General features: G+C 45.2%; 2 protein-coding genes across 11 annotated transcripts; one reads left to right on the top strand and one right to left on the bottom strand.

The window, feature by feature from the left end:
* The first annotated feature begins 15,572 nt into the window (after positions 1-15,572).
* LOC104297901 (GTP-binding protein Rhes) lies at positions 15,573-16,650 on the top strand. Its single transcript, XM_009897919.2, has one exon. It carries the CDS (start codon positions 15,704-15,706, stop codon positions 16,328-16,330), a length of 627 nt encoding a protein of 208 aa, XP_009896221.1. The 5' UTR covers positions 15,573-15,703; the 3' UTR covers positions 16,331-16,650.
* A 16,235-nt stretch (positions 16,651-32,885) lies between these two features.
* Positions 32,886-136,152, bottom strand: TNRC6C (trinucleotide repeat containing adaptor 6C). Of its 10 annotated transcripts, none has more exons than XM_054170440.1 (24): positions 135,713-136,152; positions 114,555-114,654; positions 113,624-113,645; positions 85,848-86,174; positions 66,319-68,913; positions 58,608-58,817; positions 56,803-56,969; positions 56,025-56,129; positions 55,493-55,573; positions 54,806-54,863; positions 54,449-54,594; positions 49,391-49,564; positions 48,076-48,222; positions 47,473-47,595; positions 46,020-46,103; positions 45,463-45,694; positions 43,578-43,745; positions 42,238-42,429; positions 41,955-42,098; positions 39,095-39,211; positions 36,637-36,831; positions 35,226-35,296; positions 34,167-34,306; positions 32,886-33,583 (listed from the first exon to the last, which is right to left on the bottom strand). In XM_054170440.1, the coding sequence occupies exons 2-24, from the start codon at positions 114,615-114,617 to the stop codon at positions 33,223-33,225; spliced, it is 5,922 nt and encodes a 1,973-aa protein (XP_054026415.1). In that variant the 5' UTR covers positions 114,618-114,654; positions 135,713-136,152; the 3' UTR covers positions 32,886-33,222. The 10 variants fall into 10 exon arrangements, with proteins under 10 accessions (XP_054026415.1, XP_054026414.1, XP_054026417.1 ...); XM_054170439.1 differs by lacking the exon at positions 135,713-136,152 and adding an exon at positions 134,903-135,109; XM_054170442.1 differs by lacking the exon at positions 135,713-136,152 and adding an exon at positions 134,903-135,109 and having other exon boundaries at positions 49,391-49,540.
* Positions 136,153-144,179: the final 8,027 nt, after the last annotated feature.

Genomic DNA, 144,179 nt, shown 5'->3' with positions numbered 1-144,179 from the left:
GGTCTGCGTGCTGCCCACTACTCTCACTGGGTGCCAGCCCCAGGGCCACCACTTGGTCTGTGCCTGGGCACTGGGATGCTCTGGTTCCAGCCTCCTGCTGCTCTGCACCAGCTCCAAAACGTGTTTGCCAGAGCAGAGAGAGCAGGACTTGCTCCTATCCCCACAGCTGGTCCCAGCACTGCCAGGTCCTGGCCCTGGGGAGCGATGGGCAGGTCAGTGCATGCCCTCATGAAGCTTTGGCCATTCTCTGGGGCCATCTGAAGAGGCCAAACTGTGCTGGCTGTGCTTGGGTGGCCGGGCTCGGGCCGCAGAGCTCATCTGCCATGGCACAGGAGATGTGCTGCTGGAGGTGTGGTTAATTGATTGCTCTTGTTCCAGCAGATTCCCCTGAAATCCCTCACCAGCTGCCGAGGGATCTGTTTCATAACACCTCCCAGGAAGCTTCTCCCATCACAGCTTGTTCCATCAGAGCATGGCTGGGCTCATTCACACCATGGCCACACCGAGCATTCCCTGCCCTGCTGCACGGTGCACATCCAAAGCCAGCAGCAAACAGGTCCAGGCCTGGGGGTGAGGGCTGCCTGGGGGACAGGGACCCGTGAGGACAAGTTCCTAGGTTGGGCTGTGATGATGCTGCTTGGCCACCAGCACCAGGCTGAGCTGTGCTGCTCTCCCTGGGCTCAGCACCCTACACACAGCTAAGGTGAGCTCAGGGAGCTCCAGCCAAGGAGGTGGTGGCTCTGCAGGACCACAGCACAGATCACCACCCAGACCAGACCCAAGCAAAGCAGCCAGAAGATGTTTTTCTTGCTGGACAAGACAGTTGTAGGGTGAAAGCCCCTGGGGCAGCTGTGGCCCTAGAGAAGGGCCAGCTGGTGGTGGTGTCCCAGTGGAGCAGCCTTCCCCACACGGTTTTCCCTAGCAAACTCTTGTTTTCCTCAGCCCAGCTCTCCATCAGCCCATTTAATCAGCCCCTCTGCAGCAATCTTGCTGAGGAGCTGCCTATGAGCCCTCCTCCCACCCCCACTTCCTTTCAGAAGATGAAATAGGACACACTGGCATGACAACACTGATGCCCTGAGCCAGCTCTGGGCAGCCACAGACATGAGGCTTCATTTGTCCTTCACAAGAATTTCACAAGGAAAAAAGCAGAAAAGGCTGCTGTGGGCTCTCCTCAGGGAGAGCTGGAGTGGGGGCAAGCTGCTGGCTCTGGCAGAGACATCACCCCACTGCCAACAGCCACAGGAAGCATCACCAGACCCCTCCAGCCCACCCATCAGCACTCCCATGATACCCCTGCAGCAACCCAGCATGCCACCAGCACTGCAGTAGAGCTGCCCTGGGCAGGACAACCCTGTGGGCAGTGGAGCAGAGCTGCCAGCCCATCCTACTACCCTCCACAGCCCCTTGGGACCCCACAGGACCCTCAGCCTCTGAGGGCAGCCAGGAGATCCAGCTCTGCTTTGCACCATCCTCCTCCTCCCTGGAGCTGAGGGTCTCTGCAGAGCTCCTCAGTGCTGCTAATGGAGCTGGAGGAGGAAGAGGACAGAGGTTAATTAGTGAGGGATTGGGAGAGTGGGCATGGTGTAGGTCAGTGGATACTGTGCAGCACTGGGCTCTTGCAAAGCTGCTGGGGCATTGTGACATGTTGGAGACCTGGTGGTGCCCACAGCTGCCCCAGAGCTCTCCATGGAGATCAGCCAGGAGATGCAGTCATCCACTCCCCTCCAGCCCACCCTGAGCAGCAGCCCTACCCCACCCTTGGGGAGGAACCACTGGGGTAAGAAATCAATTCAAGCAGTTCACTGGGAATGAAAAGAAAGACTGTGGGGTCCTGGAGAGACATCTGGCACACAAATACCAACCTCCCCCAGGAAAGCCAGGAGAGCATGGAGATCCTGGGGCAGGCAGGGATGGATGGGGATGGAGCAGGAAGGTCCTCAGGGCTCTGAGTCAGGCCACTGACGTCACATGCTGACAGCTCCTGCGAGCTGGTGGCCCCTGAGAGCCCCTGCAGCAGAGGGGAGATGCAGTTGGAGTCAGTGCTCACTGGGGGAGACTCAGGGAGAGGTGCTTGCGAGGCGGGACCTGGAGAGCTCAAACCCAACAGATGAAGGCAGAGCAAAGAGCAGAGCTGCTGCCTTCATCCCATGGGTTTCAGTCTCCTGGCTCAGGGAGGGCAAAGTCATAAATTTCAGCTGTCTGCAGGTTGTAGCTCCATGGCAAGTGCTGCCAAAACCTTGTGTTTTTGGCCCTGGAAGCAGTGCCTGGCTGAGGGCAAAAGGACACTGAAGCTGAACAAGAGCCAGGCTGCAGCAGGGGAGCTGAGTGGCAAATTTAAGCCCCCTGACAGTGTGAGTGCTTTTCCTGACCTCCTGCAGCCTCTCTTGGCAAGGAGCTCTGCAAGGAGGTTTCTCAGTCATAGAATCACAGAATGGTTTGGGTTGGAAGGACCTCTCAAGGTCATCTAGTCCAACACCCTACTCCCACCCCCCCTGCCCTGAGAAGGGACATCTTCAACTAGAGCAGAGTGCTCAGAGCCCCAGAGAACCTGCCCTGGAATGGTTCCAGGGCTGGCATCTCCCTGGGCAGCCTGTGCCAGTGTTTCACCAACGCCTGCTGAACTGCAGGCTCCCAGGGGCTCACACTATCAAGCACCCTCTGCAGCCCACCCTGGGCAGAGCAAGTCCTCTCCAGTCCTTCATCCCAAGCTACCTTAGCTGTGCTGAAGGAGAGAGCACAGAAGCTATGTCTTCAGGCAGGAGCTTTACAAAGTGCCTGTATCCTCCCCTCCATGGAAAAATTAATCTGGGGGGCAGAAGTAGTGGCATTGAAATGAGCCAGGATGGAGCAGGCAGCAGCTAGAAGCTTGCAGGAGGCTACCCCTGCAGCCCATTCTCAGCAGCAAGCTTTGCCCTGCCCTGAAGACTGCAAGAGTTGGGGCTGCTCAGCCTGCAGAAGAGAAGGCTTTGGGAAGACCTTAGGGCAGCCTTCCAGGACCTGAAGGGAGCTACAAGAAAGCTAGGTGGGGGGAGGGAGAAAGGGGGAGCAGTGCACTTTTTACATGGACTTGTTGTGACAGGATGAGGCAGAATGGATTGAAGCTTGAGGAGGGCAGAGTGAGACTGGGGATTAAGAAGCAATTCTTTCCAGTGAGGGTGGTGAGACACTGGCACAGGTTGCCCAGGGAGGTTGTGGATGCCCTCTCCCTGCAGGTGTTCAAGGCCAGGCTGGGTGGGATTTGGAGCCACCTGGTCTAGTGGAAGGTGTCCCTGCCCATGGCAGAGGGGTTGGAGCTGGGTGATCTTTCAGCTCCCTTCCAACCCACCGCACTCTGTGCTGTGCTCTGCACTGGCACCGCGGCTTCGCAAACACTGCGATGCTGCAGGCTCTTTGCACTGGGTGTGCCCTGGGTGTGCCAACAGCACTCCCCTCCTTCACAGGCAAACACAGCCCTTTTCCTCTGAGTCCACCTGAGGGTAGGAGCAGATGCTCAGCCCTTGTCCAGGGCTCAGCTGGCACCGGGGCACACGCACTGTGCCCTCTGGAGGGTGACAGGGCAGCAGCAAAGCCAATCCGTGCGGCAGCAGGGACAGAGCGATGCCAAACAACATCTGGCTGTGCCAGGTCACCTCGCACTGCTGGTGCCCATCACAGGAGCCAGGACAAATCCTCCCCTTTGTTTTCCCCTGCCTGGCAATCAGGAGCGTCCCGGGCTCTGCAGGACGGCAGCTCGGGAACATTAACTCACCGTAGGGTTGTTTTGTCTTCATGCTAAACTCTTCCCGGAGATGTCAGCTGCCAGAATGTGTCATTTCTGCTTCATGGCACCGCCTTAGCGTCTCACGGGCGTGACAGAGTGACAAGAAACAGCATCCTGGAAGGAAGGGCTCGGTCTGGATGGGTCTTCTCTAACAAACAAGCGTGAGCTGAGCCGGGCTGAGCTGGCCCTTCGGTGTGAATCCGAAGGGGGCAGGGATGTTCACGGAGGTGGCTGAGGTCCCGAAAGACTCACAGTCACTAAGACGTGCTCCCGAGGCCAAAGGCAAGAGTCAGGCTGTTTGCTAGAGATCTGCTCGGTGTGGTGGACGCTGCCTGCCCACCTCCTGGGTCCTACTGAGTCGTGGCACATCACCCTGGGAAACGGGGGGGGGGGGGGGGTGGGGTCCAGGGCTCGGCTGGGCTGCTGCTGCTCCCCTTGCAGTGGGCAGGCAGGGGTGGCACAGCCAGCATGGCTTTTGGAAATGGCATCTCAGGAGGTTTGTGCCTGCAGCAGCTGCAGAGGGATGTGCTCATAGGGCTCCTTGCCCCCAGCCTCTCCCGGGAGAAGGCTTCACCAGTGTGAAGTGCCTGCAGCTGCAGCCCTTCTTGCCTAGAATGTGGCTCTCAGAGGTCTCCCCACCAGTGCTGCCTGTGTGTGACTCAGTCTGGGGGGACCAAGCTGGTGCTGCTCTGGTGGGACAGATGACACCACCAGTAAATTGTCCCTCTGCTCCCACCATCAGGAGTGATGCCTGGGGTAGGATGCAGAGCAGGAACTGGTTAAACACACAAATTGTCTCTTACCTCTGAGCCAAAAATCCCTCTCCCTGGGCTCAGGGCAGGACTGGTCCCAGTCTCACTATTTAAAAGTTCTAAGAGCAGGTCAAGAGCTCCCTTCCTGACATTTCATCCTCTGGTAGTGGCAAAGGCTGGTGCTTTGTGGAGCACTGAAGGAGAGATGCTGCAGAGCCCACCAGTGCCACCACCTGTAGAGTGCCCTTGGTCCTGCTTTGCTGCAGCCTCCCCAGGCTCAGGACCCCCTGTGCCCCTCCCCTGCAGCTTGCTGCAGGGCAGGGCTGTGGGTTTGGTGAATAATTAATTTCACAGATTAATTTAGCCTGTCAGTGGCCATGGTGCAAGTCAGACAGGTTTGAGCACTGAGGTGCCAGTGAGCAGCTCCTCAGGAGGAAAAAGTGTGTTTTCGGGGCGCCTCTGCACTCCTACACAGCTGTGCATGGTGCTGGGAGCACCTCAGAGATGTTTGGGTGCTCTCCTCTCAGTGTCCACTCCCCTGCTGGACCTCAGGCTGGAGAAGAGCTCATACAGGTTGAGCAGCCCCATGCAGAGGAGCAGAGTGCAGCCCTGCCTGGGGGCCAGCCCCTGTGAACTCTGCTGTCACTCTGGTGGCAATTTGCAGCTTTGCATTTTTATTTGCACCTTTAAAGAAGTTGCTCAGGGAACACAGCAGTGCTTGCCCTTCCTTGCCTCAGTTTACCTTGGAAAAGTCTCTCCCCCCTTCCCCTTGCAGAGGTTCCTGGCAGCACCCCCTGGCCTGCAGCCATGGGCTGAGGGCTGGGACTTTTTGCCTCCCCACGTTCCTGCTGTGAAATGAGAAGGAACTTGGCCAACAGCAGCACAACAAGAAGCCACATCCATCAGCTCTGGTTAAACACAGACAATTGTTTTGAACCTTCCTGGAAGGGTGAGCAGAGGAACCCAGGAGCAGGCACACACAGATCACTGCACAAGGAGAATGGAGGCAGTGGATTGCTGCAGGAGGTCCTGCCCGAGCCATGGGGCGAGCGTGGCCCTGGCTGGGAGATACAAAGAGGTCCTTAAGTCCTGGTGCTCTATCAGCATCCCTTCCCCTCCTGGTGCCACTGGAGTTACACTGACCTTGATGCAAACAGGACCTGATTTTGAGCAGGAAGCAGCTGTGTGTGTGGATCTTACTGCTGCCAGCTCATCTCTGCTTCACACTGATGCCCGAGGAGGCTGATGGAAGTGAAGTCCACGTCGGGCTCCATCTTCAAAGGCAAAAAAGAGCCACAGAGCTCTGCTCAGGCACTCAGGAGCAGCTCTGATATGAGGAGATGCCATGGCTCACAGCTGTGCCCTCCAGCTCTGTGGGGACAGGAGCACTGAGCTCCCCCTTTGCCCATCACACCCCCGGGTCAGCTTGTGCAATGGCCCCTGCCCCCCACACCCCTCCTGCAAACGTGCTTTTGGGTCTTTTATTCCCAGAGCATCACTTCTGCTGGCTTAGCTGGCAGCTGGGGACAGTCTCCAATATCTCTGCTCACACAGGACTGCAGCCACCCTGTTAACCACCTTGACAGAGGCCTTTTCTTGCTCGCAGCTGCTTTGCAGGTGGTCAAGGGGCTCTGCAAACAGGAGACACAGCAAGAGTCATCCTTTGGGGCAGGACAGAGTCCTACAACAGCAGACTCCAGTGGCAGGCAGTGAGGGGAAGGTGCCATTTCCCAGCTCACCAACACCCCTTCCTTTGAAACCAGAAGAGCTTGGGGAAACCAAGAGAGCTCAAGAAGAACCCCAGAAGATTGGGGAGCAACAGTGAGCTGGGCAGGCAGGAGCTCAGAGGGTTGGTGCCTCTGGGCTGAGCAGGGCTGGCTGCTGCTGCTGCCCACCGACAGCAAACAGGGTTTAAAATGACAGCTCCTGACAGGCTGTGGCTGGGCTGGAGCCCCTGCAGCAGTCTGAGCCCAGACAGTGGCTGCTCCAGCAGTGCTGTCAGGGCCTCTTATGATGATGCTGGAGAGAGGGCAGCTGGGGAGTGGAGCTACTGTGTGGGGAGCAGGCAGAGGTTTCCTCCTCTGAACCCAAAAGGGAAGGTTTTGGTAGAAGCCAAATCAAAATCATAGAATCATAGAATGGGTTGGGTTGGAAGGGATCTCCAAAGCACATTCAGTCCAACACCCCTCTGCAGTCAGCAGGGACATCCTCAACCAGATCAGGCTGCCCAGAGCCCTGTCAAGCCTCACCTTGAGTATCTCCAGGGATGGGGCCTCAACCACTTCCCTGGGCAACCTGTTCAAGTGTTCCACCACCCTCATGGTGCAGAACTTGTTCTTAACATCCAATCTTCATCTGCTGTTGTCCAGTTTGAAACCATTGCCCCTAAAATGCTGAAACTCAGCACCTGAAGGTTGCAGTCAAGGAGATGCTGCTGTGCATCACCTGTCCCCCAGCTCAGGGCAGGGGCAGGGGACATGCAGCCCATGCTGCCCTGGCACACTCAAAGAGAGCATCAGGTCCTCTTGTAAAAGGAATGAAAATCTCACTATTCCCCCCCCCCTGCCTTTCTTTCCTTCCTTTGCACATGCCCTGCAAAGGAAGGAGCATGCACTTATGTTTAAGACATTCCTTCTTAGTCCTTGTCCCCTTGACCAGCCTGGCAGTGGCCTGGGACAAGCCTTTGTGCTCCTCTGCCTCAGTTGCCCCAGCTGTACAACTGCTGTCAGCCTTCTGCACCACTGGGAAAAGTTAGGGAAGGAAAAGAGCATTCACTAAACCTGCCTGGATGCCGTGGTCCTGGGCAACCTGCTGTGGGTGACCCTGCTTTAGCAGGGGAGGTTGGAGCAGAGGGTCTCCAGAGGTCCCTTCCAAAGCCACCAGCCTGTGATTCTGTGAGCAGCTGGAGCATGAAGATGGCTGCAGCTACAGCCAGCTCGGATGGGGGACAACACTGAGGTCACTTTTGCCGTGATGTAAAGGTTTGTTTCACCAGTTAAGGACAAGGGGGTCACTGGGGAAGGGCTAGAGGAAGCACGGCAGGACAGCCCCAGGCGTGCAAGGCACAGAGCGAGCAGGGAATGGGTGCTCCGGGGCAGCGGCGGCAGCCTCCGCGGCAGCGGCGGCGCTGGGGGATGTTTACAGTGTGACATTTTCAGGCACTCGGAAAAAAACCCCAAGTGGTGGGTTTTCAGGGCTAGAGCAGCACGTCCTCCTGCCTTTGCACCAGGGCATGCTGAGGAGAGCCGGTCGCATTAAGACACGGGTCAGGAGAAGCTGGGCTGCCAACGCTGCTCGGGGACAGGGGCTCGGGAGCTAAGGGGAGACGTGACAACGGCTGCAGAGCCCCCAGCAGCCTCGGTGACAGCCTGGCACAGAGGGGCTACTGCCTCCTCCCGAGCTGCAGGAACACTCTGGGTGCTGAAGGCAGGAGAGGGCTTTGGTCTGGCTCCATAGCAAGCTGGTGGGTGCCAAGGAAACCATCCCTCTGTGCTCCCATCTCCTGACTCTGAGGTCTTGAGCTTCTCCTGCCAGACTGAGATCCTGCTGCACCTGACCTCATGCTGATGCTGTGGAACTGCTGATGATCCCAACTCCCTTCTGCCACTGCCATGAGAAGCCACATCTCCAGTCCCAGCTCCCCAAAGCCCTTCACTCCATCCCTTGGAGGCTGTGAGGCTTTCACAGAGCTCCAGAGTAGCTCCTCACTTCACACTGAAGTTTCTTGGACAATGGCAGGACCCTACCCTACATTTCAGGCATGTTCTTAACTATTTCTGCCATCTTCCTCCTGGAAATAGCTTTCCCTGCATACTAGGACCACATAGTACTCATCTGGAGGCATATGGGCAAGTAGCACCCAGCTCACAGCAGCCAGCTCCTGCTCTGGAGGAGCTGTTACACTTGAACCATTTCTTTTCACCCCTCTTTCACATTCAGCCCCACTGGTCTGGCAACATCTGTGTCCCATTCCTACCACTCCCCTACCTGCTCCCAGATCCTCTGCCTGCACTCCACCTGCACCTCGAGACCAGGACAGCAAGACCAGCCTTGATTTGGGGCTTTCCTGCCAGCAGCAGGAGCCTCCACTACTGCCCACACTGAGTCATGCACAGTGGCCAAGGGTGAATGGAAGGAGCGTGCATGGGGATGGTCACAGCATCCCCCCCAGCCCCAGCCCACCCACCCAAGGAGCCATACAGCCTTGCATGGAGGAACCTCATCTGGAGGAGGTTTGAGGTTCACCCCCAAGTGCAAGAGGCTCAGGCCCACATGGAGAAGGTTCAAGGCTCAGCCCCACACAGAGGAGGATCAAGGTTGAGCCCCACACGGAGGAAGCTCAGCCCCACTTGGAGCAGCATGGGGGAAACCAGATGCTCAGTGTACCTTGGAGTACCCCAGCAGCTGACCAGCCACCAGCTTTACTGCCCCTCAGAGTGGATCAGTGCTGACACACAGCCTGTGCTCGTGTCTAGAGAGGGGAGGGGAATGTGTGGGGCTGGGCTTCCCTCCTCGATGCCACCACAGTGGGCAAAGATGGGCACAGCCCAGCACAGGGACCCTTCAGCCTGCCATGGAAAGAGGTAGGCTGGAGCCCTGCTCCCACACAGCACCTCGAGGTGGCAGAGACACCTATCTGAGACCCCAGCATGAACCATTTCACCTCCTGATGACCCAGGAGCATTGCTGCAGAGCACAGAGCACGTCACCCCGTGTCACCCGAGGGGGAACGGCGTCGGTGGCCCAGAGGGAGGTGAGCTCTTTGCTCCAGCTAATAATCCTGCCCAGGGCAAGATAAGAGATGCTACAGAAGCTGCTCCAAGCCTGAGAACAGCTGGGCTAAATCCCTTCAGTCCTCAGCAGGGCATTTGTTTACAGGGAGACTGGATTTCATCACCAGAGCTGTCTAGTACAGGCTGTTCGCAGGCTCCTGCCCACCCCCCGCCTCCCCCACGCTGCTGGTGCTGGCTGGCTCCCTCCAGCCCCTCGGTGGGGGGCACAGGGGCTGCACCAGGAAGGGGCTTTGGGGCAAGATGGGGTTTCAAACCTGAGGTGACCCCTTTGGCTTGGAAGAGGTTGGTCACCCGGAGGTGGGCTGAGCTGGGGAGCACCTGTGCCAGTGTCAGCTTGCCTTTGCCCTCTCCCAGCTCTGTGGCTGGCACCAGGACTCAGCACCCTCCTTGGCACCTGCACAAGTGACACTGGTGTCCATGAGCCTGGCTGTGGGCTGGACCAGCCCCATCCCTGGGGAGGTTCCATTGCCTCAATTAGGACAAGCCATGAGGATGCTCTCAGTGGGTCCCTCCAAGCGGTCAGTGACCCAGCTGGGACCGACACCAGCTGGGACCTCCTGCCCTCCCTTGCTCCACGGCACCAAAGAACCTCAGATCCAGCCCCATGCCCCTCCCCTTGCCCCACTGGTGCCTGCTCCAGGGATGTGGGCAAACCGCAGCCTTCACCTCTTGCCTCCAAACCCTGCCTTTTGCCACCTGGTAACCATCAACCCTGGCTGGCTCTGGGGGTCTCCAGGCACCAGGAAGGCAGCAGGCCAGGACCGGGGCTTGGGCTCCAGGGCCAGTCACTGCCACGGACCCCCTGAAAAGGGGCTGAGTGCAGGTTCCCCCTGCTCGGGGTGACACGGACCCCGGGGTGACACGGACCCCGGGGTGGCCTCGCCGGCAGCAGGGACAGGAGGTGTGGGTGACAGCAGGCGTGGGTGACAGCAGGCGTGGGTGACAGCAGGCGTGGGTGACAGGCTGTTCCAGACAGGCGGCTGGAGCCCCACCTATGGCTGATCCATCTATGCATCAGGGCTCTGCGGTCCCCTGCGCCCTGGGGGGAAGCTGCAGGTTCAGGTTTCTCCTCTCACCTGTCGCTAAATCAAAGGCCATTTGGCTTTAATCTCCGGCAGAGGCAGGTTTAACCCTCTCCAGTGCGGCTGAGTGGCCCCATGGCAGGGTCAGGATCTGCCCCACTGACCTCTGACGGCAGCAGTGGACAAGACACTCACTGCCAGCCCTCCCCTCCCCTCTCCCTGTCTTCCCTGGTCTCCCATCCGGGGCTCATTCCAGCTGGGAGAAGCGATGATGCTTCAGCCCCATCAGGGTGTTGCCAGAAGTGATGCTTCATCCTGTGAGGTCGTTGCCCAGCTACTGCCTGCAGTGGTGGGCAGAGCTTGGGACAGTGGAAAAGGTCTGGTTGGGGTTTCTCATTCCTGACCACTTCCTTCTGAGCTGGGGCTCCAGCAAGCCCTGCTGCAATGCAGCTGCTCTCATGCACACCATGAATTTAACCATGGGCAGGAACAGGAGGCAGAGGCACACGTAGGTGGTGTGGGTTGGAAGCATCCTGTGGACCCAGGCTGCCTTCCCTGCCTCTGTGTCCCGTAGTGGGGTGCTGGGACACCGGGCACCTAGTAGCAGGGGTCAGTGTTGTATCAGCTGCCAGCAGCTGGCTCATGGCAATGTGTCACAGTGCTGCAAACTCTTTGCTGCCACGTTTCTAAGGCTGCCTCACTGCCCATGAGCAATGGGCAGTGCACAGAGCTCCTGGCAGCCAGGAAGGGACTTCACCCTGCTGTGACCACCGTGCTGAGCTGCTGGCTGGGCAGGTTACTGGGGCACCATGTCCAGGACTGGAGCAGTGCCCAGCACTGGCAGCTCCAGAACCGTGCTGGAGAACATTGCTCCTGGCTTCCTCGACAGCCACTGTCCCCTCTGAACCGTGACAGCTGAGCACTGAGCTGCAGGAAGACATCAAGAGACAGCACAGGCTGTTCCTGAGGTTTGCAAAGTGTCTACCTGAAGCACATCTCAGTGCTGCAGCAGAGCCCTGGCCAGCAGAGGAGCCCTTGGCAGGTGGGGTCTGGACCTTCTTTTCTCCTGGCTGAACAACCCCAGTCCCTCAGCCACTCCTCACCAGCCCTGTTCTCCAGACCTATTCACCAGCTCCATTGCCCTTTTCTGGACACATTCCAGCACCTCAGTGGAGTGAGGAGCCCAAAACTAAACCCAGTATTTGAGGTGCAGCCTTGAACTGGTCCCCATGGTCCAATATGCACAGCTCAGGAGATGTAGGACTCAGCCACGAGTGTCCCCATCTCTGAGTGCCCACAAAGAGCCTTTCCTTGGAGGAAGCAGGGGCTTTGATTTTATATCTATTTAATAATACCCAAGCCAAGCTGGCTGGCCAAGCCCTCACTGAGGAACACAGTATTGAGGCACATCCTTGTGGGCACAAAGGGCTGCAGTGGAAAACAAGTCACCACTTTCATCCTCCCCTGGTTTCTTCCCTCCCTCGCAGTCCCCCCGCTCTGCTTTCCCTGCTGTCAGTGGACATAAGCTAATGGGAAGGAGATATTCATGCAAAGGGCCTTTGGAAATATTCATTGCTCATCTCTTAACAAGATTACCCCTGAAATCCTTCCTCCATTGCTCTGAGGGGGATTGAAAGCCTCGCAGGCTCTTGGTAACCATAGCAGCAGAGATGTGAAAGCCAAGGGGAGACAACTGATGTGAAAAATCACTGGGGCTGTGCAGACAGGCTGGGAGCCACTGCAGCACCCAGGCAGGAGAGCTTCTCATCTCCAGCACATTTCTTTGTCTCACCCAGCCAGGGCTGGCCTTTTGCCCCAGCCAGACCATGCAGGACACAGCCACTCTCTGCAGAAATGACTCAAACTGCAGACAGCAGCACTGCTGGAGACCTCCGTGGCCGGTGGTGGAGCTGCTTGGTGTTTCCCACTGTCTCCAGCAGCTTGGGGCCCTTTCCCTGAAGGGTGCTGGTGGTTTGAAACTAGAGCAGGGTAGGTTTAGATTGGACATCTGGAAGAAGTTCTTCACTGTGAGGGTGGTGGAACACTGGAACAGGTTGCCCAGAGAAGTTGTGGATGCCTCATCCCTAGAAGTGTTTAGGACCAGGCTGTGATGAGGCTTTGAGCAACTTGCTCCAGTGGAAGGTGTCCCTGCCCATGGCAAGGGGGGTTGGAGCTGGATGATCCTGAAGATCCCTTCCAACTCAGGCCACTCTATGATTCTACAAACAGGAAAGGTTCAGAGCCAGGGTGGAGTGTTTGGAGCTCAGGGTCCCCATTCTCCCCTGCCATGGGTTCCTCCTTCACCTTGGGTGCCACTTGTGCACCTGTGAGAGACACTGGGTGCTGGGGGGTTGAACAAATCTCTATTTTGAGGCCCTTTGGAATGAAACACTGGGAAAATGAACAGCAGTGAGGGCATGACACAGGCCTCCAGCACCAAACAAGAGCTGGCTGAGCCCTATGGAGCTTCCCTCGTGCCAACTGGGAGGTGCCCCAGGGCCCCCTGTTCACCTCCTCTCCTGTTGCTGTGTCTATCAAAGCACAAAGAAGCACTAATGACATTCTTTTTTTAACAGAAATAAATGGGCTTGGGCTTTAAGCAGCTTTCAAAACTGGGGTGAGAGGACTTGCCATGCCCTGTTTCCTCACCATCTTTGGTTCTCCACTTCCACTGACACCGATTCCACAGCAGCACCAAAACACAGTCCCCGCTTCATTCACATGCCTGAACCTGGCACCTCCTCTGCATCCACTCCTCCTGGCTTTTGACTCACCAAAGCCCGGTGCCCATGTCATCACATCATGTCCTCAGCAACTTCTGACTCCTGTGGCTCAGTCCTTAGCATTATCAATGCTTGTAACTACTTAAAGCAGGGGTGTCAGGAGGATGGGGCCAGTCTTCTTTCAGTGCTGCCCAGTGACAGGACAAGAGCTAACAGGAACAAAGCTGAACACAGGGCAGCTCCATCTAAACACCAGGAGGAACTTCTTTACTTTGAGGGTGGTGGAGCACTAGAGCAGGCTTCCCAGAGAGGTGGTGGAGTCTCCAGCTCTGGAGTCATCCAAAACCAGCCATGCTGCTGTCCTGTGCCACTTGCTCTAGGTGAACCTGCAGGGGATGTTGGGCTAGATGATCTCTTTCATCCCCTGTGTGTGCATGATCACCTATGGCAACCAGCACCAGAACAAGAAGACACAGCCTCAAGCTGTGCCAGGAGAAGTTTAGGCTGGAGGTGAGGAGAAAGTTCTTCACAGAGAGAGTGGTTAGCCATTGGGATGTGCTGCCCAGGGAGGTGGTGGAGTCACCATCCCTGGAGGTGTTCAAGAGGGGTTTGGACGTGGCACTTGGTGCCATGGTTTAGCAGTCATGAGGTGTTGGGTGACAGGTTGGGCTTGGTGATCTTTGAGGTCTTTTCCAACCTTGTTGATTCTGTGATTCTCTGAGCTCTCCTCCTGGCACAGTAATTCTCTCCAGAAAGAGCTTCATGTTGGTGAGTAGAGGTCCATCACCAGATGATGCAAAACCTTATGGGGGGCCATGGTGTACTGAGTATGTCTGACTATCAGTCCCATTTCTAGACCTGTTTGGGACCCAACCTTCCTCTTCTCCCAGGGCAGGCCAAGCGGTGGGCAGGACTGTGTTTGCCCTGGTGCCACCTCTTGGTCTCCTGATGATAAAGTCAGCAAGGGAAGGCTTTTAGAATGGCTAAAATGCAGTGAGAACTGGAGAATTGGGAGGCAGGAATAAGTCTTGTGAAAAGGGCTTTTGAAATCAGCAGAATCAGTTCAGCCAGAACTCAACCCTGGAACTGGGGCTGTGCTATGGGAGGAAACCCAACTGCATTCAAAGCACCAGAGCAAGTCCAAAGCTAGTGAAAAACCCCACCCAGGCACCTGGCTAGGACAAAAAGCTCACTGTAACGTTTGAGCAAGTTCCTTTCGTATTTGCACTTTGCACAAAGCAGCCTCTCACCTCCAGCAGGGGATTGTGAAAGTGACTTCTGAGGAAACAAACCCAGAAGGGACAACTTGCACCTCTATGAGCAAGCCTGCCTCCAGAGGTGATGCCCATCCATGCAGAGCTGAGGACCAACACCCCCCCGCTCTGTCCAATAACTCACCCACCCGTTCCAGGTCACTGTTTTGCTGTAGCTGGGTCCCAGCCAGCATTCCTACCTACAACTACTTGGCATCTGCTCCTGGAGATCACCATGCATTGTTCTCTGGGAGATTTTTACTTTGCCCTCAGGTTACATATCTCACAAAATCAGAGAATAACTGACAGCTGAGTGTGGAGGTTATGGCACATGGGGTTCGTGTTTTATTTTCCTCCTCGTGGAGGAAAGGGGCAGGCTGGCAGCAACCTCATCTGCAAACAGGACCCCAGCCCCAGAGAAGTGCAAACAGAAACAGCCAGGTTGGAAGAGACCTCCAAGGTCATCAAATCCAATCCATCACCCAACCCTGCCTAATCAACCAGACCATGGTACCGAGTGCCTCATCCAGGCTTTTGTTAAACACCTCTAGGGATGTTGAGCCCACCACCTCCCTGGGCAGCACATTCCCATGGCCAATCTCTCTTTCTGGGAGGAACTTTGTAAGATCAAGCCTAAACTTCCCCCTGCACAGCTTGAGACTGTGTCCTCTTGTTCTGGTGCTGGTTGCCTGGCAGAAGAGATCAACTCCCGCCTGGCTACAACCACCTTTCAGGTAGCTGTAGAGAGCAATAAGGTCTCCCCTGAGCCTCCTCTTCTCCAGGCTAAACACCCCCAGCCCCCTCAGCCTCTCCTCACAAGGCTTGTGCTCCTAACCCCTCCCCAGCTTTGTTGCCCTGCAGGTGACACCAGCCAGCCCCTGCCATGTCCAGCCACCAAGCACTCAACGGGTGGGGAAATCCCCAGTGACCTCCTGTGCTGCCAGCAAGCCCATCCAAGAAGAAGAGGTTAATCTCCAGGGAGGGGGGAAAGGGCTGCTGGCTGCCCGGGGCTGCAGGCGGTGGTGAGCAGTGCCGGCGCAGCGCCTAACGCAGCGCAGTGCTCTGCAGGGCTGTCCAGCGCTGCGCTCTGCGGATTGGTCCAAGCACCCTGCTCTCCTCCCCCCACCCTGCCTTCCCTCCCTCCCTCAGCACCCTCAACCCACGCAGATTGGACAGCCTGGTGCCACATGGCAGGGAGAAGCCAGGATAAAAAGATGAGAAGGTCTTGGAAGCTGCAGCGTCGGCCACGGAGCAGCCAGGAGAAGTTTGCGAAGAGGTTGCCACCAAGGCTCGCTGGTGGCACTGAGGCGGCGCAGGCACACCGGGGACTGCAGCCAGCCAGGGACTGCCTGGGGTGAGCACCAGCGAGGGAGCAGCCCGTGCCAGCCAGCCCAGCCATGTCCCCAGTGGTGAAAGAGAAGAACCACGTAAGGTTGGTCTTCTTGGGCGCAGCCGGCGTGGGCAAGACCGCCCTCATCCGCCGCTTCCTGATGGACACCTTCGAGCCCAAGCACCGGCGCACGGTGGAGGAGCTGCACAGCAAGGAGTACGAAGTGAGCGGCGCCACGCTCAAGGTGGAAATCCTGGACACCAGTGGCAGCTACTCCTTCCCAGCCATGAGGAAGCTCTCGATCCAGAACAGCGACGCCTTCGCCCTGGTCTACGCCGTAGACGACGCAGAGTCCTTCGAGAGCGTCAAGAGCCTGCGGGAGGAGATCCTGGAGGTGAAGGAGGACAAATTCCCTCCCATCGTGGTGGTCGGCAACAAGGCAGAGAGCGGCGGCGAGCGGCAGGTGCCGGCCGAGGACGCTCTGTCGCTGGTGGAGCTGGACTGGAACAGTCGCTTCGTCGAGACGTCAGCCAAGGACAACGAGAACGTCCTGGAGGTCTTCAGGGAGCTGCTGCAGCAAGCCAACCTGCCCAGCAGGCTCAGCCCAGCGCTCTGCAAGAGGAGGGAGACGTTGCCCAAGGAGCAGACGCTGAGGCCTCCCATGAACAAGACCAACAGCTGCTCGGTGTGCTGAGCTGGACACCCCAGGGCTGGGAGGAAGGCACCGGCACCAGCGGCACCGGCTGGAAACTCAGGTGGGCTGGGTGGGGAGAGGCACTGCCTTGGCCAATACCAACCCTACTGCCTCCCCTCCCTTCCCTCCTCTTCCCCACCCAGCCCACCAGGACAGGTGAGAGTTGGAGATGACAAAGGAGGAGGAACTTGGAAGGGATGCTGGTGGCTGGAAGGGCATAGGGAGAGTGTGAGCTCCCAGAAAGGCAGGAGACGTACCTGGGAAACCGCTGCTGGGCAGCCTGCGTGGTGCCTCCACACCGTGGGGAGCTCATGGGCAGCCAGGCATGCCAGGGACCACAGGTCTCCAGCTGCAGAGTGCACCAGAAGGCAGAGGTGGGCACCTGTCCAGATGCAGTGCACCCACCGGTGCCGCTCTCCTGGGTCTCCTTCAGGTCCTGCGTCACCTCTCCCCAGGCACCTGCACGTCCAACCTCCCGGCATGGCTTCGTTTCCTGCGGCAGATCCAGAGTCCACAGTAGTGCTGGGTTTGTCCCCTGCTGTAGAGCATGCGGCCGGGCAGTGTGTGCAGCTCTGTGGTTCTCCCTTTTCTCCTTCTTGGTGTTTTTTTAAGCATACCCAATAAACACATTGTGGAGCTGGAACGTGTCTGGGTTTCTTTCTCCTCTCCTCCTGATCTCAGTGTTCTAAGCCCTGAGCCCTTATCACTTGTCTTTGCTTTCCCCGCTCCCTCCGTGCCCTGTCCTGCTCTGGAGGAGCATCCCCAGGTCCCTGGCAGGCTCAGGACATTTGGGATTAGGATTTTCCTGACCGTTTAACCACTGAAGTTTTCCCCTAGCACTGAGTAACAAAAAATAAAGCAGCTCTTCTCATCTCCAAGAAGCACAACAGCCAAAGACACTCAGAGGCAGCTGAGCACCAAACCAAACCCACAAACACATTAAGAGGAGGCACCAGAGTGGTGGGAGGGGAGCACATCAGGGCAGTGTTTGCTGTGCTTTAGCTCACCCTGCACTGATTTACTCTCCCCCGACACAGCCCAGCCCTGCTGTCAAGAGCATTTCACCTGCTCAGCAGCCACATAAAGACACAAAGACAGACTGCAAAGCTTGGTGGAGGAAAGAAGTGTCCCACCCTGGCCCAGACCCCAGGGACTCTCCATCTCTGGAGTCACTCAAAACCCGCTTGGAGAACATCCTGTGCAACCTGCTCTAGGTGAACCTGCTCTAACTGGGGTGTGTGTGTGTGTGTGTGACTTGAGGGTCCCCTCCAGCCCCTACCATTCTGTGATTCTGTGAGGCAAGCACTTTGGGGCTGCCCAGCTTACAGAAGCCCAGCCCCACAGCATGGTGTGCCCAGCCGGGCAGGATTGCACCCAGTGAGCCCAGCCATTTCCTCACCCCAGCAGAAGGGGAGAAAGTGGTGTCAGGGAGAGCCTACCCTCCTCTTGGGCATCTCTCATTGGGACACCCTGTGGGCACTGGAGCAAGGGCAGTGACTCTGGGCAGGCAAAACCCTCCTCCTGGGGATCAGTGCAGGGTGGGGGGGCAGGCAGGGGGGAGGGCAGGGAGGCTGTGGCAGGACCCAGTGCTTCCAGGTGGATTGGGTGCCCGTCATTGCTCTTGGCTCCACATACCTGGTGCCACCATTGGGATGTTCCATGAAGGCTCCTTGGGGACATATGGAGGTGCTGGCAGAGCCCTTCCCTGGGCGAAATGCTGCTCCTGTCCTGAGGGAACAAAGCACAAAAGCAGTTCACCTTCAGCAGATGACCCAACGTGGTGGGACCCTGCCTGCAGCAGGGATGGCTGTGACGGGTGCAGCCACAGGGGCTGCTGCATCATCTGGGTCACTGTGCCATGGCCAGATGGGGATGGGGCCAGCCCTGCCAGCACTGCCCACACTTGGCCCTGACCAGAGATGACCTGGCTGTGGTGAGGCACCTCCCAGTTGGCAGGACCCACTAGTTCCACCTCTATGACTGACCTCTGGCTAATCAGGCAGCCCCAGAGGAGTTCCACACCTTGCAGAAATGGGGGTGTGGGTTCAGAGCAGGGGGCTGCTGGAATCGGGAGCACCAGGGCTTTCTGGTTCACTGTTAAGCCAAAAGCAGAAGAAAAACTCTTTGCAGTGTAGTATGAGGAAGCTGGGGTGAGCAAGGCTGCCTGCCAGCCCCACCATGCACAGCACTGCTGCTCAGGATCCGTGCCATGGACTGGAAACAGATCCTTATGGCTGGGGTGTCCCAGTGGCCTCACCAGGCTCAGGCTTACTGAGCCCCCACGGCGGCTGTGGCTCCCTGTGCCCCACTCGTCCCTCCCCTGCCCGGACTAGTAGCACCCAGGGGCTTTAGGACCCCCACTCCCAGCCAACCCCAGCCCAAGCCCTGCGAGGTACAGCAGCCATTGGTGCAGGGATGCTGACCAGGCTGTTGGAGGTGCATAGATGCAGAGACTGAGACGCTGGAGCTGCAGATCAACATGCTGGAGGTAGAGGAGCTGCTGACCAAGACAATGGAGCTGCAGGAGCTGCAAACCACGATGATGGAGGTGGAGAAGCTGCAGGGACCAAGATGCTGGAGGTGCAGATCGAGATGCTGGAGCTGCGAGAGCTGCAGACCAGTATGTTGGAGGTGCAGGAGACGCAGACCAGGATGCTACACGTGCAGAGGCTGCAAACCAAGACGTCGGAGCTGCAGGAACCCTCTGGAAGGCCCCACCTCCAGGTGCCCCAGCAATGAGTGGAGCCATTGGAGGAGTTCCCCCACCAGCAAATGCCACCTGCCCAATGCCTGCCTGCCTTATACAGCCCCTCCCGCAGCTCCCGGCTCAGCCAGCGGGCGGGGTCCCGACCGCCCCTAAGCCCCGCTGCCCCTCGGCTGCAGAGCCCTGCTGCGGGGCGCTCCGGATGTGGGGCTTGGGTGTGCAGTGCTCCTGTGGAATCCTGGTGCGTGGATCACAGAGAGCATCGCGCGGGGACATGGGGGTTAGGAAGCTTTGGGCGTGCAGGGATGTGGTATGGAAACTCGGAAAAGGGAGCTATGGACATGCTGGGACATGGTATGGAAGCTGGGGTTAGGAAACTACAGACGTGCTGGGAAGCTTTGGGCATGCTGGGATGTGGGATGGAAGCTGGGGCTGGGAAACTATGGACCTGCTGGGATGTGGTGTGGCTGCTGGGGTTAGCAAGCATTTGCCACGCAGGACAAGAGCAGGACAAGATGTTTTCTCTGGCAGGACAAGGAGAGCCAGGAACTTGTGCAGTGCTGTGTGAGCCAAATACACTTGGGTGTGTTGAGGATCCAAGAGTCCTCCTCATGGACAGAACAGGGCAAGAAGGGCCCCCAAAGTGCTCAGAGAGGTTAGAAACAGGCAGGTCCTATGTCTCACTGGCTGAGATGTGTGTGCAGCCTGTGTTCAGCCCCTGGTTTAGCAGAGCGAAGCAGCTAAGGGCATTCCCAGGGTAGCTGGGTCACAGCAGGGGAGGAAAATCCCTGCCAAGGACTAGAACTGGCCTGGTGCCTTCCTGTGCCTCTGCACAGCCTGATGTGGTGAAGCTAAACATCTGCAGCTCGTTTGCTTTCAACAAGTGGCAGCAGGTGAAATGGTTTGTGTCTGCCAGACAGGGCTCCCAGCTTGTCTGCAGCAGGGGCAGCTGGGGCCAGGGGGTGGCAGGAGAGCTGTGACAGACCAAGTCCTGCAGGCAGAGGCTGGCAAGAGCTGTCCCTGCAGACGTCCCCCAGGCACATGCCTGATGAGGGGAGCAAAATTTGCCCTTCCTTCTGCTTCCCCTCCGGGGAGGAAAGAGCAGCTGGGGCAGGTGCTTCATGCTGCGGCTTTAGGGGAAAGCCTGGGGAGAGCTGGATCCATCCAAACGTCCATCCATGTGCACCCACAGCTCAGCTCTGCCCTGAAGCCCTCAGTTGTCCCCAGCAGAGCTGTGGGGACAGAGGAGTTAACTGGAACCATGGACATTTGCAGCCTGGGGCACTTCAGCTTCAGGAACAGCAGATGAAGGGGCTCTGGACTCAGGGCTCCAAGCCCTCCAGCAGCCCAAGATGCAGCATGTAGAGGGCAGGGTGGCCATGAGCATGGCTCGGGGACAGTCAGGGTCTGAAGGACTGTCATCTCCGTTACAGCTGGAGGCTGCTTCAGTGCCACAAGGAACAGGGCTGGGGGAGAAGCCTCAGTCCCCATGAGCCATGCACAGAGAGCAGGACAGTGCTGTGCCCAGGGTGGCATCCCAGGCAGCAGCAGCACTCACTGTCCCCTCTCTGGGACTGGAGAGGTTTGATCACACTGCTGCTCTGGGTTCATTAGCTGTGGTTTAAGCTTTGGATGGTTTTTCATAGATGGGCTGTCCTGTCCACATGTGCTGAGGTCCCTGCTGCTGCTTCCCTACACAAGACATTGCAGTGAACTTGACCTGCAGGACGAAGGGCTGCTCTTTCCATCTCCCAAACACCGGAACACCTTTCCATCACAACTCTTTCCTTTCACTTCCCTCTGCCTCCCCCATCCCCCAGTTGGACCATTTGACTCCAGACTCGCCTCCAGAGCAGATGCTAGCCCTGTCCCCACACTCACCCATGTCACCCCCGGGGGAAGAAGGACTCCATGTGATCCCTCCTGTTCTGTTCCACATCAAGCGCAGCACATCCCGTCAAACCTGGGCGAGATGCTCCTGCTTAATTTGTGTACACAAACAATCAGGGGGAACCCAGGTGCTGCCTGCAAGAGCTGCACACCAGTGACAGCCACACACCAGTGACAGCCACACACCAGTGACAGCCACACTGGCCCACGGAGGGGGCATCAGCTGCCACCCCGGGCTCTGCCTAATTGATGTCGGCTGCTGCAGTTTGCTCAGCTCTTGATGGATGTGAGGCTGTGGCACAAACACTTCAGCCAAGGACACTCCACAAGGAAGCAAAACATTTTAAAAGGGAAAGTGGCTGTAGCTGGGTGAGGACCTAATTAATTCTGTTTGTCTTTGGGGCTTTGGCTGCGCCAGGCTCAGCAGCGAGGCAAACAAGCCTGTGCTAAATGCTCTGGAAAGAGCAAACCTGCTGCCCCCACACTACATGAACACATGAACCCATGAACCCCATTAGGGCTCTCCCAGTCCCATAGCATGGCTGGGATCCAGTTGGCCCCATGCTGGGGTGGGCTGTGGAGGCTGTAGGAACACCCTCAATGGTGCACCCTCCCGTGGGCTTCAGCCTGATACCTGCACAGATCAGTCATGGTGTCTGCTTTCCTCCCTCCCCTCCAGCTTACGCCACGCTTGTGGCAAAGCCAGTTCTGCACAGACCCTGGCAAACACTACTGCTTAGAACCACAGGCTGGAGGGGGCTGGAAGGGACCTCTGAAGATCATCCTCCCCGCTAAAGCAGGGGCACCCACAGCACGTTGCCCAGGATCGTGGTGTCCAGGTGGGTTTTGAATTGCTCCAAAGAAGATTCCACAACATCTCTGGGCAGCCTGCTTCAGGGCTCCAGCACCCTCACAGCAAACAAGTTTCTTCTGTTTAGACAGAAGTTTGTGCCTGTTGTCCCTTGTCCTGACACCACTGGCAAGAGTCTGCCCCCATCTTCTTGCCCCCCCAACCTTTATCTCTTGCTGAGCATTGAACAGATCCCCTCTGGAGCTGCTCTTCTCCAGGCTCAACAGCCCCAGGGCTCTCAGCCTTTCCCCCTCACAGAGATGCTCCAGGTCCCATCAGCATCCTTATAGCCTCCACTGTAACCTCCAGCAGTTCCCTGTCACTCTGATCTGGGAAGCTCAGAACTGGACACAGAACTCCATCTGTGGCCTCAGTAGGGCAGAGCAGAGGGACAGGGGAACCTCCCTTGACCTGTTTGCACAGGTGTAAGGCCCTTCCAGGAAGGCAGAGCTCCTCTCGCCAGCACCTAACACAAACTGATCCAAAAAGTCTCTTCCTAGCAATGGACTTCTTTAACTCTATGGATCTATTTTGGGAGTAGAACCTCAGCCTCACCTGCTTCTGGACACACACATCGAGTCACGGCTGCACAAAGGCGGTAGAAATCCTTTGCAAACAGTCCTGACCACGGGCATCGCAGCAGCTCCAACCAAGGGGAGGTCTGGGGGGGGCCAGGCGGGTCCGGCTGCCCGGGGCAGTGGTGCCGGGGCCGTGGTGCCGGGGCCGGCGCCGCTCCCCCAGCCGGAGCGGCTCAGAGCGATGTGCTGCCGCCACCTGGTGGACAATCCGGGAATGACAGCCCAGGACATTTTGTACCAGGACCTGGTGGCCAGCAAGCGCAGGGAGGACGCGGATCACAGCAGCTGGGGCTTGGTTTGACGTTATCCAAGAGACTTGAGACTCGCTCGTACCGATGGGTCTGCAGAGGGGACCTGTCTGGGTTTTGGGCGGGGTCCAGCTTTTTCTGAGGAGAGATTGCAATCTGTGGAACTGGGTATATGAGAGAAATGTGTCCATCTGCATGCTGGGAAAGCACAGGGTCTGGAGAGCCAGTCTTGTGAGCAGCAGCTGAGGGAGCTAGGGGTGTCTAGTCTTGGGGAGACCTTCTGGCTTTCCTTGAAAGGAAACTGGAGGGAGGTGGGTTTGGTCTCTTATCCCAAGGAATCAGTGATAGGACAAGAGGAAATGGCCTCCAGTTGTGCCAGGGGAGATTTAGTTTGACAACAGGAAATATTTCTTTACTGAAAGAGGGGTCAAGCTCTGGTACAAGCTGCCTAGGCAGCTGCCCACTTGCACCCAGATCACCACCAACCCAGCCTGCAAAACCTCCAGCACCAGAGCAGATTTCTTTCCCAGCTAGAACAGATTGCAAGGGCTCAGGGATCTGCCTGCTGCAGGACACGAAGGCTTTGCAAAGAGGATTTACAGCGCTTTGCCTTTGAATTGACAGCGCAGCTGACAGGGAAGCAGCCTGCAGAGCTTTGCGTGGTACAAAGGCTTTTTTGAGTCAAAAGTCACTACTGAGGAGCCTAAACTGCTCTGTAAACATCTGAGTTTGTGCCTTGCTTCATTCTGGTGCTGAGTATCCAGCACAAAAATGATCAGGGGGCTGGAACCCCTCTGCTGTGAGGTCAGGCTGAGAGAATTCAGCTTGTTCAGCTTGGAGAAGACTCCAGGGAGATCTTCTGGTGGCCTTTCAGTATCTAAAACAGGCTGATCAGAAAGTTTGGGACAGAGTTTTTAGCAGAGTCAGTTGTGAGAGGACAAGGGGTGATGGTCTGAAATGAAAAGAGGGAGATTCAGACTAGAGAGAAGAAAGAGACTTGGTCCAGGTTTCCCAGAGAGGTGGATATGCCCCTTCCCTGGAACCATTCCAGGTCAGGTTGTTAGGGGCTCTGAGCAACCTGCTCTAGTTGTAGATGTCCTTGACTGCAGCAGGGGTTGGATTAAATGACCTTTAAAGGTCCTTCCAACAGAAACCACTCCATGGGTGTCTGAAAGCCAGTGTAGCTCCTCAAGGCTCTTACTTTAATAAGCCAGGGCTGCCTGTGGAGGCAAGCAAAGAGGAAACGTGGGGTTTGTCCTGCCAACAGGCAGTGAATGGCAGTACCTTGCTCCACTGAGCCTCAGAAAGGCAGACTGGCTTCTGGTGCTGAAGGAGCAGGGCAGAGTCTGGCTGCTCTGGCCAAGGCAGGGTCAGCAGGGTCTCCGAAACTGCAGGAATGGCCAACTCCATGCTCAGTTTCACTTGTGGCAGCTGAGCTTCACTAAAGCCCCAGGACAAGGTGTTTCTCACAGATGCTGGAGCACCCCAGGGCAACAGTTCTGGAACTGGTTCCAGCCACGCTCCCATCCAGGTTACTGTGCAAGACATAAATCACAACTGACAGGCAGCAAATGCTTGAGGAGCAGAGCAGAGGCAGCGCCACAACATGCAGAAACCATGCAAGAAATACAGGTATCAGAACAAGACAATAGGTTGAACAGAGCTTTAGAACCATCTTACTACAGGATGATTTTTACTTTAGGAGGCTATAAAGAAAACCTCCTCTAAACCACAGCTATTAGGGAACCTCTCTTTATTTTTTTTTCTTTTTCTGTTGAGCATTTTCATCTCTTTCAGAAATTAAAGTCACCTAAAAACCAACTCTCTATCCCATCCCTGGGTTCTGCCCTCACTCCCCAGCTTGTCCTTTCAAACCACTGCATTCTACCTTGGACTCTGATGGGTTGGGGGAAGTGCAGCTCTCCCCACCTTGATCTTTAGGAGCTGTTCAGCCACCCAAGCACCACGACTAATAAGTGCTGTTGGCCAATTCTTTCTTTCCTCCAATCATACTACTGAAGGTGTGATCATCCCAGGAAAGAGAGAGCTGAGGGCAGCATGTTTGCCCTCTCTTAGATATCTTGGAGATTGTGTGCTCGTGCTGAATCTCCACTGAGCACTAGGGTTGTATTCTTAAGTGAATACCAAGGTATGTCCTGTATCCTATAGGCATATCCCATATAGCTCTGGCACTTTTCACCCTGCAGTCTGTTATCTGCATGATCATCACCACCTCTGCCTCCCATCTGGAGGGAGAGGAGGGCTGGGAAGGAGACAGGCAAGTGCCAAGGAAAGACAAAAACTGGGGTCTCACTTGAGGTTAGGTAAAACACTGGAAAAGCTGGTTTGTTTGTCCCAGCTCCTGTGGGGTACAGCCAGTAACCTGTAATAGCAAACCATGAAAAGCTGGTTTGTTTGTCCCAGCTCCTGTGGGGTACAGCCAGTAACCTGTAATAGCAAACCATGAAAAGCTGGTTTGTTTGTCCCAGCTCCTATGGGGTACAATCAGTAACCTGTAATTGCAAACCGTGAATGCTGTGGCCAAAGCAAGGAGATGTACTGCAAAAAAATGGAGAGAGTCAGCTCCTTTCCAACAGTGTTAGCAACACAGCTCTTTAATCTGCTCCTTCCCCCCACCCTCCCCCCCCTTTTGTTTGTTTGCTTTCAGAATAAATTAGGATAGTGGGCAAAGGATCCAGGAGATAACACCACAGAGAAATTAGAGAGGACTCTGCCAGAACTTTGGAATGTTAAGTCTACTCCCCTGCACAAAATGAACGTTTAAAACAATAAACCATTTAATTAACTCAGGACAGACTACTGGCAGCTAGCAGATGGAGGGGTAGGAGGTGGGGGATTTCTCACCAGGAGCCTCACAGCTAGCTGAAGGCAAGCCACCTTTACTAATAATGAGATTTTATTGAAAGCAAAGCAATCTCCCCAGCTCGTTGTGTTTGATAACATTTTAATAACCCTGAAATCATGACTGCACTGGGACCACGTTTTTCATCAGAGAAAATTTACAAGCAACTCGTTTCCAATGCATCTGACAGTTAAAAAAAACCCAACAAAACAAAGCAAAACAAAACAGAGGAAAGGAAAAAAAAAAAAAACCAAACACCTGGGGCACACGACAGGACAAAAGTGTCAGATCCATTTCTAATGAGCCATTTGTCATTAGAGAGGAGAGAGAAAAAACGGGGGCGGGAGCGCGAGGGGGTTTCGAATGGTCAACTCGACTGTCCTTGCACAGGCTTGGATTGGCCATTGGAGGATGGAGTCTGGCAACTTGCAGCAATAGTTAACCTGAGAGATTGGGTGCATCCGCTGGAGGAAGACACCTAGACCCCACTAGAACATGGGCACGTTTAGCAGTCCGTCCTCCCTCAGGAAAGCTACAATGTGGATGAGTGGCGGAGGTGCCTCTCCCGAATTCCAAGAGCACGCAGCAGGCATTACTGGAAGAGACCCCTGGGGAAGGAGGGAGGGGAGCGGGATGTGAGAGGACAGAAGTTGGGCTGCTCCCAGAGGCGCATAGGTTTCACGGGGACGTTACCACCTTCGAAGCAACGCGAGGACCTGGGTGAAACAGTCCAAGAGACCTGCAGGGAGCTCCCATGGTCCTGTGTGGTCCGTGGGCAGGCCTGTGGGCTCCTTCCAGCTCCCGCTAAGGGCAACATCGCGCGGCACAGACACTTCCAGACATTTACGCAGCTGTCGTTTACCGTGGGGCTTGGCATGGGGAACACCAGGCATCCGAAGAGTTTTACAAAGCAGAGTTCATTTTGAGCTCAAATCTCTGAGTTTTCACAACTCCCCTTCCCTGAAAGTGGGTAGGCAGGACTCGAGCAGAGATTGTACATTCAGCAGCAGCACAGTGACAGGGGGAGCAGGCCCGGTGCTGGCACGGCGCAGGAACTCCGACGGACAAAGGTAGCAGCAGTTCGTACACGACGTCAGGAGATGATCCTCCTCCAGGTCACCATGGCAATCTTTGATCTGGTATCACAAGGATGCTCCACACTATAGCTGCCCAGAACCCAAATCCTAAAAGGGTTGGTTTTTTTTTTGTTTGTTTTTGTTTTTTTCCCAATCAATTCCATTTCCAAACTCTTCCAACTCCAATAATGTTTTCACATATACAGATATCCATATACAGCAAATTGCGGGTTTTTAATTAAGTAATTAAAATGCTCCTTCACATACACAATCATATATTGAATCATCAAGAACAAGAATATATTTCTGGAGCAGAAAAGCAAAAACCAATCTGCTCAGCCAGTGCCACCCACAAACTAGACAAGTCACTAAGAAGAAGTTTGACAGTTTCAGAGCACTTAGGAGAAATTCTCCTGGCCTAGAGAGGGGAGCCATGCAGGCAAAGTGCTATGGAGGACACAGTAAATGCAATATACAGAAGAACACAAATCGTTCAGAATGGTTCCTTGTCAAGATTCTGGAGCCATAAGGAGAATCCTCCTCATTGGGAGCTCTCTTTACTATTTCAGAGCTATCAGATGGCATCAAAGCGGAGAAGAGGATGACACTGGAAATCAAGAGCTATGCAAACACTGAAGGACTGATTCTGGCCCAGAGCTGTGGTTCCTTTCACACACCAGGGTGGAGACTAAATTTTAAGTGCATCTGCTTAACAAGCCTCTCTGCCAACCTCATGGAAGACAAAAACTCCTCTTAGCTAAAACAGCCCACTCCAACAGGGACTTTGATGTCTAGGCAAACAAAACCCAGGGACACTGAACTGACAGCCCTCCTTGCTAAGGAAAAACTACAAAATCCAAACAAAAATCCATGGAAGGAAAAGAGAAGGGAACTCGGCCTCCTAAGAGCTTCACTACAAGCAGATGAAGAGGATAAACCCAAGGAGATGGGAGAGGAAGCAGATGACAGCAAAAATGACCATGGCGGCAGCCATGAAACTCTGGGGACTACCAACCAACCCCACTGGCAGAACAGGCTTCAGCCTGGCTCTTTTAGCTGTTTAGCAAAACACAAGTTACCCCCAAATCTAGATTTGATGGTTTTAAACTGTATCTTATCTGCCAAGCTGCAACTTCTCAGGAGTTTGGGTTCCCCCCAGCCCATGGGTGTCTCTCACTAAATAGAGCTGAGGGAGTACTCAATACTGTTGTTGACAGCAAAGCTGGGGCACAGGTGGAGTTGGTCAGGGTTGAGAACTGCTTGATTAATCCAGTGCTTCATACTATGGGTTTTACCTTCTCAAATAACTCAGTGGAATGAGTTTTACTGTACCAGCTCATAACCACTGGAGACCTGGGGCCACAGCTGCCATAAAGCAACTTTCAGTCGCAGTCCCCTCAGTGATAAGAGGCCAAGAACTGATGTGATGGGGGAGGAGGAGTACAGGGGATGGAGCAAGCTTGGGTCCCTCCACAAACCTGTGATTTGTCTCCTATGCCTGATGTTTGCCACTGTGAATGTCTTCCTTCATTTCAAAGCCTGCAAGGCCAAACATGAGAATACTTTTGCTGCTTCTACTCTAGCTTAAGGGCCATTTGCCCACCTCATAATACAGAGTGAAACTGGTGCTTTGGAGCTAGAGAGATCCAGGGCCAGAAGATGGGAGGCGATGGAGTGACCGACTGGGAGAGCTGGAGGAGCCTTCAGCCTCGCACCACTCAGCGTTAACAAAGCCATGAATAAATGAGAAACAACCCATGCTAACAGAAAAACGAGTCACTGCCTTCCTGTGCCACCTGCAAAGCACTCATGGCAAAAGCTTATGAAGATGCCATCACCAACAAGCACAAAGTGTGGGACTAGACACAGAGGAGCGATTTGCCTGGCTGTACACTTAAGTTCTCATTACCAGTGAAAGAGTTAAACTTCTTCCTTGTAATAACCTTTCACAGATTTAACGATAGATTTCTTTTCCTTTTTTTTTTTTTCCCTCTCTCTTTAGTATCCCCTGCACAAAATAAAAATAAAAATAAAAATAAAAATAGACATTTGAACAGCCAAGAGAAAAAAAAATAACCCCAACCAAACAAACAACTGCAATTTATTTAAGTTTCAAAGAATCTTCGTACTCTCGAAAGCAACTTTTTCGGTGCATGTTCTTTTAACAATCACATTCTAGGAGGAGAATCAACATGAAAAGCCACAATTCTTTTTCTTCTTCTTTGTTTGGTTTTTTCTTTTTCTTTTTTTTTAATCTCAACAGTTACAGACATCTTTAATCCAAAAGGAAAGGCCAAGAAAAAAAACACCCAACAAAACAAACAAGCCACAACCAAAAAAAAGAAAAAGAAGAAAGAAAGAAAAAAAAAAAAGAGATTAAGGAAAACAAAAAAAAGCCCCAAAAGCAACCCACCCACACCCTCACCTCACCCCTTTAAACAGAAATTGTCCTTGCCAATTTTAAAAGATCAGGAGGTTTTCTACACAGCTCAGTGCTGAAGTTCAAGCATAGGATCACAGGAGGTTAGGGGATCTTCCGAGTCCAACCCCCGCCCCGCCAGAGCAGGGCCATAGAATCTAGCACAGGTAGCACAGGAAGCCATCCAGATGGGTCTTGAAAGTCTCCAGAGGAGGGAGACTCCACAACCTGTCTTGGGAGCCTGCTCCAGCGCTCTGTGACCCTTTGCCAGGAGACTGTAAACATGCACTGACACACATACATGTTTTATACAAGTGTGTGTGGGGCAGCTATACAAAATACATAGGCAGGAGGCGTGCGATGGCAATGAGATGCAACTCCTCTGAGGAAAGGTTCTTCAGCCAAACACACTGCTGAAAATCGAGGGAGGCAAAAAAACCAACACCCCAACAACCCCAAAACAACCCCAAACCAAACCAAGTCTTGAACCCAGTTTTTGTGCATAGTTCATGATCCTCTAGAAAACCAGCTTTCGTTACACATTTGCAATCTCGCAGGACCCTCTCAATCTGATAAGACCATGAGAAAGCCAAAGTCTTTCCCAAAAGGAAACAAAAAAGGGGGGTGGGGGGGGGGGTGGGGGAAAAAGAAGCAAGAAAATCAAACCCAACGTAACAAATTGTAATGCACAAAGTTTCCTGATCCAAGCAGGCAGGGAGCACAACGTTCATAGACTTTTCCAGGCATACTTGAAAGCGTATGTTCATTCCATTGTCTTTTTTCTTCCTTTCAAAACAATCGAAAAAACATTGAAATCCTTTGTGGTTCTCTTTTTTTTTTTTTTTTTTTTTAAACATAAAGCAATTTTTCCTTTTTTTTTTTTTTGTTTCTTTTTGTTTTCTTTTGTGTTTTTTGTGGGTTTTTTTTTCCTTAATATATAAAGCACTCTTCAAACATCTATTTTTTTTTTTTCTTCTTTTTGAGTCCATTATTTGGTAAATATGTAACTGCTACACATTAGATTTAGGTATTTTCTTCTTTCTTTCTTACTGTCTTTTTTTTTTTTTAAATTTTTTTTCTTCTTTTTTTGTTGTTTGTTTTTTTTTTTTTTTTAATAATATCTTCAGTGCTAGGAGTTGGGGTGGGGGTTTTTTTTAATCTTTTTTGGTGGTTTTTTTCCTTTTTTTCCTTTTTATTTTCTTTTTTTTTTCTCTTTTTTTTTCCCTGTTTTTTTTTGTTGTTTCTTTTTTTTTTTTTCCTTCTTCTTTTTTTTTTTTTTTTTTGTGTGTGTGTGTTTTTCATTTTCTTTTAAAAATACATGAAATGGTGTGGAGTTGCTCCTCGGGAAACCCGGCTTTCCTGAGACATCTTCCACCATGTGCAAGATAGTGATCACAAAAGTTTTTTCGCCAGCTTTGTGACGAAGAGGAGGGAGGGAATTAAAAAAACGAAACACCCAACGACGACGACGACGACAAGAACAACAACAAAAAAAAGGAAGAGTTACACAACAGCAATGGCCAAAGAAAAGAAGGATACAACAACACTGTTCAATCCCAGAGCTCTGAAGTAGCAATATCTTCATTCTGAAAATAAGTTTTCTTTATGATGGAAGTCTTTTTCTTGGGTTTTTTCTTTTTTTTTTCTTTTTTTTTCTTTTTTTAGTTCCTTTTTCTTTTCTTTAATTCTTTCATTTTTCATTCTTTCTTTTTTAATTCTTTTTTTCTTTAGTTCTTTTATTCTTTAATACTTTTTTCCTTCTTTTTTCTTTTTATCTTTCTTCTTAATGTTTAAAATTCTTTTCTTAATTCTTCTTTAGTTCTTAATTCCTTTTTCTTTCTTAATTCTTTTGTTCTTTAATTCTTTTTTCTTTAATTCTTTTTTTCATTCTTTTTTCTTGAATTATTTTGCTTCGATTCCTTTTTTTCCAATTCCTTTTTTAAAATTCTTTTTTAATTCTTTTTTTCTTTAAATTCTTTTTTCTTTTTAAATTCTTTTTTCCTTTTAAAATTCTTTTTTTTCCTTTTTAATTTTTTCTTTTAAATTTTTTTCCTTTTAAATTCTTTTTTTCCTTTAAAAATTATTTTTTCTTAATTCTTTTTTTTCAATTCCTTTTTTTTTTTTTCAATTCCTTTTTTTCAATTCCTTTAAGTTCAAAGGAGAGAAAAAAAAAAACCAAACCAAAAAACAAAAGAGAAAAAGAAAAAGAAGAAAGAAAAGGTCTGTAAACAGGTGGGAGCCAAACCACTCCTGGCTCCTCCAAAAGCAGTCAAAACCTATGTCCAAGTGCTTGTTTTCCGTTCCTGCTTGCAAGGGAACTATCAACTCTTTACAATTATCTATGGCCACAGTTCAACAAGAGTTTGTCTTTTTTTTTGTCCTTTTTTTTTTTTTAAATTGTCCTTTTTTTTTTTTATATTTTTTTTTTTTTTACTTTTTTTTCTTTTTTTTTTTTTTAAACTTTATATTCCAAATGGGGGAGAGGGGAAAAAAAAAAAAAACCCAAACAACCAAACCCAAACGGTGCAATACTCCGGGGTAATAATTTTCTTGCATTTAGTCCACGATAAAAAGCTGCTAAAGGTAGATATACATATTATTCTCCAGAGATACACACTGTCATTTCTTCTTTTTTAAATGCAATAAAGAGTCCTTGAGTAAACATTTACACGTGAATTGTCGCCAGCCCCTTCTATCAGTTTCTTTCTTTTTGTCCTTTTTTTTTTTTTTTGTCTTTTTTTTTTTTTCCACCGTTATAGGATAAGCTACAAGAAGGGCTGCGGACACTCAGTGCAAAGTTAAGAAGCTAACAACAATTAAAAAACCAAAACAACCCCAAAACATTTGACCAATGAGCAAATCAAAAGCATATATTGAATAAAAAGGGGGGGAAAGGTGTGTGGGGGGGGGGGAGGGGAAGGGGAAAAAAAAACCAAAATAGCAGTAATAAAAATAAACCCAAAGCAACAAACTTCACACCATTTCCGAGCTCAAACCACACGTGGGCTCACGCTCGCTCACGCTCCACGCACGCTCAACATCTGCTCCAAGGAAAACAGAGAGGCTGAACTTTGAGCAACAACAACAACAACAACAACAACAAAATTCTTTTAGAGCCTGTTTTTGTGTTGGTTTTGTTTGTGTTTGTGTGTGTGTAACTGATGCTGACCTGGAAGTGTAATCATCAGACTTAGAAAGTGTTCACATTTTGTTATTGGCCTGCTGGATTCAAGTATTTGCATGTTGATATGTTGTGGTTTGTTTGTGGTTTGCTTTTGTTTTTTTTTATGTATTTTTTTTAATGTATTTTTTTAAAATGCATTTTTAAATTTTTTTTTTAACTTTTTTTTCCACTTTTTTTTTTCTCTTTTCTATTTTTTTTTTTTTGGGGGGGGGAGGGGGAGATTTAAAACAAAAAAATGTTGTGGGGGGGAAAAAAAAAAAGTAATGAAACAAGGGTAATGTGCATAGGCAGATCCATGGGAGTAGTGGACACAGAGATAGCCCAAGCCCTGCCCCTCCCTCCTCCCCCCACCCTCGTCCCTCAACCTGTACAGTCAAGAGTCACTGCTGGGATTTGTCACTTTTCTGTACCAATGGTAGCTATCACACTTCACCCTTGCTGATTATTGGGTCCGCCTCTGGTAATGTGCATAATAGTCACAGGCTCATTTTAAATAGGCTTTTCATTTCCCCCCCCAACCACCCCCTTCCCTCCCCCAACCCCTTCCCGCCCACCCCTCCCCCCCCAAAAGTTGATAAAATAACCCTTTCCAGCCCAAAATTCTGAAAAGTGCCCTTCATGATAGACCTATTCTAAGCAGCTTTTATACTTTTTTTTTTTGTTTGTTTTGAAAAGTCACCATACAAACATAAAAAGACGACATGAAACAAAAAGCCATGGGGAAAAAAAAACAAAAACAACAACACAACCAACAAAAAAAAAAACACCCACCCAAAACAACAACAAAGAAAACTCAAAACCAACATAAAACCTGTCATTAGCATGTGACACTGACCAAAAGGAGCCCATACTGTTTCATGAACAGTTCACAAGGACTTCTGCAGTTTTCATATTTGATATTGGACAGAGGTACTAAAAAAAAGGGCTGCCAGTCTGATCCATTAAAGCTGGGTTCTTCATCAAGCCCGGGACTGGAAAGGGTTACCACTTTCTGGTTTGTTTTTTGTTTGTTTTGTTTTTTTTTGTTTTTTTTTCCTTTAGTGCTGATGATTGTTATTTCCATTTTGTTTCTCTTGTTTCCTAGATGGACTCCCCACTGAGTAGATCACCGGGAAGAAGAGTATTCAAAGGTGTTGGGCTTCCGATGACTCTGCCGTCGTCGGTGCTGGGGGGTCCCCAAAGGCTGCTGGAGTACTGAGGCACCCCACCCCACAGCAGGTCGCTGCTCCCCTTGCCCCCCAGGCAGGGAGTGTTCCAGTGCCCGGCGTCATTGCGCACCAAGCCGTGGGAGCTGCTCGAGGAGCCCAGGCGTGTCTGGTTGGTTCCAGTGTTGGACTGCCAGCTGGAGGTGGGTGGCAGTGGCTGGCCTTGTGCTAAGAAACGGTTGACTTCTTCTTCACCAGCAAACTCGGCCAGGATGGTAGTGTTTCCCAGGACACACCTGAGGGCAGTGACACAAAAGCAACTTTAGGGTCGTAACAATGGTCAGAGAGCTGGGACCCCTCTGCTGTGAGGTGAGGCTGAGAGCTAGGCTTGTTCAGCCTGGAGAAGAAGTCCAGGGAGGCCTTCCTGTTGCTTCTCAGTACTTAAATGCACTACCTTTCATGCCCAACTTAAACCTCCCCTGGTGTAACCTGAGGCCGTTTCCCCTTGTCTATTGCTTGTCACTTGGGAGAAGAGACCAACTCCCACCTGGCTCCAGCCTCTTTTTCAGGTAGAGAGCCAGATGGTCTTCCCTCAGGCTCCTTTGGTCCATGCTGAACAACCCCAGTTCCCTCAGAAGACTTGTGTTCTAGACCCTTCACCAGCTCCAGCACCTGAATGTCCTCCTCAATGTGAGGGGCCCAAAACTGAAGGCAGTATTCAAGGTGCAGCCTCAAATTGGTCTCCATGGTCCAAGCCACGGCTTGCAGGACATGGGGCTATTATGTAGGGCTCAGTCATAAGCAACTCATCTCCTAAGAAATTATGTTTCTGATGTCAAAATGGCTTCATAACAAAGCAAAGACAGAGCAGGAACTTACATGTGCAGAGACTTCTGGGCCTTGGCTGCTTCTTCCTTGGAACTGTATCGGACCACAGCATTCCCTTGTGTCAGGTTCAAGTGGAATGTTATTAGAGGGCCATGTTGCAAACACAGTGTCCGCAGTGTGGAACCATCAATCTGGGGAGAGGGAAAGGGGGAGAAAGGTTATCTGTATTGCTGTGCTTTTTCCTTAAGAGCTTGCCAACAAGTTTTTAAAGCTGAAGAAATAAGTGAAAGAAAAAGAAAAGCTTTTCCTCCATATGAAGATTTTAATTCCAGCCTTATTGCCATCTTCAGTGCATGAGACATCTGTCTTTTTAAGACTCCCCTCTAGTCCAGTGCACAGAATTTCCCCATTGAGGTTAGGCAAATTATATTTATCATTAAGAGTCCACAGAAGTCCACAACTAAGTTAAACAAAATCATTTTGTTGATCACAGAATGTTAGGGATTGGAAGGGACCTCCAGAGATCACTGAGTCCAACCCCCCTGCCACAGCAGGATCACCTAGGGTAGGTCACATGGGAATGCATCCATGTGGGCCTTGAAAGCCTCCAGAGAAGGACACTCCACAACCCCTCTGGGCAGCCTGTTCCAGTACTCTGTCACCCCCAAATGGATTTTTCCCAGGACTAGTTTGGATATCTAGTCAAGGCTTTGTAGCTTATATTCTTCCTTGTGAAGGGCAGTAGGCAGAAAACTAGAGGGTTGGACAGACTTAGGAGAAGAACAAAAAAAATAAGAACAACATAGGAAGAGCAAGTTTTGGTTTTTTTATCTCTGTGTGTGCTTGAAAACATCATTCACTTCCAAGCTTACATGCAGACACAAATGGTGCACAGAGGATGACTAATTACAGTCTTAAACGTTCATACTTGATTTGACAGCACTTATGAAAACTTCAATTCCTTGCAGAAGACAGACATTTGTAGTAAATGCAGAGTAATTATTTTCCCTTCAAACAAACCAAATGACCATGGTTGATAAAGATTCTTCTTTTCATCTCCTGCATGTAACAAGTCCCTTTTCATAACTAGTTATGTCCAATTCCATCTACCTGGGGTGTGAGATTTCGCAGAACCAGCCAGCTGCTTGTTCTCCCTGAGCTGTCAGTGCTCCATGCAGAACCTACAACACACAAATTCCACAACAAAACATTTGATCAGGGTGTGGAGAAGATATCACAAGAAGAAAACTTAATCTGGAATCACAACGCACCAGAGAGAATTGCTGCTACTGAAAACAAATCCTACAGCAGTTTCCTCACATCTTGATTGATTGTTGTCTTTGGAATGAGAGGTGCTGGATGAATACCTGCTTCAGTGACACTGAGAAGTGAAGCATTTTTCACCCCCCACAACCACTATTACAAAATGAATGGATGCAGGTACGACACTGCAGCAAGCTGCACCTTCAGGTTACATCAGAATTAATCTGGAAGGTACATTTAAAAGCAATTCAGATGTCCAAGCTCAGCTTGCTGCTGCTATTAAAGATTTTTATAGCACTGCAGCATTCTGCTATCTTGTCAATGATAGATTAATGCACATGGTTTGCTCAAAACATGTATTTCTAAACTGCCAGTCTTCTGATTAAAGATACAAGGCCATAAGCAACAAAATCTGCTTTGCCAACTTCAGCCTGGTCTTTCACAACGAGAAACTGCAGGAGCTTGGTATTTATGAGTGGCATCTGAGACACCACAGCACTTCTGCAGTCATCACGTGTGACTACACACAGGCTCCAGAGAATCCTGGTATCAGCAGGATCTGCCCACCAGATGGGGTTTTGGGGAAGAAAACAGGTACAAAATAAATGGCAAGAAGAGGGTAGAATGTTTAATGTCCAACTTAGTGAAAGCAGATTACTAGTCAGCTTTCCAGAAGAGGTGCAGTACTTTACAAGCTGACAGAACTTCACAAACTAACGTGATAGGTGTATCTATATAGCCAGATCCATGCTTATTTTTGTATTGAGGCACACCAGTGACACCTGAAAAAAAAGAGCCTGCCCTGAAATGCCACCAGGTTCTCAAACCTCCACATCCATGCTCTTTTTGGAGTGAGCATATGTGATCCATATTAAATTCCAGGGGCTGATTCTCTCACCTTGAAGCGTGGCAGACAGTCATAAATCACACCACCAAACAAGAACCATGTGTAAAAGACATCTTTAGAAATTAAGGAAACAGGGGGAAATTCTGGTTGGAGTGAAGTCATTTGGCAATTCCTAGGTAAAATTACTCATTTGACCCCTTGAAAGGTGACAGGGTCTTTACAGCTTCTCCTAACTAAAATGAACAGACATGAGCTTCACCACCAAAGCAGACACTCCTTGTATTAAAGCTCAAGCACCTGGAGCCTTGTATGCAGCCATGGGGTGTGTCTCTATAGCACCACAGAATATAAGCAAACAGTGCTAAAAACAGAAGGCACTGTGGAGTTACAAAGAACAGAAATCAAGAGTACCAGAGGAGTAAGAGCTGGTCCAACCCAGGGGACTGGCACCCCATGTAGATGATGGCTTGGTGTTTGTTAAGCCTGGAGGTGGTCTTGTAGGAGCAGTAGTGTTTCTGGGTACCTTCCACAGTTCATGGGAGAGAGAGGCTTGTGTGTGAGAGATTGGGCCAGAGGACCACGTAGACTTGATGTCTGACAGTTTACCTGCAATAGGAGTAAAACACATTAGTGTACTTTAGTTAGCAGCAACTGCTAAGCCAAGGGGGATAGGTCATCATCAAGCTTCTGTGGTGACTAGATTCAATCAGGAGAGAAGAGCATTCTGCACCATCCAGTGACAGAAATCCTGTACCCTTTGAACCTACTTACACTGGTATTTTTGTTTTCAAAGCAGTCTGTATTTCATGAACCTCACACCTGCTACACATAGTTCCCTTTCAAAAATATCCTATTTCACTTCCTTGTAAAGAACGAGACATGGGGGGAAAAAAAAGCAGAAAAGAGACTGAAGTATTTGAAATCTAATTTCATCAAAATTATAATGAAACACTCCAAGACTGTCTCTCTGAAAGGTTTAATAGAACTTAACCACTGCTTATCTAATATAAAGTAACCAGTATATCCCTATGCTTTTCTGATACATTATTAACACTGCAAAGATCCAAGGGCCCAACAAAAACGGTGTTTCTGATTATTCAAAGAAACAGATACTCCTTTTTTTCCAAGTGTCTTGGAGAAAAAAATGAAGCCTTCAGAAGATTAGGTCATATCACAACCTGTCACTCTTTGTATCTTTTTCCTGTTCAGTTTGTTAGTTCCCTAATCAGTTTTTAGACTCATTACTGTTTCTGCCAAATTTGAGGTTTATAAACAAGAGGCAGGACTAACGAGTACAGTTCAGCATTCAGAGTGGCAGACAAAATTGATTCAAATTACAGATACCAAAGCAAACCCCTTGGTTGCCCTTTAGACTTACACACTCCTGTCTGTTCTCCTGGGACCAACATATGTTGTGAAATCAGAGTCCAATTTCCTTGCCATAGCACAGTCCCCCCTGTTACTAACATTAGCAGCGTGTACTTGACTGGAATGGACTGCTCACATCACTGCATCTTCTGCCAGGGCAGATGACACTGTGATTATGCTGCCTTAATGCTTTAGTGTTGATTGAAAATACCTGCTCTGACTAAATCCAAGATGCCAAAATCTGATGAATTTCTTTAACCCCAGACTGGAACAGGCAGATCAAGCTTATTCTGAACCAGTCCTTTGCATCGGGCAGCCTTGGTCTTAAAGCCAAATTTACCACTCACCAAATCCCAGTCCTGGTTATATGCACACTCACTCTCAAATTGCCTCTATTTCTCTGTGTCATTTTGCTCAATGGGTTTGTACTGAATCACAACATTAAGTGGAAGAGCAACCACTCTCCCATCTTCTTGCAAACTGCAGCAACAAAATCAATTTGATAATGATGATGAAGACGTTAACAAGGGTACAATGGTGGGGGAAAGTCTGAGCTTTCAAGCTCGGTTTTAGAGCAGCTCAGCCTGCGATGCATCACATGATACATGCACATCACCACAGATTAGAGGTTGCTATGTCACTACTTCTCATGGGGTTAACACAAAGACTACATGACACTGCACAAAAATAAAAAGCAAACAAAGCAGAAATGCATGGCAGAGGAAACAACAGCAAGCCACTCTTTCCTTTTTCTGTCGCTGGAGTAACAAACATTTCAAACCAAACTCTTTTTGGTTACGACCTGGAGATTGTACCTTTGTTTAGTCAAAGAAGTGGAGGGTTTTCAGTGGTTAGATTATGCAATGTAACAGCCCAACACATTTTTATACTGGGACAAACTGGGTATTTAGGTAGCCAGTTAATAGGCAAAGTTTGCATGATTTGCAGAGGGAGATACTCCAGAAGTTATAGCTCATTAAGAAGAACAGAGTCATCATTTAGGCGATCTACAAGCTCAGCCTTATAAGGGAGCATCAGGCTTTGGAGTGACTATGAGAAGACATTTAAGAGCCCCAAAACCAGTTCCTCCAGAGCTATGAACCTTGAGGTACTACTGAACTTTTTCCTGAGCTGAAGATGGTTCACTTTTAACAGTGACTTTATTAACAAACAGTTCATATCGGCTCTTATTGGAAGGGTCTAGTATGGCTGTTTCTACTGAGATCCTAGACCACAGCATATTCCTCCTCAAATTTGCAATGGATACAGTCTTCAGGAGATCTTGACGTCGGTACAGCCAGCCACCACGTGGCACCAAGTGGGCAAATACCTTTTTCCTTAGCACAATTCCAGGCATACAATCCAAGAGCTGCCAGGAGAGCCGCCTACCTAGCACAGCTCTGCACAATACACTTGTGCCTCTGGTAGCACTGCTGCAACAGGTGGGAAAGCACTGTCTAGGGCCTCTCCTGAGGATGCAGAAGGCTGTGAAAGTTCGTACCTGCAATGCTAGGTGCGGATGCAATGCTGCTGAAAGAGCTACTGTAGCCGGAGGCACTAAGCGGCCAGGCACTCGATGAAGGCAGCGTGGCATTCTGAGATGATGTTGGGGATGACCCTGCAGAACCAGCAGAGAAGCAACTAAGAAAGATGGGCATAATGATGTTTGGTGTGACATAAGCAAATCTATTACGTGCAAATACAAACCATGCAAGGCATTTTCCTTAATCAGGCTGGTCTCTAGGAATGAAATGTTATAGAAAGCATGATCAAGGGAAGCAGAAGTCTGCAGTACAAAAGAAAGCTGGCACAGCAGCAAATGCACCAGCACCTGGGCAGAAGATTAATTCTGCATTGCCTTTCAGATATGTGATTCTCAAAAAACAGTCTTCAGCTGGTTGGTTTCAAGGAACAGGCTTCATTTATATAAAGGTGCTCTGTGGCTGATTTAAGCAATGGTAACTACAGATGGGCTCAGATGTATGTGATAAACTAACCTCTTACCACGGGTGATTTGTCCCAAATTACTCAAGGTAAGCACTTCTGCTGCATCCTAATGCCCACAAACATCTTTAGGTTTTTGCAGACTTTCAGTAAAGCCTGGATCTATTTTACCAATCTCTTCTCAAACTGATCAACATTAAATGAAACAGCCTGAAACCATCTTGGTAAATCACTTACAATCTGAGGAGCTATCTCAGCCTACATACAATTCCCTTACTGGCAGTAAATGAAAGAAACTCAACATGAAATAAAATATCTTCATTATAAAAACCAAAAGATCTAGAAGCATTCTCTCTAGCCACCACCAACAAAACTGAATCTGTGTCCTAGGTGACACCACTCCAGGCATACCTAGATATTGACTGTGACACTGAAGCATCTTTAACAGGCTCATAAAAATAGGCGAGTTCTTTGGAAAACTGTCTTGTACTGAGGTGGAATGGAGGAAACAAAAGGACAATCTCATCACTCACAGCTCAGTACAAAACAAAACTGGAACAGCAACCAACCAGACTTCACCTTGTGCTCCAAAGGATACCAATACAGACATCAGTCCCAAGCAGAACAACTCTCTAGCAAGACCTTCTCTGGAAAGAATCTATTCCCCAGGCAGGTGTGAGGGAATGACATCAAAGGCCCACGTGCTCACAGAGCTGAAACTCTTCCTGATTCCACATGGCTGAAGACTTTCAGCTCACAGCAGCTGACCCTGCAAAGCTTCATTAGCATACAGTGCCAAACAAAAATCAACCCACAAGCTTAGGTTTGGTCTAAGTGTGCAGTGCAGGGAGGGTCTACATGGAGGTCAGCTCTGTTAATACCAGTCATGTACTTCACGCTGCAGTATTCAAGGGCAGTCTCCACCTGGCAGCATGTCATGAGAGCCTCCATCTCCCATTCCCCATTCTGTCACTGACAGTGACAGATCATTTTACCTAGAAACCCACACCTAGAGAAAAGGTTCGGCAGCTATGTTTTTCATTAAACCCGTATTATTAGCAAACCAAAAAGCTAATGAGGAAAGGAAGCATATGAACCCCAACAGGCACAGTTTTTCAAAGGTTCTGGCTCTTGAGGGCCTGTTTACTTCTGCAAAGCTGATTTACACTGACCCTCCCTAAGCAGTGTAATTATTCCTTCATTCCACAGACACACTCTGCACCAACAGAGCTAATGTATACTTTCCACCCAGAAAGAAGAAAGATCTGTGGTAGGTATGATCTAACACACAGGTGTAGATCTGGAGGGCTAGGAGTATTTCTTGGGTGCACCATGTATGAACTCTACCTGAATTATGCCTTTCTACTTCTCTTTTTATTACTTCAAACCATCCAGGCTGCCTGCCCCTTGAAGTACATCTGGGTCATTAAAAGTTAATTCAACATTACTCATGCACACAAGTACTTCATTTTTCATCTTAAATAAAGATTGCTTTCTGCTAAGAGAAAACGAAGATCATTCAAGGCCACAAAACCCCCTGCCTCCTTTCCCTCACGTTCACATCCTTTCACCCAAGTCGAGAGCAGACCTGGAAACCTGTTTGAAGGATAGTCCTGATATGCAATCTATGCAGATAGCACAGAGGGAACTACTAGAACAAAAGTCACATTTTTAATCCTGACAGGTCCTTCTTGACAACCTGATTATACTACTCCTGAGCATATTAAGAGTTCTCTAATAGAGTGAAGATGACTTGCCTATTTCAGCACACTGATCACAATTAAACCAAGCCACCTTTCCCTTGATCCACCATCTAGATAACAAGCAGCACAGTCCCAATGGTTTTTTGTTTCAGATAATACCTTTCTACTTCTGGAATAAGCACTGCCTAGACAAAGGAAATGGAAATGGCACTGGGAAATACAAGTTTACTAGTCAGTTACACATTTGGATGGTTTGGGGGATAAACTGTCTTCAATTTATTGTGTTGACTGAAAAGCAAAGCTACAAATAATTAGTGTGACAAAAGCCTGCTGCCTCAGCAACCACTGTGAAACTTTTGTGTCGTGTCTTCTGAGAATCTCACAAAGTGTAAGAGGTTGCTCAGTGTGGAGAGCGAGAACTTGTTCAAAACAGTGTGCTACAGGTTACAAAACCTTTCAGTGACCACAGCAGTTTCTATTAAAGCTCACACAACCTCTTCCAATATGGAAATATTTACATTCCCATGGAAAACTGGAGACTTCTCGGTCTCATATTTGAATCAAGTACTTGTGGATTTTCAGTGAAAGTTCAGAGCAGAAGCATGGTAAGATTAGGAACACATGCAAAAGAAGAGCATGTCCATAATATAGGAAGTCAACTTTTCTGGAAAGAAAAAGCAAGTACCCACAGATGTGAAGGTAATGTGTGCTTACCTCCACTCTTGAGAAGATAGCGATTAACATCCTGTATCGTGGTGTTTATGGTAGGCCCAGTTGGAACACTTCCAGGAGTAACATCAGGGTCATTTTCAGGATCAATATTCTGCAGTCCTTTCCATGGCACTCCTGGGTGAAACTCTGTGTCAAAGATAATGAAAGTTCAGTCATCATTCTCCCAAGCTGCTGTGTATCAGGAGGCATGGGGATTCAGCAAATGCAGTCAACAAAAAGTTTGAAGGACATCAGTTGAACACAAAATGCTTCATCTTTTTGTTACCTGGTGGCCAGTTTATGCTGGAGCCATTGGAAATTTTATCACTATCAGTTTTGGCACGAGACCAGCTGTGAGGAACAGCTACAGGTGGACTGGAGGGAGATTCACTGTTCTGAATCAGATCATACCGGCCGTAAGAGTCATCAATGGAGGACTTTCCCGGAGGACCAATACTTAAACCTCCAGGTATAGCACCTGTAATGAATGAAATGGAAAGGCTTTGTTTAGCAGTGGGACTAATTTTGGCTGTGGAAATTTCACCAGTCCCTATATTTTCATGCTCTTTTCTTCTCTTCTTTCTGTATTATAAAAATAAATTGAAAAAAAAAAGAAAATTAAAATATAAAGACAGCAAAGCAAGGCTCAACCACCTTGGAAGCTTTACTAGGAACCTCAGCTGTGAGAGACACTGCTGGTGCAGTCTAGATACTAAATTAAAGAATTTCACCTTACATCACTGCCAAAAAGAGACTCAAGTCATTTGAATCATTACACTGGTGGTAAATAGGAATTTGCTGAGACAGCGCAGTAAGGACTATCACTTGCTGGCAAGGCCTCTTCCCATCCTTCTCTGGGTATTCACTGCTAACAGGATAGATGATTTGAAATGGCCATTCTCATCTTCCTAAAAACTATTAAACAATTTGGCAAAAGCACTACAGCTACTTGCAGAGTAAAAAAAACTGTTGCAGAAGAAACAACTGGTGCTGCTCATAATAACATCCAGGACACAATAAGGTTAAGAGAGCACCATGTCCTTAACAGGAAAAAAAAACAACCAACTTGGTACAGGAAATAAACTACTCAGGATACTGGAGGCGTTGGGGATAAAGGTGTTCAAACAGATTAGCAATGACTTCTGGAAAAATGTGGTGGAGTTTGTGCTCCCAATTCCCAGGGTGGGTGATTATGAAAGCCATGAAGTCTTTACACAGGACGGGCTGTGAGAGGTGGAGGATACTGGAAAAACTGTGGGAGAAAGCCAATGTAAAGTTTTTTTGGATTGAAAGTACACAGATGTGGAGTAAGGGGAAGCTTGTGGGACTTTGTTTTGCCCATATGAATGGCTTGTTTTACTTGAGCTCTATGTTCAGAGCAACAAAGTTCAGCAAATGAAAAAAAATCAGTTCCTACATTGCATGTAGGAAGTGATAGCTGCAAGCAGTTCAGCATGCTGTGGAATGTGACTGCAAAAATCATCTTCAAAACGAGTCTCAAAGGCTGCTCTCTGCAAACCATTTATGAGCACTCACCAAAAATAGTATCATGAGTAAAAGAAAAGACAATTGCAACATGACTCAAGCCTCAAAAAGCCAGCCAGTGAGAGCCTCAGTGCGACGTACCGTGCTTGCTGGAGTTCTGGTCAAGCGAAGAAGCAGCACTAGACAGATTATCCATTGAGTTGGGGTGTGTCCACTGAGGAAGGCGAGACTGGGACTGAGAAGTGTCCTTCACTGACAAACCACCAGTAATGTCCATGTTATTTACATTCATGTTCGGGTTCAGTCCAGCTAGGGGGAAACAGGTCATTAAAGATCCACAATACACCAGAGGATTAAAAGCTGTGTTTAAAGCTCCAGCCAAAGAAATGACGCAAGCTTGATTTTCAGACAGCTGGTACCTGCGTGTAGTAACTCACTGTGGACATTTTCAACCTCCTGTCAAGAGCTTTTGCTTTTATGGGAACACCAGTAAAACCACCATCAATTCAGAGAATGTTCAACTTTGATAAAAAGGAGAAAGTCCAGAGTGGTGTAGGAATAATGTTTTAAAGCTGTCAGTATTTCTAGCTGCAGTCCCTTCACTACTACTTCGGGAAGAATGCCCCGGAATGCTACATTTAAACCAGTGAAGAATTTGCAGCATTCCACTGCTAAGCCAAAACACTCCCAGTGTCTCAGCAGCACACCACCATGATGTCTGCCACTTCATATTGCTCACAACGTTTGAATTAGTCGCTTTGGTTGGGGTTTTTAAGAGATCAGACAAAGTGCTGCTAGGCGTTGAGCAGGTATTGTACTATGTGGGCATGTGTTTTGTATACACAGAATTAAAAATCACTCAGATTGCATTTAAGGAATAATTTTGACATGCTTCTGTGACACGACTCTGGGTCCTCTGATATATAATCCTGAATGTTAGCAGATCACAGGAAGCTGAGATATGATAAGAACCTCTTAGACTCAGGCCTTTAATTCACAAATTCCTTTGCTTTCTGATGCTCTCTGCTCCAACAGCTCACCACGGCAGTCAGAATTACCTTCTTAACTGCTGCATGGCAGATAAAGCTCAGCAATTCTATTGTACACAGTATAAAAAGAGTCACAAAGAGATTAAATTAATTCCTTTATGTCATAAATGAAGTCTGTAGCATACATCAAACAACCATAGAAAACAGGTCTGAAAGGTTGCTCTATTCACCCTGTCTCAAGGCCAAGGTGATTATTCTGACATCAATCACATCTGACAGATCTCTGTCTAACCTACCACAAAATGACTGGTGAAGAAGATTTCAGAAACTTCTCAGATAATTTATTCCAGTACTCTACTTCGTTTAAGGCACACCAGTGATCCTTAATGGCTAGCCAGCTCTCCCTTTATGCAATAGCAGTTCATTACCTCTCACATTAGCCCTATTCAGGAAGACTTCTTGAAGACTTTCCCCTTTTTGAAAGCTCCTGCCTATCTCTGAAACCTCTGCAGACTGAAGTCTGGGGAAGATTTCATTTCTCAGCAGACGTGGTTTTGAAACACCTAATCCTCTGCACATGATTCTTTCTGCATTCCTTCAAACCGATCTGCTTCTTCCTTGAAATACTGACCAGAACTGATGCCCCACCAGTGCTGACCAGAGTGGGGAGATGACTTTGCATGGCTTCCAGGTTATATTCCTGTTTATCAATATGCCATCTGTGCATTTTACAACTTGGTGCTCTTGATTTATATTTAATTCATAAACAGCAACAGATGTAGATAATTAAGTACATCTTCTGTTCTGGTATTTGTAGGCAAAGCACAGATGAGCAAACAGCCCCCACCTGAACAGCTCCCAGGGAGGCATGGAGCACCATGATTCTTGGTTTTTGGCACTTCAGCATTATTTAATAAACACATATTTTGTATTTCTGCATTTGTTTTACTGGGTAGCAAAATATTTAGCAGCTGAATTAAGGAAACAAGCTCCTTCTGTCTTTTTCATACAGAAGGGCTTTACTAAAGGACACTTACCAAGAGGGTAAGGAGCAAAGGTGTTCGGTGAAGACTGTTGCTCTTTGGTCTGCAGGTCAGGTAGGCTGGGAGCCTGGGGATGGGGTGAAAAGCTATCCATGGCTGATTTGCCTGCAGAGGGGTGCAAAGATAGATGTGGAGGGGGAGGCTGCTGCTTCATAAGCAGGGCCTGGGCCAGCTGGCGCTGGTGCTGCTGGATCTGCTGCTGCATGTTATTGATTGTACGTGCAACCTGGCAAGAAAAAGAATCAATAAATGCTCAATTGAACAAAAAGACACTAGGCTTCTTGTGCCTTTCTTTACAGTGAAATAACACAATAGATTTCTTTGCAAATAAACATTGACTGTATTAAGGGTTGAGGAGCTTTCCTCCAATAGCTGAATGCTGTGAAACAGCTTTACTGCTCCAGCACTCTTTCCTCCTCGATACTCAAGCCAAGCACTATATCATTGTTTCTAAGGATGCCTTAGCTGCTTTGCTATAATGCAGGACAGGCTTAAAGTAAGCTACTGAAACCAAACTGTGAGGAAGAGATTGAACTGGCAGGCAAACCTACTTGCTGCTCCTGTTGTCTCATGGGTCCGGAAACATTACGCTGAGCCTGTAACATCTGCTGCTGGATTTGTAAACGTTGGTACGCCTACAGACAGAAAAGAGAGGTCAGACCTCCTAAGTATGCAATAAGCCAAAACAAGCTCGCTTAAACTGCTCTGGTATGTTATAAAACAGCAAGGACAGAAACGTTGGAGTTTTCTGAAAACACTCCATGCAACAAAAGTAACAACCCCATTACAAATGCATTCTATATAATACATTTAAGCCCAGTGTTCATCGTTTGTTTGGTTTTCAAACCAAACATGTCCATACAAAACCTCACGAGGAAGTTTGTGAGCAGGAAGTGGGCATTAAAGATAGGAACCTATGGCTTGTGGGTTTTTTTCCTCTGAAGAAATGTAGCACACATCAGAAATTAAACCAGAAGGTTAAAGCCTTAGACAAATAGGATAAATATCAATAGGCATTTTTGTTTGGGTCATTTTGAATTTTGACAACACTCTGTATTTAACTGGTTGTGCTGCTTTATTCCAGAGCAAGTCCTCAATTTTAATGTGGTTAGCTGGACAGCTTGCTGTTGGTTGGGATTTGTTTGTGGGTTTTTGGTATGTTTTTGTTTGCTTTTTTCCCCCAAGCTGTTGCTCTGAAACACAGGAATTTGAAATGCAAAAGAGCTCTGCACAGATATTTTTTAAGTAGCTGGATACTGGTTCAATTATTACCACAGCATGAGCTCAGTGCTGTGCTCCTCAAAACTAGGAAACATAACCAGAAATGAAGAACAGCATCAGCCACTGTTGCTAATAGAAAAACTTTGACTAGCACATTGACATCATCAACTAAACTAACTTGTCACCCCCAATTTTATGCTTAACACTTAGCAAATAGTGACTTCTTGTGGTATCTCCTTTTAAAGTAACTAAAATCCAATTCAATATTTGCATACATACATGTGTGTGTGGAGAATTTGCAAATATAGCAAAAGGACACAAGTTTTCAAAACTATTTTAATTGCAGGAAATTCCCCTTACACTTTATTATTTACTGAACTGAAGGAAGCTCTCCAGGTCACTCAGGTGACCAGCACTGCTGAGATTTCTCTCCTGTCGTGAGACGACCCTCCCCTTTGGTCAGTCAGTTGCATATGCTGGCATGTAACACACAGATTAGTGCTGGTTGAGAATACACTGTGCTGCTCATACCAGTACAAAGACAAGTGACTTTTTAGTTCCACTGATCAGCTGTAAAGGGTAATTATTCCACAAATGACTATTTATAAAGCCTGGGGCAAAAGCCCATGATTTTGTTTCTTTAAAAAGAAACTCCACCAAAGAAATCAGCATCTGAGTGTTTTAAAGATCTGTCACATCCATTTAAAAATTTTGTTAGCTATTCTCTTATCTTCACGCCTTCAAGTCTGATTTAGAGCTTATTTGCCATGTGTTTTAACTCACCAGCTGCAGCTGATAGAGCTGGTTCAACATCGTCATATGCTGAGGATTATTAATTGGCGAGGTTAACTGTGCAGGGCTGAGACCAATGTTTTTTGCTGCAAACTGCAAAAGCTGTGCTTGAACCTAAGAAAGAGCAGTGCATTAAACATTGTACATTTACTTTTTTAACACTGGCAACTGTGGAAGGCATTAGTAAGAGTCACAAGACATCAGCTGGAAAACATTACTATTACCAGGAATAGTAGCATGAGCTCTCAAAAAAAAAATTAAGAGGCTCCAATACAAATCTTAACCATGCTCACATGTTCAGTTACAGAAAAATTGCTGAGAACAAACCCTCAGCTCTCCACAAACATACCTTGTTTGCTACAAAGGAACACAAGAATGGGCTCTCATAGATAATGTACAGAATATACACACAAGATTACCTTAACCATGTACCATGCTAACTGGCTAGTAAATAAATCAGCACAGACACTGCCAGGCAACAGTAGCTGCAAAGCCTCGGGAGCATGATAGAATGCATTATGGAGAGGAGAGCACGTATGGAAGAGTTCCAGGGAAAGAGAAAGCTCATGAGTGGAAGTGGAAGTGTCATCTAACCTGAGGGGATAGAAACTGAGGCACTTGAGCACGAAGACTAGGCTGGGATGAATTAAGAGGTTGCACTGGCGGTTGCTGCGGCTGTTGCATGGTCCTGGCTTGTGCTGCTCCGCTATTGCCAAACATACCCAGATTGCCACTCGGTATCTACAGCAGGACAGGAAAGACATGAGCCTTTAAAGACATCACTCAACATGCAACCTGGAAGTGACTTATCTGCAGTGATTATGACAGGCACAGATAAAGAAACCAGTGCATACAGACTGCACTGACAATCAGGTTTAGAATCGGATGCCTGAACCCAAGGTGGCTGAAGTCTAAGGTCGCTTTTCTAAGTGGGGCACAGGATGAACAATGAAAAATACTCGCCAAAAACGTTTGTATTTGTGCACCAAGGGACAGGAGAATGGAGTCATTAAGCTCACAGCATCCCAATCTTTTAATTAGCTAGGCAGTTTTTATACTTTGGCCCTTGGCAAAGGTACTGATAACAGCCACACTGTTAGTGCAGCCTCCGCTGCCCTGAGATATGCTTCATGGGCTGCATGTGTTGGACAAGTACTGCCTTTAGAAAACTACATTTAAAAAAATATGTGTAATAAAAGCCACCACAGAATGATGTGTGGAGTTTTTATGTGCTGCTGTTTCTTATCTTTGCTAGAACTTCAATTCATATGGCAAAAATAACCTTTTCATAATCAACAGCAACTTATGGCCTCTCAACCTCATGGTGTTTATCAAGCTTCCCCTCCACCTCCTTTCCTTTTCTTTGCCTTTCAGCATGTTCTACCCAGCAGCCAAAACACCCCTCTGGCTGCAGTGCTCTGTCTGACCAGAGGTGCTAGAAGCAGAGTTTCTTTCTTACCACCTGTCAAAGCTATGAGCTGTCTTGACACTTAGAGCAGAATTAAAAAAGCCCCCATCACTTCTCACACATCTCATCACCGAATAATTATGCCAGCCAGGAAAGACAAATTAGAGCAATGGCTCTACCTCAGAGCCTGTGACAATTAGCAATGCCTCAAAAAAAAGAGACTTCACATCAATCAAGGCAGAGCTACATGCCAGGGTTCGGTGGTATAAATCCCTCACAGTCTCTTCTCAATGGATGCAGGTAATTAGCAGGCTAATTACAACTAAGCAGTTGTTTCACATCCTATAACATAACTTGTTTACACAGCAGGTAGATTCTCCACTGATACTCCACATGAACACACTGTCGCACACACTCCCAGTTTAAACCACGGCTTCCCCTAGGGAAGCGATGGGCACTAGCAGCTTGAATTGACCTTGGGATCTTCCCCAACAGCCTTACCTGTCTAGAAGAATTCAAGTTTTGCATGCCCAGCCCTGAGGCAATCCCGCCCAGGGTCTGATTAGGGAGTGCACTGTTTGAAAGGGGGAGCTTCAGGCTTGGTGAAGGCAAAAATGGTGAAGAAGTGGGCTCTTCCACTAGGCCGCCATCCTGATTGGAGAAAGAAAGGGTGAGCTGCATGCGAGCACACCAAAGCGTCCCATGGGAATACAAAAGGGCATGGATGAATAAAAATATTTGTTAAAAAAAAGGTATGAATAAACAGGGAATGAAAAGTATGGAGTGAAGGGAGAAGAGAGAGAGAAACAGGATTAAGGTACTGTTCATCTTCACTTTGTGACACAATCTACAACGCACAACCACCCTCTTCCACCTCTCCAGAAGGAAAGGAAGCATTCTAACCACTAATCACAGAGCTATCATGCAGCCACCTTCTCCTCCTCAATTAGATTTTCTCCTCTCCTCTCCACTGAATTGAAAGGTGGAAAGGGAAGAGACCTAGCACACTTCCAGCAGTCTTCTGCCAGTTTGCTAAGCTCTCGGCAGTGGAGCACAGACGTGGGACATCCTGCTTTTGCTACCCCACAACTTGGGAAAAGCGGGAACAGCTGATGGGACACCAGTCTGCATTAGGTTGCACATCATAGCTCTGCTCTTTAAAGAGCATTTTTGCATTAATCCCCTTCCCTAACTGAGACACATGAGCCTCTTTTAATATTCACATAGCAGCGAGTTATTATTACCCACTATGAAACATTACACTCGGCACACCCAACAAACACAGAAATACTTAAAACCAATAATGATAACGTCGTCTGTGTAGCATTCCTAGGAAAGCAATTAAGACACTGCCTGAACATCCCCCAGGAGGAGGCAGAATTTAGCAAGACGTAAGGAACCTCTCTGATAGCAGGGGCTGTGTGGAACCAGGGTTGAACACGGATACGACGCACAGAAGGCAGCCCCCGCGGGGGGCAAACAGCAAGTCAGAAAATAAAATAAATCATATAATCCCCAATCAAACAGGTAGCTATCTGGCAGCATTACAGTGGGGTACTGAGTTCTATCTCAAACTGAGCTTTGATGTCTGGGAAGCCTGCGGCAAGCATGATCAAATAACTGTGTACAAAGTACAGCTCCAAAAACAGGCAGAGTGAAAAATCTCTAATTTGCAATGTGCTGGACTGGTGGTTTTTAGGCAATATAGTCATGCAAAGAAAGGCTTTTAAATAGGTGAGGAGCTAGGTTATTTCAACCAATAAATTCAATGCCCCAGAAGATTCTGAGCTACTGATAAACCTCTGTTGTTAGAAAAGCAGCCCAGTCTGCTAAGCAGATCCCCAAACAAATGACCTAATGCAGCAAGCACAGTCGGTAAATTTTATGTTCTAAGTTAATCCTGAAAAATGCATTTTCAACAGCTCGCCTTTGATGCAAAGAGAAAGTTTCTTTACTATCAGGCAAAGTGACACTTGACATGCTATTTGACTATCCTGAGGGGGACACTGACATTTTCTAATGATATCCCCAAGGCCTTTCAGCTCAGGATATTTTACATTCTACTGGACATCAGTCACACTCCACAAACAACTGCAGCTTGCATGACAGTAACAGGTTCAAGGATTTCTCCTTAGATCACAGACATATGTTTACAATTCTACCCCTCCCCCTTTCAAGTGAAAATAATTTCAAGCTTCGTGCCTGCTTTCTCCTTCAGATGCCATCATTTCCTATGTGAAGAGACCTACTGACCATGAAGGACTGATGCAATCCCTTCCTACCCCTCAACATTTATTCAAGTCTTGTCTTATTGACGTTATTTTTTCTCCTTTTGAAAACAGGCAGTGCCAGGGAAGGTGGAGGACAAGCCACACTGGGAGACCCAGGCATCTAATTTCCAGAAGAGGCGTACTCTTGCTGCAAGGCCACCTTCACAAGTGGGGCTGGACTGCAGGTTTCTAACACATTGTTCACATTTGGTGGTTGTTTTGTTTTGGTTTTGTTTTTAATTTGACCTTGTCCTAAGGTGTCAGCCGTGCTGTACAGCCCTGTGCTCTGCAAGTGGAACAGAAATCAATTCATTGTACATAAGCACTTGAGTTGATCAACATAAGGCACTGATTAGTCATTCTCCTCCCAGACTAGGTGATGCCTTTACTGTTGACAATGGTTTGTGAGCCATTCTTTTCCAGGCTCCTTTAGGTAGTAATTGTTTCCTGAAGAGTAATCTTTTCCACCTAACCTTTCCTCTTCAGTGACTTTTCTGATAAATTTATGTTACATTTCTTTCTCAGGATAATCAATTAAACAAATCCCCTACATCTCAATTATCAAAATCATGCTCAATCCTGTACTGCTTTTAACTTTAAATTTTTAAGGGACTTGACTGTAAAGTCCTACCAGTAGTAGCATTTCCACCCACAGTTATCCAATACAAAGCACCATACTGGTGCTCGAACAAATCCATTCCCCTTCAAGACTTTAGGAAGTCACCCCTCAATAGTCTCAGGTACTAAGTATGACAGAATGCATTTAAGTGGCATTACTCAAAGATTTTTCAGCCCTGTGAGATATAGACAATTTAGCAGAAGATTTCTGAACACTCTGGCAGACTCGCAAGTAAAACAGTAACGTTGGCTGGAATGTTTTGTGGAGCTCTGCAGCTCCTACGCCAGGGAAGGATGAGTTGAGCAGGAACCAAGTCAGCTCTAGGTTCAGGCAAAGAGCAAAATGTTTTTGGAACAGAAAGTTGCTCTAGAAGTGGAAACCAGGAGAAAATTCCTTTGGGAAAAAAAAGCCCTCTATTCCTAGAGTAGAAACTCTTATTTGTTTAATTCACTTAGCAAGTTGCTCAACAGTCTGATAGCTAACAAATATAGTTTGGGTTTGTTTCCTTTGTTAGAGTAAAGTCACTGTGACAGATTATGCCTAGAGTGACAGTTTTTACTTGCTGTATGAATATTAATGATTTGAGTACTGCCTTCTCAATAGGTGTGTTTAACATATGTTTCCATAATTCTGCATCATGCTGCACATAATGCAGCTCTCACTCTCTGGCAACAATTTTAGTGCTCAAGATATTGTTACCCGAGAGAAAAAAAGGTTAACTGGCATGCATGCATGAATTTTGTGACCTTCATCAGGAGATCTTTCAATTAACATATTCATTAAAGTTTGCCATAAGCAAATAGATTTGCCATAGTTAAGAATTAATTTGACATGGTAGGAAAAGAAAAAGAAGGAAGGAAGAGCCAGGTTGAGCCTTAACATTGTAGAAAATACACAGTTTAGTTTGGATTGCATTAGGGAACATCACTGTGGACACCACTTCAACCTTCCAGCATAAGTGAGGAGCCCAGAAAGAACAAGGGTTATTATTTCCAAGGGTATGTAGCACTAGGACAAGGGGCAGGGACGATTTAGATTGGAGATTAGGAAGATATTCTTCACTGTGAGGGTGGTGAGACACTGCAACAGGTTACCCAGGGAGATGGTGGAGCCCCTACACCTGCAGACATTCAGGTCAGGCTTGATGGGGCTCTGAGCAATCTTATCCAGTGGGGGATGTCCCTGCTTACTGCAGGGAGTTGGACTAGGTGACCTCTAGAGGACCCTTCCAACCCAGTGCATTCTATGATTAAAAAATTATTCACCCCAAAGCAGAAAAAGGTTTCCAGTATGTAATTTTGGGGGGATGTGCCACGACATGAGGTTATGCAGCACTCTGGCAGCATTTCAACTACCACAAGAGCTTTTGATATGAAAGCAAGGTTTGAACAGCTAACAATTTTTCTGTATTAATACAAATAACCCCTAATTATGTAAGATGCATTTGTGTTTAATCAAATTAACTTGTTTACAGCTTGCATCATACCAGAACTAAAATTCAGCAAACTGTTTTGACTGTGATGACAGCAGAAACAGGAACAGTTGCTATTGAAAGGTCACTATTTCTCAGATGTCCTCACATAGGGCCCTGCTAATTTCCTTAGCAAACCTGTCACAACACAAACCATAACTTGAAAGATAATCCTCTAGTTAAGACTATAAGAAAACACCAAGGGGAGGAAAGATAATCGTTATTTGGGTTAAGTTTTTAATAGCCTGTGTTAACAAGACTGGGTACCAGTCCTGTCTCACATCCTGTAAAGAGCTTATGTAAAATGAACTGGTTTCAGCACAGTGTGTGAAAAGCACAGATTTCTGCTGTCAGAAACCACCACACCCCAATCCTCACAAACATTTCAGTTAATCTGAGAAGTATGGAGTAACACCACAGATTGTTCTTTCCTTATTAGTAAATTTTGAGGGGATTCCAAGGTGATTTGGTGGATCTCTTTGCAGGACTTTCTATCAGGCTGTACATTTTACTTCCTATTGAAGATCTGGCTGCACTTTTCCCTACTTACTTTACTTAAGTCACTTTAAATCTTGGACATCCATGAACTTCTGAAACCTTCTCCTCAGTCATTAAATGGTGTTGGAAAATATGTCATATGTGATTGCAGAAAAGGAAGCTCATCAGAGTAGCTATTTATGTGTCTTCTCTTCTGACTTGAAACACCTCAGCTTCTCATTCCTATTAAGTATTCCTATTCCTCACCTCATTCCTATTAAGTACTGAACTTTCACTGAAATCTGTAGGGAGCTCAAAACTACAATAGGAATTAAAAGCCTAATTCCTGGAAGATTTTGGCTTTGGTCCTGTCTGACCATCAGTTTGGGAAGGATCACGGACTTTCTGGACTCTTACAGTGTGAAGGGCTTTCTGTGCTGTTTCTCTGGTTTTCCCATTTCTAGTTCCACTGCTTTACTGATTCCTTAGTAAGTTTTCTTTTCAGGTGTAAGACTGGGGAAGACCATTATTTATTTCCTTGGGGGAATCAAATCACTGCCTCTCTCTACAAGGACTAAATTCCCCACAAGCATTAAAGAAGAGAAGAAACAGAATCCTACAGTATGTAATTATCTATTGCACTGCTCTCCACAGCTTTCTGAACAGCCAGCCAAAATCATCATGCTTTGACTTGTACATCCCACTCCTATTCCTGAGCTTACCTTGTCAAGGAAGGTGGGGCGGTCCATGGAAGACTCTTTGGAGATTGGTGGTGGGCGGCAGCCAAGGGGTTTGGTGACCATTCCATTATAGTCGGTCACTCCCATTCCACGCTTGTCCATTTCCACCTTCTTTTCCAGCAGAGCACCTTCACAAAGAGAGGAAAGAGTGAAAAAAGGGGGTGCAAAGACAAGTGAGTCTGCCAACAGGCCAGAGAACCAGGTCTTGCTTATAAAAGCATGAAAGTATATATATTACCCAGTTGATCTATGATTCTGTGGTCTGGTCAAACTCTCAGAACCAGAATGGCTCCTGTGTTGCTTTAAAGAACATTACAATGTGGTTACACAGACACTTACTCATGGCCTGATCAAGATTCATATTGTTGCTCTTCAAGGCCTCTTCCGCTGGCTCTCTCTGTTGGAAAAATACAGACTGTGGTAAGAGAAGTCATGCTTGTAGGATTTCAAAGCAAACTGAGAAAACAGATGTGTCTATTGAGTACTGGATTTAACATTTACTTAACAGCACAAATAAAGTCTGTGCACTTTCTTTTCTGCTTTCAGCAATTCCCACAACACTTCTGCTAGTTTCTGTTAAGTACCAGTTCTACAAGGTCAAATCCTATTCTGTTTAAATCTCTTCCTGTTTTCTATGAACAATTTAAGTATCCCTGACATGCCTTTCTCTAAAGAAAAAAGCAAACCAGCTATACTCTACTTTCTCCTGTTTAGTAAGAAAAGGGGAACAGGATTGGAATTATTACTGAAGTTCTAAGTAACACCTGTGGTTAGAAAAGTGTGACTTCAAAAGATCTGGAAGTGTCATCATATAAGGTTTATCATCAAGTCATCTCATAGAGCTCTCTACTAGCTTATGGTCGATTTCTGAGTTAAGACTAAATGTCTCAATGCAGGGAACAGAACTAATTCCCAGCCTGAAGAAGAGACTGGAGAGCATTTGTAGCTAGTCTGAAACTCTTGAAGTCAGAACTACAAGCTACAGAAGCTAAGCTCCAGGTGTTGCTAGCTATGGACATTACTCACAGGGAAGCCCATGTCTGTGAGCTGTTTTATCAGGCGGTTCATGATCCAGGCCTCATCTTGCTTGCTAGATGTCTTCATGCCCTTAGTGAATAAATGGGAGATTCCATTAATGGTCTGGTTGCCACGCTCACAGGAGTGAGATGTACATAAAATAGATGGTAAGTTGTTCATATTAATAATACATGCTACTGAAAGATGTATTAGTACATTAATTTAGAAAGTATCGAAGAACCCTCCGAACAACGGAACTACGATTTCTCTTCCCCCACAGAGTGTACAAATTTTAATCTCAGCTGGATAGGTGTTCAGTGTACTATTTAGTATTTGATTTGCTCACCACTGAATTAAAGCCACCTTTGAATTTACGTACTTCATTTTAATCCTTGCCGGAAAAACACAATGAAATTAAAGTTTCTGAAATAGTACAACACTTCCTGAAAAACATTCCCAAAAACAAGTTGGCAACCTTGAAGTTAAGAATGTTACTCAGTGTATTTTCTTAAAAACAAACAAGAGCGTTCTAGATAAACACCTTTAAAAGATCTCTGTGCAGCTTTTCTATCACAAAATCCTTAAGAAGTCTCTTCCTTTCAGTTCTCCAGAAAGTACCAAGGGACAAGCGTGGATTTGTTTTGGGCTGCGGACAGTACAAGAAACAACCATACTTGATCAAATCACTGGCCTAACTGTTGGCTAATGGAATAACAAACAAACTGGCTAAATGCATTCCCAATTCCTCTAAGTTACAGCCTGGCCTTGTCCCCTGAAATAAAGACTGTGCGGTGGAAAGCTTTCAATCACAATGGTCTACGTTCTCGGTTGAGCGCAGCATTAACAGGAGCTTGCTTTGTTCTCATACCAGCACACACCTCACAATTAGATGCTCGTTCCACACAAATAGGAAATTGGTATTTTTTTTGCTGAATCACTTCATCACAAGCTACTGTTTGTTTTTCTGTCCCCATGGGAAGTGTCTGAAAGCCCCCATATAAGCTTTGCTCTCTGTTAATACAGTCTCCTTTCTTTAGCATACACAGAAGCTTATACATCTTACAGAAAACAAAAGCAACAACAATGAAAGTCCCAAAGCGATTGACATGCTTAAAGTCCAAGTTTATCTCCCCTTTTCCCCTGGAAACAAGGTAGGCTGTACTTGAACCACTGTAGTGGCAAGCTGGCTTTGTGTTCAGGTGTCAGAGGGCTAATTTAAGAGTTCAGCTATAATACAACAGAAAATTTGTGACAACTTATTCTAGCAATGTTACACTAACTGCACTCTTCTCTAGAGAGGACCTCTGGTTTTGTCTTACCTTTTGAAGTCCTTTCTTCGGGGCATTCCCCCAGGAATTACAGGAGGAGCTGCTCTCTTGTGAAGCAGTATTATTCCACATATCTCCTTCTTCATCTTCCCACTGACTAGTACTGAGAGTCACTTCATCCCCACCACTGCCCCAGCCTTCTTGCATAGATTTTGAAGCTGGAGGGAAAAGTGGGAGAAGAAAAAAAAAATCTTTAATTTCTTGCAAATTTTACAGAAATATCCTTTTATGTCATATCCAGTGTTATAACATTTGAGTACTTTCCACAGATAGAGAGGTTCATCAAGCAGCTTAATTAGTATTAAATGATAAGGAGGCCTTCTTTGAAGCTAGCAAAAAAGGAAAGTTCTCTAAATACTTAATAGAAGAAAAAAAGCCCAGCAGCAGCAAGTCTTGCTTTTTCCTGAACAAGTAAGATCTGTGGTCAGGGTCATTCCAGTCTCCTAGGAACAAGGAACCAGAAGTAGGGCCACATACTTGTTAAGTGCTATTTTGCTTTCAATGAATCTCACCATTTCAGCTCCCACATTCTTCCAATGAACAAACCCAAATTTCTAGGTCATTAAGGGTCAGAAACTCAATTCCCTTTTCAGAAGACTGGAATCTGAAAGCAGCACATGGGCTGCAGGGAACACTTAGCATTCAGTGATGAGGCTATGTCACCTTGTTCCATTTCATTCTGTTTAGTCTGTTTAAGGCTAGGATTACTCATTGTAAGACCTCTCACTCCCCTCTTTAGGTTTTCTGGACTTTCTAACTCTCTCAGTACTGTATTTTAGAGGAGTGAAACTTCAGGATTCCCACAGCCACAACAGGAGTCTGAAACATGAGTTCAGACCATTCAGAGATGGAGGGTTTTTATCAACTAACACTGCTTAAGAATCATGAAGCAGTAAGTAGCAGTTCTGGATGTTCCCGAACCTGAGAACAGCTTCAATAGCTGAAGGCATCCACTCCCTCAGTTTATACCAGTGAGACCATGATTTATTCTCTTATGTTAGTTTTCCTACCAGAATGAATCCTATCTTAGTTGAATCTAGTTGCTTCTTGTCCCAATAGAAGTTTCTTTTAGGGTGCCAAGGAGTATTATTCACATTCTTCTGCAGCTGCAGAGTTTTCTGCATCTCTACTGTTCTGCTTTCAAAATATCCTAAAGAATACCTTCACATTTTCTGGACTGATGCACCACATTCATATTTTTACATGAATCTGGTATGGGGATATCTATGTTTTGAGAGAGCTAATGTAATTTTGAGGATTAAATTATTTAAACAGCTACAATATAAGAGAAATGTTGAGGTACTGGAGGGGGTCCAGAGAAGGGCAATGAAGCTGGTGAGGAGTGTGGAGAACAGGTCTTGCGAAGAAGCAGCTGAAGAAACTGGGGATATTTAGTCTGGAGAAAGGGACGCTGAAGGGTGGTGCTGGTATCTTCTCTCAAGTAACTAGCAACAGGACAAGAGGAGTGGGCCTCAGGTCGTGCCTGGGGACATTTAGATTGGATACTAGGAAAAATCTCATTACTGAAAGACTGGTCAGGCATTGGAACATGCTGCCCAGGGAGGTGGTGGAGTCACCATCCCTGGAGGTGTAGATATGGCACTTCAGTGGGCAATGTGGGGCTGGGTTGATGGTTGGACTTGATCTTAGAGGTCTTTTCCAACCTTAATGATTCTACAGTTCTATGCTGTACACACACAGAAAACCGTAAATGCTGTTTATAAATGCCAGCAGAAGCAAACACAACAAGCAGCTTTCCCCCAAGCTATTACTGGCAGCAATGTCCCCACCCATACCTGGTTTGCACAGTGCTGGGGCAGCAGCTGGAGGGTTTGTTCTTCCGTATGTCCCTGCCGACTCGGCAGGATTATCTCCCCACCCTGTACCACTGCTGGGGGGCTTCCCCCAGGCCGAAGTGCCATTATCAACTGCAGCAGAAGGGGATGACGGCTCTCCCCAAGAAGCTTCACTCTTCGTGTGGACAGTAGGCATTTCGCCCCAGCCTGCTGAAGCAAGGGGAAGGAGAACAGTGATGAGAGGAAAGGTTTCTTTTGTCAATAATTTCAAAATTGGACTTGTTATTGAACGTTTCTGTAGAAAAAGCATGAACCAGTACGTAGACACAGCGATTCTCATTAAGCACATAAAAAAAAGAAATCCCTTTGATTTGGTCTTAAAAGTCTTTCTCTTAATTGAACACTAATGCCAAGCTGTCAAGAGAGAAAGAGTATTTTTTTAACACAGCCAGGAGCAGTCAGGCTGCCACGTGAGCACCAGACCAGGTCCCAGGGGAGCAGCTGCTTATGCTGTGATTTCTCAGAGCAGATTAAACCAGGCTCGAGGAGCACATGCAGCAGTGCCAGTGTGCAGGAGACCAGGACCCGAACCTGAGGCTGGGCCTTGCTTTACTGAAAGAGCAACTCCTTCTAACTGTTTACAGATTATCAAACCTCTTTTCTCATGCCCTCTGAGTAATACAGTATTTGTTTGTTCCCACTTTCAGTGTAGATTATACCTTGGATAGATTCCTTAAAGCTTTTATTACAGCTTGTGCCTGTGTTCCCTACACACCCCTCTATCACCGAGCTTCCACATTATAATAAATATGATTTTTAAGTAGAACTAGACAAGACTGCAATTAGAACCTATAGTCAAATCATGGAGAACAGCAGGTAGAAGTCATTGTTTTCCTACAGAGTATTATTTTAACTCATTGAAAGACGTAAGCTGCCATAAAGAAACAGTCTTAGTCTGGCTTGGCTCGAGCATAATGCGCTTAAATCCATACGACACCAATTTCAGCACCGGAGTTGAACGTGCCAGGAACAGCCACAGAGCTCCTGAGAGCTAAAGAGCAACACTGACCCAACACAGCAAAAGCACGAATTGAGTTTAAAGCAATCATTGCTTCTTTGAAAAGGTGTGGGTTTGGTTTTTTTATGCAGACAGAAATGTGGATCACAGAGTCTATGTAAAAACACACAAGAGACAGAACAACAGACCAAAAAACAGACCTGATATTAACCTGTTCTTCTGCAATTAGCACAAAAAGCAGCCCATTATATGATGCCCAAGATCTCAACAAGCATTGCAGAATTCAGCCTGCTTTAAAACTTCCACTGTTATGTAGGCTGCTAATTCAGGAATTTGTTCTCTTTTCACTGGAGATGAATAAACGTTACTAAGCTCGGGCGTTTTATTTTGCTCGGCTATTGTCTTGCAATTGTAACTTCTGGCAGCTCACAATACAGGACCAGATCTGGTAAGAAAGGAACTCGGGTTTTCTACTCCCCAAAAATGAGTGTAATTTCTGTTTTCAGCCAGTTTTTATAATGGAAGGACTAGCAGCCTACTTTGCTGTGCACTATTGTTTTTCTGCTCCCCAGTACTATCTGTAAAAAGGTTTCAGAGCCCAGACATAACATTTTCTACACAAACTGACACCTAGAGTAGGTAGGAGATGGCAAGGAAATTGCTACAAAAGGACTCTAGGAGTACCTTGAAACATATTAAATTGAGCAATCGTTGTTTCACTGAACAAGTCTGTGCAGAACTTACTGATCTTAACTGAATTTCTGTTACTAGAAATTGCAGACAATGTGCATCACCAATAGTAACTCAAACAGGGGCTAGCAGAGAAAAAGTTCCTGTGAAAAAGATGTGCTGGTATCTGTTCACTCCACCAGTGTTACCTTATTACACATTTATTTTAGGCTCTATACCTTAAAGCTGCTGCAATTCTCTCTGATACTGAGAAAAGTGCATGTGACATAAACCATCTCCCAACTAAGCCGACATGGTCAGGAACACGTAGCTGCAGAAGGCTCTTTCACAACCAGCAAGATTGGAGGTATTTGAAAACATACTCCTGAAAGAACCCAAAACTTCACTCTTCCATTAAACTGATTTCCATTTGAGATAAAAATAGTCTTCTAAGCTCTATCAATGTAGCTTAAATTTCTGGTTGTTTTCAAGTGTGTGGAGAAGACAAACTGGCAAGCACACAAAAAAATGAACCTCTGCTTAGCACCACAGCTGCTTTGGTGCTGCACCTAAAATACTTCAGGCTTTCTGCTTGTATCTTTATGCCAATTTTATTTAAGGAAAGCTTTATTTGAATTTCTGCCTCACCACTCAGCAGTCAACCCTGTCAGACAACTTTGTGTATTTAATCATATTGGCATCTGAAAAAGATTAACTGCAGGCAAATGAAACAAAACAAAACATCTCTAAAGCACCAACCAGAATACAAATATACAAGCAGAGAGAGTGCAGAATATTAATATTGCCCTGAGTTCATGCAACCTGTACTGGAAACTCTAGGTAAATTCCATTTATGGAATCAACATTAAACCACAATCCCTATATTGAACAGGCCAAGTGTGCTGGGCTGAAGAATAAAACCTCAAAAAGAACTGGTCCTGGCTCTTCTTTTGCTCTTTACTACAACTTTGACAATGTGCAACATCCAGTTAAGTGCAGGAGATTAGTAAAGAAAACCCAAAGGCTGATGGAGAAACAACTTTTGCACTGCAAAAATTAACAAGTATTTAAATTCCAGAGTACTCCTCAATTGCAAACCTCTTTTCCTCTCTTGTCAGTACCTGCTGCTACCAGGTGCTGCCTTTTGTTACTCCCTATGACTAGTTTAGAAACTTTAAAAGATGAATAAAGTTACATTTCTCAATAAATGATGCAGAATTCTGCAGCTGAAAGAAGGGATTTACTTTGTGTAAGAAGATTTTCCCTCAGTTTTTCAAATAAGCCAGTATGTTGGTGGAAACAACAGCTCAAAGGCTCTGCAGAGCCATCAGCTTGCCTCTGGCAGCGTGATGCTTTCCAGGGCTATCACACACCTCACAATAAAAGCAGCTGACAGACAGTGCTACAGTGGGGTTGAGGGAATGCAAGAGGTGCTTTTAAATTCCTTCACACAGCTAGCTCTTTGGAAGGAAAACACCTTCACAGTGGTCTCAACATCTGAACTTGCCTAATGTTCTCCAAAATAAAAAACCCCATAACATTATATCAGACATTGGAAACATCTCTCAAGGGAAGCAGTGGATTCCCCTACATTGGTCAGTTTCAAGACTCAGCGTGACAGGGTGCTGGGCCAGCTCATTTCAACTACACTATCACCTAGAAAGGTTGGAAGAAGCCATCAATGAGGTCCCTTCCAACCTGGTATTCTATGATACTACTCTTCCCTTTACAAAAATAACAGATATTTAGGCTTTCCTGAGAAAATGCCCCACAACTTAAAACCCACCAGAACTGCAGGAATGTTGTTTTGCAATAGAACAAGCTCAGTTAAAGGGTTCTCTGGCAAGAAAGCAAGGTTTTAATACTCCAGTTTTTAAACACTGCTGGAATTGCAAGAAACAAAAAGATCACAGTGAGTAATAAACATGGACACATTGGCAGAGCTTTGTTTTATAGAAATCAAAACATAATTAACATTGGGCCAGGGCCAAAAGGAAATCCTCAAGGGAAAGTGAAATGTTAACTAAGCTGTGGCAGGATGCAGTTGTTTTCCCTCAAAATAACCCTATAACCATTTGGATGGCAGGAATTATTTTCCTTGAAGTTGTTTTTGGTCTGGGATAAATACCAGACTGCATGACTACAATGGAGGGGACCCAAAATATTAGAACTTTGTGGAGACGAAAAAGGAAGAAATTAGGTAGAAAAGAGGTTGTTTACTAAATAGTCACTAGTTAAATCTGCTAATAATAGGAAAGAAATGTGTGTAAAAGGGAGAGAGATACATATATTAGAGAGTCACCTGTAACCCTCAACCTTTCAGATTTCCATTTCCAGACAGATATTCCAGTTCCTGTGGTGGAACTTCGTGCCTTCTTGTATTGCTCACCATTAGAGAAGTTCTCACTTGGCTTTCACCAATGAGATCAACCTTGTGTGAAAATAGGAGGGCAGGTTTCTCAGCATCATCCTGGCTGTGCCCCAGAACTTGGTGCTAGAGGGCTGAGCACCTAACAAGAAGATTTTAGTTTTTTCCATGAGCATCCTCATCCTATAGGAGACCAAACTTGCTCTGGTTTCAAATCCATGCTGATAGAAATTTCAAGTAAGAGCAACATAGCACCTGCATTCTGTTTCACACAAGTAACACTCAAACTGCCACTGAGACAATGGCACAGGATTATAAAAGAAATGGAGAGATGTCCAGGTGTCCCAGAATTTAGACTTGGTTCTGTTTTTTGAAATTTCAGCTCCTTGCTCTCTAGGAACCACAAAGGACTGAAAATCTCCATGGGGAAGCCTACCTTCTCTTTTGTTGCTTATCTCATCTAGAGGACATGCAGCTGGAACTCTGCCAGGCACTACCTACCTCACAGAAACAGGAAAGCAAACCTACTCGTAAGCATTTGGAGGGATGATCTGGTGCTGTCTGGGATATAAAAATCTCTCTTTTCGTCACTCCTTGTATCAAAGTTGCAAGAGTTAAATGAGCTAGTAAGAATTATGCACAAATAATTTCAATAACAATTGAATCTAAGGCTAAACAACTAGTTTTCTGCTCCTCTTTCTGAACAGCTCACCAGTGGTTTGGGAGCATCCCCTTAGAGCCAGAAAGGACTAAGCTGATCACATTATCTACCCCTTGGTTTGTTTTTCTCTCTTTTTTTTAATAGAAGAAGAAATTCCTTAGAGCATTATGTGTTTTCATCAGTTGTGCACCAACATCTGCTTCTCATCAATAGCTTTTAAGTTCTGTATTTAAAGAATTTTGAGAACTTCTGGGGATGGGCCACAACTTGAACAACAAGACTGAAACTTGGCCTCCAGTTCTAAACTAATGTAATATAAACTCAAAACCCAAAAGGGACTGCTGCTCCTTTGGGAACAGCTAATCAGTGCTGTGCAGCAAAATTAAATCCACTTCTCTGCTTTCAGATGTGTCTCTCTGCCATCTTACAGCTACGCCACATTGCCCTACTTACACAGGAACAGAATCCATGATTCCCTACTAATGATATTCCCTGCCTACCAGGGAATCATAAAAAAATGACTGGCAAAGCAAATCATGACCCATGCAGAAGACAAAATGCCAGTGGTAACTACTCAGTTAAAGAGTTGTATGATTTTAGATGAGCACTTAACCTGTGCCCTAATTATACAACCCATGGGTTGCATGGAAATGTTATACATGGAAAAGAACCACTGTCAGAGGAAATGTGGTTGTGGCTTACAAAAGTCTCCTGGCTGCAGGATTCTTGTCTCTCTTACTTGCAGAGGTTGAAAATGCATAGCCAGTGGGACAAAGAATTGGAGTAGAAAGAAAGAAGGTTAGACAGCCCAACAACAAGCTGCAAGCCTATGCCTGTGCCCTAGGAAAGCTGCCCATGACTCGCTTCTCATCTTCTAGCTGTCCCAGACGGGACATGATTTGTAGATGTTTTAAGTCTGTGTAAATTTCCACCAAGACCAAGAGATTACTGCTCTACAGCTGCTGTGGATGCTGGTAAAAATAGGTCTGCTGTACTTGCGATGGGGAAGCCCAACAGCGGTGTTTTAAATGACATTTTTTACTCTCTCTCTGAGAGGAGCATCAGACCAGCTCCTCTTTGGCAGAGTCAAAAATAATGATGGGCATAACACAAAAAAACACAGGGGGCTGTTTCTAACTTCCATTAGCAGATTAGACAATAACTCCTCAAAATATTACCACGTATTGCCTTTACATCTGTACCTCTGTACACAACTGTAAGCCTCTGTATGCAGAAATACATAACCAAAGGCCAGATTTATGCTCTTAACTAAATATTAATCTCAGAACTGTACTCTAAATTAGCTTCACTGATACTGTTTATCCTCTTTCTTGCATGCTGTTTTAATATATATTCTGAAAGTTGTTTTTGCCTCAGTGTCTTAGAATCTTGCTAACTGACACGTTTGCAAATGCACAACACTGCCATTTTACCCTGGGATAGGGCAGTTGGAGCTGATGGTCATACATTAATACGCAGTTCTCTGACTGCATACTTCAAAGGAACCCTTCCTCTGCTCCCATAGATTCTCCAGAGGAATTACTGCAAATTAACACCAGTTTTAAATTCCATTTCCCAAACCTGAAGGACCCAGAACAGTAACTTTTTCCTCTGCAGTGTTAGATGATTTGAATAGCATTAGCAATATATGGCTGCCTATCAATGGTTTTACAAGCAGTGACGTAATGAAAACAAAAATCAGCAAAACACCAACCAAAGCAAAACAACCCAAAATACCCAAAACCCAACCCCCACCCCCACCCCCTTTCCTGTTACCTCCAGTACAATTAAAAAATCTGAATTGGCAGCTCAAATGAGTAAAGTTTCAAATATGAAGTAACCTTAAGGTAAACAAATTCTAGATCAGGTAGGTTGCACTGACCAAGTACAAACCTATTCAAAGGTTTCTCCTTCTGTAGGACATTGTTTTATTCAAATAGATACTTCCAGCTGTTGAAATAGTTGACCAGACCAGGGAACGTGAGACTATTTTTATACAGACCGTTACTGTAAGTCTGACTTATTTCAAAACATCAAAGAGAGGGGGAAAAAAATGATGGAAACAAGAGAAGTAGAACAAATCCCACTTGGAGAAAAACCACAGTCAAAAAGACAATATTTAGCCATGACCAAGACGAAACAAAAACTTGGGAGATAAAAATCAGATGAAGAATTTCAAAGGGCACTACGACATTTTGTTTATTCTGAGACGTCTGTGGTCATGATACAGAGCAGGGCTGCTAGGAGCTTTCATTTAAATGCCTCCCTCCTAAGCATTTTTCTCATTTTTCCCCCATTTCTATTTCTTGCTGTTTGTCTACAACAGTACTTTGAATAGAAAATTCCTAGATGCCTAAAAATTTGTCTTTGGAACACAGTTGAAACTTTTTCCACCCTGAATATTAAGATCTTTAACCAAGGCAGCTTTGTAAGAACCACACAAAATCCAGGACACTACCTGTGCTTGAAGCCTGAGGTATGGAAGAGAACCACTTCACAGAAGACAACAAACAGAAGACAAAGAAAGACCAACAGCCTACCTAGAGTCATCCAACACTTCAACATCTGCTGCCAAGAGATACGGTTTGTAGGAAAGAAACATGCAGAGTGCCTAAGCAAGAACACAGGCTGAGCAATGGTAACAGAAAAGAGGAGGAAAAGGGTTAGCCAAAAGAAGCCAAATTCTCAAATGGTTAAATTAAAAGAAGGTGCTAAGACACTGTGGAAGAGTTGGCAAAATAAACTGGCATCAGCAATCTAAGACATTGTTTTAACTCTTCCTTGTGTTCCCTGGGACTATGTAAGCTTGTGAGTCGGGTTCCTGGGTGCTGTCCGCCAGATAAGAAGTTAACACTGCTTCAGAGTACATGAATGAAGTCATTCTGTGAAATCCATACAGGATTTGTCTTTAACACATAACCACACACTGCTCAGAGCAGACAACACTCAGCAATCTCTACTGCTATCAAGCATCTTACAACACTATTTTCATTACCTGGACCAAGCAGCGGGGACCGGTTCGGCTGGGCACTTGACTGGTGCGATGGCTGAGGTTCAACCATGTTTGTGTTGATAATGGTGCTAGTGGTGGTGGTGTTGGTTGTGGTACTGCTCTGTATTATAGGATTATTTCTATCCCACATGTTTACAGTCTTGTTGTTGTTGTAATTTGGGTCGCCCCAAGCTGAGGTACCATCATCGATTTCCATCTTGCGGCGAATGGATGGTGGAGATGGCTCTTCCCAGCCAGTTGCCTCACAGTTCTCTTTTTGTTTGGCTGGCACTGGCCCACCAACCCACCCTGACCCCGTCTGTTTTACAGAAGCAGCTCCTCCCCAGTTACTCACATTGTTGTCCTGGGGTTTGTTAGCCCAATTTTGTTGGGGGCCTGACTTTAAAGATTCTCCCCAACTTGTACCTGTATTAGCCTTGCTGTTTGTGCCATTTCCCCACCCACTGGTCCCAGACCTTGTGGAATCATTCCAACCAGACCCTGATCTACTGTCAGAATCCCATCCAGATCCATTCTTCTTCCCATCACCCAAGTGTCCGGGAACAGACGATGAATCTGTCCAATCTCCACCTCCTGAAGTCCAGCTTGGATTTGATTTCTGTCCATCTCCCCAGTTTTGAGATTTGGGTTTCTGAGGTTCACCCCAGGTAGGTGATTTGTCCTCCTGATTTGCGGTCCCACTCCAAGCGTGGCCGCTTTTGGCAGCAGCAGCATTATTAACAGTAGTAGAGCTTGCTGACTCTCCCCAACCCCCGGGGCCATTTGGTGCTTTGTTGTTATTGTCTCCCCAACCTGTGTTTGTTGGAATAGCTGCCGGTGGAGAGTTGACCCACCCAGATACTGAAGAGGTATTTGTACTGTTCATGATGGACCCATCGTTCTTCCCCCCTGAGTTTGAAGATTGAGTAGCTGCACAACCCCAGGCCTCTGTTCCATTGTCATTCTTTCGTTCAGACCTCGGGGACTCTTCAAATTCCCAGGCAGTGTTTTGCTTTACAGGGGTCTGTCCCCACCCCGTATTGGACAGGACCCTGGGGTCAAGGTCATTTCTTGGCAACTGAACTTGCCCTTGGTCTATCATCCCTTTGTCTCTCCTCCTGCCCTCTCCAGCCCCCTCCCTCCCAGTACTGCCTTCATTTTGACTCCCACCGCTGTCATTACTTCCTTCGCTAGCCGTGGTGCCAGATGCTGCAGCTTTGGCCCAAGAGTTCATTTGTTCATTGCCCTGCTGCATGGCAGGGTTTGGACTGGTAACACTGGAGCTATCCCACCCTGCCGATCCTTTCCCATTGATGTCGCTATTGGAATGCTGGCTGGAGGGCTTGCCCCACTCCCCGTTCACACCATTGCTGGTGCTGCGGTTGGGGTGGCCCCAGGCTCCAGAATGCATACTACTCCCAACACCGCTGCTGCCACCACCCCTGCCCCACGCCAGTACCCCAGGACCAGAAGGGGGCCCCGAATCCCACGCGCTCGCTCCATTTCCTTCCTTTTGCACAGCACTGCTGGATCCGTTTTGTTTAGCACTTAATGCTGAGTTCACAGTGTCTCCATTCCCCTGACTGAACCCAGAATTGCTGTTTCCTGTGGCAGGATTACCTGGGGACATCCCCCACACTGAACTGCCCATTCCTTCACCACTGCCCCCGCTGACTTGAGAAACTGATGTTCCGTTAGCACCAGGAAGGCCTTGCAGGTGGGGCGGGATGATGGCCCCCATACCAACAGCCATCCCCCAGTTCGGCAGTCCGTTTGTCTGCATTGCATTGATAGGGTTTGGTGAAGAGTTCATGGGGTTAGTGTTATTTGGTCCATCAGTGTTAAGGTTCTGAGGTTGTACGCTGAAAGACACATTCTGAGAAGTGGACGTTTGTGGTTCTGTGCTCTCTTGCGGCAGCAAGTTTCCCCAAGCACCTAAGGTGCCTGTTGGGTTCCCATTCTGGTTGCCCATGTTCTGACCTATGGCACTGACTGGACTGCAAATACTGGAAGGGTTGCCTGCTCCCACAGTTCCTTCATGTCCAAGTACAGGCCAGGCAGCTGGATTGGCATTAGGGTTAAGGTTAAGATTAATGCCAGCATTTGAGTTGGAAGCACCCCAGCAGTTCTGACTTCTACCATCTCCCATCATGTTGTCCATCTTTCCATCCCCACCACTGGCAGAGCAGTGAGCTAGGCCAGAGCTGGAGCCCGCAGCCACACCCCACACTCTGGCTGAGTTGCCGTTACCGTTTGCTCCGCCAGCTCCAAGGGCACTCTGGTTAGAAGTGCTTTGGACGAGTGCTCCGTTGGCGCCATTATTGCCATTAGTTTTCTTTGTATGTCCAGTGAAGTTGCCTTGGGCACTCCCTGTAGCCATGCTACTGTTCTCTGAGCCACAGTTGGAGGCAGAGTCAGTGTCTGTAGTACATTCTGAGGCAGACTCAGTCTCAGCTCCGGTAATGGAAGGCCACGCTTCCTTGTCAGTCCTGTCTATTATCACTTTATCCCAGCTGCAGTTGCCTTCACTCCGGAAAGCGGGCTGCTGTCCCCAGTGGGAATTCTCATAATGGTCTCCCAATCCACTGTGGCTGAGATCTGAAAGAATACAACAAGGTTAAAAATTAGTCCACTGTTCAAACAGTGCAAAAGCCCTCTATTAGCTACTACTTTGCATGCTAAACCGCTAACATTTAGCTTACATACTGTATGTAACAGCAATTTGCCTCACTACAGTGAAGCACCATGCACACACTTAGCTTGGCATTTTTATTCTGGTTAAAGTAATGGAACAACTCAGTTTTAGAGTAACAAAACTGGGTTTTATCCCTCAGTATACCAGAATAAAAAGACTAAGCAGGCAGTAAATGAGGACAGCAAATACACTAATTGATGTGGAAAACCTAAAAAGCATATTTGGACAAAACACAGTAGAGCATCTAACAGACTCTTACCATTCATCTTGACTCAATTCTCATTCTCCAGAGAAACACAAAGAAAGAGCATCCAATAAAAAATGTCAAATGCCTGCCTGTCATTAGATATTACACACCCACATCACACTCCACACACTAAATTCATACAGCATTTAGGTTCATGACCTTTCCTGTAAATAAAGGTAGAAACAGAGTCACAGCCATCTTCACTCTTCAGTGGCAGTTGTACATTAACACCGCCACGGTAACTTACATTTCAGCAGAGAACTTGGCCATTTCTAATTAACAGACAGTACTGTCAGGAAGCTGCTTCTTAAGGGATTTATGTGCAGTTTAAACATTCCTTTGTGCTTGAACATACAGTCCAATCCCCCCTCCAAATGAGTGAAAATCAATGCTATATTGTACAGACACTCCAAAGATGGTATTGTCAGAGCACTACCCACATTCTCATAGATGCCAATCCAAAGAATTAAACAACATCACCTGAACACCTATTTGCCTGTTAAGAGCACAATGCTAACCTAGAAGACACATCCCTGCTCATGCTGAGAACTCAAACTCAGGTGGCTTTTGCATTTACTTCCCATCCTGGTGGCTCTCTGCAAGGTTTCTAGTACAGATGACTCCTTTGAGTTTCTTTTGATGGGAATTTTATAGCAAGCACTTGAGCCTGATCCTAGGGACGTGTCCTAGAGACCATCTGCAGAACTGCTCCTCTTAACTCAGTGTCTAAATAAAGGAGAACGCTGCATATAGACACGTTACAAATTTTGGATGTCAGTTATTTTTACTTGCTGCAAATTTGCAGAAACGTGACTTTGAATTTTTATTTGGCTAAGAGCAGCATTTTGTGGGGAGGATGGATGCAACAAACCTCCCAAAGAAGCTGTTACCAGTGGAAGTCTTAATATGCATTAATTTAAATCACACATATTTTGGTGTGATCAGCTTCTCTAACTGCTTCCAGTTAGAAGTGTTCTGATGCTGGGGGGAAAAAAAAATAGAAGACTATAAAAAGTCTCCTATTCACATATTTCACCTGCAGCTTCTCAAGAAAGAAGGTGATTACTTGGCTGCTTCAAGAGTTATCAAGATAAAGAACTGCCTTTGAAAAACACTAAATAAACTGAAGCCAAAGTATGAATGTTAGAGAAAGGATGAAGAAATTGTCTTAGCTCATCACCTGCTTTTTCATGATGACAGGAAAAGCCAAGCATTTCATAGAAAGAGCTAAATAATTGACAGGTGTACGACAAATCCAAAAGAGAAAAGAAGCTGCTTGGTTTTACCCGGATTCTTTCCCCTACATGCAACAGCTAGAAAGGAAGAAAGCATCCTGTTATCCCTGGGTAAAGCCAACTGCTTACATTAGGAAACTAAGGAAGAAAGTTGAAAATTTACCTGACAATCTAGGTTTGCCTCACAGGTGTCAAATAGAGACCAGAATCCCAGAGAAGCCTGTGAAATGACTTTCAAAGGGTCGACAGGGTCAGAAAAATGAGCCAAGCAGCATTCTTAGCAGAGTAGGAATGAACAAAGGCAGAAAGCAGCAGCAGTCCAGGCCAGAAGATAAGAAGTTGAGGCAAGCAAGGAATCAGATAAGAGGAGTTGTGTGAGATTTTTTTAAACACCGTGGGTGGTGAGATTTGGCACTGCATTTCAGACATGACAGAAAGATTTCAAAGTCGCTTGAAAGACATTGTACCAATAAAAAGGTCCTGTCAAAGCTGAAACCTAAGCTCCATGTGCACTGCCCAAGGCAAGTGAGAGCATCTGTGCAGGGCAGGTTTGTGAAGAAGGATCAAGAGCACAGTGCAAGACGTCTCAATACGCACAAAAAATGGCACCAAGACTGAGGAGATGATGAAAGGGAGCTACTTGTTTAATCATTTCTTTCACTTTTCTCTCTCCTCCAAAGATGGTGGTTAAAGCAATGCTCAAGTTTGAAAGCACTTAGGAGACAGAAAGTAAAAGGAAGGGAAGAGTTGGGAATGGAAGGAGATGATGACAAAACAGCTTTGAAAGGTGCCTGTGAGCAGGGAGAGAAATGGTTCATTAAATAAGGTACTGGGATTTTGAAGAGCAGTCAGAGAAACAAGAATTTAAAAAAAAACAAAAATCACTAGAAAATAGCCAAGTGCCTGAGCCTGGAGAAGCACATTCACTCCAGACAGGGTCTCACCAAGTGTGGTTGGTTGGAAGCAGCACATGATCACCTCAAATCCCTTCACATTTCAAGGCTTTGCAACTCCAGAGTTACTCCATTTCACGTACCACCTACACAGTTCCTCCCCCTGAGGTTCAGATTATGCCCTCAGCAATAGTCCCCAGCTAATCTCTAAGTGGTTGCTTTGATAGGGATTACGCTAATTCTGTGCAGGTGACATAAATGAGCAAGCCCCTCCTGGAAGAGCAGTGTACCTGTGGTGGCCTGCCCTGCTCTGCAGGCAGCAGCACCATGCTGGTACATTCTTCAAAGGTAAGATTCAAAAATGAGAGTAAAGATGTGCAATAGCTGTCCAAATATTTACTGAGACAATTGGTTCTACCACCAAAGGTTGATGCTATAAAGCTGGTAAGAGACAGGACAGATAAAGAGAAGGGGGTGGGGGGTGGAATTCACCAAGTACACAGAAAGCTGCAAAATCTGTGACTTTCCTCACAGACAAACATAACAGTTTGAGGACAGGGCTGAACCTGAAGAGAGTAATTTTTATAGTCTTATCTCTAGAAGCAGATAAGCAAAAGACACATTTCCATTTTCTCTAGACTGTAAAGCTAGGAGCACAGTCCTGCTTAATCCACAAGGACTTTAAACATTTGGGAGAAATAAAGGAAAATATTTTGTATGCTTAAATCCAGGGAATATTTCTGGGTGGTTGAGGTTGGGTTGGTTGTGGTTTTTTGTTTTGTTTTGGTGTTTCATTTTTGGTTGGTTGGTTGGTTTGGGGGTTTTTGAGCACAGATCTCCTCCAACTTTCTAGGAAACCAACTCATCACAGAGTGAGTTACTTTTCTTCTTAAAGCTGTTAAGACTAAAATGGGAGACCCACTAAAAAAATTCTTAAGAATCAATTCTTCCATCTGCAAAGATCATAAAGAAAAGCACTACAGCCCACCAGAAGCATTTCTATCCTTCCTGTGTGAAGTGAGCAAAGGTTTTAAACAGCACACCAGGAAGAGGAACCACGGAGATCCTAATGCTCCTACACCACTAAGTGGTTTTTCATTTCACATTTTGTGTTTGAAAATCTCAGTTATGCATCTTTTATAAAATATGGTTCCCTTATGAACAACATTTCTTCAGGAATCAGGAAGGAAAAAATTAATCTGAGGACAACAGCTCACATCAGTTTGAAACAAGCACACAACTTCTGTCAAATCAGCAATCATACCTGCTACCTGAAAAATGCAGGGCTTTGACTGGTGCTGCCAATAAGCACTGGAGGGCCTGTTTTGGTTTGCTTTAATTAATATCCTTCATGGGATGGGAGGAGATTGCTGCTATTATTACATACTGTACCCAACATACTTTATCAACTTCAATTTAGGCATTATTAAAAAAAGAAAGCATCTTTGGACAATGAATATGAACAATTAGCTGCAAAATCAGTTTAATGTTTACACAGATAACAGATGTAGAGGTTGACTGAAGTGAAATGGGAGACACTGCTGCATGCACTCCTTAGAAAATACTCTGCCTGCACAAGAATATCCCCAAAACTTCAGTCCTCCTCCAAAAATGTCATTTACAATAATAACTATTTTCATGTTTATACAGCTGAGTTAAAAGTAACTGCATCTTCCTAACTCCCATTATAGCAATTAGCCTGAAGGCTGCGCAGTAAGATTATGCATCTTCAACTACAACAGAACCTTCACCTGATACAGGAACCAAGCTATGGAAAGGTTGCAAAATGGCAAAGCCTGGGATCAACACCTCATGAGAACCACAATGTTAATAAGTTTTGTTCATCCAGTTTCAAATCAAATCTAACAGTGACTCCCTTACTGCTGGTTTTCTCTTTCAATTCATGGTAGTCAGTGTAACAACATCCAAACTCATTGGCTGGTCCTGTCCTGCCCAAAGGATGGATTACCCACAATGTTTTTTTTGCTCTGACACACAGAACAGAGAAAAACCTCAAAGGCCACTGACAGTCCTGCTGGGGATTTGACTTGTCACAAAACAACTAGTGATTCTGAGTAGGAAGTTGAGAAAAGAGGGCACATCCATTTCCCCCCTAGCCCCCCAAAGAAATAGTTTTCAGTTCAACACGAGCAGCTCTTTAAAAGACTACACAGAAGTTTTTCTACATCTAAATCAGATAGCAATTGCCAGAAACATTTTAAATGCCTGATCAAATGCAGCCTCATTCCACAAAAGACCATGATACATGCTGAAGAATGAAATATAGTGAAGGAGAAAATCTGGGAATTGTAGTGCTAATATTTCAGGTTACCTGCTACATCCAGCTCTAAGCTTACACCGAGACAGGGCAAATTCAAAAGCTGTCATCTATTTGAAGCCACTTACAAAGCTAACTTACGACGAGCCTCGCAGATGTGAGAAAGCTGAAATTTTGAGCAGCATACATAATGTGAAAAGACAGAAAAGGGATGGAAGCATTGAACAAAACAGCTCTGTTTTAAAGCTAAACCATCTTTAAGTGCACAAGTGGGAAAGCCTGTTACCCTGTTTTCATTTTCTGCACTACGACATCAGAATGTAGCACAGGGGGTAAAAAAAAAAAGCTTTTAAATGCATTAAGGAAACGAGCAAAGAAAAAAAACAACCCACCACACACAACATTTTTCATTCTTAGTAGAGATCCCACTAAATGCTACCTCTCCAAAACCACAAAAGCAGCAGCAGAAAACATGGGAAAGAACTGCATTTTTCTGCTCAGTGCAACAAATCTTTAGCAAGCAGCTCACTGCGAAGACGCCATTTTATCAAACCTGAAACGCAGCCAAAAGCTTAGGACGCTGTGCTGCTGCTCCCTCTCTGAAATGTTATGTAATAAATTGATTTAACAGAAGCAGATGCTATTTTCTCAGGGTTAGGGTTACTACTTCTGGTTTTTTTTTTTCCTCCCCTTTTTTTCCCCTTTTTTTTTTTGGGGGGGGGGGGGGGGGGTGTCTAAAAAGGACTGATGGGTAATAAAAAATACCTGAGGAAAGGAGCCGCCCAACCATCCTAGGAGACGCTACATTGTGTGCAGAGCTGTTTCTACTCCTGCATCTACGTTCTCCAGGGCTCTCGGCTTCAATATGTCGGCTGTGTACAGTGTGAGCCTCATCCTGTAGAGCTGCCAAGAAAATCTCTCTGTGCAAGCGTGCGCCCAGACAACCTGCAAGCTCGGTCGGGCCTCGGTTGCACTGGCTATGGAAATGCCCTTTCCACGCACAGCCCTCCTCCCCCTTCCCCTCGCTCCGCTCCTTAACTCTAGGTGAAGGTATCAACAGAGTAGGATTTTTAAGCTTTGATTATCTAATTGCAGCTGACACTAAACCGATCTTCCTTCCTCTTTAAATTCTTTCAACTGTCACAAAACATTTTCACTTCAGGACCCAGCTACAATTAGCACCCTAGCCGCTTTTCTCTCGCTTTTGAAAGTCAGCCAAGAGAAGACGCGGGCGCTGCCGACTGCCTGCATGGGCAGCAGCTCCTGCCCAGCCTCTTCCTGCCAGTCCCAGCCATAGCTCCAGCCCGGTGTTCTGCCTGCACAGGCAACATATCCTGCCCAGCCTCCTCCTGCCTGCCCCAGGCTCCTGCCTCCCCAATCACAGCTGCTGCCTCCAGCCCCACATCCTCCAGCCTGCCCCAGCGGCAGCTCCCACTCTTGTCAGGCAAGCAGCAGACCAAGTCCCAGTTGTATATTGGCACTCTGCCAAGCCCTTAATGACTTCCCTGCCTCCATCCAGAAAAGCTCTAAGTGGCAAACACGAGCATGTTAATCAAAGGCTCTGTTGTTTATCAACCTTGGGAAGCACTGCCCTAGACAGCGCGGCTCAGGCGTGTTCTGCCTCCTGCAGCCCTGGCACCGACCATCTTTGAACAACTGCAGGCTGGCAAGCACTGGTTCCCTTCGAGCCACATGAACATCCAGAGTGTGAACAGAAGGAGGGGGAGGATGAATGTTTTCAGGACCTAAACATCATTACAAATCCTGGGGACACACTTAAGAGAACTTTTATCAATGCATCTATATAGATCTCAAAGGCTAACTTACACACAGACTGCCAGTACACCTTATACGCTCCCTTTACAATTATTTCCCCTTCTCATTTCCTTGCTCTTCCTCCTCCTCCTATCTGCCCCAAATACATCTTAATTACACAGTAAATGGAGCACGTTTCAAATTTGCTGTTTCAATTCTTGTCAGGTGTTCACTTGAGCAGTTTCACCCTCCTGCACTGGATCACTGATGTCTCTTTAAAGGTTTGGCTGCATTCTCAGGATTGCTGCCACTTCACTACCACAGCACAATCGCTGCTGCTATTCTTGGCTGCAGAACTGTTCCACTGAAGCACTCCTGAAAATAGTTAGTTTCCTTCTGCAGACGTTTATTCAGTTTCTTTGCAGTAGTTTCTGAATGCTGGATGGGGTTTAACCTCATTTTAAACACAACAGATGAAAGGGAATTCAAATTTTTGGGTCCACTCAGAAAACTATTTCAAGTGCAACATCAGAGTCAAGTCTGCACTAACTTTGAAGTTCAAATTTTGTTGTGGTTTATTACATTCTTTAGTACCAGCTAGACATGATTGACATTTCCATTAGTTGAGATTATTTGTCAAAACTGAAGAGAACAGAAGACACATTCCCATGTTCATTGTGTTTTTCTAACATATCTAACATACCCAACTTCAATTTACAGAGGCAGGTACTGATGAAGGGCACCAAACCAAGGGGACTCTTTTTACCAGACAGGGGTACATAGAGAGGTAATGAAGAATCCCAAGAAGAGTCAGAGCCTACACCAAGTTCTGGGGGCAAAATGAAGCACAGCTTCCACTCCAGCCCATGCTGGCAGTGCGTGTTCCCTTCCACATGCCCCATCTTCTAGCAATCTCGACAGGCCATGTGTCTGCTAAGTTTGAAATCCTTACAGTTACCTGCAGATTGAAAAGAGACCACTCACCTGATCTAAGGAACTATTCCTGCCAAGTCACCAAAGAAGCCCTTCAGCAACAGGGACATAACATCCCCAAGTGCTCTATCTCACTTCCTCAGATAGCTTTCATGCTGGCACGTTTTTCCTAATGTCTAACCTTAATCTTCCTTGTTGAAACTTAAGCCCATTATTTCTTATCTGATCCATCACAGGCACACAGAACAGATCGTTTTCTTCCCTGCAGCGGTCATTTAGGTATTTCTGCATTTCCAGTTCCAGTCTTCCTTTGACTTAGGAGCTGCAATTCCTTCAATCCATGCAAGCCTCGCTCTCAAGACCTCTCTACTCATCCTTCTGCAGTTCTCCCAGCTGGTTCACTTCCTCCTGAAGGCACAGTACCCCAAACTGGACTCAGTATCCTGAGGCCTTATCAGCAGTGCCTCCTGGGAAGCAGTAGTTTATATCCTTCAGCAGGTCTGTTATCTTTTCAACAGTGTAAGACCATAAATCTGATTTATCCCATGGCCAACTCCAAGTTAATTTTTTCAGCACGATACTCATGTCGCCGCCCCAGTCAAAATAAAGAACCTGTCCCTTTATGTCTTATTCAATGAGATAATTTTTATCACCACTACTCTATATTGTAGTTTTGCCTTCCAGTTGCCTTGCACTCTTCTCCATTTGGCAGCATTGAAAAAAGGAAATGAAGGTTGTTTACAGGCACAAACGTGACAGAAATACCCAAGAGTACAGATTTACACTCTCACTCCGAACATTTTCAATCTGCCAGTAAGGACTCATAGCTACTCCCTTGTCTACATCTTCCTGAGCAGCTATGACACTTCTTACAATACACTTCATCTCCTACTTCCCACTTATTTACACCACCACACATCCATCACGAGAATGTCTTCTGAGGTACTGTCAAAAGCTGTATAAAGTTGACTTTAGGACAGGATTTTCCCCTCCCATTTTGCAGTGCCTGTCGCACTGCTGACAGGGAACTACTCTGCTTTGGCACGACCTGCTCTCCACAAACCCACGCTGGCTCTGTGCATCTCCCTTTAAAGTTCTAAATGTACAGAAATAGCTGCTGTGGTTATTTTTTTCTAGTATCCTTGTAGCAGATTCCTCTGACTGATCTGCAATTCCTCCACTTCTCCTTTCTCTCCTTTTGCCATTAGTTCTTTTAGAATAGAATAGAATTTTGTTTTCTGGTTCCAGTTCTCACACTCTGAGGCAAGCAGGTGGGTCAGCTTGCTCCAACCCATCCTCAAGGTCTGCTATGAATTTCATCATGTCCAGACACTTGGAAACATTTTATTTCCTTAAGTTCTCTAATTCATTACAGCCTTAGCTCTAAACCAATCATTAGTTTACAGACAGACAAAAGGCACTGAAAGTATTCCTGATGCCATCTCTCAATGGCTTTGTTGAACATCAGACCAATTGCACTGGCCTCACTTTTACTACTGATGGACTTAGGAAAGTGTTTTATTTGTGTTCTTTGTTGATGTTTCTTTTTTTCTCCTAACAGCTACAAACTTATTTGTTTTGTATTTGTTTTTTTCCATTGCCCTACCTGTTCCCCAAGCTGTATGAATGCAGTTGCTGATAATTTTCACATGACCTTACTCCCTCTGCTCTTCCCAAAGACCAAACTCTTTACTTCGTGGTGACTTTGACCTTAATTAGTTGCTTTCTACCTTTTACTTCTCCACCATAAGAGACAAGTCCTGCTACTTAATCTCTTCACACACTTTGTCAGGGAACTGCCATCTGCACATTTTAACACCTTGCCAGACTCTGCCTCCTGACCCTCCTCCCCCCAGACACCTGGGCAGTTCTATCACTAGAGCATAGCCACACACAGTGAAGCAGCTCTACTGACTCTGAAGCAAAAGCAGCAGCCTTTTGAGTCAGGACGCTTCTGCACAGCTCCACTCTCTGAAAGTGACGACAGCAAGATCTCAGTTATTTATTTTTTCACAGATTTCTGGTTTTCCTTCTTCTGCTGAAAAATTCTGATCACTGTCAAATACATTTGAAGCAGCGGATTTGTTTTTCACGCCCTGCTGCCTGATGTCAGATAACACACAAAATACAGACAAATTCATTCCAAAGATTAGTTTATTGATGATTTTTTTTTAACCATCCTTTTTCATTCAAAATGTGTTTGCGCCACAAAGATTCCTGCTGCTCTATCAATATTCAAAGCACTTTCTGGAATTGTGGAGAACTGACACGGCAGATGAGACCCTTTACTAGCCAAAACTCACTTCCCACAGACTTCCCCATTGCTGCATTTCAAGAACTGCTCATCACTCAGGAGAGTAGCTCCAGACAGTACCTACTGGCCAGATTCCATCTCCATGTTAACTGCTACATTCTGGTCCTTTCAGGCTGTTTGCTTCACTTCCTTTTGACTAAACATACACCTGTCACTTGTGACCTTTGATAACACTGCCTGACTTCAGGGACATCTACCAGACAGCAAGCACTATCAAATGGTAAACAAAACCCTGAGGAACCAAACAAGAAGACAGAAATATAATCACCACTCATGCAACATCTGGTGGTACCTGAATATCCTTTTAACACTAATTGGATGAGACTATTGACAAAAGATGTCATCCAAACATATCCTGGTAATTTCCATGTAGGGTTTTTTTCTTTCAACAAGTGGCATAACATCAAATTTGATCACACCTTCACACAGGCACATTGCAGATATGTTGTGTACAAAGTAAGCTGTAAAATGAGCTGCTGCTCTGCGAATCACGGCCAGCAGCTAACCCAGCAGCTAACCAAGAGGTGCACAACTTGAAGCCTGGTAGGAGTTTGATTGAGGGTAAGCATTATGTGTTTGCTGCATAGTTACCTTCCACAGAAGCAGTATAAACAGCCAACTCTTGCGCTACAAAGGAACATCACCATGCTAGTCCCTTCATTCCAGATCAACAGCAATGGTATAATGAAGCAAATCTTCCAGGTATTGCAGAGTACACTTTACAAAAACAAGTGTACTTGCTATAGAAAGCGTGAAATGGTATCCACAGAAAGTGCGCAAACAAGATGAGTAAATACAAATGTATTATCTGATCCCTGGTATCTAATTTCTAGCATTTAGTGCTTTGACTACTAGCTATGAAAACCAGAATACAGCAATAAAGCAAATTATGCAGAATAAAGCTATTTCTAAAGTTTCTGGGTTTGTTTCTGTAACTTTCCAACTAAAAGCAAACCCACAGTAAATTTTTTTGCAGAGATGTTCTGCTAGTGAAATAAGAGAATACAGGCCCAAAGAGATAAAGTTCAGCAAATTATTTCCATACAGGCTGCTCCCACATGTGCTTTATTCATTAAAACTCATGCCACCAGAAATCAGCTGAATCTTATTTCAAACTGTGGGAATGAGAAGTTATTCATATACAACAGAAACACTTTTGCACATACACACCTCATCTCAAATCATCACAAAGCACAATAAGCTAAACTGGGCTGCTCAAACGTGCCTTTAGGTTTGAAGGTCACTAGTGCTTTGCTAAATCTGACACAATAACTGTATGTCAAAGCTTATCTGTGTTTTCCAACTATATTGACTGGTTTTAGAAGAGAGATTATCTCTCCCTAAAACTTTTCTCTTACTGTGACTTAACATCTCTGTAGGATTGCCCTATTAGAAGGAACTCTGAAGTAACCCTTGAGAGGCTGAGGGAGCTGGGATTGCTTAGCATGGAGAAGAGGAGGCTCAGGGGTGACCTCATTGCTCTCTACAACTACCTGAAAGGTGATTATAGCCAGGAAGGGGTTGGTCTCTTCTCCCAGGCAACCAGCACCAGAACAAGGGGACACAGTCTCAAGCTGCGCCAGGGGAGGTTTAGGCTCGAGGTGAGGAGAAAGTTCTTCACAGAGAGAGCTGTTCATCATTGGAATGGGCTGCCCAGGGAGGTGGTGGAGTCACCATCCCTGGAGGTGTTCAAGAGGGGATTGGACGTGGCACTTGGTGCCATGGTCTAGTCATGAGGTCTGTGGTGACAGGTTGGACTTGATGATCTTTGAGGTCTCTTCCAACCTTAGTGATACTGTAACCCACAGTCAAGGTACTAGGTATTTAAAATTAGTATTGTCAGACTCATTTTGCCAGGCTTGCTTCCTAAAAAAATTCTCAACCCCAAGGTTAACAGATCTTGAAGAAGAGATAACCTGCCCCACAACGGCACTCAGCCACTTCCAGCTGCCCACCACACTTATTTCAACACGCGCGTACCATCCCCCAGGCAGGAATGCACTAACTCCTGCTAAGGAAATTCTGAAACATGCCATAAAACTTCCAGCTTCATAGGAAAGGAGAATAAAGTTCAGCACAGAATCTGACATCAGCCCACAGTAGGAAAATAAATCTCTGAGGCTGCTGTCAAATTCTCACTTCCCAGAAAACAAGAGACAGAACAAATTAAGAGCGTAACTCTTCAGCTTCCACAACGATTTTGTGTCCTCTCTGTCTGGCTGCTGCAGGAGCTGCTCGCTTCCATTTCTTTTTAGGCTTATGGAACATATGTCATGGATCTGTTCCACGAAATACTCCACTCATAAATGCAAAGGAAGGGCAGAAGTTTCAGCATGACTCCTGCAGGACATGGTACTTTTCCTCTGAGGTGCTGGATGTTGCTTTCACATTGCTGAATTGCACAAAAGTGAAAGGCATCTTCAACAAAAAAAAAAGATTACTTCTTTTGATCTTTGTGCTTCTAATCATCAAACACACAGTGGTTGCCTGGAGACTCTATACAAACTTCACAATTTGTGAAGAAACAAAGGAGGATGTATTACTTGTTATTTTTAATCTCCCATGGTAGCTCCCAGGAATTACCTTGTACATCACATGGCAAAAGGACCACTCCGTTAATGCCTCTCACCTTAATGAGGGAAGTTAACTATTCACCACAATTATTGGAGTCAGCTGGCTAAGCAGGGAGGGAAGATACACAAAGCTGCATTCTTCAAGTAAAAATAAACTAGACTAGGTCTGGGCCCCTCAGTTTAGGAAGGATGCTGACTTGCTGGAATGTGTTCAGAGAAGGGCAATGAAGTTGGTGAGGGGTTTGGAACACAAGCCCCATGAGGAGAGGCTGAGGGAGCTGGGGTTGCTTAGCCTGGAGAGGAAGAGACTCAGGGGTGACCTTATTGCTCTCTACCTGAAGGAAGGTTGTAGACAGGCAGATGTTGGTCTCTTCTGCCAGGCAGCCAGCACCAGAACAAGAGGACACAGTCTCAGGCTGTGCCAGGGGAGGTTTAGGCTGGATGTTAGGAATAAGTTCTATATAGAGAGAGTGATTGCCCATTGGAATGGGCTGCCCAGGGAGGTGGTGGAGTCACCGTCATTGGAGGTGTTCAGGAGAAGACTTGATGGGGTGCTTGGTGCCATGGTTTAGTTGTTTAGGTGGGTTGGATTGGTTGATGGGTTGGATGTGATGATCTTGAAGGTCTCCTCCAACCTGGTTTATTCTATTCTATTCTAGATATGAGAATCCTGCCCATGAATTACAGATACATCTTTCCTTCAGGGTAATCCTGAGGAGTACTGTAAAAGGGGTATCTCAAGAACAAGCTTTGTAGCTTAAGGTAGAAGCTGCAGACGAGTAACTGTTCCACTGAAAAATGCTCCACAGTACTACAGAAAAGAGTTAACACAACAGTTAACAATGAATAAATTAAAAACCCCTGTTTTCAGGGCATAAGATTTCTGAAATGTTTTATGTAATCTGAAATGTTTTAATTTCTTCACAGTTTGTCTAGATGATGCTTTATGGATTACCATAAAGGAGAAACAAGAAGTCACTTCTCTCCTCCACTCCACTGATATTTCCAAATGATAAACCTGACAAAGAATATATTAGTGGTCATTAATTCCCACTTGCCTTACACTGGCAGAACATCCTTTTTAATTCATGACACTGCAGTTAGAGTTCTGATAAGTGTTTTGGATATGCCAAGGCAATAGATAACAGAAACTGCTGATAAGAGACTACAGAGATAAAATAGTGTGATTTCTACAGTGAAAGGGCTGGCAATGCCTCTCTAAGAGCCTTCTTTGTATCCAGGTAGTTATAAATAGGACCTGGAAGGAAGGTGGTTGCATAATTTCAAGTTAACTATGAGGACTAGGGCATTATAAACAGAAAAGCTACAGCTATGAATTTACATTAGGTAACCTCTGGCTACGAGAGGTTAGCACACAACAATCCTGACTCTTTGATTAGCAGCAGGTCATCCATCAAAAAGAAGAGTTACTACTGTTTATCAAGAGTAAGCACACATGGAAGACTTGCTTGGGCAGAATCCAGCACAGGTCTAACCAGCTCTGGCTAGGCAATCAGGCTACCCGAGAGGGAGAAAGCCCTAAGCAATGATGTACTACTGACTGCCTCAAGACTTTGAAGATGTTTAATAATGTTTATGAAGTGATCACTCTTCTACAGTGCAGGTGCTGTTCAGATAAAATTCCTGTTTAGATGGGCATCAGGTACTGATTCTTCTGGACAGCTGTGATACATGTGTTCCTTCACTTTCCCAGAGAACTTTTACTTGCAGGCTCTTTAGTAAATACCCAGGGAACCAGAGACAGACATTTAAAGGAATCCAGTTGGTACTGATAAGAGAAGGAAATCTCAGTAAGATTCCTCATGTTTAAAATTCTGTATTTTCATATTCACGAAAATATGACCCAGTTTGAACTAAATTTCATGGAAAATTTATAACTTAAGTGCTAGAGGATTTCAGGATGTAGAATCCCACTTTTTTTCCTAAGGCTGATAGTCAAATCCTAACAGCTGAGATGAAAAGCCTTTGGCCTTCCCTGGGTACTCTTTTACTTCTTTGCTCCTCAAGGTGAAGATGAAGCCAGCCTGAGAGACTGAATGAGACTGTCAAATATAGGCACTTCATGGCTAGAAAGGTCTCTCAGCAGTGAGATGCCATACTCCCCTTTGGGCCTCACAAAGCAGGCACACAGCTGTCGCCGCTACACTCTGAACTGGATGGAGTCATTTTTTCTCTTCTATAAACTGCAGCTAGAGAACGAACTGGTGCTCCACCTGCTGGAAAGAGAACTGAAGGAACTCCACCGTTCTGCAAGTTCTTCCTACCAGGAAGATGCAACCATGCTTTAAATCTCAAAACACAATCTCTTCCTGTCAGCAGACAGTAGCCAAGGATTCGGCTTGTCTAAGATTCTCTACCCTGCTCCAAGAAGTGCGCAGAGATTTTTCTGGTGCCTTTGAAAGCTTTTGTTTTGACTTTACACAGCAAACAACAACCTGACAATTCTGACTGTGTGCACTAATTGCTTTCAAGTAATACTTTTGCTGAGAGTTTGACATGGGATAACTTGTTTTGTGCAATGTGGAATAACAGCACAAAGCTGCACTCCTGATGGCTGCACTCCTAATTCCTTTCATTTGTACGAGCTGTTACTGTATTCAGATTTTTTCCAAGAGTAAAGTAGCAAACTAATAACAAAGCAAACTAATTCAACAGGGTAACACATCTGCCAGACTGATAGACGACAGAATCAAGCCTTATTTTACACAACAAGTTAAAACAGGAATCAGGGAAGGAAGCCTAAAACCTCGAGATTAAAATGCATCTGAGCAAGATTCAAAGTCAGGCAGGTGTTAGGTAGCATGCTCTTAAAGTGAGTTCTTTTCTGGATTGTTATGGTTTATGGTAGACTGTTTCAAGATCTACAGTATGTTCTTACACATCAAACAAAGTTGTATCAGATAGGTCTATAACAATGCTTTGCAGAAGTCTAATACTGGCCCTCAACAGCCTGAGCCACTTGAGTTGGTCATCTGCCTCTAGCATATAAATAATTGCTGGATGCCTCAAAATAAATTTCTTTTATATATGTGTATGTATGCATTTTGTATTATGCACATAAATATATCTCACACAGAACATTAGCCTGGTAGTGAACAAACACCTCCAAATCAAAAAGAAGCCACAAATGTCAGCCACCAACCCTGATGAACTATGACCTGCAGAACAGATGAGAGTGCTGCTCCCTAAAAAACCCTCATCATTCTAAGAAAACAATGTTTTATTTTGCCTTTTCAGAGGTGTATTTCTGGGGAGCAGCTGAATAATATTTTCCTGTGAACTTTGATAAGCACAAAAGGTGTAATTTTGAGAGATCATTTCCTTATCTAACTAAAACTTCTAAGGACAACACCAAATAATTTTCTCTGCTGGAGCTCAGTATCACAGCAGCAAGTACAGCAAAAATACTGAAAGATTCACTAATGCCCAAAGGGAAAGAGTGCAGACAGTTCAGCTCCGTATTTTGTGATGTCTGACAGTGCTAATGAGTGATAACGAGCAACACTTGAGATCATACAGAAATTACTAATATTCAAGCTATCAAAAACCCCCTTGTGACTTAGTCCAGATAACTTTTTCTAAGCCATAGATAGCATTCTCTGATTTGCCTAACACAACACACACAGCAGTGATGAAAAAGGTGATTTATGCCAATTACTGACTATGCTCATCTCCACTGCAAGTTACATGATCTCTAGCACAGAAGGGCAAATAAGACGAGAGCTGCTGCTCAGGTCCTCATTTGCAGCTTCAGGAAAATAAGGGTAGCCAAGAGACTTACTCCTCAACATGCTATTTCCAATTGCCAAAGGAGGGTTGGGGTGTCTATCTTCAAAGGATGGAATAAAGGGGTAGAAAGGCCTATGATACCAAACTACTCTTCCCAAATCGTTATTTTCCCGATGTGAGAAGAACAATTGAGAGCATAAGCAAGTAAAGGCATAAAAGTGTCACAACACAAGCAAAATTCCTGGGCTTATTCCACATAAAATTCTATGCAACACTCTCTTTAAAGACCATTACAACTGCCCAAATGACCAATGCTTCTCTAAGAAGGATCAAAGAAGAAAGGCTTACATTTCCTCAAGATCATATCTGTTATAATTATCAAAGGAGTGGGAGAAAAAGGGGGAAAACGCCCCATAGCTCTAAGCATCTAAAGATTCCAATTCATAGCATGGTTTGGGTTGAAAGGGACCTTAATGATCACTTAGTTCCAACCACCCTGACACAGCCAGGGACACCTTCCACTAGCCCAGGTTGCTCACAGCCTCATCTAACCCTTGAACACCTCCAGAGAGGGCATCCACAACCTCCCTGGCAACCTGTTCCAGTGTCTCACCACCCTCTCTGTAAAGAACTTCTTCCTAACAGCCAGTCTAAACCGGCCCTCCTCAAGCTTCAAGACCTAGAAATTACATCACCTGTCTGTAAGACAAAGAGCAACAGCATGCACTTTGCTTCAAATCCTGTTATTTTAAGACAATTCTTAACATCTCTTTAAGTTTACGCAACACCTGTGGTGGCACTGAAGGACCTCACTACGTAAAGAACAAACTGGTGATATCCACTGGAGTTCAATCCTTACCTGTTTGGGTCTTACTGGGATGATGCTGTCCACCTGCTCCTTGCTGTGGAGGAGGACTGGCCCCTGCTTGCCCAGTGCCTTGGGCTGGGCTGGTGCCGGTCAGAGCGCCGGTGGGCAGCGGCTGCCCCCGCTTTAGGAGCTGCTTCTGTTCTTGCTGGCGGAAGCGTGGAGGCACCTCACGAGGCAGGTAACGGGATGCAGCCGGCTGCTGCCCATTAGCAGACGCACGCTTGCCATTGCTGCTGTTGGTAATAGTGCTGGTGGAAGTACTGGTACCGGTACCGGCAGGTTGGGGCTGGCTTAAACTGGTCTTAATAGGTTCTGGCACTACAGGAAAGAGTAAAAAACAACAACAAACACACAAAAATAGCTTTAATATCAGACATTTTGTGGGGTATTTTTATCTGTAACTGAGCAATGGGATAATGTTTTTCAGTCTCCCAAGCAGCAGCTGGCAAACCAGGGACTATAAAAGCACATAAAATACATTCTAATAAACAGGCATCACAACCAGAATTCAGGGCTGGTTTACTATGCACGCAGCCTCCTGAAAAAGTTTTATGTAACTATTCTGAAAACTAAGTCTAAAAAACCTGATTTCGTACGGCTGTAAAATTTACATACCAGCATACAGCCAATAAAGGCTTCACACCCAGCTCCACCAGAGCCTACGTGTCTCTTTTTAACCAAACAAACCCCCTGGCCTCATCTCACACCCTTCCCACTTCCCAGAAGCTAGCAGCACACAACTGAGAAATTGGTTACTAGAAATAATCTGGTACCCACTGCATGAGGAGAGGAGAGGACAGAGCATCTAGGCTGCGGACTGAACAATTCCCATCTACAACTCCAGTTCACACCAACACTCCAGTGGTCCCCATATACACAAATGTGTCTGTCTATGTATGGGGTGGGATGTTTATAGTAAATAAACACTACTTAGGAAAGTACAACACTTAAAAGAAAACCTCTGAATTGTTATCAAAACCAGTCTTGTTACACAGGTCCTCTAAAACCAGTACTCAGCCTGTCTCTAGGCTTTTCACACCTGAAAAACTGATTGACACACACACACACACACCACCAAGCAGCAACAAATAAGCATTGATGCAGCATTGAGGATGGTTTCAAAGTGAGCAAAGACTTGGACAAGCAAAAATATGCCAAGTTTGACAGAAAGCATCAGCACTTTGTTTCTCCAAAGACCTTTATTTTGGAAGCCTAAAAAAAAAAAATTCACCTCTGCTTATCTCTACAACCAAAAGAAGGGAACAAAGAGAATAAAACCTTCTTTGCCTTTTCAAGTTTGGAAACCCAACAGTTTATCCTAACTCTGACAACTAAAAAAGTAGATGAAAAAATGTCACAAAGCGCAGAATAATTCATTTCAAATACCAAATCTGCATATTCAACATGTACCTGAAACAGTTTTGCTTCCACAATACAAATAAATCTGTCACACATGATACAAATAATTACTTGGATTTGATGAATTTTTCTTTAAGTCCTGTTGACTTTACTGCTCCACCTGGCCTTTAAAAAGCTGCTGCATAATTTATGAACTCAGGCGATGCCCCTCTGAAGAGGAATCTCTCTCCAGCTCTCCATGGACAACCTGCTGTGGGAGGGCTCACACAGCTTCTGCAGGTCACCACCACCACAGGCTCTCACCATCTACCATCCTGGGTCTGGGATGGCTACACCACTCTGCCTGCGAGTATCTAAGTGCCTGATGTCCAAACTTGCAATAGTATCAAAAGCCAACTAACTCCTGCTGAGTTCTGCTTGCTCTGGCAAAATGAGAGGATAATCAGAACTATCACTTTCTATGGTTTGGAGCAAAGTGTGTATTTCCATTTTATTTCAGAGATGGAGAGCAGAAATCAGAAAATTAGAGATCTTGAGGTACTGTCATTATTCCTACTACTATTATTACACCCCTGAGCATTTGCTTACTGTTCTCGCTCCTACAAAGATGTACGCATTTACAAAGACTGGAATTTGAAGTACTCAGCACTCTGCAAAAGATGGAAGTTGTGATCTGCCCATGGTCACAAGATTCAGGAAGAGCATTCTAGACATTATCTGATCTACTTAGGGCCAATAAACTTTCTCAGCCAGGACATTTCTTCAATTCCAGTAAGAGACCGGCCACACAAAGCCTCATGCCAGCAGGTCTGAGAGGATACTGAAAAAGAGGAGGATGAGGGAACAGGCTGCAGAAGGCAGGAAGTGTGGATGGGGACTGCTGCTCCACATTGCCACCCAGCATCTCTCACTGTGCCAGCTCAGCTCTGCCATCAAACCCTGAAAAACATCATAGGGGACACAGTCTCAAGCTGCACCAGGGGAGGTTTAGACTCGAGGTGAGGAGAAAGTTCTTCACCGAGCGAGTCGTTCGTCATTGGAATGTGCTGCCCAGGGAGGTGGTGGAGTCACCATCCCTGGAGGTGTTCAAGAGGGGATTGGACGTGGCACTTGGTGCCATGGTCTAGTCATGAGGTCTGTGGTGACAGATTGGACTCGATGATCGTCGAGGTCTCTTCCAACCTTAGTTATACTGTGATAGTCCTGATCAGCTGGGGAAAAGGCTGGAATGGACAACTGCATGCTGAAATGAGAAACTATTAGAGTAGTCTTTTTTTGTTGTTGTTCTTTTTCTTTCTTTCTTTCTTTTTTTTTAACTAAGAAATCATTTTTCCATGGAATTAGAAGTGTACAAGAGAATTAAACCCAGTATCTGGGCACAATGCCAGCAGAGTCGATATTTGTCTGGCCCCAAGATTTCCTTAAAGAATATTAATTAATTGGAAACATATTTCAGAGAGCCAGGCAGGCTGCTTTATAGAAAGCATTTTATGCTCAGTACTGTATATATATGTATAAATCACATCTGATACATCCAAATAGGTGTGCACATAGAGAGAACCATAGAACCACTTAGGCTGGAAAAGACCTTTGATTCCAACCAATAAATATATATCAACCATCACTAATGAACACACACACATCCCCCCCACTTAATGTACGTTAACAAAGCTGTTTCATCACAAAGGTGGGGCCAGAGAAACTCAATTTCAGTGTTAGGAAGTGTTTCCCTCCACATATCATAGATGAGAAAGAACAAAGAGGATCAAAATACCAAGCACGCTGTATTTTAGAATGTAAGTATTTCTGTACATCAATAGTACTAATTTTTCTCTAATCAATACAGTGAAGTGGCTTTTATTTTGTACATCAACATATCTTTAAGACTAGTTAAATGGAAGCTCTTGCAAGAATACTGTGTGTACAAATCATGGCAGCTGGAAAATAACAGTTTAATTACACCACTGACAGGAAATAAAGCAAGAAGAGTGAACAATGTCATTGGAATGGGCTTGACTCCCAAATTCCAGCTTCGTATCAGGCTAGCATTTAGGCTTCAAATGTAGCTTGGAAATACAGCAATAATATTTGGAGAATATATGTTACAAAGACAATGCCACTGTGTTCTTCAAAAAACCTCAGCACCTATTTATTAAAGTCATCTCAAGCAATGTATAAGCAGCAATTTTCATGTGATGTGCACTGTGAGAAACACCTACTGTTCAAAGCGTCTACTGCAGGTTTCCTAATTATTAATTGTCACATGATATTTGCTCTAAGAGTGTCTTCATAAACCATTCAGACATTCTCCTTCCTACCATGGATGAATGTGGAGATGATGGCCATCCCTGGCAGAACAATATACAAAGACATCATATCTTAGCACATTGCAGGCTCAAAGCAAAGCAGACAGCAACCTTTTGGAGGGAGCACAGCAGCACCCGTGGTCAGCAGGGGCTGCCTGGAACACTGATGCTCTGTGTGCTATACATTTAATCAGCCCCAAGGGCCAACCTGCCAATCTACAGAGAGACCTTGCCAGTCCCTGAAGGAGCAGCCTGTCTGCCCTTTCACCCCAGTGTAATACACTGTCACGCCTAATGTGATGTGGGCAGCTGCTGGAGAGCCAGGAATTAAAATGTCACCTTTATGGTGAAACTTGCTCTAATGTTAAAAATACTATTTAAAATGTAATGGGGGGGGCAGAAGGATTTAACGCAAAGTGGTTTTCATAACCAGCAGATGATTAAAGAGCTAAAGCAAAAACATTTAGAGTAGAAAAAGCCTCTTGCAAAAATACAATTGAAGGCATGAAATAAAAAGCCTTGAGATTGCTTGCTCTGAAGATGTTTGCGATGGGTATCTGCACAGTCTGCATTCCGAGAGCTGTACATACACTAAACAATGAGCTTGCTTGTAACAATTATCAGTACTTAATGGTATCTAAACTTCTTAATCCAATTTTACCCAAACAAATCCAATAATTACCCCACATGCTTTTTGATGATTACAATCTCGGGAATCCCAACTGCATAAAAAAGTGTTACGAGCAATTGTAGGTGGATTTTATTAATATAATGAATAGGATCAGTCTAACAGATTTCAATTACAACAATAGCTTTTAAGTACATTTCTATGACATAAGGAAAGAACATGCATAAATGAAAGAAACTGGTTAAGCCACATAATACTGATTTATGGCAGCTTTTTCCTTTCATTCACCTCATTAACATTTCTCTCCATTTCAGAATCCCCCACTCCGGCTCTGTAAGACTTGCATTTCTAAAGCCTTCAAGGACCAGGCATTCCAGAAGAGAAACAGTTAAACCCAGAAATGCATTCTTGGCTGCTACTGTGACAGGATTTATTTACAGCTTCTATTAAACACAGCAGCTCCATTACAAAGTGCTGGATGTGAGAAGAATTTTTGATTATACAATGCCAATGCCTCACTGCGTTAAACATATCATGCCAGTGTATTATTTTTTTCCTTCAGCAATTCGTTCAGGTCATTGTTTGATGGGTTTATGAATTCATTACAGGAAACAGATGGATCCCATAATTCAGAGCTATTCTCCCAGCCAATCATATGGGCAATTTTTTTTCCCCCCCCTCGTCTTGCTCCCCCCTCCAAATCAACCTTAATGAAGCCACTTCCTCCATGTCCAATTCCCCGCACATACACGCCGCAGCGACAACTGGTGCTTATGAAAGCAGCCCCCAAATGCCGAATGCTCCCAAAACCCAGCTGAACAGGAGCAGGCTCACACACAGACACCCCGAGGAAGTCAGGCAGAACGCCAGGAACTTACCCAAGTCGGGTGAAGATCACCAAAAAATACAGGATTGCGGTGGGCAAATATAGATGTCCTGACTAGCAAGAAACCCATTTTTGCATGCTGTGGAAAAGTCTTTCTTCAGGAAAAAAATGTTACCCCCCCAATCTACTTTGAAAGGATGAATTTTCATTTAGCAAATTACCTCCTTTGTCTACTAACCGCTGGTATTTTTTATCCACAGTGACATCTACTGGCAAAAGCAAAGGTATCTCAGTAAACCGTTGCGTAAAAAGCTACTTCCTAATGTTGCTGCACAAAACATGGGTACTTTTCTGCCGGGATCTTCCCCTCCCCCAAGCACACAAACTTCTCCTGAAAAAAAACCTGCAGATGGGTTACAGTCTAAAGGCAAGAGAGTAACAAAATTCCTTTTCAATAGCGCTCATGATGGCTTTAAGGATGTAATGAGAAGCTGCGGTTTGACATCAAAGCTCATGTTCAGGGGGAAAAGTAAAACTGCTCTGTGCATTATTATGGCCTTGGAACTTGAACACCATTTATTGAGCAAAATTTTGTACTAATTCCTGAATATATCATTTACCTAATACTCAGAATAAATAAAGCTTCTTCCTGGTTTAACTTTTCTTCCTCCCTTCCATCTGACCTCCTGACTGACCAGAGTACAGCTTCTGCTTCTTCTCACAGACATTTCCTCTATGTTTCCTTCTCTTGGCTTTTGCAACATTTCCCGCCTCTTCCCTTAGTCTTTTAATATTCCCTTTCTAAAACCTCTGGCCACTACTCATCTTCCCTAACAGATTCTACAGATTTCCCTCCATTCTATCAACTGAGACCTTCTACACAGATCTTGAATTTTTTTGCCAGGAAATTTGAAGTCAGACTAGGAATTAACAAGAAGCTGCCAAGTTCATGGAAATCCTCTAAATCAATTGTTAGCATTTCTCAACCATTTCCAACAACTCAATTTTGGGTAATTTAGTGGTAGGGGACAACCAAGGAAGCTTCTCAAAGACATATATTATCTAATCCTTTATCCTGCTCCAGTTTCCTCTCAGCTTTAGGATGAGCAATGGTATATGATGCGGACATACAGCCAGTCTCAGCCTCATGCCTCCAGGAGCCACCTTCAGTTCTTAGTAAACTCTTACTCCTCATATATTCCCTAACCTGCAACTGATTAAAGCTAGTATTTAAATGCATTGCTATATGCTGCATAATTAATTAGAGCATCTAGAGATTAAGCTCCAGAAAAGAAAAATAAATCCAAGCTCTGAGAACCCATCCACCCTCTAAAACTGCACCAGCTGACAACTAAATCACAATTGAAAAGTCTTTTTTTTTGTTGTTGTTTCCTGTTGTTGCAAAAACAGTCTTTTTAAATTGATTCTGTGAAGACATTTTATTGAGGGAATACCTACAGGTGAGGGCTTTCCTGCTTTTTCTGGAGCAATTTTAAAGCCGTGTTCACCCTCACATGCTTTGGCTGATGGAGCTCTCCAAACAGAAATAAACCACTCTGGTTTTGTACGGGGAGGCATCTATGCCAGGATGAATTCAAACCCCACTCTGCAGCTCCCAGGCTGATTTGCTCATCTGCACATACGTCACAGGCTTCATCAAGATATAAGCATTGCTTCTTCTAAAACTATATTCAGACATATGTTCATTACATGAAGTTAGCAGGGAGGAACCCACCCTAAAGTGATATATATTAAACACTGACAGTGGGCTGCAGTTCAGTCAAAAATTAATTCCTAATTTTGATGCTGGGGGGGGAAAAAAAATCTCCTTTGAAAGATGTCATCCAGAAAGATTTAACAACCATGTCTGGGAAACCATACTTTATGAGGAAATCGTAACAACTTACAGGGCCCGCGGTGACAAGCCCGTCGTAAATTGACTTCCCAAGAGTGAGAATTCCACCTTGCCTCTAAGAAATTAAAGGTTTTATTTTAATCTTCATTCCTGGATCTGCTAGTCTTCATTCCTGGATCTGCTAGAACCACATAAATGTTAAAGCAAGCTAGAAAGCGTGTTCCATTTGGTTGCATTTCACCATTTTTGAAGTACTGAATGTCCTCTTAAACAGCCATTGGTGTTAACAGCACCGTGGCTTGTTTAAAGCTCCCTGCTGGTTGACTGGCCAGCTGACAAACTGACTAGATAACCACTAAAGCCACCTCAAATACTTTCCTTAAGACCTCAGCAGATAGGTAGAAAGAAAAGTAATGACACTAACTTCAGTGCTGTTGTGCATCCAGCTGCACATCTCAAGGAACCTCTGGGGGGGCTTCCTACCAAAATTTGGCCAGGATTGACCAGGAATTTCTAAAGCTAAATGGGGAGATGAAGACAGGAATACAAGCCAATCTCATAAAACTCATTTCCTTATGAAACTAAGCCCAAAATATAGCCAGAAAATTTATTTACTAGAGCATTCTTCCCTAGTTCTTCACTGAGAGAGTCATTCATCATTGGAATGGGCTGCCCAGGGAGGTGGTGGAGTCACCATCCCTGGAGGTGTTCAAGAGGGGATTGGACGTGGCACTTGGTTCCATGGTCTCGTCATGAGGTCTGTGGTGACAGGTTGGACTCGATCTTTGAGGTCTCTTCCAACCTTATTGATACTGTAGTTTTACCTAAGTGTCTCTTAAACGATGAGTCTGCACTATTTTTGCAGAGGTTAATATTGATAGAGTCTTTTATCAACAAAGAAAAGAGAATAGAAATCTTTGGGGGGAAATTAACAGGAATTAAGAGGGGAAAGTAAATGCATTATAGCTTCATAAATCATGGAACAATGGAGGAATTTTAATATTTGAATGAATACATTTTAAACAGATACTGCCTCAGTTCTTGATGGCAAAAAGATCCAACAGCCCTATGGTGCAAAGGTCTGGTATCTATTCACATGCACTGGGAGAAGAGGCAAACAGGACCTCTCCAAATCACTAACACAGAAGTTTGTGACCTGCCTTCTATTTGTCCTTGTGCCTTCTCAGGTAATTCCGCATTCTTTCCACATACTTTCCTACTCACACATATTGTTTCCTCTTGTCTCTGCTCCCCAGCATCCTGCCAGCACATGCATCTTTCAAATTCGTCTTAATAAACCCGCTATTGTCCTCACTTGTCCTCAACATTCTGCCTCTTTACACAGCACCTCCCAGCCCAACCTCTGCTTCTGTAAACTGAGCTGCAAGGAGCTTCTGAGGTTTCTTACTACACCTGCTTTATCAGATACATTAGGGCTAGCCATGCCTCCTTGAATCTGTTCCTTGCTAGCACTTACAAGCTTATTCTCATCTTCTGTTTCTCTTCCTAATTCATTTAATGACAGGTGTTACCCTTGTAAACTGCTGGCTTTATGCAAAGCTCTGAAACAGAGAAGCATTCAGGACTTCATTTGCCTCCTGCCTCTCCGTATTTTGACTCTCAAACCTTATATCCACAAATCCACCTGCTCCCTAACTCCCAACCTGACACTCTTTTGTTACCTCCTCCACTCAAACCCAGCCATCTGCTTCAGTTCAAACAAATTCTGCCGGTTTTCTGCCATTTGCCACGGGTGTCCCACAATCCAAAGCTCTCTACACATCTTAGCTTCGCTATGGTTTCTGACAGGAAATTCTTACTTGATATTGTCATAAGCAAATTGGGGAAATGTGAGCTAAATGCAAAATTGGTTGAAATATTCTCTGGGAGAATCTAATGGTTTGCTGTCAAAACAGAAGTATGTTTCAGAATAGATTCCATGGGGACTTGATCCAAGCCTATGCTCTTCATTATTTTTGTTAACAACTGGATGATGGACTAGAGAATATCCTTATTAAATCTGCAAATGACATCAAGCCAGGGAGATAGAAGATGGGGGTGATCAGGTTGCTGAGAGATAGGATCAGAACTCAGCAATGATAAACTGGAGATGTGGTGTGAAAGAAGTGACTGCAATTCATAAGGAAAGTCATGTTATTAGGTGGGAAGAATTAAATGCAGAAGGCCTATCGACTCACCACACAGCAGCTCTGCAGACAAAAATGCAATGTCTTAGCAGATCACAAACCAAACAGAAGTAAGAAGATCAGGCTGTTGTAAGACAAGAAGTGTTGTAGTGGAATAAATAACCAGCTATGAGGCTCAAAATAACACTTGTGTTTTGGTCTGGCATCTTAAAAGCCTTCACTAAAGCACTGCCCAAGCCCACAGCTGACCACCCCCTCTTCAATAAGAGCTGGACCACCTGGAAGGAGTACAAAGGAAACAGGAATCTGGAAACACAAACTACCATAGCAGATAAGAGCATCTAGAAAACACTGAGTACACAGTGTGTGTGTGTGGGGGGGTGTGGAATACAAAAGAAGAAATCATTTACTCCATCCCACAGCGAATAAGACAAGACCTGCTGAGTTTAAATAGCAACCAGGGAGATTAAGATTTAAATTTCTAACAATAAGGATGATTAAGGATTATCTGCAGACATGATACAGGTTTGGTGATCTTGTCTCAGGGAAAGAGGATGGAATAGACGACATCTCAAGAATCTTTCTAGTATTATGTTCTACAATCCAACATGTAAAGCGGAGCTCCAAATCCATCACACTCCATTCTCTCACTTGCCTCAGCCACAGTAAGGATGTAATTTTTCTCGCAGGTTGATAATCACAGCTCTTTCTCCAGCTCCTGCTGGTTTTTACCAAGTTCAAGATTGGCCTTTCTTCATCAGCTCCACTTATCTGGACCCTCTCCGTTTTGCTCTTGACTAACATTAACTTAAAACTGTATCAGTACTGAGTGATATTTTTATCCCTCCAACACAAACACATCTGCAATCTCTGTAAGCCTTTCACAGCCCACCCTGCTGTAGAACTCCCGTGCAGTAAACAGACCTAGCCCAGCTCTACTGAGACAACCCTATATTCCCAAATCTAACTTTTCTCCCAAGAACTGGAGACGCTCCTGATAGAAACAGACCCTTGCATGCTTCAGCATTCAGATACTGGATTTAGTTTCCTTTTCTTGAACAGCATCTACATTTCTCTCTTTCAGATTTGTCAGCACAGAGGGTGCCAAATACTTCTTTTGAGATGAATATTTATTTTGGGTTGTATGATTCAGTATGCATTTTTAAAAGTTTTCTTCAATCTCATTCCACATTAACCCAGTTGGTTTCCCATGCAGCAGTCTTGTGAGAACACTTAGGCTTTTAACAGCTTCTACTGTTTTCCTTGCTGTTTTCCTCCATGTTAGCACTGATTACAATTTTAATTTTAAATTCACAATTAATTAGCTGTGCCATTAAAAATGGTACAGCTAATTAGGTTGATAGGTTGTCATCAACAATAGATTGATAATCCAAAGCAAATATGATGCTCTTTCACTGCAAGTCAAACTCTCTCCTATTTACTGAGGGCTCTGACTGCACACCCATGGGTTTATCAGGGCCAAACTGATGGACAGAAAATGCAATGAATACATCAGGCCTCACACTAAAACGTCCAAGCTATGAATCAAGATTCTGGGCAAGGGAACAGTTAAATTAGCACAGCTACATTCCTTCAGGATGTGAACTGATAACAGATGGTAACTCTCAAGACTTAACAATTCGTCTGGTTTCTTTCAAGCAATGGTTCTGCAATTTACAGGCGACGTGAAGCTGCGTTTGTGAATCAGTGTAACTCAAACACCCCTACTAATCATGTACAACACTACACACAGGCTTGTCCAAACACACACCCATTGTGAAGCACTGACAACTAAATGAATAAATACATCTTGCTAGAAGCTGGTCTCCTGACTCCCTTTGTCCTGAAGCCTCTGACACTTCAGCACAGGCGTATTTCATTTAACGTCATCACACATTTCACTTTGAATTCAGCCTCCTGTAAATTCAATTCCCACCTCCAAAGCATGACAAGATACTGACATCAGAAAGTTGCTCATTAAAAAGGGAAAATAATGAAGCTATTAGAAGTTTTTAATGACTCCTGTTAATAACATTAAGAAACAACAGCATTAAGAACTGTCTAAAAAGGACAGAAGAGGGATAAAAGCCATTGCTGAGATGAATTGGCTTGTGCAAGAAGCTGCTGCTGTTCAATGAAGTGAGAGAGCAGCTCTGAGAGAAGAGAGGCATTGCTCAGATAGCTTTCAGAAACAGCTGCAGAGCTGTCTCAGGTTTCTCATTTAAGATTTTCCTATAAAATGAGTTCAGTCCTCTTGTGTTCTTTCCCAGAATATTTAGAACATCTAAACCCCACCAACTAATCTTATTAAGGCCCACCAGGCAAACACACATTAAATTCTAGCCCAACCAACAGGATGAGAGTCTCACAAACACACAATCTCACCACCCTGGTTAACACAGTAAAGGGTTATACCATTTTATATATCAGCAGCTTGTCACTGGCACAGGCTCACTCCTTCACCTCTGCTCTCACCCTCCAAACCCTTCCTAAGTGCAGCTCCAGACAATGCAACCCTATCAGTAACTAGACAATAAGAGAGTCAGAGAAGACAGGAAACAGCTTAAGGTACACAATGCAAACAGTATCATCACTACAAGGGGGGAAATCCAAGCACATAATAACAGCTTAAATAACTTCATACAGAGTCACATAAGAAGCCTGAAAAGAAGCAGGAATTGAATCCTTGAATGTTAAGCTGTGTGCATTTAATCTCATCAACGTTTACCACTCTGTTTTCATATGTAAAGGAATTTTCTAAAGACAAATTTACAAATGGCGCTAAGTCATCACACCAGCAATACTCTTCCTCAACAGGTCACTTGCAGGTGAAGACTGAACAGTAAATACCCGTTACAGTAGAAATCCACTCATTGTTAAACCATTCACACAACCAGATAAATATGAAAACTCAGAGGAATTCCTCTGTTCCTAAGTAACTGACTCGCTGTCAGGACAGTCTCAGTGTCAGTTTACTGTAAACAGGAGCTCCTTGAACACTGATGCATCTACAGGTCACAGTTCCCATGAACAGGCCTTGAGATTTGTTTAAAACCACACGGAAAGCAGGGCAATCTGGTGGGTCATCACCTCACAGATCAATGTGTGGGGTTTATATTTAAGTAAGCTGAGGCAAAAAATCCTATTACAAACAAACCCATGCTTTAGAAAGTGATTAATGCCTGTACTGTGTCAAACTGCTGTTAGAGTCAGCCCTTTGGCAGCAGAATCTGTTCAGAGCACAGAGGATCCAGCTTGCCCCATACAGCTGATACGGTCTGAAGAGGCGCTGCGGGCAGCTCTTGAGCTGGGGCTTGCAGAGAAGTGAACCATACTGTAAATGCCTTGTTCTAAACGCAGAAGCAGCTGGGGACTCAGAGGTACCTCATGCAGCCATCATTTCTTTCTTGGAGATACCTGTCCAGCTGCAGCAGAGAGCACACCTAGAATGTACATGGTGCACCCACAGTCTGTGCATGAAGCGTTCCTGGAGTCTCAGGGTGTCCCAGAGTACAGTCAGTGCTAGCATCCCATCCAGGACACAGCATTCACGCAGTGTCAAGCACAACCTCTTTTTCCACTTTGAGCTGGAAAGAAGGAAAGGCTCCTGTTTTAATGGAAGGTCTCTTTCTCTGGAATGTCTGGCAATTGCCCGTGCGTATTTATTATGGATCAATATCTTACCACGGGGATAGAGAGATCAATGCGTCCAGGACACATCAGCCCTACCGGGTGCGCAGGCAGCCCACACGTGTGCTGAAGATCAATACCCTGGGGCTGCCTTAGGCCTGCGAAGCATTCAAACGGGAACTGGGATCAAATCCACGCCAGGACTAACAGAGCCTGGGCACATCAGATTCACTGTACACACCCACACATCTGTGTTCTGGAAACCAGAAACACCGCTTCTGCCATTATGTTATTTATGTTTTGGGGGTGGATGCAGGGGGAGCAGGTTGCCCTTGTTATTTAACCGCTTTCAGACATTTCCAGGAAAGCATGGTGTCGACTGCTTGCAGATTACAAGTCTGCTGAGGAGATACTAACTATAATTTTCACTGACACTGGCTGTGCTGCTGAAATCATGGGACTATGCATACATGTCAAATTGACTAGAGCCCTGTACAAACACAAAGCCTTGGCTCTACTGTCATGTACATTTATGGTACCAAATGAATATTTTATGTGCAATACTAAAATAGTAACAATTTTGTCGGCAACCAGCAAAAGGGCCTCTGTAATTTTGGCATAAACCTTCCAGCTCACATTCTAGTTCAAAAGAAAGCTTAAGTGCATGTTTATATTACAGTCCCAAACATAGCACTGAGATATCTGAGCTATCGTTTCAAATCAGTCAGCATTAATAACTGAAACAGTGCCAACAGAGCTCAGCATGGACCAGCTCCTCTCCTCCCCAGCACCATGGTTATAATCCAAGTCTCAGGTAGCATCAGCCAGAGAAACCATGAAAGCTGAACCTGAAGTATTTTAGCCTTAGATTTCAAATTTAACACAATTGAGAATCAATGTTTCCAGCAAGTAGGTTCTTAAAAACACACAGAACACCACAAGGAGATTGTTACCACTTTTGGAGAGTGTATCTACAAAAATTCACAGATTTTTCTATTTAGACAACTCTTTGGGGTTCTACACCCTATTGTGCATGCAGTTCCCAGGACAAGCAGTCCTATGGAAATGGCACTCATTTGCCTTCAGAAACATACAGCAGAGAAAAATCTGAAGGTCAAAAATAAGAATGATCCCTGAGTTAGATAAATCTATGTCAATTAAAGTCATGCTCCAGAGGAAAAACAATACCCAAAAACTAGTTGACCACAACTTAAGTGTGCACACTGATCTAGAAAGGGAAAAGAAAGATCACTGAACTTGAAGGAGAGGTACACTAAAAAGAAGATACACTGAACTTGAAGCTTGAGGAAGGCAGATTTAGACTGGCCATTAGGAAGAACTTCTTTACAGGGAAGGTGGTGAGACACTGGAACAGGTTGCCCAGGCAGGTTGGGGATGCCCCCTTGCTGGAGGTGGTTCAAGGCCAGACTGAATGAGGCCTTGAGCAACCTGGTCTAGTGGAAGGTGTCCCTGGCCATGGCAGCGGGGTTGGAACTAGATGACTTTCCAACCTAAACCATTCTGTGAACTTGACAGGGCGCCGGGCCACCTCATTTAAACCGCCCTATAACTTAGGTTGTGCCAGGTGATCCTTTGGGCCCCTTTCCAGCTGACATACTATGATTCTATGAACTTAGAATTTATATTTCTATGATTTCGGGTTTTGTGATACTCCCTCTTACATCTGAACATGAACATTTAATATGCCTGCTTTCCTCAACGAGTTTCCCAAACACAGCCTCTTTCACTGGAAGTTTGGTTTTTTTTTTCCTTTGAAGAGTTCAGCTACCTGAGAGTAAACCCTGGAGAATCTGAAGGGGAAAAAAAAAAAAAAAATCTCCATTTCAGATTCAACACAGAGTCTGAGGCAAAGTCTTCATTAATTCAGTTTAAGCTGAACAGATTTTTTATGTCTCCAGTGCTATCGTGCATTAATGCCACATATGAAAAACAGGGTTTAAATTATTCAGAAGCATGAGGAAAGCAGTTCCTGCAGTTTCCAGGCCTCCTCCTTCTTCAGATTCATCAGGAAATTTTCCTAAATAAAAGCAAACTAAAAAATCTGCCTGGGATTCTGCAATCATTTCGCTGCAGCTAAGACGAAGCCAACAAAAATAAAGCTTGATTCAATTTGTTGCACAGAGCCTGACAGAAAACCCCTTTTGTGAGAAGGCTCCAGCCGCAGCAGGTCTGCTAATGACCGAGCATTCCTCAGGAAGCTTTTCACTGCTCCTTGCAATGCGGCCTTGGCATCGCTGAAGATTTAAGCCACCAACTTCACTGAAAAGACCCCAACTGGAGAAAAGCAGGGAGCAGAGAGGATCCATCTGTCAGTGTTTACAGCCTGGCAGCAGCGGTGTCACTGTGCAACGCGGGGCTGGTGTATTTGTTGTTTTAGATGACAGCTCTGGTTGATCAGGCTGTCACCATAGCAACTTTCACTAAGAACTCACAATGCACCCAAACGAACTCTGAGCTAAATTAACTTATTGCATGTCACCAGTGAGAAATGACTGTTCAGAGGTAATTTTCTGTACTAATATGTAATAGAGTTAACTCTCTAAATTGAATTAAATTAATTAAATGCCACTCCCAGTAAATCAGATTCTATTACACGAATGTTAAAAGAAATTAAAGATGTTTTAATAAAGATTACTAATAATAACTTAATATTATTACTTCATTTTAATTCAAAAATTCTGCTCAGTTTATTTTAGACACATGTCTTCCCCCCCCCAACTAGGAAGGAATACCTCATCACTCCACATACATAACACACATTTGTTTCACATGGATGTGCTTAGACTCATCCAAAAGAAGCAACACCAGCATTTTAAGGATGGTTCATCTAGCTTGGTTAGATACATCACACACACACTTAAACTCTTGGTAAATTCCCACATCCTCAATGATTGTGTCTAGTTTCTACAGAGCTTCATTTCTGCTTTCTCCAGGAGAAGGGGGTTGGGGGGTGGGGGTGGGGAAGGAAAGATTTTTGGCAGTAAATCTGAGTAGAAAGAAAGAAGAAAATACCATGCCTGTCGAGGCAGGTCGCAAAAATAACAGCTCTTTAATGGCTTTACAGATCTACCTAATAATATATTATTAACTTTGTTTTTTAAAGTAGTTTCTTGCACTTTAGAGTAGGATGGTCAGCTGGGAGGGAAATCTAAGATGCCCCTAGTTCCCAGTGTGAAAAAAGGGCAAGTTGTAATTGTCAACTAATGGTATTAATGCTGTCGTGATGACCCCGACTTTATCTTGAACTCTTATTAAAGTCTTGCCAAGATACTTCAGGCAAAAATGAGCCCTATCTAACATCTTTCAGAACTACAAACCACATTATTACTCTACTTTTCACACACACTCTGTTTAGGCACAAGAAAGCAGCTATTAACAGCAGGGGGAGCACGTGGTATTGTCATATCTGCCACTGGACATGATGGTGACAATGACGTCAGCCCAAGCACCAGCTTCAGTTCGAGTTCCGTTAAAACACCCGCAGGAAAGTCAATAATTTCATTAGAAGAATACAGTAGAAGCAGGTGTTTTAAAACATTTTCTCAGCATCAACTCAAAAACCAGGCACAAAAAGAAACGTGAAAAGCAAGGGTGAAGCAAAGCATCACCAACGTAAAGGAGCTGAACAAGGTCAGGTTACAACATCCCATCTGCATGCCAGGTAGCAGTAAATTGTGATTATGGTTTATTGTTACTGTCTAAGGGGTTACCCAGAAATTTTAAGTTAGATTTTTTTTTTCCCCCCCTTAAGTCTTAGCAAGTGTGAGGCAACAAATCAAGGTCTTCATATTTTAAAAGGTATTTTTGTACTCGAGGACCGAACCAAGGAAAGACTGTGTGGGCTCATGGAACTGGCTTAGTTCTCCTAACACTGCATAAAAATCCATCTGAACAGACAGGACACTGTATACCATCAAGAGATAGGAGAATACCTTATCTAAGATACAAGTAATTTAGTGGTTTGGAATCTTTATCACATTTTCAAATTGAATTTGATAAAAGTATGGCTCTTATACTTTCATAACTCTCCAGAGTTTTAGGTCTGTGTCAATAAACAAAATCATCTTTGTTCTCTACTTGACTTCTCTTTATTTTTCAGAAGAAAACAATCATCTACAGGTGAAATTCTGAAAGATTTCCTTTTTTGTCATGCTTTCTCTCACCATAACAGAAGCTTTTCTTCAAGGTGGAGTGACTTTCACCGCAGAAGTCTCTTTGTTGAAGTGGGAGTGACTTAATGAGCTTCCCAGTGAGAGCTAAGCACTTAGAAACAGTCTTTGCAGCTACTCAAACAGAAAGAACAACCACAAACTCTGCAATGGAGTTTAGAAGAAGGACCTTTTCCCAGGCACCATGAAAACAAACCAAAGCTGTAATATTAGAAACCAAAAAGCCATGTCTTTGAAAAAGCTTTTCTGAATAAGCCAGGAAATTATCCCAAATGACCACAGTGAGAAACAAAGTTTTCCAGTGCAAGCCTCATTTACCTACAGTAAGAGAACAGAAACTTGACCTGGCTGAGAGCTCAGCTCCCTGTTGTGCTGGAAAAGCAGAGGGTACAGTAGCAAGAAGTGGTCAGGAGCTAAAAGGTCACCTTAGCAAGTTTAGTGGACAATACAGAAGAAATGTCACAAATGTATTGGACAGAGCTACAGACAGGCTGTGCACACTAAAAAGTAGATCATAACAGTAAGGCAAAAGCGATTTCTGAGAAGTACAGTGAAGGAAAAGCAAGGCAGAGATGCAGGTTCTGGAGTCTGCTGGTTGTCACAGGACAAAAAGCAGTGATGAACATGGGCCCACAGTCTGCTTAACTCTTTCTGGGATGGAAGAGCTAAACAACTGAGATGGCTGAAGACAACCTCCCAGTTAATTTCCTGCTGTGAGTGTTGGACAAGGTAAGAAATAACAATATGACAAGGAACAAAATTAAATCATTACTCTTGAAAGATGGCAGATAGCAAGATATGAATTATGATGGAGCCCCTGTCTGCCTATTTCACTCTGAAGATTTTCCACTTGTTGAGGAGAGAGTCACTGCTCAGATGCCAGAGCAAATGGAAGGGAAGGCCCTCCCTCTTATGTACATCAGAACAGAATTGAAAATGCAGGAGGACAGCCTCCCACCTCCAGCACAGTCAGGAAGTTTGCTCACCATTTATCAATCAGACCTAAAAACCACTGCAGCAGAAACCCTTGGGAAAGTAACATTTAGATGTATACTTCAGAGACCTGCAGAGACAAAATCATGAGCCATCAGAAAGAAGAGAGAGGAGAAATTGTTAAGAAGAAACCCCACATTGTCAATTCAAGATCCTTATAGAATTAGGGAAGAGGGCATCTGAAATCTAGGAGGCTTCTTAAAGCAAGCTGAGTTCAGGGACAGCCAACTGAATGAGAAGGATAAGCAGCAGCACCGCGAGGAAACAGAACTGGACAATGGAGTGAGCTTGAAAGGCATCAAAAATAAGCCTTAGATTTTACTTGTAAACAGCAGTAGTGAGGTTATAGTTGCAGAGGTTAACTCAAGGGTTACTTACTAATCCTCCAATTACAGATGCTGCATTTAGAAAATAATTCTGGACTAACTGGAAGGGCTTCTAAAGAGAAGAAACATAGATTATCATGGTTTGAAAAGCAGCTTGAAAACACTAGCATGAGGGAAAACTGAATGGGCTGTTAAGTAAAAAAGAAGATACACAAAGAGGCCCCTGCAGAGGAGGGGAAAGATCTGCTCTCTACATACTGAGCAAATCAACCAAGGAAGAAGAGGCTTAAGTTACAGGAAGGACTGTTCAGGCTGAGTACGAAGACCACTATTCAACAATAAACAAAACTGCTTTCAAGAACATCTGTTGGGCTCATCTAACAGTGGGGAGGTGGAGAAGACAATCCCTTCTTGCTCCTTTAAAGGGATGTAACTAGTCCTAGGATTCTAAGACTTCACTGTGGCATTTGAATTTTTAATGGAGTTGAGGACTTGTCAGTTCTGGAGCACAGTAACTCAGGTGCTTCAAAAGAAAAAGTTCGTAAGAGTCTGTCTGGCCTTGGAAAGGTGAAAGGTCCAGCTCCATAAAGACTGCTGGAAAAATAAGACAGCAGAAGCAGCCAAATTGGAAATGATGTCAGAAACATTAACAGCATCCTGAAAACAGGAGGACAGATCTTCAGGAAACTCTGTGATAAGACAGAGGAGAACTACTTCTGTTAGCTGGGGAAGGGGCAACCAACAGCTTGTCTTGAGTTCAGTTGCTCCCCTTGGGCAAACAGTAATAAAAGTTGCTGACACGCTCAGGGCAGCTGAGGAGTTTCCAAAGCATTTAGTGGTGCTATTAAACACAGGTCCCACAAGACTGCTTAGCATGAGCCACTGCTGCCATGCCACAAAGCTAGGGCAGGATGCCTAAAAAGAAAATCACCTCCTCTCATGGTGATCTTGGACCTACAATCAACCTCATGAGTAACCACCTCTTAGCATGCTAATGCACACAGCACTGCCTAAACCAGTTCAGGAATAACCTGAATGATGAGATGAACGATGCAAACCCAACCAGAATGCCATGGAGCACTTACCAGTGTGAGCTGGTTAAACAGACATTTTAAGTAGTCCTGTAGGATTTGTAAAGTATGGGCTACCACCTTCAACAATTCAGGAAAAGCATTAAAATAAGCTAGCAAAACACAGGGAAGTCAAAAGGCAGCCTAGGTTCTCACAGTAGAGGAATGTCAACACCAGACAGTCAACAGGAGAACACAAGGTCCCCCAGGCCAAAAGCTTTACACAGTGTAAAAGAATCAAAACACATTTTCATTCCCTTTGTTTTCCCAAGATAACCCTTTGCAGCATTTGTAGAGTAACTACCCCAGGAGCATGTACTAGTGTTACAGTTCAAAGCCGGTTTCATCCTTCCCAAGAAAGGATCAAGCCACATCGGAAAACCGCCATGTATCTCAGCACTCTCATTCATCATTTCCTGATGAACCTCTCCAAGCTTATGGTTTACAGCCCTTGTAGATGTTCCATTTGTATGCAACACAAGCCTCCCTCAGGGAGTAAGATGATAATCTAATAATGGAAAGTGGTCAGCACTCTGCAGGTACGACAAAGGTGAGAGGCTTTCATGAAGAAGGCACCACAAGCAGCCAACAGAGCTTCCCATAGAAGAATGGTCTAAGCAAGACAGTCCTCAGTGCAGACAAGAAACTGCCTTCATATACATGTTTCTTCAAAAGAAGGGCAAAATGGATGACAGGCTTTAGTTCAGAAAGCAAAGTGAGAACCACACTGACAGAAAAGGTGAGCTGTGCTATAAAGCTCTACATTTCTGACTCTGCTGAGTGGGTAAGAAAGCTCAGAGATGCAGGGTGGGTGTGGTGTCTCTCACTCTCAGTGGATACAGAACAGCGGTGGCAACGTTAAAATTGTCTCCAGTACTGGGGCATGTATGCCTTGATGGACGAGTATCAAGACAGCATTCCATTTATACCTGGGAAATGATTATTTAATAAGCAGACCGATGGAAGAGCAGAATAAAAGTCTATGTCTGAGCTGCTGTGATGCCAGAGTGCAGCGGTTTGACTATTTGACAGCCTTCAAGTTTAAATATGCTGCATGAGGCAATGCCCAGGACTGCAAAAGGGCCCTATCACAGGGTGTGAAAGCACAGGCTGTGGGCAGAGAAATGACCCTAAACCAGCTCTGTTTGATCAAAACCAGTGCTAGTAGCATTGCATGGCTGTCTTCAAATTGACATTCTAGAATATGAAGCTGTCAACAACCATGATGGGAATTGGTTTGTTTTTCAGAAAGCAAGGCAGGGATTTATCTGAGAGGCACTACCACCAAGGGGCATCCTGACAATTGGCTCTGGATGAGAAAAGCCAAACTGGTGTTATCCAATTTGTTCTTATTCTCTCTTCACTGAGTACTCTTGTAGAGATAATGTCCCAGGCTTGAAATTTGTTTGACACTGGACAATGTAAAGAGACATGTGATGAAAGCATGTAGTCCTACAGGGTTTCAGCCCTTACAACATTTAGAGCATTTGAAAAATACTTTCAATCAACCGTGTCTCATGTCTGAAAGCTCTCATTTTCACCCCACTTGAAAACTAAATATTTACAGGTCAGGCTGCAACCATCCTCAATCTGATAAGCCCAGATCATTTCCTAATTGAAGAGACAGAAAAGGCAACCACACAGAAGACCAGAGCAATATTCTGTCTGTGTCTTATAAGCAGATGTCTAGATTTGCATGAGGGCAAACTACAAGCAGCTACCTCGAAGGAGGATAAAAACTACCTCTGAGGATCATTGGGAATATCAAAGATCTGACTTGAGCCCTTGCCTACTTTGCTATTCCCAGCCAAGGAAGCTGCAAAGCTCACAAGGCAGCCACTGCACAGCCCTGGAGGTGCTTACTGAAGCACTAAGACGAAGAGGCAACTCAACTCTAGCAACTACACTGAAGCACTCTGCATCTCTTCAGGAGGCAACCGTCTTGTAGCACATTAGGAAGAATATCTCTCATGGTTTCTGGTTTCTTTTCAAATAACCCTAGAGTTTTGTGTTTGTTTTTCTATAAGAGATAAAGGTTTTTGCTAACAACCTGTACTGATTGCTTTGGTGCCTCACTGTCTGAAAAGCGTGTGTTCGAAAGCAAAAGAGTTCACAGCCTCACAAGAGCTACAGAAGACTTAAACGTTCAGAACAGTCAATCCTTGGTTGCAGGGCTCAGAGTGTCCAGCTTTCAACAAGCCCTCCCTTCTACAAAAAGACACCAATTTTCAGTGCCACAACTACCTCTAGTTGGACACCTCTGACTAGCAAAACAGCAAGACCCACTGAGAAAATGCTCACAAAGCTAAACACAACTTGTAAAGATTATCCATAAACTTACTTGTAATATTTAAACCTTCTCCTTCACTTCCTAATGGAATGTTGGAGTAAGATACTCCTAACGCTGCTTACACTTGTGAAAACAAAAGGTGTGTTAAATAGCACTGAACTACTACCACCAGAAAGTCCAGACAGCTTGCCACCTGAAATAGTAAGCAGGAATACAAAGTTTTTCTGCGTGCTAGCCATCACCAAGCCTCCCAAAGCTCATTCTTCTTGCTTTGTCTCCTTGAATATGCAAATTTCTTCTCCTGTTTACTTTGATCTTTTTGTGTTTTCTACTCCCTTTCACTCATTATTATGGCAGGGACTCTACAAATTATCTTCATACTCTGTTCTCTGCAGATTGAAAAGTCATAATTACTTCTCTATCAGAGAAGTGATAAGCTATAAGCCAGTCAGCTATAAGTAGAACAAATTCATGTTTGTTTAAGGACACTCACAACAGCAAAACAAGACCATGATAACGTTTATCAGAAAGAAAACAGCCGTGTGTTGTAAAGCTGTAACGTATGGCACTGGGTTATCATTAGGTTATCAAATGGCTGCATATTAAGGTCCAATTGAAGAACTTATTACAAAGCTGCCCCTCCTGCTGCAATGATGATTTATGGCACATTTTGTCACCACAACGTTGAGCAGTTCAGTGCAAACACAGCACTTAACTAACAAGATGGCACAGGCAGATATTCAAGCATAAGCTATAAATACTCCAATGAGTCAGAGGTCGTAAGCCTGTTGCAAATCACACCTGGTTTGTAGGCTGAAACACATTTCCTAATCTTAGGTTAAAAAACCTCTGCTGGTTCCTACAGTATCACACAAACTGGAAAAACTCAAACCCTTTTTTCTTGAAGGTTGTGTTACACACTATGTGAATTCCACTCTAGAAAGTTTAGTTCTCTCTAGAAATTCTAGTTCTCTACAACGTTTTCTCTTCTTTCTTTCTCTAGAAAGTTTTGCTTCCTTTTTTCCTATGGAACTACTATCGAACATCAATAACATCTACCACAGTCAGAAGGAGCACATTATCAATGTACATGACACTGGGCTTCTGTATGAGTAAAACTGAGTGTAGGTTACAAGAAGGCAATTCACATCCAAACCAGTACAAGCAGAGAAAAATCTTAGCAGCCTATTTGAGCAGGGAAAGTAAACTATCAATTTAAACCTATGCAACACTTTACATGGCTGACTTGGAAATGAACATAGGTGGTTTTGAAGAAAGGTATGTCGCTACTACTGCCACAGCAGGGGACAGGACCTCAGATCTTTCCATTCTTTACACCTTCTAACTCCCATTTATGGTAGTTGACCACGTTCCTCCAGATAAAGCATACAGTAGTGGTCATAGTAAAAAGGGTTGTACAAATCTTAAAAAGGAACCTGAAGAAAGCATGCCAGCATTTGTGACACCACAAATGGTCCATCAAGCAACCACATATTGTGAAATGTTTTCTCTTAAGTCATTTAAAGTAAGATGTATTAAAGTGTCTACCTTGGTAGGATAATCTCAGTTTGCAGACAACCTTCCTGACTCTGCAGGTTGCACATTAAAATCCTCATACAGTGAACAGTCCCCAGACACCTGGCACAGACAACTGGGGGGAGGGGAAAGCTCCAGAAACAGACCACAGCAGAAGGGAATGAATGCTGCTTAGCTCAGCCCCATTGTACCACTCTAACAGTGCTGGACAGGCTGTTGAAGCCTGGGGTTATCACAGCTACTCCAGCTCCTGCAGCCCTGCTCTGTCCCCTAGGCAGTGAGCTGAATTTCCCATTCTTCCTTGGAAAACATCTCTCTTCCTGGTCCCACACCATGAACATGCTAAAGACAGACCTACAAGGATTGCCAAGCTGAAAGAGGCAGAGACTGAGCATCTCTCTGCTCCGGGTAAAAAGATATTTTCCAGACTAACATTTCTAATCAAATATTTACCAAAATCTTTTCTCTGTTAAACTAAAAAAGTGTGTACACTTAACTCTTTACTTCTGTGTTTGCAGATTTAACACTTGTCTTTGTTGTAGGTGACGCTGGAGCACCGGATGCTTTGCCTTTCAGTTACTGTGGTAGACATCTGAGTAACAAAGCACTGAATCTATTTTATACCAGCACTCCAATTTCATTTTAGACAAAGTGCATAGAATTCAGCTGGGATGAAAATAAAGCAGCCAAGGACCTGATCACCTGTGTTCTGACTAAACCTGGAGCAGGATGGCTGAATGAAAAGAAAGCTTTTGGCCTCAACAGCATTTATCACAAGCAGAGCTCTCTTCAAAGTCCCCTGCAGTTATTAAGTAAAAGCCATTTAGCATACCAGTGACTATTTACCATACAGTACAAAACTCTTACTGGTAGTTACAGCTGAATGTTTTCATTACAAAAGCCTTTATACACCAAGTTTCTTTATCAAGTGCCTATAAACTGGCAAGAATTTACACACTTAAAATAAACACTAATGGGCTGTGCTCAATAGTCCCAGTCTCCAAAAATTACCATAAAAGAACAGTAAGGTGGAAGCACAATGCCCAGCATGCAATAAAAACATGTTCATTTCCCACCTCATCTAATTCTGCAGTGCTCCTCTCCAGTTGAACAGGAAGACTACTTTCATTTGTTTTCAAGTAATTGAGAAACATTTCAGCTACTTATCAGCTCTTCAATCTTTTTTCCTTTCACACATTCCCTAGAATTGTTGCCAACAGGGTATTTATAAAAGATTCAGCCTAACAAAAGGACTCTGGCAAACAATGTTGCAGAGGAAAAAAATAATTAGAAACTGAAGAAGCTGTTATGTAGAGAAGACTTAAAGAGTTGGATCCTTGTTTAAACAGAAAGGGAAAAAAAAAATCATTTAAGTTGTTTAAATAGAGAGCAGAGCTGTGTAAGGGCACACTTCCTACCCCTGCACCAGTAACTCCAGCAGCAGCCACATACCTTTCCTCTATTGGTGGAAATGCTTGTTTATTTTGGAAGGGTTTTGTGCTCCACATCACAAATGGAAACATTCAGCTTGCTCTGAGGCCTCAGAGCAATATTTAACTGACAACATACCATATACACACACCCACAGGAAACCTCTTTCCTCCTCAGGAGTTTCTCTTTCCTGAGGCCTCACCAGCAACTCCACACACAACAGCCAGTGTCCTGTTAGAGTGAATTTTAACTACACATACACACAGTACCAGCAAATTACTAGCTAGGACAGTATCGCCACATTTTCCACCATGCTGGAGAAAGAAATTAACATCTTAATATTAACTGAAAAGCACCTTGATCACACGTAGGTTCCTAGTACAGAACAAGCCAATTGAACAGGCAAACTTTTCCCACTGCTTATCAAGCATCACCTTTTGGCCCACCCTAGATACTCCTGCAAAAATGCTGCTGAGAGCAAACTAGAAATGCTATAAACACGTTGTCTGCAATCAGCTGAAAAACAGAAGCTGAAAATTCTTCCCCTATCCCCTTCTCCAACTGCACAATTTGATTTCTCCAACAGGACCCAAACGCTGTAAGCATCTCTCTTTGCTGTAGCAACTCAGCTGCAGAACTGAAGGACACATACACAACATGAAGCACTAAGGGACCACAAACAGCTGCATTAACTCACAGTTATTGAGCTCTTACCTACCCAAATCTGGTGACAGGAACATTCTGCAAAAGGTTCCCTTCCAGCCCAGTTTTAATCTTTGAGGTAATCCTGGCATGCAGTACCTGCTGCAGCCACTTTGCCCAGTTTTACTGTGGCATCCTGTCTTTACAATTAATTTAATTGCTGTGTCCCAGATATGAAATAAATTAACTGAAGTCAATGATAATCCCTGTGTTGCCTTTTAGTTCTAGTAGCTTTTGTCAGTCAACCTTGAAAATGTATCAAAACAAAACACTTGGTGCAGAACTGTGTGGAGGTTCAGCATCAACTTCAGCTATTCTATGAAAAAGTTCTGCCAGTTTTTTCCTCTCATGAATTCAGAGTTAGTATTGTCTGTATTTTAAGACATCTCTGCTGCCTCTCATAAGCTTGTGCTCAGCCCTCCTAAAGATAAGTGTAAAAGAACAATATCATAAAATGGGGAGGAAAAATTGCATTCCCACAGGCCAACCTTAAAAGCACCTCAGAGTTGCCCACCAAAGGACATGAAAAGGAAGATCATCCCAGCAAACAACATGAAAAGGAAAATCATCCATATGACTGCAAACCACCATGATCCCTTGCACTGGACACACACAGGAGAGGTATGGTCCCTCTGCAGGCCAGGCCAGCTCCTTCCAGTAAAGCCTAACTACAAAAAGATGCATTACTGCTTCTGGCAGATCACAGAATCACAAACTGGTTTGGGTTGGAAGGGACCTTTAATGGTCATATAGTCAAACCCCCCTGCAGTAAGCAGATGAATCAAAATCCAGAACTGCCTAACCTGTATCATGACTAACTGTATTTGCTGTTGTCTTCTTCCCAATTCATATTTACAGCAGTAGCAAAAGATGTTGAAACAGAAAGATAATGCGGGGAGGGGGAAGGAAATAATCAGACAGATGGAGAAAGACAGTCCCTACATTTGAAAGAAACAACCTAAAAACCTGGAGCTACTGCCATGCTACTTTTAAAACCTTAAACCTGACATTTTCAAGGAATGAAAAACAAAGCTGTAACAACAGAGACAGAAATAATAACATCCCACAGAGAAAAGCAAAGGCTCTGGGTTTCAATATTAACAGAAGTAAGAGCCACTGCATCAGCTTGTGAAAATGAACTTAGTTACTTTGACAGCAAAACACATCTGCCACTGAAATATGATATTAAAAAGTTATTATAATCCGTTCTACCACAGTGAAACCTTTTCATGCAGCAATGAGCTGATAGAGAACAAACATGTAATACTATGGAAACAGAAATGTTCTGCTTAGATAGAAATTGCTCTGCTGTATCTTAATTCCAAGGGTGTTTTTTTCATGTACTTCAAGATTTTAAGGGGCATAGCTACCTCTGCTGCTCCTGAACACAGAATCTACTGTTGCAGACCTTACAGGGCAGATGTGACAGAACTTAGAATGATATTTACTGATTTCAGTTTGTATCTAAGAAAAATTTGGAAAGGAAGGGACAGAGCTTCAATAAATACTTTGTTATGTAGTTCATTCTGTAGAATTCAGTATTACTGAAGCAATGCTTAATTTCTGCTGTATGAATACATCATAAGTGTCTGAAACATAAGTTGTTTTGTCAACCCCATATGTTACGCTTGGCTCTTCTCTAACTCCCGGTCTTTGGGAATCTGGGAATCTCTACTTGCTGTCTGCCACCTAATTACCCACCAATAAATAACTGTGCATATTAATTCCTTCAGAACTGCTCCACAGGCCTCAGTCCTGTGTAGTACCATAAAAGTCAAAGGACAGGGTAGATAAATTAACCATTAGCCAACAGCTGCAGGGGAGAGGCATTACTCCAACTCTCTTCCTCATCCTTTTAGGCCACACCTTCAGGAAGAGGTCTAGGGCACCCAGGAGTTCACTGCCCCAAAAAAGGAGAGTGCCTTGCTTATCTCTGCTGCCTCCTGAACCATGCTGCTAAGCAGCTCAATTCACTTACCAAGCAGAAAACCCACACAGGAAGAAGAAAAAGGCAGTGGGGGAAATAGCTTTCTCCTATGTTCAATGACATTGAGTTTACTCACTAAATTGAGTTTTAACTGTGCAAGAAGGGGGAGAGACTTACCTTTTTTTGGTGGCAAATAGTTGCCTTTGAAATAGATAAATAACTGCTAACAACTAAATGGAAAACTACATCTGTCTTGACATGAGACAAAAAAAGATGATCTATGCTGTGTTATATTTCCCAGAAATTTAATCCATATATTCTTGTCCAAAAGCTGCTACATGCTACCCAGCAAGATAAGCAAAGAAAAACCCTGTGCTGAGAATCTCACATTTAGTCAACTCCTCCAACAAAGCAACAAGAACAGAACTACCCTTGTAAAATATGCTCTCTCCATTAAAAAAAAACCCACAAAGAACACAAAGTGAGCCCATTTTTAAGAAACAAACACAGGAAAATATCAAATGCTTCACAAAGAAAAAATGTGAATTTACCTTTGGTTTTTTGTTCAGCAGCCTGAAAAGAAGAAGAGAGGAAAACAAATCAACTACTTGTCAATATTCAAAATGATACCTAATAATTACAGGGCTGCAAGGCCTAACTTTCTGTAGAAACTGCTTACATAAATCAGGCTTCAGCTCCAGTTAAGGGCTGGGGAATGTTAGTTTCACTCCATGCATTAGGAATAGAAGCATGGCTACTCTAGTCTGAAGAGGCTATATAAAACACAGCAGGCAGTGTGACAGCACCTCCATCTACCCACCCTGCCTTCTGTCACTTGTGAGGTTCAGAGGCCTCCTGAACCAGTGTTTATGGCATTTTTAACAGCCAACAGAATTAACTCCTGTGAATTGGTCCAGTACCCCTCTGAACCCACACACATTACTGAAGTGACACATTAACTGCACATTTTATGAAGACTCCTTTTTTTTTTTGTCTCTTTGCAATCAACCCAATTCTGGGCTTTTTATGACACCAAATTCTTGCAGTGGAAAAGACAGCGATCAGTTGTGTCCTGGGTTAACACAGCCTGCTCTCACAAGCCATATCCTAAGGGATGGTTAAGATGAAAACTGTGTAATCCAGAATGAGGCAGAAGGCAATGTGCAGTGGCCTGGCAACCCAGTCCCTGCAGTATCGGTTGAGACTCATCCAGCTCGCTTTGCATTGAGGCTGAGCAGGAATGCTCACGTGGCGGGGCTGTGGGAGCAGTAACCCAACATCAGGAGATGGTGAGCAGCTTGGGGAGTGCTAATGAACTGTCACAACTGCTTTTGCAGAGGTTCTCTGACTGCAGCCTCCCTCGAAGTCGACAAGATTGCTCACTTGTGTCAGAATTACTCACAGAACGAAGGGCTCCAGGATCACCACCTGCACCTTACACACAAAAGTGAATAATCATTGAAATCAGGAACATGAACAAACCTTTTTCTGAGCACCTTCCTTCTTTTTCTTTTCTTCCTGCTTTTTCTTTTTCTTTTCTTCCATCAAATGTTCCTCTTCTTGTGTTTCTTGTTCTTTCTCCCTGACAAGAATAAAGATTGGGAAGAGCTTTTCACTCAGCGGAACTTTATCTAGGAAGGTAAATAATCCACACGTATATTGCTGACTTTCTACAGCTCCTCTCTAAAAAAAGCTGCTCTGAATGCTGTAACAGAAGCATTTAAAAACCCTCACCTGTTCAGAAACTGAACCCAATGACAAATAAAGCAAAGAAAACTCAGAAAGAATAGGAGCCTCTTTCCACAATCTAACCCACTACTTAGTATTAGCACATTCTAGGGAAAGAAAGTTTAAAACTCAGAGGAGAAAATGAGAGGGAAAAAAACCCAAAGACAATTACTACAGGTTCTGCTGGCTGTCAGCAGCTGATTCACAATGTACCTTAAAGATCAGGAGCAAGCATATTATTTTCCAAATGTTGCTCTGGTTTTGATCAAACACATGCTGTAGTCATTTCTCACGGAGTTATAAACAATTCCAATTTTGTTCTCAAGGAGCTGTAAGCTCAGGGCCAGATTAATTCCAATCACTGCATTTTGTGTTCAGCCTATGAATTCCAGCTGAAGAATTTGCATGACCACAAAACCACCCCTGCTCCAATAGCATCTGGGTTAAAATTTAACCTGAGTTGCTCTAAATCAAGAAGAAAAATCTATGTGAACCTCACCGTCTATGCTTTCTTTGGCCATCACCATAACTAATGGTTGTAACAATGAACCTCCTCAACACCCTTCCAAATAAACACCAATGCAAATAATTCATTTACTTCTCTATTTTACCTTCCTTGACAGCTCTTCAGGTCTTGATACTATTTCAGCCTTACAGACCTTCCAAGTGGGCTCAAACCATTACTATTATCATTATATTTGATGTGTTCCAATTATTCCCTGAGATCACTTTCAGACTGGTTATTGCTTTACACTTAACTTGCCAAAGCCCACTTCTCCCCTCGCCTTTTTTTTTGGTTTGGATTTTGTTGTTGTTGTTAAAAGAGGTCTTTTCACTTGTTAGTGTCTTTGCTCAACTGTTGTTTTATCACAACAGATCTGCAGGAGGCTGGCAGTGGGGGGAGACAAACATATTCTTTACCTAAAAGGGAAACAGACCCTTCAGATTTTGCACAGTTGTGTCTTCAAACATTCCCCACGGAGCATTTTGCCTTTAAACTGCTTCTTTGATTTTCCTTTAAACAAGTTTGTGCATTCTTAACAGTTTCCCTTCTCATAAAAGAAAGAATATTGTAGTTTGTTTTGTTTTGTTCTCCAGTGTTGCCCGTTGAAGAGTGTTCTGGTGCTTGGCTTTTTCATTTGCCAGCCAGTACTGATTTTGGTCACTGTAGATGCTTTAATGCTTACAGAGATCCTGCACAGTGCTCCAGACTAAATCAAAAGCAGCTTCCCCTTCCTTGTGTCCCCAAACCAATAAACACTGCAGAAAGCAATTCTGAGGGCTAAACATGGGTGTTAGTGCCCTTTTGGACACTTCACAGCACTTGAACTATTTACAGAAGTGCCAGATCGGGCATGACCCAGAGTTTGGAATAGTAGTTGGAGGTCAGGCACATCTGGAAGGGCTTGGGGCACAACTGGGGGACAAAACATCAATAGTAGCATTAGATATCTGTGTTTTCAACACTGAATCACCTTCTGTCATTACCAAATGTTTATCACCAGCACAACTGCTCAACTCAATTTCAAAGGGCCCGCTTTGAAATATCATACTGTAAATCAACAGTTAAGAAACATTTGCTTGTAAGAGCTGCAGGTGGGTATCTGCAACAGGTACTTAACATTGCACCTAAGAAAAGGGCACTAAAAATTATACTTTGAAAGAGATATTCTAGGACTTCTCAAAAAGTGATGGCTTACATTGCCAAAAGAAACAGTTGAAATCATTACAGATTTGAGTGGAGAAGAAGTCCCCACAGTTTCAGTGACTACAAAGAAACAACATCCAGTCCATTCATCTTTAGTGCTCCCTACCTGAGCCCATCCACCTCCACAAAGCTCATGCCTTTGAATGAGCTCTCCCAAACTGTCAGACTGTTGCCAAGAGAATTTCTGGCCTTTGTTGTTTGTTTTAAATCTGGTAAATGAAACCAGTCACTGCAAAAATAAGGAACTTTCTGATTTCTTCTTGGGAGTACTTAAGAAAAACCGTAACATTACAGCAATTCCAGAATACATTTAAATCTCTTTCAAGAGTCAGAAAAAATAAAAATCCACCCATCCCTCAAAAACCAAACAACAAATAAACCACCACAAAAATACCCCAGCACCATGACCACCCCGCTTAGCTTGTAAAGTTAATTCTTTAAGCTCCCAAATGTCTTCTTAGGCCTTTTTAATACCAAGTTCCTTTCACAGAATCATGGAATCCCGCATTGAAGGGCCTCAAGGATCACCCGTCCAATCTTTCTTGGCAAAAGCATGGCCTAAACAAGGTGATCCAGCCCCTGTCCCACAAAACCTTAAGTATCCAGCATCAAGGATGAATTTTCATCACCTCCAAGGCTTAATCACTCAGACAGGACTCACAGTATCAGTCAGGGTTGGAAGGGACCACAAGGATCATCTTGTTCCAACCCCCCGCCATGGGCAGGGACACCCCACACTAGATCAGGCTGGCCAGAGCCTCATCCAGCCTGGGCTTAAACACCTCCAGGGATGGGGCCTCCATCACCTCCCTGGACAACCCATTCCAGGGCTTCACCACTCTCATGGGGAAGAATTTCCTCCCCACCTCCAGCTTCATTCCATTCCCCCTAGTCCTATCACTGCCTGACATCCTGAGAAGTCCCTCCCCAGCCTTCTTGTAGGCCCCCTTCAGATACTGGAAGGCCACAATTAGGTCACCTCAGAGCCTTGTCTTCTCCAGACTGACCAGCCCCAACTCCTTCAGTCTGTCCTCACAGGAGAGGTGCTCCAGCTCTGCTCATCCTCATGGCCCTTCTCTGGACACCTTCCAGCACGTCCAGGTCCCTCTTGTAATAGGGGCTCCAACACTGGAGGCAGTACTCCAGGTGGGGTCCCACCAGAGCTGAGCAGAGGGGGAGAATCACCTCCCTTGACCTGCTGGCCACACTTCTCTTGATGCACCACGAACATTCGAATTTCCAGCCTTTCTGCCCTCTGAAGGTGGCTCTGTTCTGCCATTTCCCAAGCACTGTTAGATGTCCTTCCCCTCCCTTGTGCAGGTAATACACCATGGCAGAGAATTTTCAAAATCAAAGAGAAGCAAACATTTTGCTCCATTAAAAACACAATGTATTTTATTACCATATTATCATATAAATTACAACATAAGAGGTGGAAGTACCACTCTGAGCAGAAATCTGTTTGGGTTTTGTGTTGTTTTGTTTGTGGGGGTTTTTTCACCCTCTCCCCCCTTTTCATTTCTGAGATTAAAATAGCCTCAGATTAACTCAGAAAATGATACTACAATTTTTAATGGAGTTCCATTTTCAAAACTGATTTACATAATGACACTTCTGAACACATGTGCTTTAAATATGCTTAAAATAGACTACAGCTCCAAGTGGCCCCTCAGATGGCAACTCTTGCTGTCACTTCTAGGCAGAAATTAGTCATCTAAGAGCCAAACAAAAGGAAAACAATAAAAACATTGCTATATAAAGTTTGATTACGTTGTCAAAGGCGTGAGTTGCAGTTTTACTTCCTGAGCAACAATTTAATCTTTATTACAGGAAGCATGTTAAAAAATGTATGAATACAAAGCTCATATGATTCAAACCAGAAGTGTCTTAAACAAGCATGCTTGTAGGAGTTTGCCTTTTTCATATACATGCATCTGAGGTATGAGAGGCATGGGGGATTTTTGAGCAAACAGCAAAGTTTTACTGTACCATCAAGTGCTGCTTTCACAGATTGCAATTAGCTTATTAAACCCAAACCTAAAGCAAGGTAATTTTCTTAAGCTCCCTCCAAATAGGAAAGCAAGAGGAAATGCAAGTCATGGTCAGAACAACTTGAGAACTAGGTCTGTGCCTGTCCCTGCCTGTTGCAGAAAGGCTTATTAATGCCTTTTAAAAATAAACCAATCTGGGCTGATGACATTTTTTAAGCTGAGAAACTCAGTTTTCCAGTTGGTATCAGACACTGGGTTGTTTTCACGTCCAAAGCCACAGCTGGTATCCTGAAGTAGTGCTGATGTGACATTCTAACAGCATTCTGCAAAATGCCTTTTGGGAATATCACGTTCTTAAAGAAACTTCAAGTGGAATCTAGTGACATGCAAAGCTGTTACCCATACACTGCTTTACAGTTTAGGACTTTCTGCTTAAGACTAAACAGAGATCAGTCCCTCTGAGAATCATAGAATTGTTTCAGTTGGAAAAAACCTCCAAAATCATCATGTCCAACCTCATAGCACCATGGCCATGAAATCATGTCCCAGAGTGCTATGCTCACACATTTCTTGAATGCCTCCAGGGACAGTGACTCCACCACCTCCCTGGGCAACTTATTCCAATGCCAGGCTTTTCTTGTCCCTCTATGAAACACAGTTCCAAGCCTAGCAGCCTAATGAATTCTGTCTGCATACATTTAAGATGCCTAAGGTTTGTCTGTTTATTTACACAGGAATACTGACTGGAAAGCCTCTCTAGAAGAGCATCCAATCTTGCTCTACAGAGAACTTCAACAGGTTCAGACCAGTGAGAGAACAGTTTCCATACCCTAATTGTGGAATACCTCTTGTCCCTTAAATTCCCATCCTTCCCTATGCTGGAAAACCTTGAAACTAGAATTATAAAGAACAGAGAAATAATGGTACCAAAGCAGGTGACCAAAGCATGCCAAGCAGGCTTTTTAGAAAGAGCTAACAGAGCCATGCATCATTACAGGTGATAACAGAGAGTCTGGACAGTGCTGACATGAAACACAAAGTAATCATCTACCAAGTTCTCAAAAGCTAGTGTCATACAGATTAAGACAGAAATGAAGAAAATTACTGTCTTCAGGATCTGATTCTAAACGGTAAGAAAGAAGTGACTGATGTCATGAAGCAGCTTGAAGGATGGCAATGAAATAGAATGAAAAAATGAAGTGTTAAGAGCAGTGAACACAGGAGTGACAGGCAGCAATTAATTCAGGACACCTGAAAAAGTGTCACACAGGATAAGGAAGAGGTAGATTCTCGGTGATTCTGAGGAAGCAAAACAATGCAGATCTCACTTAATGTATAGGAGGAATACTGCATAAAGCAGGAGGTCACTACATCAGCAGCAGTCCTTGTTTCACTGACTGCTATAAACTAAAACTCTACACCTGCTAATTTTGTTTCCTGATCCATCTTTACCCAGCCCAGCTCTCTACAACCTTCCCAGAGTAAATACCAGTGAAGTCTAGGACCTGGTGTGCTCTAGAAGGACAGGCTTTTTTCCCTTGCTATGTGGGCTCAGTCATTAATCATGAAGAGTCAAGCTGGTCCCTAATTATGAGCTCTCCAATCACCTCAAACAAAAAAACCCCAAAGCAGCACCAAAACTAGGTCAAATAAATAGGAAGCAATCTGAAAAAACCCAAACCAAACAAAACCCCAGCACAGACACATGGGGACAAAAATAAGTCAAGTCAGCAATGTATTAGCATTGTGCCTAGAAAAAGTAACCATAAATCAACCTTTAAGTGCTTCATTAATAAGCAAGAGGAAACATTGGGTTTGATACTCAGTGGGAAAGGAGGACTGCTGACAGATGACCCTATGAGGGCTAAAGTGACAGTACTTTGCTTTCTGCTGTAGCCTTCACTAAAGAGGTCAGCTGGGAACAGATGGCCAACAACCATCTGAACTGGTGCTGAGCCTGCAGATGACGGCAGCTTCCCAGAGGGATTTGAGAGTGCCCTTTCCTACGCAGGGAGGCTTTGCTCCAAGCTGGTGGCAGGAGCAGCAAAGAGCCACCAAGCACGCTGCTCCTGCCCTAGGATCTCAGCCACTGCAATTCTTCAACCTGGTTTTCTCAACCCAGAAGGGTCAGGGAACGCAGGCCCACAAAAGAATCTCAAGATGTGTTCAAATGTGCAAAGAAGGAATGATCCAACTTCTTAAGAAAACTTCCATGAACTGGCAGGGAGGAAAAGGAGATGGACTAAACATTTTGCTACCAAGTTGGAAATCAGGCCAGAAAAAGTAAGAGGAGCTCAAGAAGTCCCTAGAGAAACCAGTTGTTTTTCCCACTGCCTGGGCCTGATGTAATTCACCATAAGAACGATAGTGTCTAAGTCACTGCAGATTACCTTAAAGCATCAGCAGAAGATAGATGGCACTCCAGAAGACCAGGAAACACCAAAGACTGTGCATATAACTTAAAAAAGATGAAGCCATCAGGAACAGCTGGCAAGAATTTGAGGGTGGGGTGGGGGTGGGAAATAGCCTGTTTGGGGTGGTTTTTTTCCTTCTTCCTAGTTGCAGGTATTTTTGAGAAGGACAACAGGGAGGGAACAGAAGTATTTATTGACTTTTCAAGGCATATGCAAAGTTTTGTTAACAAAAATGTGGTTCCAGTTTTGGTTGGTTGTTTTGTTTGTTTGGTTTTTCCTAAGACGACAGGGGACATAAGCTAAATTAAATGGCAATAAAATACCCATAAAACAATTAACCTCAGCACTTCCCCTTCCAAGAAGGCAAAGAATTGATGGATTTATTTATTTTTTTCAGTGTGCCACATGTCCAGCAGCAGAATTTTTATTAACCACTTTGCTGGGTAAATGTGTACACTTAGTAAGCTGCAAAATATGTCAACCCATGGGGCTGCAAATAAGGATGGACAGTACTCAGGACAACTTGATAAACTCAAGATGTACAAAAAGAGTAGAGCACAAAGCAGTGAGAAGGAGGGCAGGGTGCTGTGTGTGGCAGGAAGAAGCATATATAGCAGCACAACACAGGGAACAAATGGCTAAACATCAGTTTTGAGGTGGGAAAAAGTATCAGGTATTATAGCAGATCTCTATCCAAAGGCAAAGCAAAAAGGTCACAAATGGTCAGAAATTCATCAGCTGCTGTACTGTGCCCATCTTGGGACCAGTCCACAGCAACAGAGATACAAATCAACTGAAGAGTCCAAAAAATGGCAACATGGATCAGGCACCAAAAAGGCATCAGCCCTTGGTCAAAACCTTTACAGACTTGGATTCACACAACCTAAAGAGACAGTAACCCCTTTATTCAAACAGGTGTTAAAGAGACACAGTAACCCTTTTATTCAAATAGGTGTTAAAACCAGGAAGATTTTACTACTTTAATTCTTAAATTGCAACTAAAGAGATTTGGATTAGGCATAAAGCAAAATATTCCACACTGCACCATTAAAAACAAACCAACCAAAAAACCCAACAACAAAAACCCCCACCACACACAAAAAAGATGACAACCCAAATCTTTATTTAAAAAAATCTATTTAGGGGAGAGAAGAGGGAAAATATCTAAAGAAAGGAAGTCTTGTTTTTGTTAAGAAGTAACACTGATACAAGGCCAGACTGACTCCTGGACACAAAGACAATTAGACTAGAAGCAGAAGACCACCCCCCATTCCCAAAGTAAAAATCCTACAATATTCAGAGGGGAGGAGCCCTCAGTCACATCACTGCAGACAATGTTGTGGACAGGTTACATGCAGAGGTGTGATCGTTCAAAGTTCAGGTGCAAAATTTGTTCCTACAGGGAGTAATAAAGGAAGCTTGATGAGTGGTTTTGTTTGACCTCAATTTGTAATTTATTAATCCCATGCTTTAGGGTTTCTCACTGTCAAACTATGCCCCTGCCCTGCACTTGTCACTTCTTAAGACATTTATTTGCTTTGACAGGGAATTCCTCCCTTCCTGTGTAACATCAAGACACTGTCCACTGCTAACAACTGTGGGCCTGGTTCTTTGATGCTCCTAGTACCTGGCCAGCTTGTCTGATTTCCTAAGATGGACAGCAGCCCCATTTCTGAAGTCACTTAAAAATCCCATTAAAGCTCCTGCACCTAAACAGAGCACCAATGCTGCCCTGGATATTTCCTTTTACTCTACAGTATAGTTCTGGCTCTAAGTCTTCTTTGTGTTATTTCTTTGACTTGTTACAGAGTACTGGCAGGTATCTTCAAGTCTATGATGCTCTGTGGATCCTTCTCAACTACCTGTGAGGGATTAGACTTGATTCCCAAGTAGTCCCCTTCCAGGCTTTCTTTAAAGCACTTGACTGAGGTGCAGCAACTGCACTCACAACTGAAATGTGTGCAGAAGCAGAATGCAGCTGCCATTTAAAGACACTCAAGAACACACCACACCATTAGGTGAGAACAAGGTGTGAAAAGCAAGACACTCAAATAAAATACCTTACTGAAACTGCAGAGAGCATTTAGGTTGCCCAAGAGAATAAATTACTAATCCTGCTCTTAAAAATCTCTAAAAAAAGAAATTGCACAATCAGGAGAGAGAAAGAGCATTTGTGTTACACACCTTGTGTTTCTAATGTGCAGTTCTGGACTATTGGTTAAAGAGCAATAAAATACTGGAAGGACCTTGAGAAGAGTGCCAGCTGCTACCTACTGGAGGTAGCAAGCTCCCACTGGAGGTTTTCAACTCACTCCATGTTAAACTCTTGTCACCCTTCTTTATGTAGACAAAGTAAACAACCACTGCAGTAAATTATAACAAAAATAGAGCAGATTGGATAGTTGCTATCATTCAGTTAAAGGTATTTCTGTGGAACACTGACTTGGCCTTGCCTTAGCTTTTATTAGTTGATTTACCAGCCCCTAGAAGTGAGGGAAAATCCCTGTGAAGAAAAACGCTTTACAATTCATCTGCATCCTCAGTTTGCAAGAGGTAAATCAGATATCAGAAGTTCGACGACTCTGTATCTGAGCAATGCCCAAATCCCACGAATGTTTGGAGGGTCTGGGGTTTGTTTTTCATGTACAGACTTCCTTTTGTTCAGCTTCTCCTACTAATGGCAGTACTAGAGTACAAATGGGGATGTCTGGGAAGATGTATGTTACATCTTCATTACTAAGTAGTGGAGATCAACAGGAGTGGGTCTGCAGAGCAAAACTGTTGGCATAGAGGCCTCAACAGCCACACTATCCCCACTTCAGGTGACTTTATTACTTGAGACTAGCTCCAGTCTGCTCCCATGTACCAAATGCCCACATGAAGCAGGGAAAAATTAACTGCACCCTTGGAGTACATCATCCAGTGAAGTTCTGCTTAAAGGGAATCCAGCTGTTGCACTCCAGGACCACTCCATGATGTCAAAGCACAGCAAGTGAGGACAATCAGAAGGCTTACTCAAACACGGAATTCTCAATCCAAATGAACACACTCATGTAGATGATCCTATAGGGTGTGAAGCTGCTGACACACCAGTTCAACACCTCTTCTGTCAAGGAAGACAGTGCTCCATCCTGGGGGAATGTCAGTAGTTAAAAGGGAAGTCTTAGCATGAGCTAGAACACTGTACTTGCATGCATTTCAGGCACAAATTACACCACTATTTGCTCCCTCAGCCTGCTGACAACACCCCAGCACAGTTCATCTCTCCCATCATGTGCACCACTCAGGCTGTGCAGGAACCAAGACAAAAAAACCCAAACAACTACTACCCAAAAATCCTCTTTGCATTACATTCACTACTCAAAGCAGGCTAGAAAGAGCAAGAAAGATGCTATGAACAACATCTCACCTCCCCCAGCAAACACAGACCTACTCCTCTCTTGGAAAAGTAAGCTATAGACTGAACAGTGCAGGTAACTAGATTTACTTTCACAGCTTGATATTTACCAGCAGTTGATGCAGCATCTGGTCCAGAGCTCTTCCTTACGATTCCTGAGACATAATATGCAAAAGAGAACAACTCTGGAATCCAGTAGCTCAGCAAGAGTGTGGCTTGCTTGTCTCTCCCCAGATACTATGTCTGCTGTTTTGGTTTCTCAAAATACTTAGAAGAGCCCTGTGCCTGCAGAGGGAAAGCCCCACGCTGACAAACTGTCCCACTCGGTATCAGAAACAGAAGCCAGTTATGGACAAGTTTCTGGCTCAAATGATTTAGCTGGACTTGAAGAACATGGCAGAGGAGCACTGCTTCCTGGGGCAGCTGCACAGGGATACTGAGAAGCAGGAGGCCAGGAAATAGGAACAGAAGCAACAGCTCCACAGGATGTTTTGTCACAGCACAGCCTCAGGCTCTTTTCAAGCACTGACACTCCCAGGAATGGTGACTGGAGGAGTCAAGTCACCTGTCCAACAGTACAGGTCAGAAGGGACTGTGTGTGCTGCAGGACAGATGACCAGGAACACTGCTTCTGTGCAGCACACCCTCACACCCCTCCAGCAAGCACAACTAAACCTTTATGCTTCTTTCTTAAAAAAATTAAAAGCAAGTCTGCATAACTACAATGATGGAGCATTTTGCCAGCAGGATTTCCATCACCTCTAGTCCCCGTGCCATCAGTGACCATGCCAGCACTCAACTGTTTCTGAGCCAAATCACTTCTATCAGCAGGAAAAAGCACATCTGACTCACTTATTGCAGAAGTTGAAGACCTGGCTGATGCTCTCACACAGCTCAAGCTAGACAATAGCACTTACAGGGTCAAAGAGTAGGCAATAGAAGTTATGCTGAAGAGAAGTATGCTCATGATGCTGTTCTGATGCTTATTCTGGGAAAAAGGTGGTGACAACACATTGTCAAAAGAACCAGCTCACAGCAGCCAGAGCCACATGCATCCACTGGGATGTTCCTGAGAGGTTCAGGTGTGATTTAAATGGCCCAGGAAGGTGAGGTCTGGAAAAGATACCTCTCCTTTAGCAGAGTTCCTGCCACAGGCACACTGTAAAAACACCTATGTGCTTCCTTTGCTCCTATCTGCAGGCAAGGCTAAGAGTAGCACCAACACATGCCAGCAGCATGGTGAGCAGCAGTAAACATGTTACTAGACATGTACCGGTCACTTGACTGAAGCACAGACGTGCCTATCTGAGATGACCTCCTGAGGTGTCTTCCAGTCTGAGTTCTCCTATGATATTCAAATTCAAAGATACATAGCAGGAGCCTGCAGACACCACTCTCTAGGAAGATGCATCCTGCAGAGACAGTGGACCTCTGCCATCTCACTACTGAGACATCCAGGTGGCACCCCAGAACACACAAAGTGCAGAGATGCAGGACACTGCTGCACCCCCAGTTCCAGGAGGCTCATGGGGAGGGACCTGAATGAGGGAGTAAAAGGACAGTAACCTCACAGGGAGGATGTATCTCAGGACCTAGAATTATTACAAACAATTCCAGCACTATCCCTCACACTGTAGAGCTCAGGACAGGCCCTGCCAGCATCACCAGCAATGGTACAGGGACACACAGCACCAGTGTATGCATGGTGTAGGGCATCTCTGAGGTGCACACAAGCTAGGTTGAAGCATGGTGTGTGTAAAGAAGAAGATGCTCTCCACACATGCTGCCTTGAAAGCCGAAGTTCCATCCCATAGGCATGTACCACCTTTATTGTACTGGCTCCCAGATACAGGCTGAGGTTAGGCTGAATGCACGGCTCCTGACAGAGCAAGGCAAGATAAGATGAGAAAGGGAAAACAAACAACAGAACTCCTCGTTGTAGAAACTAGAATGTAAAATCACGTAAAGGGAATATAAGAAGATGGAGATTAAAGTTTTTGTTAGATGTTTGGGGTTTTTTTAAGATTTCAGAAGGCACAAACCCACCATTTCCTCCTCCTGCATTTTTAAATTTGCTGTGTGAGCTCATTGAACATTCAAGTTGTTGTCTTCAAGTTTTCCAAATACCATTCTATTTAAAGGCACTGTGAATAGGGAATTCAAATTATCAAATGAATGAAAGAAGAATTCTTAGCAGGAACCCTGGTGAGCTAATCAAGAGTCACAATAAAATGTCAGGGGTCCTGGAATTCTCTGCAGGAGGTTAACACCAAATTTGATCCGAGTCAAGGAAGACAAAACACACTGTAGACTAATAAACTGTACTAAAAGTTGTGCACTACAAATGTGTAAGTTTAAACACAAATGATAAAAATCTGCTTGTTTTGTGTACTTTGCATAAATTCTTAGTGTTTAACTACAAAAAAAACCCCAACCCAAATCAAAACACTGTCCACCATGATCATTTCGTTACACTTCAAGATAGTACACTTTGAAGCAATTTAGTGTTTGTTCCACTGCATCCTCAGCTGCAATGCTGCAAATTAAGGCAGAAGCATAAATAAGAAACCTTTGTTACTCTGGACCTGTCTTCAGGCTGGGAACTGACTCCACAAATTTTAGAAGGCTTATTCTGTTGTCCACAATTAAGGAAACAGGTCCAAGGCAGCACCTTTCCCTCAACAAATCCACCAGAGTTTAAAAGATTAATTCCACTCTGTTGAAAAGGTGATTCTCACTTCCATTAAGTTAATCAAGTTTCAAAGCTCTCAGTTCCCCCCACTTCACTTTTCTTAGTAAAAGCATCTGGATGCCAATTCCAGCCAATAACAAAGTAGAATATCAGAGCCACCATCAGAATGGGCCATCATCCATTATTCAACTTAGCAAATGAATAGCGGCTCCATGGGGGGAGGAGAGACAGGGTAGGGGGAGAGAGGGAGAAAGGCAACAGCCATAAAAGATCTTCTAGAGACAGGAAAACCAGTTGCGGTAAACACCACTTTGGAAATCAATTTATGGTCAATTATGATCTCGCTAATAACTATTTCATGCCTTCAGTTACTCCATGAAACGCCACGGGGAGCATGTATTCTCAGAAATAGATCCAAAACGTCTCCAAGTACGTTATCTGATCAGCAGCTGCAGACAGAACACCAGAAAGATCAGCTCTTGCTGGTCTGGATGCTGATAGAGGAAAAGGGAAGGAGAGGGTGGAGGGAATCACAGTGTCAATGCAGATGGACTGCGAGAGCATTACAGTATCATCCAGATAACAGAGAGATTACAGCCATCAGTCTGAGCTATTGGCTTCAAAAGCATGAGGGTTTGTTGTCACTGCAATATTTCACCAAGACATTTGTGAAGAACACTGGCCCTTCAGAAAAGCAAGAAAATATTAACACTGAGGGGCTTTTCCCAGCAACTCATCGTGTAAGCATCCATCCACTTACACACCCTTTGCTTTAGTCAATTCTTCACACACAAGTGTGGTAGCAAAGACTGACATCACCAGATAATGCCCTGCTGGTGCCCAATGAGGCTCATTTAATTTGGACTTCTCTTTTGCAAGAGTGCAAGACTTCTGCAAGTTCGATTAGAAGAATAAAAACAGGAAGAATTCTCCACTCACCAAGCTCCAGTAAGTCCCATATAATAACATCTTTCACCTGAAACAGTGCTATTTATGCAGACTCTCCTCCTCAATAGCAGCAATTCTATTATTGTGACAGACCAAATTTAGTTCCACGCCTGGATCAGACAGCTACTTGATGATGATCACACTAGAAGATCTTTAACAGCATTTAAATTGCTACCACCAGGCTCTTCCTTATCAGAAGATGCTGCATTTTCCATATTCCTTTTTTTAAGGCTTAAAAAGGTAAAACATACACTTCTTTATGGTTTGCACTGGCTAATGTTATGCAAAAAGAAAGGAAAGTGAAAAGGCAGGTTATGAACAGATGTGATCAGCAGTCACACCAATAGGTTATTTTTAACCAAGAATTTTTTGCAGCATCACAAAAGAATGAGGTGCAACACTGTGCACTTAACAGCATTACAGCTATGACACCATAACCAGACAAGAACAATGAGATTTGCAGCGATGTAACACAGCCAAGGAGTAAGGGACGAGCTTCCAAGTGGAGCATCCATTTCAAAGCTGAAAATGTGGAAAAAATCCAAACACAAACACTGGAAGCAACTCTCCTACATTAAGCAAGGTTGTGCAATTGATTGAAAACACTGAGAGAAGAGGAAAATTGAGACCTACAGATAGACAGCACACTGTCGGCAGAGGGATAATGAAGAACCCTACCCCAGGCTGGCTTGGGTAAGTGTCTTACTGGATTTACACACACACACACCATTAGGCTGTGTTTACAGTGCTAGCAAAGTTTCAAACTTCACATTTTGTATGAAATATCTTCAAGGCTACTGTGAACATATCCCGAGTTAAAGCAAAACTACAAGCAATGCCAAAAACCACCTTCTGTGGCCTTATTCTAATGACCTCATAAGAAAATGCAGTAAAATGGCAGCCAGCACATTGTGCATCTCTACAGCTGATTTCCTGTATTGTGCGTTCTCGCTGAACTGTTTCTTTTCTCTAGAATGGTTTGTGTTAAAGCACTGGGCTGATGCTCTTTTGTTTACCGGCTACCGTGTAAAAACAAGCATCTCCGTTGTCAGCACCAATGACGTTAGCATCAGCCATGAAAACATTTTGGAATGCTGAAGAACTGAAAGACCTGAGAGCCCGAGACTGGAGTAGGACCAAAAAGCAGAGTGACACGCAGATATCTGGCCGAGCTTGAAATAGACTTGGCAGGAGTCAGTTTCAACTAACAATCAATATGTGTACACACTGACCACCCAGAATGGAATCCCAGCCACTGTGAGCACTCTGTATCCCTCAGACAAAACAAGGCTCTTCCTCTTCTCCTTGGGAAGTCTTACAAATGCAGCACCAGGCAAAAACTCGACACTGCAAGCAGACAGCATACAGAGAGAGCACAGGAAGGGAAACAGGGAATAGAAAGGGAAACAGCACATCTAAGAAAAAACAGATATGCCACTCTAGGAGATGGTTCTTGAGTGTCCCTTCAGAAAGTCGTCACGGGAAAATATGCACAGACCCCATTAGCAAGAAGCTGGGGGTGGGGACAAAGAATGGCTTTGCCTCAGAAAAACACCCGAGGGCAGCCATAAAACACTCTGTAGCCCAAGGTGGTTTTTCCCTTGCGGTGGAAGGGGGGTGGGTGTTATCTTTTCCTAAATGAGCCTATAGCTGGTAGCTGCACGATAACTATTTTGAGACCTAGAAACATATTTTTCTCTGGGGCTTAATTACCACAAAGGCTGCCAATCGATTTGACAAGTCAATTTCTCTCTCAAATTAAAAAAACAAACCCAAAAAACAACCCACAAAAACCCCACCAAAACTCATTCTCTAGCAATTCCAAGCTTACTGCTAAAAAAGCCCAAACTGCCAAGGGATAAATTAGCTATTTTTAATACAAAGCAATAAGCAATTGTTAACGTTTCTCATGAGCAAGCTTCTAAAACACAGAAATTCCTGATGGAAATCTAAGCAAACGGGCACCTAGTTTGCTGGTTTTTAAATGGATGTGCATTTCAAAACACAGAAGAAGCAAGCTGCAGATAGCTGTTTATTACAAATGACTTCCACCTCCACAGCCCTCAAAGGCAAACTATAAAGCTGTGTGCAAAGCTAGACAATCTGGGCATCCAGCCATAAAACATCACTGCAGCAGCACAGATAACTGTTCTCACTCTCAAGCCATCCTTGGCTGTAAACCCACAGGGAAGAGCTCCAGAAAGCAGACCTCACTACCACCAGAGCTCCTAATACTTGAGGAGCTTGAATTACAACTACACTCAAAACCTCAAGACTGAAAAATTACAGTGCTGCTGATTCACATCCAGGGCTAAGACTAGAAGTAGCTCAGATTTTGATTCTTAGTACCCCTGAATGATGAGATTTAAGAACATCTAGCTATTGGACAGATGTCTTGAGTGGAGGATAAAAAGACAAAAGAATTAGATGCATCTTTTAAAGTGCTGCTGGATTGTCTGCAAGTGATACAATCTTTGATGGAACCTTAAAAGGAGTACTGTATTCTGTGCCAGAATGGTATTATTGTGACCAAACTCAGATGTTTTTATCGTGTGCAGGAGACTTCAAAACATGTTAAGTGACAAGAAAGGAAGCTGCACAAAAAGTTTCAGAAAACAGTTATATCTGCTTATGGGAATCTACAGTGAAGTTCATCATGATTAAGTAATTATAAAATAAGTGTAAGTACATCCACACTTAGTAAGAAAGATATAAACCTAAGCCATGCTTTTGGTAGACGATTTCCACAAATAACTCAGATTCCTAAAGGAAGATCAAATAATACTTGGATTCCTCTACTTTCCTACATTACAAATAACCATCTTTCATTTTACCACTAGCATTTACCAGTGAAGAGACTGTGTAGAGCACATAGATCATTTAGTAATGCGATTTACTGTCACTTCTAGATCATCTCCCCATTCAATAAAGTATACTTCTCTCCTAAATACTATCTGCCTTGGCTGATATCTTCATAATACAGCTGAAAACCTCAAGCCATTATCACTGGAAGGCATCAGCTGATCCTAAATTAGCTAGACTGCAGCGTCACAGGCATTTAAGAGGTTTCCTTATCATTCATCTTTAATAGTAAGGGATCGACGGGCTCCTACCTGCAGCTTCTAGGCCAAAGGGAAACCTTCTAATGGTATTACCATTATCTTGTAATCTGAATTTTAAACAATTAAAACAATAGCACTTTTGTGTTGCACATCTCTGCTGTAACCAAAGACGGTAATTTTTTCATCAGTTCTCACATTCAAAGTCCCGCATAAAGAACTAATTTGGGGGGAGGGAAAAAGCAGCAACACAAATTCCACATTTAAGCTGCTGCACCTCCAGAGCAGCAGCACAGTGACAGGACAGAAGTCATCAGCAGAGACTATTTTCATTATTTAGGAAAGGTTTGGCCCTTTTAGTTTTAAATCCGCGGGTCTGGTAGTCAATAACATCTAGCAATTCTTTCCAAATGAAAGCTTCTTTTTATTGAGGCGAAGGATGGCTCCACCCCTGACCTCCTCCTCCAGCTTGTTTTGGAAAGGGGCCAGATGACAGCATTTGGAAAAGCGCATGTTTATCTCGGCAAGGCCAGCTGCTAAGTTAACATCTTACCCCTTCCCACATACACCAGTTTTAGTTAAGTCTTAACAGCTAAAACTGAAAGTAAAGGCTTGGGCTTTGAATAACAAACTGAAGAGGGAAGAGAAAAGGTGTCTGAATAGACTGTAAAAGTACAGGTCATGTTGAGTTAACAGCAGGCACTAAATCCCTTACAGGACTAAAATCATCTGGCCTTTCCGAGTGAAAAGAATTGGGGGGGGGGGGGGGAGACAAAACACCACAGCAATATGAGAGTTTATTTCTAGGCTAATTTAAAGTGATACTTTCTATACGTTTACCACTCAGCAACAGTTTGCTTCAAGACACAAAGAGATTACAGCCCCTGCTTGACAAAACCTTTAACTTTACCCAGGTTTATTGTCACTCCAGCTTAGAAATGTATGGAACCTTTGAGAGTGCCAAAGGCTCTTCAGGTTCAAAGTACTCATGCCCAATTATGTCATTTTTCATATTAAGGGGTTTTTCATCCTATTGTTTTTCCAAGTCTTAAAAAGCTGCTTCAAAAAAAAAAAAAAAAAAGATAAAATTATCTTCCTTCCCTTAAATATCAGTAAAAATCACCAAAGTCATCTAAACCTTAGCATGTTACTTTAACGGGAAAGAGAAACTCCAGGAAAAAAACCCCAAAATTAAGCCAGAGAGGTGGCTTTTCATTCATCTCAGCAAGCTTCAGCAGGCTCTGCAATCGCAGACGAGGGAAAGGTAAACCTCATTCCATTCCCAGGAGATCTGAAGCACGTTTTGAAAGATACAAAGATGCCTGGTCAAGAGGGTGAAACTGACCAAACGCTTCCCAACACCGAATCAGGACCCAAGGGCAGCATCCCAGAGTAAATGGGTTTGTGCTAACACAGAAAGGGCACAGACCAAAGCAGGCTCTCCACAAGTACATTCGTAACAGGCGGGACTAGCACCCTGCATCAATGACAGCCCAACCACAAAGTAATCCATGTCCTGTAATAGATGTGCGAGCACACGTGAACCAGTATAGAACACACCACCCGGTTGCAGTCAGCTTTCAGACCCATGCATACCGACACTTCAATTTGTCACTATGAGAACCCACACATACAGAGAACGGAAACATTGATAAATGCTAAGTATTTTAGATTGCAATCCAGAGGAGCTCTAAGTAAAGAGAGGCTGGTCTGCTCTGACTTCTTCATTACTAGAAACAAAATGCTTAGACAAAAGTACAGCATATTGCCTCAAACACAACCTCTATTATGCATCACTGAAGCAAGCCCTGCTGCCAGGCTCCAGCGGTTTTCCTGATGGCAGCACCTCGTCAAGGGCTGAGACCTTTTCATTGCACAAGCTGTGCCAGTCAGGTAACATCGAGCTGGAGAAGATAAAGACATCTCCTCTGAAGATAAGGACAAAGTGACATAAGGCATTATTACACTACTGCTAAGTGCCTTTAAACAATCATGTTCACTGAAAAAAAAAAGTTCAAATTAATCTGACTTGCTGCAGCTTTCTTCGTAGTCTCAGCAGTCACAGACTCAGGAGCAGCAAGGTTACCCGTGCATAACAGCCTATGTAATCTCACCCCAAAAAGCAACATCAATCCTACAAATTAAAGAGCAAGCCTCCCACGGGGTACAGCAGTGGTATACAAGTCTGACACTGATGCTCTGACGTTCTGGAAATAATCCCAGGAGCCAGGGCAGAAACAACAGTGCAGCGCGTCTGGGGACAGGTTCCTCCACACACCATTTTGAGCTCAGAAATAACCCACTGGAGCAACCAGACAGATATCTATTCGAGGAACCGCAATTACAGAGAACTATGCCCATCTGCTCAGCACAGGTTGCACCCACTGCAAGTCATCTACTACTTCCTTGGTAAGCAGAGGGGAGCAGCAGTCAGAATCAATGTGTATCTTTCCACTACTTTCCTGAAACGATATCTAAAAAAAACAAGAGAAAGCAATATCCGATAGGAAACTGTATTTAATCCCCAGCCGAAGGCGAACCCAAAAACCCCAGCTACCAGATGTGATTAGGGAGAACATTTGAGAGACATTGCTTTCTCCCGAAGCAAGATCCAACAGCAGTGCAGATGTTCTCCTGGACTGGCATTGTCCTCAGGTCTACAGAGCATCACCGGCATCCACCTGATTTAAAGCTCTGCATCACCCACTAACAGCGGGATTTATTGGATTTTTAATTACCCTAACTGGCCTAATGTCCAGAGCAAATTTCAGTCTATCCATTAGGGTAAGTTCACCTGATACACATATATGCATACAAGAGGAAGAATAGGCAACAGCCATGGGGATGACGTACTGAAGCTCATTTCTAAATTTAAACTGGCTGTTATAATAACGCCGTCCCACAGACACGCTCGAGTTGTAGCAGAAAACCAGAGTAGCCACAGAGTAAGACAAGCAGTATTGGATTTAATGCAAAAAGAGAAGGGGGGGAAAAAACCCAATTGAGTTCAATAAATCCCATAATTGGACCTTCAACTAATTACATATTAAGAAGATTAACCTTTGACACAAACTTGTGATGCAAACAAAGAAGATTCAAACAATTAATCAACTTCCAGTGTTTCAAGATTTCTCAGGTTAACAACTGAACCCTCCCCATTTTCTTCTCCCTTCAGCGTCGCAGTCCAAAGCATCAACTCTAACGTTCTCTCTCCCACTGGAGGACACTTTAGGTTCAGGGAAGACCTCTCTCAGAATACTCCAGAGAAAACTGCAGTAGACCCCCATAATCTCGTTACAGGGGGAAATAAACGTTATCTAGAGACCTTAACTTTTAACAGCAAGCAGCCACGAAGGACAAAGCTGGAAACTCGGCTCTCTCCCAGCAGAGCAGCACTTGCTGACCATATCCACACCACTTATCTTCCAAGCCTGGGATCACTCCCAACACGCTCCGCAATAATTTTCACACGTGTTAAGTTATAAAGCAACTGCACACAGTAACGTCTGCGCCAGGATCACTCTTAAAGTGGCACCACCTATTCACAAATGGCACTTCTGTTCGCTATTTTGCGCACAACAGCTATTGGAACCGGGAAAAGGTAAGGTAGAAAAGGACTGAATTCGTTCTAATAGGTTAAAAGAGGGGGGAAAAAAAATATTAGTATTCCCGCAAGTTGTGCAAAGCAGAAGATACCTGCTAAAAATAAACGCATTCTGAAATGTTTTGGGGTGTTAATTGCTTCACTTACTAATAAGCATTAAAAAAAAAAAAAAAGATAATTATCTGGCTTCAGACTTGTGAGCAGAGGAGGTGTGCACTGGCTAAGCTGGTCTTTTCCACTGCTAACTTCTACTGTGCCCAGACGAAGAGAGGCTGTTACCCCTTCTTACCTTTTAGTCTTTTCTTTATGGGGCTCTTTGGCAGCTTTCGATTCAGTCTTGCTGTAAGGAAACAAGTGAGTATTTTGTCTACCGAGCAGGGGTCTTTCTGACGTGTTCCTTTCTTACTTTAATGCCTTTTTTTGTTTGTTTGTTTGTTTTTAATAAGCGTACCCGTAATTTCACGAATCTGAATACGAAAAAAATCTCACACGGCAAAAAAAAAAAGGAAAAAAAAAACACCACAATTTTGTTGTTGTTGTGGTTTGTTTACCACCCCACCCCACCCCCAAACAAAAAAAAGGAGGAAAAAAAAAAAAAAAAAGGTCTGCCACACAGGAGAAAAATAAAACACAAACAGATCAACAGGAAAACACTATCCCAGTAGAAAAGCAAAGAGCTTCAGTGTTATCCAGCCCAGAGGAGAAGTGCAGCAAAAGCAGGTCCAATTCCAAAAGAAGCTTTTGATTTCCAGTGAAGAGGAAAAAAAAAAAATAGTACTTAAAAAAAAAAAAAAGACCAAGGAACAAAATACACCTTCGAGTCCCCAGCTAAATTTTTGCACGAGTGTGTCTTAAATACAAGTTTGCTTTTTATGTGTTGCAGCAAAACCCACGAAAGCCAGGATTTGGAGTTGATCGGGATGAGTTCTCGTGTGTGTGTCTTGATGTGTTCTCAGTCCACATGGAGGAGCATTTGAGGGTTGTTTAAAAAGTGCAAATTAAAAAGAGGAACTGGGACCCAGGAAAGAGTTTTAAGATGGATCCCCCCCCTTTCCAAAAAAAACAAAACAAAACCAAAACAAAACCAAACCAAACCCACCACGGAGCCAGGGGGGTATGCGGAGTCTCACATGGGCTCCGGGCAGGAGGGTCCCGCCGAGTCTCTGGCTCCAGGAGGTCCGCGGAGGGGCGGAGGATCCGCCGCAGTCAGTCTCTCGGGGCGGAGGATCTGCGTCTCTCTGGCGGGGACCCGGCGGAGCGATCCAGCAGCCTCTCGGGCGGGAGGAGGATCCAGCAGCCTCTCTCGCAGGAAGGAGCGAGCGCGGGGAGGGGATCCGAGGAGGAGGATCCAGCAAAGTCTTTCACGGAGGGGGGGGGGGGGAACACGAAGGGGGGAGTGGGGAAACCCAACAGTCTGTCTGCCTCGCTCGCACAGGGGATCCGGGGGCAGGAGGAGAGAGATCCCGTGGGCTCTCTCCGTCTCCTCCGGAGGGATCCGACAGCGTCTCCGGGCGGGGTGGGCGGCGGGAGGCTGCGGCAGCGGAGCCCCTCGCCGGGGTGCAAGAACCCGGGCGCCCGTGTCCCCGGGAGGAGGCGGGGAGCAGGGAAAGCCGGGAGCCGAGGCGTCAGCGTCTCCGCAGGGGGCTGCAGCAGCGCCTCGGGCACAGTCGGTCAGTCAGCCGGGCTCGCTGGGGTTGAGGGGAGGGGGGGGAACCGCAGCGACTCTCTCCCGTCTCTCCCGCTCGCTCTCGCCTCGTCCGCTCGCAGGCAGGCGGTGCCAGGCTCAGTGCTGCCAGGCCGGTCCCCAGCTCCTCCGCGCCGCCGCTGACGCCGCCGCTACCGCCACCGCCACGGACGCCGCTGCTGCAGCCGCCGCCGCCGTCCTCAGGAGCAGAGCTGCTGCCACCGCGGCCATTTTGTTGCTAACTGACAAGAGCCCCGCCAGGCAGCGCGAGACCGCGGGCAGGCTTCGCCGCGCACTCCCCCCTCCCCTGCGCGCGCTGACCTCAAACAGGAAGTCGCCCTCCCCCCCTCTTCCCCCCCCCTTCCCTTCCCCGGCCCGCGCGCGGCCACGTGACAGGGAAGCCCCCGCCACATGCAAATAAGCGCCGAGGACCGAGCCAAAGAGCGGCCGCGCTGCGCGCGCCCGGCCCCGCCCACACTCTGCTCCCCCTCATCACCCGCGGCGGCGCGCACCCTTCCGCCGTCGCGCGCAGGCCGCGTAATCCTGCGGAGGGGGAGAAGGACCCCACCGAAAAAAGGGTGCACAGAGACTGCACACACCCCCCTTCCCCCTAGAGAAAGGGTACGGGGGGGGGGGTTGCAAACACACCACCCGCCCCCCAAAAAGTGGTGCAGAGGGGCTGCATACACACATCCCTGAAAGGAAAGGGTGCAGAGGGGTTGCACATACAACCCCCGCTGCCCCCACAAAAGGGTGCAGAGGAGCTGCACACACCCTCCAAGAAAGGGTGCAGAGGTGCTTGCCTCCCCCCCAAAAAAAGGGTGCAGAGGTGCTTTTCCCCCAAACAAGGGGTGCAGAGCTGCTTCCCCAAAAAAAGGGGTGCAGAGGTGCTTCAACCCCCCCCACACACATATGCACAAAGGGCTGCAGAGGTGCTGCATAGAACTCCACCACTATCCAGCTGCAAAATAGTGTTGGTGCATTCAATTCCCACATGCAACTGAATGTCGGAGCATTTCCACTCCCCAGTGCAAACGGGCAACCCTCCCCCCACGCTTCCATACAGGGCCCCCGAGCTGGGGCCACTCGGCAGGGCGAGCACAGAGCTCTAAAAGAGGCCGGGAAGCCGGGGTTGGGGGTGGGGGGGGGGGAAGCCGGGAGGGGGGGGGGGGAGGAAGCATGCAGGATGTGAAACACGGTTCTACCGCACCCTGGGGTGCCCCCACCCTCACAAGGTCCCTTGTCCTGAGAAATGCACTCAGCTGGCTTTGTGTGTACCCTCTGCACAGCGACACAGGCATGTGCTGCTGCGTGTCTGAGTAGATACGCCCCCGTGTAGGTATGCACCTCTATGTACACACAGACCTTTGGCTGAGATTATAGGTGTAGATGAGGTATGGCCCAGCCCTCCAGGACGTGCTCCTAAACATCTTGGCTGAGCTATGGCAGGCCATGGCAGGGGACACCCATTCCTACCAAGATGCCTACTAAGCATCATGGCAACGTGTTCAGTGAGCTGGGGGCTATGAATTATGTGCCCGGAGAGAGGAGATGGCCATCCAGCATTCCTGAGGGACATCATCCATTTGGAGGTTTGAGAAGAAAGTCAGGATTGACTCTCAAAAGAGCATGGGAAGAGTGGAATGTGAAAATTAGTCAGTTTTGCTAAAAATTGCTGTGTGTCTGTCTTTCAGCAGATCATCCCCCCTTCTGCAGTGAAGGTTTAGGGAGATGCATGGCAGTCTCAAACTTGGATCTTTATCTGCCCAGGCCGTTCCTAGTGGTGGCATGGTGGTGTTGGGTTTGTGCTTGAACTTGATCTTAGAGGTCTTTACCAACCTTAATGATCCTAAGATTCCACTGTAGTATTAACTGAACATAGTTCACAGTGTAGGGCATTTACTATGGAGAGTGGGCTGACACACACGTCACAGGAGATAGATGAAAATAGGAGAAGTATGGTCCCAGTACGATTTCTGTTCAGATTTGTGATGCTGTGCACCAAAACCACCCTGGCAGTGCCTGGGCAAGCACAAGCAGGAGCCCGAAGTCCCTTGACCACTGGAGGGAGCCCATATTGTGCCAGAATGCAGCAGAAATACTACGTGGAAGACAGGAGAAAAAAAAATACATGTATGAAACATCAGATCATTGTAGTCAGAACAAAGTGTCTTCTCCAGGTCAGACCATGATCTCTCCATATGCAAAATGTTATAGAAATCAGTTTTAAACTTCCCCTTACACCTCATCAACACAAAGAAAGGAAAAATAAAATTAAGAGCAAGGCTGGGGTGTTTTTCCCACGTTTTCAAAGCCAGTCTGACACCTTTCACCAGGAGTGAATTCATACAGCACGATGGTGGCTGACCTGGAGCAGAGTGAAAATGCCCTTGTGCTCTCTGACTTGTGCAGTGCCCAGAGCAACCCAGTGCTGCTGCAGGAGTCAGTGCAGCTCCCTGCTTGCTCTTCTTACTTAAATGTAGGTCAGCACCTATAGACTCCTTCCCACAAACACCACTCCAGAGCAGCAGGAGGTTGCCACACTGCTGCTTTCGAAAGAGATTTTGTTCTTCTGATAAGCCACCAGCTCCAAAGAAGCAGAACTGATAAAGCCACATGCCCTTTTTTGCCTGCGTATGGCACAAGCATCCTCATACTCTTCATGTACCTACAACAGGCTGCCCTAGACCAAAAACTTTGTCTGGCAATTGCACAGAGGAGCCCTCCTGCTCAGCTGTGGCCCTAAATTATGTGTTGTGAATGTGCAAATGTTTGTAATTCAAGACACACTTCTAACACACAAGTATTTCCCAGAAGGGCTGGTTCTGCAGAGTGATGCCAAGTTGCTGGTAGACCCTGACATGTCAAAATGGAATAAAACTGAAAGTGATTTGTGTGCTAATATGTTCTCTTGGCCCTGGCAAAATTGCCATGAAAAGCATGATGTAACCTCAGCTGCACAGCCACAGAGAGCCTGTTGTGTCTGATACTCATGGGTTAAAACACACTCTAGTGAGCCACTCCTGCCTCACCTGAGTTCTTTCACCATTAAATACAGACCTTTATCCAATGCAAATGTGATTAATTTTCCCCTGTTTTTGTCTTCCTCTTGGGTTTTTGGATTTGCCCTCCTCACTCTCTTAGCTGTGCTCCCTGGATGCTCACAGAGATCTCGGGCACATTGGCACCACCAGTACCATGGGCTGAGGCTTTGCAGTGGCTGCCCCCTAATTGTCCCAGTGGCCTGAGCTGAGCCACCCTCTCAAGACCCCAGTGTGACACAAGCTTTGCCTCCAGCTTTGTTTTCCAGAGCTGCTCTGGCATGGGAGCCATTGCTTTGGGCAGCCACTGCTGCCTTTGAACTCTCTCCTTCCCCCCAGCACTCAGGTAGCCTTTTTTTTGGTCACACATGAGTAAGAACAGATGTGATCCGGTGTGAAGGGAAGGAAAAAGGACACACGATGCCGGTGGTTCACTGCATGCAGGGGAGGAAAAATTCCTGCCCTTGCACTGCTGCCTTGCAAACCTCAAATTTCTCAACACACCCATGCCCTGGGATAGGGCTGTGACCAGAATGTTCACAGGAGGGTGGACACGCTGGCTGGCTGGATGTGAGCATGAGGAGCCACGCAGGTATGGTGTTATTTTTGCTGAGACCGACAAAGCTAAGCTAAGAAGAGGTTTTCATACCACACAACAAGGCAAAATATTCCTCCACTGTAGAGATTTTACACCTCTTACTTGTTTGAATATGATCCAGCTGAATACAAAAGTGGGTCAAAACGGCCACCAAGCAATAATGAGCACACACAAAATTAATCTCAAAACCTGACACCAGCACCAGCCCTGGCTTTAATGACAAATGCAACCTCATGCATTAAGGAGAGTCTGGTATCTAATGCTGAACAAGATCTCCTGGAGCCCACACAAGGTGAAGCTTCACCTCAAAAGCCCTCCTTTGTTTGTGCTCATGCTCAGAGGCAGGGTTTTACATACAGCTGCACTGGAAGGGCAGGATCCTGGACACCACGGGCTCTTTCCCAGGTTTCCAAAAGGGTTGTGGATGTGCAAGATGATTGTGTGGAGCCCATTCCCCCTGGAGGATGCAAATATGTCCCTCCTGGCCACCCTGCCAACAAACTACATCTTTAGAATGAGCACTTAAATAACTTACAAGTCATTGGCAGTTGGGCTCAATAACCTTAGAGGTCTTTTCCAACTGAAATAATTCTATTATCTTTTTTTTTATGGAAAAGCTCACTCTAATAATCTGTGTTTCTCCAGATTTTCATGCACAAAGAATGTTCTTTGCCCAGTTGGTGGGACCATCCATGATGTGAGACAACCAGCACCAGGGTGCCTGTATCCAGCTGTGAAATGTCGTCTCCTTGTCACTGGCCCAAAGCAGAAAGACCTCCTGAAAGCCTGGTAGCCCAGGTTCCTCCTGATCTCTGCAGCATCACAGGAGCCTGAAAGCCCATCTATTACCCCTAGGTTGGATGAGCTGGTTCCCTCCCCCTCCACCCCCGCTTTGTTTTTTTTCCTGTATAATAACTAAATCCTTCAAAACCTTGCCCAGAAAACGCTAACATCTGGATTCAGTCCCCTCCCCAACCCGAGAGTCTCTAACCTGTATTTCCCAGGAGGGAGATGTAGCACGATGCTAAACAGCAATCTGGTACAGAGGAAAAACAAGGTACTTTTTATTCTTGCTCTCCAAGCAGAGCTATTGTATAAACAAGAACACAAGTGTCCTGAGGCCAAAAAGCAAGCAAGAAGCGCATGACTCTCTACCCTACTTGCCACAGCACACAGCAGCTGCGAGAACATGTTCTGCTTATTATCAATAGCTGTTTAACATTAGGTACATAATGTGCCCTGAACAGAGGGGGGAAAGCTTGACCCTATAGCTTACCCTATAGCTTACTCTGGGGGAGAGGAAGCAACGTTTTAGATGTGAACACGGCACCCTGAGCTAAGTCTAGAGGCTGGAAAAATGCGCAGACGTGCGTCATGCCTCCTGAGAGTAAAAGTGTTTCCAAGAAGAGATTTCTCCTGCTCAGTTGTTACCTTTATGGACATCATTTATTAGCACGAGGTGGGTTGGAACCAGCAGAGGGGTGACACAAACTGTTCTGGTCGTGCAGAGAGTTCTCATCACTCAGGCATGGCTGCAGATGTTACAGAAAACCCACCACAGAGTGTGCAAAACCCCAGTAAAATACTGAAGCTGTTAGGTCTGGCACGGGCAGGCAGACAGGGGGCACTTGGCCAAGCCAAGTGTCTGTAATAAAAATCCTGCAGCAGAGAGGGGGAAAAAAAATGATTACCCAACCTTTCAATGAACTGGGAGGAAGGTGCCAGTGCTTCTTTGCTGAAAAGGCCTTTCAGAAACAAGGTTTTTCAGAGTCTCCTTCAGATTGTTGATTTTTATCTCCATCCCACACACAGCCTGGTGCATGTATGGAAACCCCTGGAGCTGTTTTCCCAACGTGCTCTAAACTCAAGATGCTTTCGGTTTTCCTACCTGTTTGCAAGTCTCTTATCCCAGTGGAAATAAAGCAGAGTTGGAGGCAGTCCATAAAAAGGTTAATTTGCTGTATATACCAGTCTGACCTTTTTTGACATGGATAGTTCAAACAGCTGCACCAGAATGAAACACTCAGGGGACAAGAATTCTTCTGGAACAAGTGGTAGGGAGAAGAATATCTCTCAGCATCACACCAGCTATCAAAACAGTGGTTAAAGGACTTGCAAACACTTGAGAAATCTGTGGCAGCCAGAGACTGTTTCCTTAGTGGGGTTCTGCAGCAGTATGCAGGGTATACATCTAACATCAAATGCTAGCAGTGCAACAAGCCAACACATATGACTTCAGTCTCCTACACTTCTCTGAGAGGACTTCTTTGTACTACATGCAGGCATTGTCCTCCCATTCGTGGGAGCTCTTCAGGACAAAGGATGGCAGAATGGGAAAATCTGTTGGCTGCAGCTTGTTTCTAAGCAATTGCTGGGCCACTGTTTTTAGTAAAGAGGGGTATGGAGGGGTTTGGGATGTACTGCCACAGCCACCTACTCCAATAGCCAAGGCAAAAATGAGTTATTATAGCCCAAGAACATGGAAGAAACAAAAATAAGATTCTTGAGCAGTTTTTGTGAGGCCAGGCCCAGTGGTAAAAGAGATTTTCCCAATGTCCTGGCTAATCATCATTGGAATAATTTGACCTCTTCAAAATCTCCACATATTTTCAGAGGACCATAACATCCACTTCTTTCTTTCTTTGATTAAACTGGGGGTAATGGCTGCTGCCCTCCATCCCACTGCTGGCAGAGAACGTTCTGAAGGGGGTTGATGCTAATATAATGCACATTTATTGCCTGCCTTGGGATCTTTGGGTGAAAATGCTCCTATGTGATGACTATTATTCTGCACAGACTTATCAGATATCAACACTTCAGGTTGGGTTGTACCTAGGGCAGCTTCTGTATTCCTGACAGAGCTGATGTGATTTATCCCTGGGGTGAGGAGGTGGGACAGAAAGAATTGCTTGTGACAGATACTAGTCATGTTGCTTAATGAAGTTTTGCAAGGTGTTCAGAGACAGCAGGATGGGGTCAAATCAGGGAAGGTCACACCACTGGAAGCTGCAGTCTTGAGTCAAGACCTGGCTTCTCCTCAGAGCCTGTCACTCTGCTCCCAGCCCGCCTGGCAGAGTCACTTGGATTGCAAAGAATTTATTGACACCCACCCACCATCCCTAAAGTTTTATGGCAATATAGATCCATTAGAAAACCATTTTACAGAGGTATTAAAATAATGAAGGTGAGAATTAAGAGAGCAGCACACTCCTTGGAAAACCCACTGCTCATAATATACTGCTTTTAAAAAGTTATCCTGCAGTCCCCTTAAAGAAAGTTATCAATTAGTCACTGTATCAGACATAGGAGAATTGTTCCCTGAAGAGGATTTTAGGAGGGAAGCCATTGACTAAGTGACAAATTTATCACTAGGAGTGGCATGGCTCCATGGATTAAGATGACAGGGCACAGAGGACTCACAGAGCATACAAAGAGACTGGCGACTCTGTAGAGGTTCAGGAAGACTCCTCGCTGCCAGGCATTGGTGTGGGGCAAGATGCCCACACTGATCCCAGGCAGGGTGATGTCACAGTCAGGGAGGATATATGACACCAGTGGCATGGATCAGAACTCCCACATTTTCAGCAGGCTTGGATGGAGCACTGGCAACAGAGGTTGCAGCTGCCAGCACCTGCCATAAAGAGCTGCAGTGTTGGCTTGGGAATGCCACCTCATGCTTTCCTTCCCCATATCTTTCCAGACCACCATAACATGCTGTGTAAGAGGAAAGTACCATGGATATTTTGATACAGATGCCCCACTGAAACCGAGGGACATCAGAGCTGATGTCGAACGCACATCCATCAGCATGTGTGTAAGGGAAACGTGTCCATCCCTGCAGCTGAGCTGTCAAACACCCTGGGGCAAACCAAGGGACCACAAAAGCTGGTCAAAGAACAAGAAATTGGCACCCATTGAGGCCAGTGGCAAGACTTTATAACTACATTTGTATACCCTGCAGGTGGCCTGGCTTTCTGCTCCGTTCAGCACTCCCTTGGCTCCCCAGCACAAAGTGGTGCATAGATCCACGTGCTAAGAGGCTCCCTCTGTCCCAGCTAAGTTCTTCATTACAACTTGGCTACAAATGTATTTTTTTCCCATGTGTTTTTGCATCATTTCTCCTGCAGGCACTGGGAGAATACAGTATTTCCCTACAGGAACCTGCTGAGCCCATGCTGTTTCTCATGGTGAAAGGACCAAGAGATCTGGCCACTGGAAAAGGTCCCCTTCCTCTACAGACATC

The sequence above is a fragment of the Dryobates pubescens genome, chromosome 20 (genome assembly GCF_014839835.1).
Source record: "Dryobates pubescens isolate bDryPub1 chromosome 20, bDryPub1.pri, whole genome shotgun sequence".
Lineage (NCBI taxonomy): Eukaryota > Metazoa > Chordata > Aves > Piciformes > Picidae > Dryobates > Dryobates pubescens.
The sequence above is the reverse complement of the archived record's forward strand: the minus strand, read 5'-3'. Positions and strand labels throughout refer to the sequence as shown.

Excerpts from the sequence above, each read along its gene's own strand:
- LOC104297901 (XM_009897919.2), top strand. The coding sequence starts at position 15,704 with ATGTCCCCAGTGGTGAAAGAGAAGAACCACGTAAGGTTGGTCTTCTTG.
- TNRC6C (XM_054170440.1), bottom strand. The coding sequence starts at position 114,617 with ATGGAAGAAAAGAAAAAGAAAAAGCAGGAAGAAAAGAAAAAGAAGGAA. Across the intron at positions 54,864-55,492 it reads TCACAGACATGGGCTTCCCT|AGAGAGCCAGCGGAAGAGGC; the intron begins GTGAGTAATGTC and ends TTTTTCCAACAG. Across the intron at positions 42,099-42,237 it reads CAGCATAAACTGGCCACCAG|AGTTTCACCCAGGAGTGCCA; the intron begins GTAACAAAAAGA and ends TCTTTGACACAG.